The sequence below is a fragment of the Theropithecus gelada genome, chromosome 8, assembly GCF_003255815.1.
Source record: "Theropithecus gelada isolate Dixy chromosome 8, Tgel_1.0, whole genome shotgun sequence".
In the NCBI taxonomy this organism is placed as follows: domain Eukaryota; kingdom Metazoa; phylum Chordata; class Mammalia; order Primates; family Cercopithecidae; genus Theropithecus; species Theropithecus gelada.
In genome coordinates, this window is record NC_037676.1 from 1,687,905 (window position 1) to 1,831,195 (window position 143,291).

The 143,291-nt window shown below is 44.8% G+C and overlaps 3 protein-coding genes and 1 long non-coding RNA gene across 6 annotated transcripts in view; 2 read left to right on the top strand and 2 right to left on the bottom strand.

Moving 5' to 3' along the window:
* The first annotated feature begins 5,153 nt into the window (after positions 1–5,153).
* PINX1 (PIN2 (TERF1) interacting telomerase inhibitor 1) lies at positions 5,154–80,492 on the top strand. Of its 3 annotated transcripts, none has more exons than XM_025395001.1 (7): positions 5,154–5,309; positions 10,244–10,353; positions 11,810–11,902; positions 13,041–13,119; positions 18,568–18,660; positions 24,805–24,881; positions 79,534–80,492. In XM_025395001.1, the coding sequence occupies exons 1-7, from the start codon at positions 5,291–5,293 to the stop codon at positions 80,056–80,058; spliced, it is 996 nt and encodes a 331-aa protein (XP_025250786.1). In that variant the 5' UTR covers positions 5,154–5,290; the 3' UTR covers positions 80,059–80,492. The 3 variants fall into 3 exon arrangements, with proteins under 3 accessions (XP_025250786.1, XP_025250787.1, XP_025250785.1); XM_025395000.1 differs by having other exon boundaries at positions 5,169–5,339; XM_025395002.1 differs by lacking the exon at positions 24,805–24,881 and having other exon boundaries at positions 79,534–80,300.
* LOC112630588 lies at positions 72,535–114,022 on the bottom strand. The gene is made up of 3 exons (XR_003120896.1): positions 113,669–114,022; positions 76,947–77,007; positions 72,535–74,910 (listed from the first exon to the last, which is right to left on the bottom strand). It is a non-coding gene; the product is annotated as an uncharacterized LOC112630588 (long non-coding RNA).
* SOX7 (SRY-box 7) lies at positions 112,733–119,572 on the top strand. The gene is made up of 2 exons (XM_025394999.1): positions 112,733–113,105; positions 116,661–119,572. Exons 1-2 carry the CDS (start codon positions 112,868–112,870, stop codon positions 117,587–117,589), a joined length of 1,167 nt encoding a protein of 388 aa, XP_025250784.1. The 5' UTR covers positions 112,733–112,867; the 3' UTR covers positions 117,590–119,572.
* A 22,054-nt stretch (positions 119,573–141,626) lies between these two features.
* The window catches only part of C8H8orf74 (chromosome 8 C8orf74 homolog), a 25,211-nt gene continuing 23,546 nt past the window's right edge, over positions 141,627–143,291 (bottom strand). Inside the window, exon 4 of the mRNA XM_025394859.1 lies at positions 141,627–141,989. Within this exon, the coding sequence (XP_025250644.1) occupies positions 141,753–141,989 (237 nt within the window). The 3' untranslated portion in view covers positions 141,627–141,752. The remainder of the gene's footprint in view (positions 141,990–143,291) is intronic.

Consider the following 143,291-nt stretch of genomic DNA (forward strand, 5'->3'; position numbering starts at 1 on the left):
AATCACTGATACTTTATAAAAAGTTTAAGGGGACAATGTCCCAAAGAAATAAGCAGTTTACAAGTGGATAACTTACTTTAAGAAGGAACAAGACGATGTTAAAAATTACACCTGCAATGGTAGACCATCCACATTAATTTGCAAGGAAAAAAGTAAGCTCGTTCATGCACTAATTGAAGAGGGCTAATTATTTACAGGAGAAACAATAGCTAAACCATAGACATCGCAATTGGTTCAGTGTATACAACTCTGACCAAAAAATTAGAGTTGAGCAATCTTTCCATTCAATGGGTGCCAGAACTATTATACCCAGATCAGCTGCAGACAAGAGCAGAGCTTTCAGTGGAAATTATAAATAAGTAGAATCAAGATCCTGAAGCACTTCTTTGAAGAATTGAAACAGGAGATAAACCACAGCTTTACCAGTACAATCCTGAAGACAAAGCACAATCAAAGCAATGGCTACCAAGACATGGAAATGGTCCAGTCAAAGAAAAAGTGAACTGGTCAAGAGCCAAGGTCATGGCGACAGTTTTTTGGGATGCTCACACACAAAAAGATGCCATAGGCTGCATCAGTTCTCTTTAGGCAAATTAGAGAAATAACCCAAAATGTTGGCAGGGGAAGGGTGCAGGAGAGACCTACAGCAAATACCAGTGGCAAAATTAGCTTTGAATACATGAAAAAAATGCTCTCCTCTTCCTTTACCCTGCCACCCCCAACATCTACAATATACACCAATCTACTAAAATTCAAGATGTTCTGTCAAATGTTTAGTTTTTTTTTTTTTCAGCAGCAGTCGTTCAGAGCACATATTTTATTTTTCTGCATTATGTCATTTCAGGTTTATTTGTCATCACTGAAAACAAAAAAACAAAAAAACAAAAAAAAAAACCTTGATTCTGTAACTGCCTGATGGGTTTCTCTTGCAGGCTACCCAGGTAGACCTGGTTTATCAAGACAGGGGAATTGCAATAGAAGGTTTAATACATACAGAGCCAGCTAAATGAGAGACTGGAGTTTTATTATTACTCAAATAAGCTGTCCCAAAAATTCAGATACTGAAATTTTTATAAAATAGTTTGGCAGGCAGGGGGCTGGGGAATGGGGAGTGCTGATAGGTTGGGTTGGGGATGAAATCATAGGTAGTCGAAGCTCTCCTCTTGCATGAGCCACTTCTTGGGTGGGGAGCCACAAGACCAGATGAGCCAGTTTACTGGCCTGGGTGGCTCTGGTGGATCCATCAGAATGCAGAATGTTTTGGTCTATTATAAAATACCAACCTTAGGTTTTATAATAGTAATGTTATCTATAGGAGCAAATAGGGACGTTAGTAGTCTTGTGGCCTCTGGCTGCATTACACTTGAGCCATGGTGGGGCTGTTTCAGGGAGGGGCTGTTAGCATCCATGTTTTAAAATTAAACTATAAACTAAATTCCTCCCAAAGTTAGTTCAGCCTACCCCCAGGAACGAACAAGGGCAGCCTGGAGATTAAAGGCAAGATGGAGTTGGTTAGGTCAGGTCTCTTTCATTGTCATAATCTTCTCACTGTTACAATTTTTGCAAAGGTGGTTTCAATTCAAAGGCAAAATTTGGTTTGTTGACTTAAAACCTTTATAGTTCTAATTTGCCAGTTACAGATAGAATGATTCCACTTTTTGAATACTTGACTTTTGTAAGTACTCACAGCTAGTATACAAATTGTAGATCATTTGAAATAGTCAAAGAGTATTAGGAATTTCTGCTTCCGGCCATGATGGAGTAAAGAAACTGGATTTACCCTTTCATCTTCACTACAAAGCTGGGAAAAATAGACAAAACAATGGTTTTGAGACATTGAGCAAAAGGCAGTGAAGAACTGCAATTCTAACAATTTGGTAATAAAGGAGGTGAGCCCTTTGATAGCCCTCATTTCTGGCCTGAAGAGTTTACAGGCTGCAGCACCGGGAGAAGGAACTCAGACAGAACCTGGAGGTCTCACTGAGCTAGGGGACAAACATCAAGAAATCTAGGATTCTTGGGGCCGAGTGTCAGAGAGAAGAGAACTATACTAAGGGAAACTCCAGATATTTGCAGAAGGGTCTCCTCAAGTCTTCAAATGAAGATTTAGCAGCACTTGCACTGGAGGAAACTAGTGGGAAAGAACCACCAGAGACAAGCAGGCAGAACAATCCCCAGAGCTCGCACAGAGCCAAAAGCAATTTGTGTGTCCCCAGTGGAAATAATTTCTAAACACATGGAGCATCAAGCAGAATCTTCGATAGGGTGCTGCTTTAATAGTGGGACCAGATTATAACTAAACTTAAAGACTATTGTGGGCCCATCTAGCAAAGCTTACACAAAAGGCTTGCAAAGGCCACATTTTCCCCAAGGGGAATGTATCCCAGAACAAAATATTTAAAGGAATACAAAAGCCTTCAGCCCCCAATAAAGTAACACTCACAATGTCAGATGTAAAATAAAAAGGTTACCAGTGTGAAAGATGTAGGAAAATGTGAATCACTTCCAGAAGAAAAATGTACCAAAAAAAAAAAAAGCATTAGGAAGATCAAACAATAACCCATAACCTTACCAACTAGAAATGGTTTTCAGTTAAGAATTAGAGTATTACCTTTTAGACTTTAATATGTATTTTTAAATTACTGATATTAAATGAACTATGAATGATCAAACCATTGGTACAACTTGGTGTCCTAGAGATTTTTTTCCTCTTTATGTATCTTAAGCACTTTCTTATGTGTATTTCGCTTTTCTGCTTGTAAGAACCAACACTCACTTGGCTTACCTTATGTAATGGGAAGTATATTAGAAGTATGAAAAGGAAATATGATTCTCAGCTAAATGAACCAAGGGAGGAAAAAAGACAAATAATTGGACCTCACAGGGAGTGAAGGACCAAGAGTGCAGCCAGGCTCTGAAGGCAAGTTCGCTGGGGCCCCAGGGCCTCTCCTGCGCCTCAGCAGAAGCTGTTAGTGAGTAAGTGTTCCCTCTGATGCCCTGCCTTTGGGAGACCTACCCCTCATTATCTCAGTCTTCTTCTCTTCGTACATCTTCTGGCTTTTTCTGTTGTACAGAATGGCTTCTGGCCCGGATCACTCAAATCTGTCCTACATGCTGATTAGTGTTGCCTATTCTAGAATTTCATATAAATGGAATCATATACCATGTACTTCTTTCACTGAGCATCATGTTTTTGAAATTAATTCAGGGGCCCGCAAAAGTTTTCTTAAAGGATCAGACAGTAAATATATTAGGTTTTGGGGGGTGGCCAAACCTAGTCTCTCTCAAGTACTTAGTTCTGCTGGTGTAGCCAGAAGATTTAAAATACAAACAAGATTCTGTAATTTTTTAAAAATCCCAAACTTAATAATGTTCTTTTTCAGTAGATGATCTCCATTAATATTTCATAGCCATACAGAATGCTGGGGTTGAAACAAAATTTGGAAACCATCCTGCATTCACCAAAAGGCAGAATCCCTCCTACTATATTCCTCTGTGGCCTCTGAGCATTTCCAGGAGACACCTCATTGTAACACAAGATCCAATGATAACTCAACCATTTACCACCTGAACCATGGCAACAGGCCATAAATGTCTGCCACAATCTTCCTGACCATCTTAGAGACAAAATCACCTTTCTGAAATAATATACCAACACAGGAGGTGCTTGAAATACACTGATTTCCCAACCAATTCAGTGTCCTTCATTCTATATGTCTACCTTCCACTCTCTCTGGCATAATCAAATAGATCTGCTAATTATCCTGAGATTTTTGTGATCCTGCCTACCTGAGTCCAACGCTCTACTTTTTACCTTGTTCCCTATGTCACAATGTCACAGCTTCCCTGCCTTGGCTGGGAAGATTCCATTCACTTGCCTCCCCTCACCCCCCGAGTATTCACTGATAGCTATAAGCATCCTTTTGTGTTTCTTCTAACTTTTATGAAACTAGAGTTTACCTTTTTGGTACAGATTCCTAGTTAAAGGGAGAATTTCATTGTAAACAAGAATCTAGTCCTTCAATTGCTTTTCTTGGCGTCTGAGTTGTCTCTTTTTACCTTCCTTTTATGTAGGAAAGGCTTCTGTGTGCACTGTCACCTGAAGTTTACTGGAGAGTCACTCATCCAAAAACATGTGTTTACCATACTTAAAAGTGTTATCGCTAGGATCTTATTAGAACTCCCCTGGAGACAGGGACACTTTAATTAAATGTTGCAAACATCTATGGAGCCTTACCATACTCATATTATTTTACGAGGTGCTGGTACGAATACAGAAATGGATATGATAAAGGCAACGTTCCAGTGTGTGCACTGTGGTGGAGAAAATAAATAAAATCTTTGCCTTGTTGAAGGCATCCCATTATTTAAAGAGATAACATTTTCCCCAGAACTAGTTACCTGTTTAAGTTTGGGTCCCACACAAAAACCGATAAATAGATAGCAGATCTATCTTCTGGTATCTAATATCTATCTATCATATCCATCCATCCCTCCCTCCCTCTGTCCCTCCATCCCTCCATCCATCCATCGTGTCCCACACAAAAACCGATAGATAGCAGACCTATCTTCTGGTATCTAGTATCTATCTATCTATCTAGTATCTAATTATCTATCTATCTATCTATCTATCCATCCATCCACCCATCTATCCATCCATCTATCCATCTATCATCCATCTGTTTATCTCAGAAAGCAGAGGTAGGGTATGAAGAAGAGATGGGACAATACAGTAAAAAGTCCTCCCCTCCAGCCAAGTTTTTCAAACTCCTTGTCCATACAACATTGATGACCCTAACTTCAGCTCTTTACACATTTCTTTTCCCCGTGAGGCTGAGCTGCTTGAGGGCAGGTCACGTCTTTCCACTACCCTCCTTGCCGGCACCTACGGCTTCCTGATGGAGACCCTACAGGTAACCCACGTGAGCGCGTACTCCGCGGCAGACACGCCCAGGCGGGCTTTACTCACATCCAATCACTTAGTACGCACACTCCCTCCAGCCAATGAGCGAATACGTACTCCTCTCTCCACCTCCCGCCGGGCGGCCACCGCCCCCTCAGCCTCTGGTCGTCCCGTCACCGCCCCAGGTTGCCCCGCCCTGCTCCGCCCTCTCACCGCCGCGTGCTCGAGGGGCGAGTCGCGCGCCACTGACGTCACCAGCACGCGCCCCGTCTGCAGCAGTCAGCCTGCGAGGGAGTTACGCTGGTCCTGATTCTCGTGGAGTCTCCTTCCCGCCCAGTGGCCGCAGTCACCCAGGTCCAGAGGCCGCGGTATCACAGGCTCTCCGACATGTCTATGCTGGCTGAGCGTGAGTGTCAGAAGCAGAGGCCCGACCCGGGCGCGTCGGTGAAGATGCTGGGTGACCCGCACGGCAGTCCGGAGTGACTGGGAGCGCGGGTTCCAGGCGCGCCTGGCGCATGGGGTCGGGGGACCGGGGAGCCGAGCCTGGCTCTGCTTGTCCTGCTCGCCGCAGAGCTCCCCGAAAGTTGGCCGCGGGTCTGCTAGTGAGAAAGTCCCTGAGTGTCTCCCGGAGACGCCTTCCTCACAGTCACCCTGGGGCGCGCGCGAAGTGGGTCAGAACACCGGGTCCCGCGACTGGCCCCGCCGCCGCCCTTTGTGGGGACCCGGACTGGTTGCTTCACTGCCCCCGGACCTCAGCTTCCTCAGGTTAAAAAGAGAAGGTTGAGCAGAAGGATCACTTCAAACTGTAATCACATTGTCCAAGATGTCTTGGACCCAGAAAAAGAAAAGCAAAGGAGTTAGAAGTCTCAAATATGGGACCTCAGCCACTTAGCGGGGGAGTGCAGGGCTAATGCGTAATTCTAAATGAGATCGGCGTTTTTGATCTTGTTGGCCACAGCGCCCGGTCCTGCCTGTTTACCTTTGACATTTACCTTCACTTTGTGGAGCAGGTGAAACCCCTGTCTCTGGAGAGGCTGCTGAACTTCTGAATTGTGCCTGCAGCTAAGGTCGCTTGCCACCAGATGGCAGTCGTGCTTTGATCCTGAAAAGCGGGTCCTTCTTGTGAGTTGTATAGTGAGCAATGAACAGAAACAGCTTATTTAACAGATCAACCAGACCAGCACAGCGATTTTGTGAAATAAATGCTGTTAGCACTCTTTTCTAAGAGGATGGAGGACTAGGAGCACAAAACAAAATGTGTCAGTCATCATCCCGGTTTTACAGGGGCAGAAATTGACGTTCAAAGGAAAATAATTTGCCCCTAGTCATTGAGCTAGAAAATGGCAAAATTGATCCAGTTATCTCTGTATCTTTATATTCTTGCCAGTAAGACCAGCGGAGACCCATAGAAATGAGTATGTTTTAGACTGAACCCGTGGGTTCTATTTTTTCACCAGTAAAAATCAGGAGTCAGGGTTAGAGCCTAGATAGCTAAGATCTCTTCTGGTTTTCGTATTTGATGTTTGCTCAATTCAGCATGCACTTGGCGACTTTGGCCCTAATTCTGCTATTCATTTCTGTCTGTTCCTTTGATCGGTGTTTGTGAGGCCACTAAAATCTTCTCTTACTATCTTTATCTCCAGGTGGCCTTAAATCAATGAGATGGTGAACATGAACATGGTTGGAAAAATCTGTAGAGGTGTAAAATGCTATTTGTAGACATCCGTAATTCAGATTGCATGATTTCAAGAGAGTGTTTTCAGTTCTCCTTTCCCAACGTTATTCCAAATTGTCAAATCCTTGTCATTATAAATATGTAACATTTTGTGTTTTTTTTTCCTCCATAATTTGCCAAATGGGTATAGCATCTTCTGTAATTAGATATTTAGGATTGGTGTTGTTAAGAAGAAAAACCTTAGACAAATTAAACAGTTTGATTGAGCAAAGAATGATTCAAGAACTAGGCAACCTTCAGAACTAGAACAGGTTATAAGAACTCCAAGCCTATGCTGTCAGGCAGTATTTATGGACAGTAAACGTAAGTGAGGTACAGAGACAACTTGGTTAGGGTTACCGCTCTGATTTGCCTTATTTGAATCAGCTGGCTGCCTGTGATTGATGCTCAGCTGCTGTAAAGGATTGAGACTCAGTTATATGTTACAAGAGTGTACTCCTATGATAGGCTTTCGCTTCGCTTAAATTCTAACGTAGGTTGTAATTCCTTACCTAAGGACTCAAGTACGGAGGCCTCCTCAGGCCAAATTTAGTATAATAATTCGCTCCTTCTGATCAACCTCTGAATTTTGAGAGATTGTTTAAAACTTTTGCTCCTAGCTCTTGGGACTCAACACGCCCTTTAGAGTAAATGGGATCCTAGCATAAGTCATGTGGCATTGAGCTGTTGTGTGGATGGTTTTTATTGGATTTGCCCAAAAGTATCCTGACAGATCCATTTACAGTTAGATCTCCACATAGGAGTAGCTGCTAGAGGATGGTTAAATACATCCCAAATAGTGATTCTGCAGATTCAGGGCATTCTACCTGAAGTCCAGCGCCATGCTGTAAACACTGCTATTCCAGATCGTGTCAAGGGTCCTCAAGATCATCCCGAGATTCAGCGATGTGCTGGGGGATTCAGGCACAGGACTCAGCATGTAGTCGCACTCACTGCTAAGATTATTATAGCAAAAGGATGCAGAACAAAGCCGGCAGAAGGAAAAGATGCATGGGACAAAGTCCAGAGTAAGGCAGGCATCAAGCTTCCAGAGCCCTCCCCCAGGGAGTCACACATGACACGCTTAATTCCTCCAGTAGTGAGTTCTGACAGCAAATGTGGAATGTTGCCCACCAGGGAAGCTAGTGAGAGACTCAGTGCCAGGGATTTCCTGGGGGCTGGGCACATAGACACCCTCTACCTGGCAGGCACCAAAATTCCAGGCTCCTAGAAGGAAAGCAGGCATTCAGCATAAACCATATCATTTGTGTAAACAGGAACAATGAGCCACTCTTATCAGTTCTGCGAATGGTAGGAACCCTTGGGTTCCCTGTTATAAACAGGCCTTTCAAAGGATAGCAGTCAGGCCTGCTGTGTTAGTGAACAAAGCTGAGATCTGAGCACAGAACAGACTGTGGCATGAGAATTACAAAGGACATGTAAAAGGTGAGCCAATTGGAAGAGCTCGGAGGCAGTCTTTTCCTTACCATGATTTTCCACACCTGGAAACTTGCGTGGTATTAGAGCCGGGAAGTGTTCCAGGGAAGCAGGGTTCTGGTCAAGTAAGTCCGGGAAGCAGGCAGGCCTGCTCTGGCCTCCCCTAAGAGGATCTGCACATTTGCATAGTAAAGTTTCCAGGAGATTCTTCAGTATTTTGTTTAACCCAGTGTTACTCATTTTCAATGGGAAACTGCCCCCCTTCCCTTTTAGCATCCTTGTTTGGAAACACTGGTGTGATCCCATTGATTGAAGCACACTGCCATTTCCCTGGGGGAGAGGAACTGACCTCGAATAGCTAATCTCTCGTGTAGGCATTATCGTTTGTTTTATATAAGTATGTAACATGAAGTGTGTGCCGTTCTTATTGCAGAGTGTGAGCTTATGCTCAAAACTGTCTCCTTCATACAAACCCTAGTCAAAGAACCCTGGCAAGCACTGCATAGACACATGAACTCTGACACCCTGATGCCAGCTTGCATATAGAATACTGGCTAACAGGCTTCTCTCTGGTGTGCTGTTCCTTAGCAGAGGCAGTGTTATGCTGAGTATTTGCCAAGATAAGTGAAGTGGTAACTTAGATGGAACATTTTTGGGTCACCTTTTTTTTTTCTGCAAAACACTACAAATTCGAGCCCAGCTTGTTTTGCTTTGTTAGGTGGCCTTTTTTCTGCCTGTGTATTTGTAAAGGGTTTCCTATTTTTGCTGGAGGGTGCATAGTTATGGGCCTCTATTGATTCTATGTGTGGCACAGTGAGCCCCTTTGCCAGGGGGTCGTGTTATTTTTTAATTATGTGATGAGATGGGCAAGGTAGGAGGGGTTGTGTTGATGGTTAGACAATGTGCTTACATTGATGTGGCAGGTAAATGGTAATGACACCTCCAAATTTCTCATTTGGCCACAGTCTACTTTTGGGTTTCATATTCCTGTTCTTTGAGCCTTTGGAGTTCTTTCTTTTTGCCATAATTTTCCTTAAAACTACAGTGATAAACTTGAGTTCATAATGATCAGTAGTTTATATGCATTAAAAAAAGTTGCTTTGATGAGATTCAAAGCAGTTCGCTTAATTCAGTTATACTCCTTCCTTCCTTTTTTCCTCTCCCTCTTCTTTCCTCCTTTCTTCCCTCTTTCCATTCTTCATTTTTATTCATTTATTCCATTCACATATTTATTGAGTGCCTGCTGTGGGCACAGTCATTTTTTTATTTCTTGCAATGAAGCCTCAGAAAAAACACATGAATATGAGCCCTAAGGACGTGATGGTCTAATGGGAAACCCGAAAGGTGGATGTAAATAGCTCTAATACAGTAGATGTTAAGAAACAGGTAAGTTATTCTAGGAGTTCAAAGGGGAGTCAGAGGACTTCAGGGCACCTCTGTGAGAGGGATGGAGTTGTTATTTTCTGTAGGTCATATGTGTGGAGGGTACAGTTGACTCTCCCCAAGAGTGTAATGACTATTCTATGTTGTGGATTAAGAACATAAGCTTTGAAGTCAGTAGCACCAAGGTTGGTTTAAAGGGTCTGGGTTTTGCTTGGGGATGTTGGGCAAATTTGTTTCTCTAAGCCTCAGATTTTCATATCTGCCAGTGATGATGGTACTATCCACCCTTGTTGGGTTACTGTGAATCTTTATTATGTACAGCGTTTGGAGCAAGTCTCAGGTTGAACAATTGGCATTTATTATTTTAAGTGCATCCTTGGTATTGCATATTATTTTGTATGTAGTAACGCATGACAGTGGAAGCTGTAACTGCTGCCACTACCACTGCTGATGGTGATGAGGACGCTGGTGTCCACAGGGGCTTTCAGTTGTACTGATGGTGGAGTATGGAAGGCGCAGCTCCAGTGTATTGAGTATTTGCTTTGCCACATTATGAGGGAATATTTCCATTTTAATCTTAAGAGATCAACTTATATGTCTAGAATGTACATTTATTAGGGAAACCAGGATAAATGATCCAGTCTGTTAATATTCTATTGAAGGTTGAATTAATTTCTGTATTGTAATGTATGTCATATTTTACAAACATACATAAAATACACAAAGTTATGCATGTGTATGTTTGTGTGGTATTTTCCAGGTCTGAAAGGTAGTGCATTGCTGATGAGATGCTTTTTCGTTTCTAGGTCGGCGGAAGCAGAAGTGGGCTGTGGATCCTCAGAACACTGCCTGGAGTAATGACGATTCCAAGTTTGGCCAGAGGATGCTAGAGAAGATGGGGTGGTCTAAAGGAAAGGTATTTTGGAGAAAAGCAGAAAAAATCTGAGCTAGGAAAAGAGATTAGAAATTAGGGGAAAACTTCTTTCTTGGGAGACTGGAAGAAACTTATGCTTTGGATCAGTAAGTGATTTTGATCCAAAATCAAAAATTGTTGTGACCTTATGATGATAAGTTAGGATTGAACATAAGTGTCAACTGTCTATCATTTAAGCTGCCATGCTTAGCATCTTTTGTAGATTGTGAAACTAGGGCTACACGCTTTTCTCCCTTTCCATTTGTTCGTGACTCCAGTAGAGCTGCTGCTGATATCTCTACACTTAAATGGTTCTCGTTGAGGTTGTTAGTGATCTTTAAGTGCCAATCCAGTGGGGCCTTGTTTTGTTCTCATATTATTTCACTACTCAGTGGTCCTGGATGTAATTGACTACTCTCCTTGAAATACTTCTGTTTTGGCCTCCACAGTACTATTGTCTCTTCTGTTCTCCCTTTTAACCTCACTTGCCACTCCTAAATTCATTGCTGTCTGTTCTTTCTGTAGACTTTTGATTATTAGAGCTCCTTGAGGCTCAACCTCAGGCCCTTTTTTGCACTCTGCTCCGGTGATCTCATTCATTCCCTTGCAACACTTTGGATTAGCTAAAGTCTGGGAACTGTCATTTTTCTGTATCTAGTCCAATTCTGTCCTCTGAGCTCTAGATTTGTAAATTCAGTAGCCTACTTGATATTTCCACTTGAGTAAGCATCTCAAAGGTATCATTTCTATTATAAAACTCTTGATTCCCCCAAATATATTTTTCCCAAGTTTTCCCCATTTTTCATACGTGTTACCATCTGCCACTTACACAAGCCAGAAACCTGAGTCATGCTTGGTTCCTCCACCCTCTCACCTCCTGCACCCCCAGTCATCATTCTTCTCCATGCAGGGCAGTGCTCTGCTTCAGCCACTGTCATCAGTTGCACTCATTGACTCCTTAGACTCTGAACTGCCTCCCTTCCTCCCTCCTTTTTCTCTTCTGGCCCATTTGCTATACAGCAGCCAGAATGATCTTTTAAAATATGGAAATTAGATCATGTTATTCTTAAAAGACCAGTGGTTTTCCATTGTATTTAAAATAAAATCCAAATTCCTTCCATAGGTTATGTGAGATCTAGCCCCTCCGTCATCCTATTTCCTTCATTCCTTCATTTGCGGAAGCCACCCGGGTGCCTGTGAGGTTTCCCAGTACACTGAGTTTTTCCCACCCAGGGTCTTTGCACTTGATCTTCCCTTTCCTGGAAAATCTTACAGATGAGTGCTGATTGATACAGAGGACTTAGAGTCCTGCCCCGTGTTGTTTTGTGAAAGTATTTAATGGAGAGAATCATCCACTCAGAACACCTGCCATGGGCATCTGTGAGTTTTGTAGCAGTGCTCTGCTTCTGAGTATCAGTGAGAGGCATGTTCTAACTCTCTTTGTGTTTAATCTCCACAGGGTTTAGGGGCTCAGGAGCAAGGAGCTACAGATCATATTAAAGTTCAAGTGAAAAATAACCACCTGGGACTCGGAGCTACCATCAATAATGAAGTGAGCAGCAGTGTGCCTCCTGGGTGTCTTTGCATAATTGACTTTAGTCTTGTAAATGTAAAAATTTTAGTCCAGTCAGTTGATTGATTCATCTGTTTCTGACTGTTGGTGCAGCATTTCATTTTATTCACATTTCCTCTTGAACACTGACACTTTGAATGCGTGGCACTGTAATTCGAAGTCCGTGGCCTACCGTGCTTTTCATTTTTAGTATCATTGTTCCCTTTTGCAAAGTATCTAAACTGGAAGTTTTCTTCCTCAGTTTTTGCAGCCAACAGAATCTGGTAGGAAATCTGGAGAATTACTTTAGGTAAATTGAATTACTTTGGTTAGTTCAGCATCTCTGAGTAGTGGATTGGCGGAGCTAAAATTTTTAGCCACTAAAGAAAGAGTTTATATAAGGTTGATTTCAAATGTAGTTGTTGAGGGATAGATGACACAGATATACTTATTTTCTTAGAAGAAGCATTGCCCAGTAAACCTATTCCATACTGCTTTACCTTAAGTATTCTTAAAAATGCATAAGAATGTGAATAAGGCAGATGCCCACATTGAAACCCTGCTTCCCACTGGTTTGGGAGATCTTCATTCTCTCATAAAATAATGAACTTATTAGGTAACCACCTCACAAATGGATGCTCATTGATTCAGGGGACTTGAGGTCCTTCCTCCTCCCCTTCTTCAGAGTTTTGTAAAATAGGAGTTGATGCAAGTAATTAGAATATTTTAATTTCTACTGAGCAAAGAAGAACATTTCTGTGTCTCTCATGGTTCTTGTCCTTTGAATTATGGAATTTCTCCTAGTGAGAAAAAAACAGTAATTTTATTGTGTTTTACTTTAACATTTAGCACATACGTTGCCTGTTGATTCTTTACTATAGATTGACTTGATTGACAGTCATTCACTTTTGAAATCAGGCCTTAAGCTTCCAGGAAGCCCCTTTTTAATATTGACCTGGATAAAGAGCATTTTAACTTTACATTGTTTCTTGAATCCACTTAAATTTATCAAATAATATTTTGGTAAAACATTTAAAATTTCTTAACCACTGGATTTCCTTGATTCCAAAATATATCATCTCAGTCAGTGTAGGTAAACTACAGGCTTACCTCTCATTCATTTCTTTGATATTTTCAGGACAACTGGATTGCCCATCAGGATGATTTTAACCAGCTTCTGGCTGAACTGAACACTTGCCATGGGCAGGAAACCGCAGGTAGGGAAATTGGATGACATAAGCTGTCAGTGAAAATATGTTTATCTACTTTTTGTTTTTTGCTTTTGTTATTTTTAATTGATACATAATTCTACATATTTATTGAGTACAGTGTGATATGTCAATACCTGTGCACAATTTATAATGTACACATGTGTTGTGTTCATCAGCACAATTAGCATACACATAACCTCAGACATTTATTATTTCTTTGTGTTGGGAACATTTGAAATCTATTCTTCTAGCTGTTTGAAAATATACAATAAAATATTACTTACTATAGTCACTCTACAGTGCTATAGAACACTAGAGCTTTTTCCTCTTATCTAGTGGGACTTTTATATCCAGTAGCCAATCTTTAGCTATTCCCACCTAGCTGTTCTCTTTACCTAGCTCTAATAACCACTATTCTGCTATCTACTTTTATGAGCTCAACTCTTTTAGCTTTTCCATATGAATGAGAATGTGCGATATTTATCTGTGCCTGGCTTATTTCACTTGATGTCCTCCAAGCTCATCCGTGTTGCCTCAAATGGAAAACACTCACTCTTTCGTAAGGGTAAATAGTATTCCATGGTGTGTATGCACCACATGTTGTTTCCCCGTTCATGTGTTGGTGGACACTTATTTTTATTCCATATCTTGGCTGTTGTGAATAGTGCTACACTGAACGTGGGTTTGCCGGCACCTCTGCAACATGCTGATTTCCTTTCCTTTGGGTAATGCCGGGAGTGGATTGTTGGATCATATAGTAGTTCTATTTTTAACTTTTTGAGGAGCTGCCATACTGTTTTCTATAGTGACTACATCAATAGTGCATCAGATTTCCAATTTCTCCATATCCTTGCCAATACTTATCTTTCATATTTTCGATCGGAGCTATCCTAATGGGTGTGAGATGATGTCTCGCTGTGATTTGAATTTCCATTTCCCTAATGACTGATATTAAGCATCTTTTCATCTGCTTATTGGCCATTTTTATATCTTCTTTAAAGAAATGTCTATTTAAATACTTTGCCCATTTTTAATTGGATTTTGTTGTAATCTGCAAGCATTTTTATAAACATTCTAGTTTATAAACAGTCTATTCCTTGTGTATCATGTGTGAATAATCAAAAGATATGTGATAGATTGAAAGAGAATTTTGTGGAGTGAAATAATGAATTAGACTTGAGTTCAGCAAATATTTATTGAGCTGTGTGCTGGGTACCAGTTTAGGTGTGAGGATCTGCAGGGGTGTCAGGCACAGTCCTGCTTGGATGTACCTAGCAGAATATGCTGGTAATTACCTGGTAAAATCACAGCACACATCTAACCATAGGAAGGTTTATTGCAGTGCTGTGTGTGGAAGTGAGCCCAAAAGCATGAAGGGAAAGGTGCTTTGTTGGTACTTTTTCTAACCAGATTGGACTTTTTGTTGGAATGTATAACTTGGACAGTTTTCCTTATCCATAGGATCATGATTTTGAAATATCCTAACAGTTCTGTGTGTGGTTCTAATATGAAGGCCAATAATTTATTAGCAGAAGAAAAAGATAAGGAAAATGTTTTCTGAAAATACCGAGTGACTCATATTAGGAAATACAGGATCTATGAAGTAGTAAAGTTCAAGGACACTATTCCTTACTAATTATACACAGAAAACATCTTGATATTTATGATCACACTTGAACTCAGTAGAAATACAGATAAGAATGTAAGCTTGGCTGGGCACGGTGTAATCCCAGCACTTTGGGAGGCTGAGGCAGGCAGATCACCTGAGATCAGGAGTTCGAGACCAGCCTGACCAACATGGAGAAACCCTGTCTCTACTAAAAATACAAAATTAGCCGGGCGTGGTGGTGCATGCCTGTAGTCCCAACTGCTTGGAGGCTGAGGCAGGAGAATTGCTTGAACCTGGGAGGCAGAGGTTGCAGTGAGGCGAGATCGCACCATTGCACTCCAGCCTAGGCAACAAGAGTGAAACTCCATCTACAAAAAAAAAAGAATGTAAGAATGTAAGCATGACCGTATAAGACTTGGAGATTAAATAGGATGTAGTGGTTTAGAGACAGACACCAGAGTCAGACTGCCTGGATTTTAATCCTGGTCTGACTCTTCATTTGCATGACCTTGGGTAAATTGCTGAACATGGCTGTATTTCGATTTCCTCTTTGGTCAAATGGAAGCAGTAGTGTCATCCTTGGAAGGTTGTTGTGAGGACTAAATGCGTTATAACATCTGAGAAAAGCAAGCAGAGATAGTCAGCACTGTAAGCCTCCTGATAGCGTAGCTGGCAAGTCTAGAGCCATAAACTACGATTAAGGCTAGAAAATTTACTTTACTCTGAAGGATTTCGATAAGGAATCTAGGGTTTTATTTTCTCTCTCCCTTCTTTTTTTTTTGTTTTTTTTGTTTTTTTTTTTGAGATGGAGTCTTGCTTTGTGGCCCAGGCTGGAGTGCAGTGGCGCAATCTTGGCTCACTGCAACCTCTGCCTCCCAAGTTCAGGAGATTTTCCTGCCTCAGCCTCCTGAGTAGCTGGGATTACAGGCACATGCCACCACTCCTGGCTAATTTTTGTATTTTTAGTAGAGACAGGGGTTTTACCATATTGGTCAGGCTGGTCTCAAACTCCTGACCTCATGATCCACCCACCTTGGCCTCTCAAGGTGCTGGGATTACAGGTGTGAGCCACTGTACCTGCCCTCATGATTAGTAGATTATAGTTAGTAAAATTAGCGGATCTGTTATAAATTTTAATGAATGCTTATTAAACACATCTCTTTAGCAGTGTACCTCCTGACGAGCTGGGTTGGCGTAGGGGTGTGGGGACTAGGCCAGCTGCTTTGATTGCTGCTTTGACACCAGTATTTTCGCTTGTCCCTCACTGATCCCAGTAAGAGGAAAGTTGTGCCTTTCCTTTGTAAAGTGGGAGGGGGCACCTGGGAAGGGACAGCGAGATTGACGCATAACTCAGACTCCGAGCAGTTTCAGGCACGAGTGCACATGAACAAATGGATAGAAAGTGATTCCTCAAGGCCTGGCGGTACTCATGCATCCTTCTTGATACCTGCATACCGAGAAGGTAGAGACGCTCCCCAGGTCATTCTTCTGTCCTCTCAAGGCTGAGAGCTGCTCTGTGAGGGCACAGTGTGGTGGTTCAGGATGTGGCCTCGCAGTCATGTCTTTCTGGGCATTGGTCCCATCACGGTGGTTTCCTGGGTGTGCATTATCAGTGTCGTCCTCTGTGGTGAGTTCAGGCATCACAGCAGCTCTCTTATGGAGTGGCTGTGGGAAGGAAATCCAAGAATTCATGGAAAGCCTCCAGTCCAGCGCCTAGTCCCTCATACATTTGCAGTTGGTAGGAGCCACTTTAAGCTGATAACTTCCTCTGTGATCTGTGATGGGAACATCAGCATTGAAAATGTTATGTGCCATATGAAGTGCAAAAGAGAAGAATTTACTAGTAGGATGTCTTTGCAAAAAAATCCAAGGTGTCCCTGGGAAGTGGCTGCAGAAGAGAATGTTTCAGCTTGTGGAAATAATGCACCCGTGCTGGGCTTTGCCTCAAGTGTGGAACGTCTGTCTTCATGTTCTTCCGAGCCTGCTGTATAGTTCCCATTTCAGCTTTGAAATAAGTCACTCCTGGGAGGGACTTCAGTGCAGTCACATGCTGTTGAATGGACACGTGCTTGTTTCGCTCCAGTATTAGGGTGAGAGTTTCTTTTTTTCCAGCTTCTCTTGTATCCTCTGAAGACGGCTGGGTTGTTGGATTTTTTTTTTTCTCTTTTCTTTTTTTTTTTTTGAGACGGAGTCTCGCTCTGTCACCCAGGCTGTAGTGCAGTGGCGCGATCTCGGTTCACTGCAACCTCTGCCTCCCAGGTTCACGCCATTCTCCTGCCTCAGCCTCCTGAGTAGCTGGGACTATGGGCACCCGCCACCACATCCAGCTAATTTTTTGTATTTTAAGTAGAGACGGGGTTTCACTGTGTTAGCCAGGATGGTCTCGATCTCCTGACCTCATGATCCGCCCGCCTCAGCCTCCCAAAGTGCTGGGGTTACAGGCGTGAGCCACCACGCCCGGCCGCTTTTTTTTCCAGTTTCTCTAACGTCATAGCTGAATGTTCTTAAAACTATAGGAAAATTTAGTCTCTCTTCTACCTGTGATCTGTTTCTGTGTCACTCTTCTGTCTGAACTTGACAAGCAGATACAGGTGAGAGAATGCAGGTGGCTAGCTAATTTATAATTGACTCTAACCCCAGATCAGCCTGCTCTGATATTTCAGGCAAGGGACTACTTTCTGGCTCACATTTTCCCTTCTGTCAAAGGAGTTCCCACTCGGATGTCTTCCTCAGTGGTGTGTTCCTGCTCCTTTTGCCTTGCCAGTGGTCCTCCCCAAAACCCTGAGGAGGTGGCTCGGAGCCAGTGCTGCTCCGTCACATGTCACCTAATCGTCATCTCTGATCTGTATTTAGATGATCATTTAACCTGTCTTGCCTCTATTCACTTTTTAAAATAACTTTTTATTTTGAAATAATTACAGGCTTGTAGGAATTCGCAAAATGATGCAAAGAGTCCTGAACGTCTTTCCCCTGTTCTCTCAGGGTGGAGAGACATTATATTGCTGTGGCTTTTCGAAACCAGGAAGTTGACACTTGGTGTTACTGTTAACTGCACCACAAACCTTATCCAGTTTTCATCATTTTTTTTGGCCTCCATTCATTTGTACATGGGTATATGCTTCTGTGCAATTTTATCACAAGTGTAGATTCATGCAGCACCCACGACGGTGAAGATACAGGATTGGCCACCACGGCACAGCAACCTCATGCTTCATCTTTGTATTTGTACTCACTGTACCTTTATCCTTGTCCCCGAGAAACCATTCATCTGTCCTCTCTCTATATAGTTTTGTCATGTCGAGAATGTTCTGTAGATGGAGTCGTATGATGTGTTTTTCTAGATGGACCTCTTTGACTAAGCACAGCACCCTGGAGTTCGTCCTGGCCGTTGCAGTGGCAGCGGCCGCCCCTCTTCACTGTGGAGTGGTATTCCACTGCAAGGATGGCCCAGGGCTTGCTCGGCTGTTCATGCATATTCACATGTTGAAGGACTTGGGCGTGATTTCGGTATTTTGCTGATGAATAAGGCTAATATGAACATTTGTGTCTAGGTTTTTGTGTGAACACAAGTTTTCATTTCTTCCTCAAGGATTTTCTAAATTTCTGGAGGGCAGCTTGGCCTGATCCATAGTATGCAAATTAAGGAAATATTTCTAATCATTTGACCGGTAGAAAGAAAACAGAGATCCAGCAGAAGGGTGCTATTGCAGAGCAAATAAATGAAAGAGCTCAATCATAAATGATATGGTTCCTAAAATTTTCTTTAAAGACTATCCACTGTTAGGAGAATAAATGAGATTGGATTACAAAGACTTTAATGTACTTTTTTTCATCTTTTTTTAAAGATTCCTCAGACAAGAAGGAAAAGAAATCTTTTAGCCTTGAGGAAAAGTCCAAAATCTCCAAAAACCGTGTTCACTATATGAAATTCACAAAAGGTAAGATTAAGCATTTCTTTACTTGTTGTTGAAATCTGTGTGTTTGTCCTGAGTTGCTTGAAGCATTTTAGCTCTTGGCCAACAGTGACTTCATGCTTTATGGACAGCCCGACTGAATTGCTCTGAAACGGTGCTGGAGTCTTCGCGTTGACTGTGGTGTGCCTGAGGATCTTGTTAGAATTCAGATCTGGGAGATTTGAGATGGGATCCAGGTTAGGCTTTAGAGTGGGAACAAATCCTGTGGCTGAGCTGAAAAATGGAATCAGCTTATATTTAGAGGAAAAAGGGACTTTATGTAGCTAGGTCAGAAAATAATTTTTTTTTTTTTTTTGAGACGGAGTCTCGCTCTGTCGCCCAGGCTGGAGTGTAGTGACTGGATCTCAGCTCACTGCAAGCTCCGCCTCCCGGGTTTACGCCATTCTCCTGCCTCAGCCTCCCGAGTAGCTGGGACTACAGGCGCCCGCCACCTCGCCGGCTAGTTTTTTGTATTTTTTAGTAGAGACGGGGTTTCACCGGGTTAGCCAGGATGGTCTCGATCTCCTGACCTCGTGATCCGCCCGTCTCGGCCTCCCAAAGTGCTGGGATTACAGGCTTGAGCCACCGCGCCCGGCCCAGAAAATAATTTTTATTTCCTGCCCAACATTTTTAGCTGCACTGTGTTTTTTCACAGCTGAGTGTTTGTTGGTGTTAAATAGCTCTTAATATGCCAAGTTAGAGAATTATGCTCTATGTTGAGACCTCCAGTGTGATAAAGCACACTCCCTGGTTGACCTTTTATTCCACGTAATTTATCTATTTCACAGCGTAGGCATTCCATGGTCATTGCCAAGTTGGGTAGAAAGCCGTTTGAGAACTGGGTGAGAATCCCTATTCCTTCATCACCACCTCCCCAGCCCCTTCCCAGTGTGTGAAATCATTTGTGCATGCGGTTGTCCCCTTCAGCCACTAGGTGGCGGTCTTGCATTGGAAAGAAACAATTTAACTTGATCGCATCAACTCCCCAGTTGTTTGCCTGTAGAACAGTATCATGAATTAGAAACCTACTTATTACATAGTATACATAAGAAGCATGATGATGATGCTGATGCTGTCATATCTAGTCTCTACTGATGGTTCTTTCCTGGGAGGTTGGATGTGTTTTACCTCGATATGCCAGGAAAAGCACATCTCTTTGCTTTGGTCTTCTATGAATGCCATGCATATCAGGGCATTGCTGGGAAGCTCTTAACTTGTAGAACCAGCCTGGATAGCAGTGGGAGCTGGAATTCCCACTACTTTGAAGTATTGATGATGTTTTTCATTTGGGGCCAGGAGCCCAAAAGTAAGGACTGGGTTTGGTTGAGGTGAGAGGCCGTGGCAGAGCTGAGTGAATCAGGGCTTGTGTGCAGGGAGAGGCTGGGCCTCCCTTCTCTCATCAGCAGCCGTGGCTCTTCCGCTTCATCCCTTCTTTCTCTCACGCGGAACTTTCTTGGCTGTCACCTGTATCCCTTCTGACTGGGGTTCTTCTCCACCCCAGCCTGCTACGGATCAGAATATAGGCTTCGTTGGCCCTCAGTCCTTTTGAGGAGAGGGTAAATGCTCACTTCATACTCAATCCCTGAAATAGCACTTCTGTTTTCATTAGACTGTAGAAAAAAGCAAGATCACAGAAGGTGCTGTTGCAGAGCAAATTAATAAAACTCAGTGAGCTGTAACTTTCGGATGGTGTGGCAGCATTTTACGCTTTCACTTTTACAGGTAGAATCTTCTGATTTTCCTTTGGTGCCAGACTGCATGCATGATTTCATCTGAAGCATTTGCTGAGGCTGGGATAAGCCTCTGTAATCTGCTTTAATCTAATGGATGCCGGGAGCATCTGCTTTCTATTTCTAGTTAAGCCACTCCTTTGCTGGGTGACCCTGTCAGACTGCTGGGTGACTTGTGCCTTCGTTTTCTGTCTTCCAGCGACGGTTCTGTATCTGTTAGCCTTGCCTGGGAAGAAGGGGGAGTCAGTATGCAGAAAAGAAAGAGTTCCGGATCTATTGTCAGATTGCAGAGAGTAGCTGGAGTGGAGACGGGAAGGACATGCAGACTGGGCCTATGTAGGAAAGAGAGAAGGAAGCACAAGTCCAGGGAGTGAAGAAAAGAATGGTTTACCATCTGGCTTTTCAGTCCTCGGTGCAAGCTTATTTTAAAGTTTCCTCTAGGGTGCACTATCTTAGATCACAGAAAATCTGACTCTGGCCATTACTCGCTTAGACAAGTCACCTACCCATTTCCCTTCAGACTCAGTTTCCTCTTTTGTAAAATGTGGATACATTTTGTTAAGTTCTAAGGTAGGTTCTGTTTTATGATTTATAAGAAGTGACCCATTTATGGAACTTTTGCTTTTTCAGCATTATAGACCGTAAAGATTTTAACCAGTGGGCATGCTCATAATGACAGTAACTCATTCACGTAGTTGATGAGGATGATTCATATTGTCACTCATGTATGGTCCAGGAAATCAAACAGGAAGATGGAAATTTTACATAGCTTGGTAAGAGCTACTGCCTAAATATTGGCTTTATCATTATTTTTATTTTTATTTTGAGACAGGATCTCACTCTGTTGCCCAGGCTGGAGCACAGAGGCACAATCTCGGCTCACTGCAGACTTGACCTTCTGGGCTCAAGTGATCCTCCTGCCTTAGCCTCCCAAAGTGCTGGGACTACAGGTGGGAGCCACTGCACCTGGCTGGTTATATCTTTTTAGTTCTGATATATAATTATTCCTTTCCCTGGTCCTGAGTTTATCATTCTAACTTGAGCTAATTTATTGTATAATTTTAAAAGTCAGTTTTATCCATGCTTATTTAAAAGCCCAACTCCAGCTTGGTTTGTGAGTTTTTTTTTTTTAATTTAAAAGATGTCTGCAGATAGAGGCTATATCTGCAGAGGGGAAAATGTCAATCGATACAAAGCCATTTTTGAGGTTTTCTGACTGGATGGTGAGATGTTGGCAGGAGAGCAGTGCTTCCTCCCCTCAGTTATGCAGTCGTTGGATGAAAGTTGCATAAACTGTAATTGTGCAGCTTTATCCTGGGAATCTTGCAGACTTCTTATTCCTGTGAGAGTTTGGGCTCTTTTATGTGCTTCTTAAGGAAACGACATGCCTCACGCGTGTTCAGGTGCTCAGCTTCCTGGTCGGGAAATACAGAATTGGTATGCACAGCGCAGTCAGCCCCGCCCCTCAGTCGCACACTGGTGGTGAGGAGCATTCCGTTTCCTCTTCTGATTCTTTTGACATTTAAATAAATATCAAGTAGCACCTTGTAGGCTTTTTGAAAATTCTGACTCTTATTATTGGTTATTAGGGTCTGACCTGTGTCACCCACACTGACTCTTCTCACTTCCCTGGTTTACGGTGGCTTTTAGTGGAGTTACCCTTATCTGCTGCCCTCAGCTGACTACCAGTTCTGTGTGTTTGCAATTAAAAAAAAATAAAAATAAAAGTATTTCATTTTATTTGTCCTTCTTGATTGAATAATGAAAATGAATTTTCTAAACAATCAAAGCTACCTATATAAACCCTAAGTGTTTTTTATTTTAGCAAACATTTTCCTCGCCCTTCGCTGCTTTACTCTCGGCAGCTCAACTCTGCTTTTCCGTGGAGTTGGTTTTTCGAGCCTCAGTTCTAATACAGCTTGTTGGGTTATTGCTAAACTGGTTCCAAATCATCTTGATTCCCAAGTTCTCGTGTCTATAAAAGTTTTAGTTGCCTCCCATGTGGACTTCTTGGTATTGTAAAAGTGTCTGACTATAGCAGTAATTTTCCTCCCTTCCCAGTAGCTACTCTGATAGACTGGGAGACTGATAATCATGATTATTAGACAACAGCTAAAACGATCCTAAATAGAGCGTTCTTCCCTGAAAGCACCTGCTCATCGTTGCAGGAACTTGCAGTCTGACCCTCGGAGGCTTTTCTTACTGGTTCTGCAAATGTCATGCATTGAAGACTAATGGATGAACCAAATCCAGATAGATCTGTTTCCTATCCCGTTTTCTTAATTGTCGTTTTCTCTAAGTTTGTCAACAGTATTTTGTATGATTTGACCATAATTCAGAATTGAAACAAATAAGCTTTTTAAATACGTTTTAAATTTGTGGTATTTATTCACAAGTGGCCATAATTTCCTAGTGTTTATAAGCTTTCCATCAGGACCATTAATTAGTAAGAGTCTCAAGGTCACTTCCATCTTCACCTTTTTATCCACCTTTTATATTCCTTTCCACTGGTCTCTGACTCTTCTTTCTCCTCTGTGTTCTTGTTTTCCAGATCAAATCCAGAGCAAAGCCTGTAACAATCCTGGTTTCTACACTTATTTAAGTGAACTTTGCTAAAGGATAAAAATTTCTGATACAAGAATCCATCATCAAAACTTTAGACACAATTGCACCTTCATTGATATAGCTTACTGTCTCTGCCAGCTTGACAGTTTCCCCTTTGACTTTCAGATCTGTTTTGAATCTCTGTGTGTTTGTCTTTTGACATCGTATTTTAGAATTGTGATCTTGCATATACCCTCTCTTCCTTAATCCCTCCCGCATTCCTTTTAGTCGAATTCCTATAAAAGAGATCTTAATTTGCGTTTTCTAGAGTGTCTGTATTCCAGAGGATAGGTTAGGGATAGATGGCCAGTACACATTTTGAAGTAAGTACAGCTGCCTTTTCTGAAGTACAAATTGTGCTTTGCTTTGGAAAATGGGTTGTGCTGGCAGCAAAGCTGTGAGGACATCTCTACACCTCCGATGAGTGTGTCCACCTCTTTCCGCTACAACCAGTTTTCTTCCCCACTTTCCCGGTTCATTTTTTGCACTATCTGTGATGTGCATTGTCTATTCTTAAGTAGGTTTTCCCTTGGGTCTTTTTGTGTAGGTCCTATTTAATCATAAATGAGAAGCAGGAGGGCTTAGTGTCAAGCTCAGGTAGGAAGGAGAGCAGCAGGCAGAGCCCAGGGAGCCTGCCCTCCTGGGAGGAACAGGTCATACCGCCTGGGCCACTTCATCTGGTACTGCTGCCTTGGAAACTGGTTTTGGCACCTGGTTTTGCATTAAATTGAAGGGTGTTTTGTTTTTTTAATTTCACGGAGTCACTGAGCAATGTCATATTTAAGTGCCCCAGTGATAGTCAGTGAACTAGAACCTTCTGGGTCATGACATTACTTTGCCAAGTCAGTGTGCTACAGGAAACCAAGAAGACGAGTTGGTCTGTGATGGTGGAACTCGGCTTCCAGTGTGAAACTCACATTCCTGTGTCTGACCCAGAACCTCCCTCGCCCAGAGCCTCAAGCCTTTACATGGAGTAGTCACATTTTACAATGCATTTACCACACCGTTGAGAAATGGGGATAGATTTGGCCGACTGCTCACAGAGGATTATTGGGTAGAAGTGGAAATTCCAAAGAAGGGAATTTTAAATTAGTTGGTTCGTGGGTTTGAAATTAAAGAGTTTAGTGTTTTAAATAAGAACCATAGAGCCATTTAATTTCCTGCTCTCCCTATGTAGCCTTTTATTTAGAGACAATACAGCTAGAGCAGTAAAGAACATTTTAAGAAGAAAAATCTGAAACTCTGTCCCCCTTATACAGTATTTTTTATTCATATATATTCTTTTAAAATGTTTGTTTGTTAATTATTAAGCTCCCATATGTCAAATATGATACGTTCTCATTCATGTGCATATGTGGAGTTGAAGCTATGTATCTAGTAGTATTTTTTAATCTGCATTTCATAATCTTTAAGTAGCTCATGTCTCTGAAGCAAATGAGATCTATTTTTAAATGAGGAACCCAGAGACCCAGGAATTGCACCTTGAGGGCATAGCGGGAGTAGAGTGAGCTGTAGAATTTAGCTTTCCTTGCAGTCAGTATGCTCTGGGTTGTTTCTATAATTAAGTGAATGTCAAGAGTTCTGGTTCTTAAACGTTTACTTGTTTTTAAAATTTAATTAATTTTGTTTACTAATAGAAGAGTTGTAATGAAACAGTGGGTAGAAAGTCAGTAGTTACAAAGTTGTTTATTTCTTTCCCAAAAGCCATTTTCCTTTGAGGTGCTGCGTAACTCATGTCTGTGCTCCTTCTCTTAGGAAGAGCGGTCTCACTGAAAGCATCACATTGTTTTTCTAGGGAAGGATCTGTCATCTCGGAGCAAAACAGATCTTGACTGCATTTTTGGGAAAAGACAGAGTAAGAAGACTCCCGAGGTATAAAGCCCAGTACAGTGTCTGTGTTCCGCTTTAATACTGTCTGATTTTCACCTGTGTATGGGACTGTTTCTATCTAGGACTAGTACTTTTCCGACAAAGTTTCCGAAACACTTTGGAGGCTTCATACACAGCCTAGATATGATCCTTTGAATAATATTAGTGGGTAGATAATGTTTTATAAGGAATCTTAAAAAAAAGAATAAGCGTTTTCTGGTTTTTGGCTTTTGTTCTTTTGGTTTTGGTGTGAGAACTAGATTAAACTTGGGGAAGAATACCCATTGCCGTTATAATCGGAGGGGAAAATATCTCTTCCGTGGCCAAGCGGGGAGGGATTTTGTCCGTTCTGCTCCAACTGCGTTACTCCCTTTGGAATGGAGGTGGGAGGAAGCATGTCACCTTCATTCTCTAGAACCAGCCTGTTCCATTCTAACAGCATCTGAGACAGTGCTAGATCAGCACCATCTGTAAGGGGGTTCGATGGGGTGTTTCCGCTATTATTCAGTATTTTTGCTTTACAACTGGAAGAAAAGAATGGGGTGACTAAACTGCACCCTTAATGGAATGAAGTCCATAATTTATCATTCTAATTATTAAATTGGGCTGTATAATATTGCAAATAATTTTTTGTGCTGTTTTTAAGTGTAAGAGACAGCCCTGGATATAGTTTGAGATATATTAGGATTTTGAAATACGGATTTCTGAAGATAACAGGCTAAAAATACTTAGAACTGGTATTGTCTTAAGAAAATCTGGAACATATGGTTGTGACCAGTGTTACTCAGCTAACCTGGTATGTTGTACTCATGTTCTTTTATTGGTTCCTAGCCAGGGCCCTTGGTGACCATAGAGCAAAAAAGAAGACTTGGTTTATTAATTCCTGGCATTTTTCCAGACTGACAGAAATCTTTATTTCTAGGATGGTAGATATTTATTTCTTAATAGTAATAATTTTTAGAGAGTCCAGAATTACCAGTGGTTGGAAGTCTTGTTTGGTGATTCCCTGTGCAGATTGGGACTAAATTCCCTGGTATCTTAGCCCTTGTCTGCCCCTGTACCCTCAGCAGATGGAAACAGCAGGCTGGGAAAGGATACCTGGCTTTGGTGCCTGTGTGGACTGTGCTGAGTCACGGGATAGGCAGTGGTCACTAGGGAGAAGCTCTCTGACATCAGGCCAGGCTGGCTGCTCCTTCACAAGGGGCTGCTGGAAAGAGCCATGGTCAGACAGGCTGGCTTCTGGTTGCAACTCTGCCCTCAGTGCCCACCGTGAGACCTGGACTAGGCCACTCTTCCTTGTTCACTGAGGACATGGCCTCTGGCTTATCCTAGCCTCCCCTCCAACCCCTCCTCCTTGACTCTCTCAGTCGTCTCCGTGTCCTCAGGAAGAAATGGAATTCCAGTCCCGTGCCTCTTGCACTCCATCTCCTTTAGTCTGCCCAATAGCTGCCCCCACCCCACGATCACAGCCTGAGCCTTTGCATCAACTCCACATCCCTCCCACACCTTGAGATAACCCCCATCTCCCCAGCCCCGTGGGGCGCACGGTGCCTTCTGCACTGGTGCTTCCACATCCCCGCACACTGATCCTCTCTCTTCTCCCTGCCGCCCACCCACCACCCCTAGCCTTTGCCCTCCCGGACACCCTCTTTGAAAAGGTACAGTTGAACAGATCGGGGGGGAATATTACTTATCGGCTTTTGTAGAACTTTAAGAGAATTTATGTGGTTGGTGCAGAAAGCTGTTAGTTGTCAGAGATCAGAGGTTGCTGATCCTCTGGCAGATTTGTGTTTGAGAATTTATTTGTGTTGGGTGCCTTGAGATTTTTATCACTATGTGGTGTTACTTGACTCTGGTGGCTAAGTCATGTTAAAGTGAGATACCTACCTGTGTTTGAGGAGCTTCAGAAGCAGTTCCCTAACGCTAGCCCCCGGGAAAATCTCTTTTGGTCCAGTTGGTGTAGAGATGATCAACCTTGATGCAACATGGTGTTTTGTGCAAGATTTCTGTTAGTCACATCTTTCTCTCTCTTCCAGTTCAGTGTTTTCTTCCAGTGATGAATTTAGGTCCTACCTGTTGGTGAGGCAGTCTTCTACCAGGCCCTGCTCTCTGTCTGTAGCCATAGTTCTCAACAAGGTTGCCCTGGCATTGCCTAATAAGCTTTAAACAAACACTAATGCCAGGGTCCTGCCCAAGACCGATTAAATTAAATCTTGGGTCAGGGCCCAGGTATCTGTATTACAAAAAGAGAAAAATTTAAAAAAAATTTTTTTTCAATACCTCCCCAACTGTTCCGGCAGTTATTCTGACGTTCGATAAGGACCGAGGGTTGAGCCTGCCCGGGGAAAGCCTGCCATGCAGCTGTACTGAGAGCTTCTGGCTTTGGGGTCGTGAGTGACCCTGAGGACAGAGCTCCTCAAGTCCTGCCGTGTACACAGGGCTTCCTTGTCAAACTGCAGATCCTGACTCAGGAAGCCTGGGCAGGGGCTGAGAGCCTGCACGTACTCATCCAAGGAGCTCCCAGGTGACACTGTTGCTGGCCCGTGTGCCACACTGAGGAGGTTGGGCCTAGACAGTATTTTCCATTAGACGTGTGCCCGCATGTGTGCAGAACACAGAATCTATTTAAATGTTATCACATTTAAGACAAACAGAATATTCTTTCTATAAAGCAAAATGACCTCTAAATTTATCTTTGACATCCATGTGGATTTTCATATGTTAAGTTTGCTTTTAATGAGTATACTGGTACCTTCCTTGAGTAGACTATTGCTAAGAAACCTTACCTTGTTAGTTACAACAGCCCTTATAGTCAAAGGCAGGAGGCCTTTGATCAGATCTGTTTGAAAATACAACCTCTTTCAGCTCCCATCCTCAGTGGGCGGGAATACTGCATGTTGTTGTTCGCTTGACTGTCATAGCTGCGTCGGCCTGGATTTGTATTTGGCATTGCAGAGGCCAAGGTGTTGCTGGAGGCCACCCACCTCTAGAGTCCTGGAAACCATGGTAGTGCGGGCCGTTAAGGTAGCAGTAGCTCTGTGGGTGCTCTAGTTAGGTGCTGACGCTGATCTGTCTTCAGCATCCCGAGTTCCAGAACCTTGGCGTTAACCACATTCTTGGCTTGGGTAACAGCATCACCCTTGCATTAAGTGAAGCCTACTGATTTTAATTTCTATAGCTCCTGACTGCCATCGTAGAATTCCAATTTTATTAAGCACCTGTGTGCCAAATCCTCTGCTGGATTTTTCTCATTTCATCCTTGCAGCAATCCTGTCACGTAGGCATCAGCATCCCCTCTGTAGCAGTGAGGAAACGGAAACACAGAGAGAATTGTTAGAACACTCCAAAATGGCACATGTGGGCTTTAAATCTGTGTCCCTCCAATTTCAAAATCAGCCTTCTTTCTCCTATACCGCAGTTCTGCCAAAGTTAATGAACTCTTTCACATTTAACGAAAAATCTACATTGAAGGGGGTTAGTTAGGCCTTAGCAGCTTCTGTTGAGCTTCATCAGAGACACCAGTGGTTGATGCTGTATTGTAACTTTGTGGGAAAATGATTGGCTGTTCCTATTTTGTAGAAAATAATGGTTTAAATTTCAAAACTTCTTTGTTACCTGTAGTCAGAGGTGAGCTGTTAGGGTTGAGAAGCATGTAACTAGGTGTCTGGACCAGCCTGGGGAACGACTTGACTTCCTGGTTGGGGCTGGAGGCTGAATTAAGAAAGAACTTGAGCATCTGGAACATTGATGTTGTGTTGCTTGTGTATTTTTTCATCTCTCTATTGAACTGGATGATCTGAATATATTTATATCCAAGAAACATCTGCAGCCCTTGATTAATAGTCATGAGGGTTTTTTCCTTAACTTTTTATAGATTAACAGGATGTTGCAAAGATAGTAGAGGGGTTCCGTGTACCCTTCATCTGGTTTTCCCCAGTGGTTACGTCTTACCTAACTGCAGTACAGGATGATGAAACCAGGAAATGGGCATTGGTACCATCTGCTCATATAGCTCTGTGCCCCTTTATCACATTTGTGGATTGTGTAACCATTATTATCTCAGTGAAGATCCTGAACTATTTCATGCTAACCCCAATCATAGTTGCATACCCTTCCAGCACTGCCCGTGATCCTGGCAACCACTGCTGCCGACAGAATTGTCTGACTAGGAGTGGAATAGCGTGTGTACAGACCACATGGTCTCTCAGTTTGACGCTGAGGCTGCTGAGATCTGCAGGGGTCACTACCCAGTGCTAAAGGCCGGTTGTCGTTTCCGTGATCTACTTCCTGCACTTAGCCAAGCTCAGTGTTATTTTCTATTTTGTGAGCCTTTAGAGAACTCCTTATAGAGATCAAATCAGTTGACATCTTTAAAGTTCACTCCAATTGATTAAATCATTACTTAGTAACTTCAGAAGTACAAAGTGGTATCGTGACAGTTTTGTCATCTGTAGCATGCTGGTATTGGAGAGCTCATGGTGTTGGCAGTATCTCAGGGTAAACTCACTGCAGTGAGTTTGTGACCTCCTTTAAATTGCATGCAAAATATGTGGGGGCACACGGGCAGAGCTTTCATTGGATTTTCGAAGGTGTCCTTGGTCCAAAAAGAAGCGTTAAAATCTAAGACTATGCATTTAAAAGTCTTCATTTAAAAAAAAAAAAAATCACTTAAAATGTAAAATTCCTTTGTGAGCATAGTAGGAATGAACTTTGTGTAGTGGAACAAACTATGCCAAGTGAAGAATGTGTTCTCTTAATTATTTTGACTATAATGTATAGAGATAAAAAGAAAATTACATCAAAACGAAACAGCAACAATCCAAGCTAAATGCAAGACTTCTAGGACATGTTTATGAAACTTAAATCATGCTTTCTGTCCTCTCTCTGACCTTTTTGTGTCTAATGAAGAAACTGCTAGCTGGGCGCAGTGGCTCACCCCTATAATCCCAACATTTTGGGAGGCCGAGACAGGAGGATTGCCTGAGCTCAGGAGTTTGAAATCAGCCTGGGCAATGTAGTGAGACACCGTCTCTACAAAAATTTTTTAAAAATTAGCCAGGCTCAGTTGCATCCACCTGTAGTCTCAGCTACTCATGAGGCTGGAGATGGGAGGTTGCTTGAGTCTAGGAGATTGAGGCTGCAGTGAGCTATGATCATGCCACTGCACTCCAGCCTGGGTGACAGAGCGAGACCCTGTCTCAAAAAAACAAAAAAAAAGAAGAAATTGCTTCACTGTGTTTTACATGTGGACTTTTTCATTTGTGGTGTACACTGGCCAGCGAACACCTTAGAGAGGATTTGTGTTCTTATTTCTAGGCCCCCAGCATGTGACTGGCTCCAGTCGTTGGCACATGGTAGGGATTCAGTCAGTTGAAGTCTCATCATTCATCTCTTTTTAAAAATGGACTTTGTCACCATAAAAATCACGGTTTGTATAGCGTCATCATTGATATTTGAAATGTCTTTTCCTTTTGAAATGTTCTAATCGATAAGTATTTCTTCTCTGAGAGTAGGAAATATTCATAATCTACATTGCACGCCATGCACAATCTACTTGTGGGTTCTGGAGAAAGGATTATTGAATAAATCTTCACTCACACCATTTTATGTTTTTAAAAATCAACCCAGTTTGCCAGAAACTGGCTTTCAGACCTTACATTTCACTCTGGAATAGTTTTTCACAGCTCTGGCTGTTTTTCTTTGCTCAGAAGATAAAGCATTCCTATTGCTTGAAGGACTCTCCTCTAACTTTATTGGTGCTTAGTACTTCCTCCAGACACAGAAGTTGTCAGGAGGTGCTGTTTCCCCGCTGAATCCGGCTATTCAGAAGTACTGGCTTCAACAGTGAAAGATCATCATGAACTGCCAATTGCTCAGAAAACTTCTCATAAACTGTTCTGTGTGGGGACGGCTGGTTGCACATTTCTAATTTCCAAGTTCTTCCTTTTCCCACCATCTTTGTTGTATATTGATTGGAAGATAATAACTCTGGTTTGGAGTGCACCTAAATTGGAGATGTATGCACTTTCTGTGGAGACAAAGAAATGATCGAAGATAATGAATTGAGATTCCCAGGGCCCCTTGGGACCTGCGGCAGTACTTGTGCTGGCCAGTGCCTGCCAGGGCCTGTGTACATAAGTGTGTGTCTTTTCTCACTTGGTTTGCAATTTGAAGTTGGAGACACTGAAAAACAAATTCCATCAGTTCCTATCTGGTTGAACTTCCTGCTACTCTTTTTTTTTTTTTCCCTCTCTCATTTTTTTCCCTCCCCCACCTTCCCAGTTTCCTTCCTCTCTCCAGCTCATTTCCGGATTGAGCCTTATCACTAGAGAAAATACTCCGAAACCGGAGTGAGGATGGAGAATGTGTCACCAGCATTCTCACTTCGTTTCTCTGTTTAGCATGCTTCTGGCATGGGCTCCTGGCAAAATAATTGTCCATTTCTTCACCTCTCTAGCCTGATTGAATTAGAACCCTCATGAGAGTTACACTCTCCCAGGATACCAAATCAATAATCATTTTCCTTGAAATTCTTCTGCTGACTTTTGCTTTTTGAAGCAAAGCATGACTTCTTTGCGGTTTGTATTCCTTTCTCACCTCTCTTTGTCAGTCCCCCTTTTTTCCCCGTTGCTTGCTGATTATCCAGTCTGAAAACGAATTCCAAGCAGACGCTTCTGTTTTGCTTGGTGGAATTCATGAGGTATCTTGGACCATTCATTTTTCTGGTTGGATTCAATGCCTTAAGTTCCTCATGGAGAAGATCATTGAGAAGAGTCTTTATTGCCTTAATTTTTCAAGTGCCTTTTAATTGAAGGGCATTTCTCCTTTTGTTTTGAGTTTTTACGCTGATACCCAATGTTTATGGTTAGGTGAGTTTCATGAGGGCTTTGCAGGATATGGAATCCCCCTTCCTGTACCCATCGCTCTGCCCACCCTCCCCCTGCTCCACATCTGGACACCAAAGTAATCTTTTAATTAAAAACCTTTTAGTTAGGGAGAAATATAAGCCCACAAACAAGACAAATAATACACTTGAGTTCCAAAATTCATTTTTTCCCAACAGTGATGACCTTAGTAATTCTTGTCATCGTTTTGACCATTGATAACAGAATCCTGATTCAAAATGATCTCTCTTAGCTGGGACAGTTGGCCAAAACATTTTCACTGCTTTAAGGTGAAAGTTTATGAAGATACGTACAGTCTCATTTAGTTCTAGAAAGATCTAACTTGGTAGCAGCTAGATGAAAATTAGTTAGAAGGTAGGACATGTATCCTGACCACAAGTTTAACCTAAGCCAAATTATATCCTGTGGCACCTGTCCTGAGTGCAGGCTGGGCTGTGCCAGGGAGGCTGTGCCCACTTGCTGAAAGCAACAGACTTGTAACTTGTGTTCCTCACAAGTGGCTGTGCTTTAACAGCTCTTTGGGGGCCTGGGGGTCATGTTTTCTTTTTTTTTTTTTTTTTTTTGAGACAGAGTCTCGCTCTGTAGCCCAGGCTGGAGTGCAGTGGCCGGATCTCAGCTCACTGCAAGCTCCGCCTCCCGGGTTCCCGCCATTCTCCTGCCTCAGCCTCCGGAGTAGCTGGGACTACAGGCGCCCGCCACCTCGCCCGGCTAGTTTTTGTATTTCTTAGTAGAGACGGGGTTTCACCGTGTTAGCCAGGATAGTCTCGATCTCCTGACCTCGTGATCCGCCCGTCTCGGCCTCCCAAAGTGCTGGGATTACAGGCTTGAGCCACCGCGCCCGGCCTGGGGGTCATGTTTTCAAAGAGTACATTCAGAGAATGGCCTTCAGGGACAATGGCGCCTGGAAAGCATGTTATGTACAGAAACAGATGGAAGAATTGGGTATAGTTACCAGGGTGACAGTTTGGACAAAGGAAGAACTAGCACTGACTGATGAAATTCATAGAAAGGTAACAACTCAGGAAAAGGAAGCAGCCTGCATGGGCTGGCAGAGCCGCTGGACACAGTGCACACCTCCTGGGAGTGCCCTGTGCGGGTTCTGGTACCAGGCAAGAGTCCAAGCTAAATGCATTCAAGCCCTTCCAGTTCTGTCCTTCTCTCATTCTGGAGTAAAGAGAAGATGTGAAATGATCCCATTTGAAACGGTGCTGGCAGGTTTAAGACTTGACTTGAAGTTTTACGTTTTCCTCGACAACAAAGAAGAGAACATTACTTGGATTCTTGATTCTTACATACTTGAGCAATTTTGGCTTTATCTACTTACGCCCTTTATCCAGTAGACGAATGTGAAAGGGTCTTGATGTGTGCAAACAAGAGATCAAATAGACTTCAGGTAAAATAGCAAGTCATCTGTCTTAGCAGATTCAAGACTTGAAAGAGCAACTGGAACTGTGGAGTATCAAGGCGAAGTTACTTTCACCTTGGGTAGGGTGTTCCTATTTTATCTGTAAACTCAGATATCTATAAATGAGTCTTGAGTTATATGTTTGTGTAGCAGATTCTGTTTTCCAAAGATGGCATCATGGATACCTCCCATTCCACATGCTCTTCTAGGTGGGCCCGTACCGCCTCCGCACCAGGAGGTGGAGTCCGGTCCCCTCCCCTCTACCTGGGCAGGCCTGGAACTTGCTTGTAGCCAAGACAGTCTAGCAGTAGGGTGCCAGGTGACTTCTGAGGCCTCGTTGGCTGGAAGACTTGCTCTTGAAGCTTTCATGTAAATAGTCCAGCTGCCCCGAGCCCCAAGCTGTGAGGAGGCCCAGTGCCCAGGCAAGCCCCCATGGAGAGACCATGAGCAGTGAGTTACGCAGGCTCCCCGAGTGTGCCTGGCCAGCTCCTGGCTCTGCCGGCTCTCCCCACCTTTTGACAATATCCGCGTGAGAGACCCTGAGCCAGGGTTGCCCAGCCCAGCCCTTCTTAATTGCTAACCCACAGAAATAGGGTGAACAGGGAAATGGCTGTCTCAGGATTTGTCTTCCTGTGGTTCTGTGATTAGACATTGATACCTGGTATCAAACATATATACCTGGTAGAACCATCTGAGCCAGTAGAAGGAGGAAATCAGGTCATCTAATGAATGTTCTACTCTGGTTTCTTCTAAAGGGCAACTCACTCAGGGCCATATAGTGTTGTGAATAGGCACTTGAGAGTTTCATATGCCTGCCTTTGAGCCCAAGAGTAGTTTGAAGGCTGCGTGATTTGGGGCAAGTTATTTAACCTCTCTGAGCCCCAGCTGCTTCATTTGTAAATGGGGATAATAAAAGATCCAGGGAAGATTAAATGATAAGCCACATAAAACTCTTAGTTAGCTGCTGCTGCTGAGACCACTGTCATCACAGTCAGCATCAACACTCTCACAGTTTAAAATAGCCAGTAATAATTTCTGTGAAACATCCTTTAGAACTGAGAAAATTGTATCTATGTGTGCATAGTCACAATATTTGATATAAACCTACTGAGTAAACGGGGTCATTGCTGAGAAGCACGTCCTTCTCAAAGTCCTCTAGTGAAGTGACTCCTGCCCGCCGTTTTGCCATTACGGCAATGGCACAGGACTTCCTAACACATCAATTTTATTTAATTGATGTTGAAGATAAGTAATGACTAAGGCAATAACCTTCTAATGCCATGTTCTCTGCAGTTTTGGGTGGAAGTACAGACCTTGGTCACTTGTGTTCCTTCACAGTAGTGAGCGCCCGCTGACATGCTCGGTGGTTCCCTAGTTGACTGCCTACCTTCCCTCAGGAGGCTGGGATCTCCGTAAGGGCAGGAATTTTTATATTTCCTCGTATCTAGAACTATGCCTGGCATGGAGTGGGTTCTCAGTAAGGTTCTTGCTGAATTGAATTCATTTGTTGAAATATGCCTTAAACATGTGGGGGCAAAGGCAGGGAGCTGCTAATGCTCACGGAGTCTGTCAGGAGACATAGACACACAGAAGAATTGGAAATTGAGCTAGGCCTGAAGGGTAGCAATTCTCTCGCTGGACAAGGCATCAAAAGGCAGAAGCAGCATGAGCCATGACTCGTCCTGGCCTCAAACACAAATGCCAGTGGTGTCCAGGAGTATAACTAGCCATGTGGAAGTCATCGTTAAATCAGTTGGGAAGGAAGGAAACAGTGGTGTCTTGTCTGAAGGCTTCTGATATGGTTTGGAGGTGTGTCCCCTCCAAACCCCATGCTGGATTGTCATCCCCAGTGTCGGAGGTGTGGCCCGGTGGGAGGTGTTTGGGTTGTAGGGACGGATCCCTCACACATGACTTGATATCCTCATGGTAATGAATGAGTTCTCTTAGTTCACATGAGATCTGGTTGTTTAAGAGCCTGGCACCTCCTCCTGCCATCTCGCCATGTGATGGGCTGGCTCCCCCTTCTCCTTCCACCATGATTGGAAGCTTCCCAAGGCCTCACCAGGAGCAGATGCCAGTGGCACACCTCTTGCAGCCTGCGGAACTGTGAGCCAAAATCAAACCTCTTTACTTTATAAATTACCCAGCCTCAGGTATTTCTTTATAGCAGTACAAAAGCAGACTAACACAGCTTCCAAGATTCATAAAATTAGAATGATGAATGAGGATGGTGATGATAAAGTGTGTGACTGCATAGCAAAGACCAGCTCCTTAGACTCGCCTTGGTGACTATTGTCAGTGGACGTGTTGAAGATGTGCTTCTTGTCCTGGATGTGTGAATATTCCCATCTGTCCTCCTCTTGAACTTCTACTTCTTTGTGTTTTCAGCGCCCTCACAGCATAGGGACGGTAAGAAGCTTAGAGAACCTGCAGTGGGGTGGGATATTGGCTGGGGGAGTGACTTTGGTGTGAATAGTGCTTGAGGTGGGTTACTCACAGCCTCTTCCAATTCAGAGTGCAGGGAAAATCAGCCCCATGAGTATGAAGCATTACAGAGCTAGATTTTCTATTGAGCACAGCTTTTGATAAAAGGAAGAAGAGCTAGATATTGACTTTTGGGGGCCTGTTCTATCAGTGGTCTGTAAATCAACAGATAAATTATTGCTCTTCAGAAGCAGGAAGGCTACTCTTTGGCTCGAAGACATGTGTGCCTTTCTTTTACTTGTTTTTTCTTTTTATTGGTAGAGGATCTTCCCTCCAGCCACTTGCTCCTTAGGGGTTTTGTTAAGGACTGAAGGGGAACTGAAGGGAGCTCTTTTGATTTATCTTCTGTTCTTTCCTTTTGGTCACTCCACAGGGCTGAAATAGCCGAGTTGGCTTTAATGTGTCGCCATTAGAGACCAAGCATTAGCTGAAATAAACCATCATATCTCACAATGAAAAATGTCCCCTGATTGGCTAATTAATCAGTCAAAGGGGAATGACATGGCTCTCGGCTTGAGGGACTCTGCTAGAGAGAAACAGGCTGTTGATAAATGGTTTTCCAAGAAATTCATATATCAAGGAAACTTAGTCATTTTTTAACTACAGTTTGTGTGACTGCAATTTTTTTTTTCCAACTTTTCCTTTTCTGCTGCTCTTGCTGTTTAGGCTGTGTTTTTGTGTTGTTGATAGAAAAATATAGGATTTTTAGATATGAGAAAATAAATGCTTCCTACTTATTCATGTCAGATAGGCTGATTGGTTTTGACTATCTGGGTTTACCAATAGGTGAAAATCAGATCGTTTTTCCCAAGATGAAATTATCTTTTCCTGGCTTCCTTGCGAGTTAAGATCTCCAGATTCTGGTCCACACTGCGTGAGTTAAAATCCTGGGTCCATCAGTTGCTAGCACTGCACTACTGGACACGCCATGTAACCTCTCTGTACTTTAATTTTCATATTTTAAAACAGGGATAATAGTAATATCATCTATTAGGCAGAATTAAATGAGATCACCTATAAAGCATTTGAACAATGACTCATACAAAGAGAGTATGTGTTAAATGCTTGTTATTTTTTAATCAAAGTAATATATGCACGTAGTTGTAAAAAAATTAAGCTCCACCAAACAGCTTTTAAAGAAAGAGCATTCTGTAGTCATCCTTGCCACTTCACCTCACAAACTTCCTCCCTACAGCACTTTCAATTCTTCTTCAGTTATTTGGTATTTACCTTCATATTTTAGAATAATAACTTGCACTGACATTTTTCAATGTCATAATTTTTTAAATGTGGACTTCTGTTTTGGTAGATTAAGATCTGGGCCTGTACACCACTCAAACTACTGATCGTATTGTATAATAATTAGTGAATTTGTTATTTGGGGTTTATATTTTTATTGCTATGTAAATATCGTACCCTGCTAAGCCAAATAGTATGCAATAATAACATTTCCTGTAACAATTTTTGGTTTTCTGATGGGAAACAAAAGCATTCTATATATCTGTGTGATTTTGTTTTTTCCCTCTAGACCCTCTGGTAGCCTCTTAATGTAAAACTTGCAGAGTATCAGCTGCATCAGATCATCTGTTGACTGGATCTGTCTCCCAAGAGACGTCTCCTAAGATTTCCGCCTCCTGGCTCCCTCAGGACTGGTTGCTGGCTCGGCCACTTCCCTGGCCTCCTGGACTTTTCCCCAGCCTTGCTCCTTTTAGCTCCTCTGTCTCCTTACTCATCTTCCACAGCTTTCTGAGAAGGGCACGGGTCTGAAAATCTCTATTAATTCCATGGCAGATGGTCTGGGTATAGAATTCTGAGTTGAAAATCATTTTCCTTCAGCATTTTGAAGGTATTAGCTAGTGTCTTTTGATAGCCATTGTTGCAGTTCTTACTTTAGTCCTTTGCACAGACCTGTTTATCTCATTTTCAGGAGGTTTTAGAATCTTAACATGTTCAGATTCTAAAACCTCATGGGAATATGAGTTGGTTGGGGGTTTTTACTTACCAGGCACTTGGTAGAACTTTCAGTATGAAGATTCATGTCCTTTCTTGAGTTCTGGAAAATTAGCTCTTTCATAATTTTTTCCCCTCTGTTTTGTCAGGAAACCAGTAGTTGCACTGACATCTTGAATTCCTCCTCAGATTTTCCTTTTGTCTCTAGTTTTTCTGTATCTTTGTTCTACTTTGGTGGGGGTGTGTGGGGGGCATTTTCTTGGTTTTTATTTTCCAACCTTTTTATTATAAGGTAAGTTTTGCTGTCATATTTTTAATTTTCAAGAGCTATGTCTTACTATCTCATTGTTTGTTGTTTTTTAATAATGTCCTGTTCTTGTGTTATGGATACAACCATATGTTACCCAGCCTCTGGAGGCATTGTGTTTTTCACAGATTCATAGATTGTTTTTCTGTCTTTGTCCTCTGAGTTCCTCTTTTCTTTTGGTTTTGGTTTGCTGCCTTCATGACGGAGGATTTCCCCGACATAGTCCGATGATCCTTTGCTGTCCACTCTCATTTAACAGTCAGTTAATGAAGAGCCAGTTGGAATCTGTTTGCAGAGGCAGCCTTCTCAGATGGGGAATTGGCCATTTCCTTAGGGAACCCCCGGATGTCAGAGTCGGCGGGTCTTTCTGTCAGTGGGTCTTGACTTCTCTAGAGAAGCCATCTTGCTGGGCCCATGGACCTGGGCTCTGGTGGACAAGAGGGAGGTCCTCCTACATGCCCTGGCCTCCCTCCTGTCAGGAGTGCCTCCCCACTGTCAGGAGCACCTCCCCTGCCCTCCGCTGCATCCCAGGTCCTGCTGGCAGAACCTCTGGGGGTCAGTTTTTCCAGGGATTATACCTTCTGTTGCCTCACATGTTTCTCTTGTAGAGGAAACACTGCTGTTCCCCACTCTGGAAAGTGGTTGGGCCATTAGGCTCAGGGTATTCAGCAAATCATTATTGAAGGAAAAGAGTGGAGAAAGAGTAAGAGAAAACCCTTTCAATTCAAAAGAAATATTTATTTTAAAGTGTAACAACCCTTTTTCTCATCCATCAATTCCAAAATCTTATAAACTATTTTATCTCAATAGATGTGGGAGGGGTGGGAGTGGTTGCTCTTTTCAAATCCTAGCCCTGGCATCATTCCCATTTTAAAACATAAACAGAAAACACAAAAACTTACTCTGTTTGCCCCTCAGATTGACTTCCTTATGAGTTGTATTTAAGTAGGGCTGTGGTCTCATGCGGGCCTCTCCCCAACAAGTGCGTCCACGAGCTCCGGCTGCAGCCTGTGAGATCCAAGCCTGAAGAAAGCTGAGAAAGCCCCCGCTGTGCAGTGAAGGAGATGGTGCTCTGCCTCCACCTCAGCACTAGTGTGGCCTCTTCCTGTGCTCTGTCCTCCTCCCCTCAGCACTAGTGTGGCCTCTTCCTGTGCTCTGTCCTCCCCCTCAGCACTAGTGTGGCCTCTTCCTGTGCTCTGTCCTCCCCCTCAGCACTAGTGTGACCTCTTCCTGTGCTCTGCCTCCTCCCCCTCAGCACTAGTGTGGCCTTTTCCTGCAAGTTAAGCATGAATCTTCCAAGTACTCTGGTTGTCTAAAGTATATCATGGAAATACGCCATTCCTAACTTATCTTACTGAAACATGGGGTGGGTTGCAGAAAGTGCTCTGAGCCTCCATAAATACATGCTGGTCGTTATTACCCTGACGTGGATGTCTTTTGCATGTGCCTCCTGTAGCCAACAGGCTGTCTCTGGTGGATGGTTCCTCCAAGCACACCCTGCAGGAGGTCGTACCAGGTCAGATACGTTGCCCCTGGCTCCATTTTCCTTTCCCACAGAAAGAATGTGAGGTGTTCTGCCAGGAGAGACAGGCCTCACCTATTGCAGGTTTGCCTTTCTTAGTAATAATAACTGCCCTATTGGGAAAGATTAGTGGAAACTATAGTTGTGATGTGGAAGAGAAAAGAGGAATGAGCTGAGTGCCACCAGTCTTCACTTCAGTCCGAGGTCTGTTGGCAGCTCCCTTTGTAGTGTTAAGCCAAGTCTTCTTGGGTCCTTCTTGAGTTTTCGATTAAAGCATAGACAGGGTCACTTCCTGTGAGGATGATGGTGAGTGGATTAAACCCATACCTAGAGTTGTGGGGGAAAAAGTACAAGCACTAAGCACATTTTTTATCATTGGATATCTTACTTACCTAGAGTTGTTGGATCTTAAGTGTGATCTGCGATTTATTTTTTTCTTTTGACATCACCAGGGCCTGCTGATTTTGTGTTTTTAACACCTCCAGCATCCATCCTACTTTTTCATTCCTTCCAATGAAACCATTCCTAATCATCATGACCCAAAATTATAATCCTAAGTGGCCTTTGCAGCCCCATTGTTTCCTACTTGCAGGGCATCCTTTCAGAGCATTTTTGAGAGCTTATTCTCAAAATTGGCTCTTCTCCAGTGCTCCTGTCCCATGTCAGCAGTGTCCAGCATATGACAGATACAGCTCCCTTAATGCACACACCAGACCCTTGCCCAGCTCACGCTAACCTGCTTCCCTGATGCTGATGCTTGCTGGCTCCTGGTACAGACCTCCCGGGACTCTTCTCACCCAGCTCTGTCACCCACTCTGCTGCTGCCTCTTTTAGGACCCTGACCACGTTCTGGCTCATTATTTTATTTGGCAGGTTTTTATTAAATACTTCTGTGCTAGGCGCTGTTCTAGGCTCTGGTGATGCAAGTCACTGCCCCCAGCGGCTAACACCGCAGTGACATCTTCATGGAAGGTTTCCTCGTCTCCATCCTGCCTCTCACTGTGCTCTGCCTTGGTCTGAATTTGCTGATTACTGTCTGTTTGTTGCCTTGCGTGCTGTCCTTTCAACAGTGTGTCTTCCTCTTCTACCCATATGACAGAAGCCATGCCTTTGTCCCTTCATAGGCCCTGGCTCAGGGTCATTAGTAGTTGCTCACTGGGTAACTAGGTAACTATGAGTTCATTGGTATAGTTAAAATGATAGCTGGTTTGAACTTCTTTAATACTCATGGGAATCAAGGGTAGTTTTATATTGCAGGTTGATTTCCTTGCTTCTTAATTGATAGCCCTGTGAAAGAATTATTAAGTTTCTGCTTCCTACTAAAATCCAGACACATTATCCACTATACTAAGAGTTATACTAAAAAAAAAGTATATACTAAGTGTATACTAAAAAAAAGTGTATACTAAAAAAAAGTGTATACTAAGAGTTATACACTTTCATAGTAAATCTGTTTTCAACAGAAAAAGAGTATTTTTCAGCTTAATAAAGAACCTACTATTTATGGTTCAGCCTTGGTACCACAGAGGTAGAACAATCAGACCTTGTGTGCTCCTGACATAATGCAGTATAAATCTGAACTCTTCTTGCCAAAAAGCTGAACCTAAATCTAATCAAATCTCTAAAAGTATTTTTCATTCACGGAAAATACAAGTTGTAGAGATGCAATCTTAGAAGGAAACAAACAAAAATCCAAAATATGGGACAGAATTCAAGACAATTGACCCAATTCCTACAACAAGTCAGTGGAATGAAAAAAAAATATGGGATTGTGAGAAAGAATAGGGTGTGGTAACTAGAAAAACCCTAGAAGATACAAGTATCACACGCTATTATAGACCTTATTTATGAGCTGATTTGAACCATAAAAAGACATCCTGGAGCTGGTGAGGAAATCTGATTGTAGATCGTATTAGATGCCAAGAAATTATTATCTGTTTGGTTAGATGTGCTAATGGCACTGTGATTGTGTAAGGAAATTTCCATACTTTTTAGTGGTTTTTACTGCAGCATTCAGGATGAAATGACTTGATATCTGGGATTCACCTTAAAATACTTTAGCAAAGAACAAAGCAATGATGTAACAGTGTGATAAACTTTGTTAATTGTTGATAGGAATATTAGGGTTCACTAATATTTTTGTACATTTGAAATTTTTCACACAATAAAAAAGTTTTTTTAATCTACTAATAATACGTTAACATTTATTTAGTCCCACCACAGAAATGGTTTAATTTTGTGTGACATTTAAGTTCACAATGTCATGGTCATCCTGCAAGTGTGAAGTTGTTAGTGTTCAATTTATTTTTGCCCTCATACGTCCTAGTTTATTTCTTCCTTAAATCCCTTCAATAAGTCTTCTTGCTGTGTGTACTAATATTAATAGAAGTCAGGGCTGGAAGCAAACAAAGAGAAGAAAGATAGTTGTCCCAAGAGAATCCATATCTTGGTTCTTTCCTGGAATATAATTCCCCAGTCTTCTGAGCAGAGCACCCTATCTCCCACCTCGGAGGACTGGCACATTCCCTTCACAGAGGTCTTCGCCCAGATCCCATGGGACAGAAGTGAGGTGTAGAAGCAGTAGAGTGCCTGGTTCCTCCGGGCCTCTGCCCTCTGTGCACTCCTGGCTACCGGGGAAATCAAGGTTGGGTATAGCAAGCAGTTAGGAAGATTTGGGAATGCCGAGTAACCAGTAGATTTTTGTTGATACTGGATTCTGGCAAAGAGGTAGAAGTTCCAAAATGGGAACAAGCCCAAAAAGCAACTTTTTCATCATAAATGATGGAGTGGAATGCAAAGCTATTCCAGGCCTAGAATATCCAAATTTGATTGATGTCTCCAGAGTGAAGGTTGTCTTCATACATGTCAGCCTTGTTCTTGTCTGTGGGGTGAAGTGCTCCGAGGGAATGTCATTAGTGTATGAGTGACCTGCTGTGTGTAAGTCCCAGAAGTTTGTCTCCTTGGTGACGGTTCCCCAGGTGCGGTCAGCTTCTTGAGCTTCCCCCTAAAGCCATTCTCTGTTACAGGGGAGGGAGTTCCCTGGCATTGAATGCTGCAGGCTTTTCGACTTGTTCCGAAGAAGTTCTTGATTATGCTAAAGTTTTTTTTTCCTCTGCCTTCCATCCCCCAAACTATCTTTTTAACTTGTTCATTTCTTTGAAGCGTTTGGGCCCTTTGCTTTTTCTTTTTTGTACGTCTTCCAGTTTGTCAGTAGGATACAGCTGGCACTTGTACGGCTCGCAGCACGTCTTCTGCTTCTCCAGTGCAGGGACGGGGCAGTACTGTGAGATTGCTGCATTCCAGTGGTGCTTGTGCATTTGATGTTTTCCTTGCCACTTCCTGTGACAAGGTCTTTAATGGGGCCAGGACGATACCCGTGGGCAGCGATAGAGGGGCCTTTATCTTTTAGGCAAATCTGTTCTCCTAGCAGTCTGGATTCCTGAGATACTGCTCACAGGTTTAAAGCATCCAGGAGTCAGGTTAGAATGATACCAGAAATTCTTTTTCATTGGAGGTGGTTTGGTGTAGTTCTGTACGGACCAATTATTTTAAAAGTCAGAAACTTAGGCTCAAGTCCCAGCTCTGTCACTGAACCCTCAGCATGACTTTGGGCAAGTGGTAGAATTTTGTAGCTGGAGAAGACCATCTAGGTCTTCCCTTGACTTCCAGAAAAGGAAACTGAAGTTTGTAGAGGTCAAGCTTGCCCACTGTAGAGCTGGGCAGAGAATTCTGGCTTTTTGCTTCTAGGTGAGCGGAGCATACCACGCCTGCTGTGAGCTTCTGCCTCCTCACTTGGGAAATGTGGATGACAGCCTGTGCCCACCTTACCAATTGATGAAATTGTATGGGTTGAAAGTACTTGGAGACTCTTTTAAGGCATAAAGCAAATGTGCAGTCATCATTGTGTTGGAGGAAGTAAGTCTAAGCAGATAGCTGGGGCACCGTCATCCTCTCCTCCTTTAGCATATGGGAGGGGAGTTGGAAGCACGCTTTCGTAAGCCATCAGTGGAAATCCATCCCTTTCCTCTATTCACTTCCCCCTTCCTTCCCTTTCTGCAGGATGGGCATGATTAATCTGTGGTACTGGGAAGAGTTCACTAGGTTTTTGTGTTCTGGAATTCAGTTTTCTACCAGCAGTGTCTTCCTAAAATATATTTCTCTGTATCTTGCTGAGATCATAATAAAATATAGCGCTTCTACTCCATTATCCATCTATTAAGAAAATAGAGCTGAAGAGACTGATGCCAAGGACTCCCCCAGGGTCCACCATCTCACAATGACTCAGTGTCCGTCTTGCAGAAAGGAGAGTTGGGACAGATTTGTCATCTGCATGCTTCAATATTTGGGTCCTGTAAGCTAAGCGCCTGGATCAGGTGGTATGGTCTGTGGTGGGAAAGCAAAGAGAAGAGAGTGCCGTCGTTTTTCATTTGAGGCTAGTGTAACGTTAAGAATTTTTACTTTGGCCGGGCACGGCGGCTCACGCCTGTAATCCCAGCACTTTGGGAGGCCGAGGCGAGCAGATCACAAGGTCACGAGATCGAGACCAGCCTGACCAACATGGTGAAACCCTGCCTCTACTAAAAATACAAAAATTAGCCAGGTGTGGTGGTGGGCGCCTGTAATCCCAGCTACTCGGGAGGCTGAGGCAGGAGAATTGCTTGAACCCGGGAAGCGGAGGTTGCAGGGAGCGGAGATCATGCCACTGCACTCCAGCCTGGTGACAGAGCGAGACTCTGTCTCAAAAAAAAAAAAGAGTTTTTACTTTATTCTCAGCTGGGTGTAATGGCTCATGCCAGTAATCCCAACACTTTGGGAGGCCGAGGCAAGCAGATCAGTTGAGGTCAGGAGTTCAAGACCAGCCTGGCCAACATGGTGAAACCCTTTCTCTACTAAAAATACAAAAATTAGCTGGGTGTGGTGGTGTGCACCTGTAATCCCAGCTACTCAGGAGGCTGAGGTAGAAGAATTGCTTGAACCCAGAAGGTAGAGGCTGCAGTGAGCCGAGATCATACCACTGCACTCCAGCCTGGGCAGCAGAGTGAGACTTGCTCTCAAATAAAGGAAAAAAAAAAGAATTTTTACTTTATTCTCAGTTAGATCACGTAGATAAACTCTATTCTATTGTTTTAGAGTGACCATGACCAAGAAAAACCCAAGTTACTTATAACAGCACTTTCAGTAAAAGAACCACAAAATAATTATCGTTGACATTGTTTAAAGCCCTGCGGCAACATCCAGTTGCATCAGTGTGGTTTAGCAACAGGGTGACTCTTGAGTCGGACAAGTTCATTTATACATACGCAGTGTTCTTGTTCATGAATCCTTAAGAATAATACCAAATGCTGTACATCAGACTCCTGTTAGGTAATATTCCTGCACCCACGGTCTCACTTTGTGGAAGTCACAGTGGAGATAAAAAATGTTATTTCCATCAAAACGGAGAAGGAAAACAATCCTAAAGACTAGTAGTAACAGACGCGAGAATGGTGTGGTGTAGTAGAAAGAGTCCAGGCTGTGTCATCATGCAGACCTGGATCGCAGTCTCGGCTCTGCCCTTATGAGTCATATGACCTTAGGCAGGAATTTAACCTTTCTGAGCCTTAGTAGTCAGCTAGTGGAATGACAAATAGCCCAGTAAGGACTAACTCAGACCCTGGTTGAGAACATGTTCCCTGTTCAACTTTGTGGGAAGTGGCCCTAACTTGGAAAAAACCTACTTTGCCCAGTAAAATTCCCAGGATCCATGTTCCAGCCCATAGTCCTTGGACATTGTCCTCCCTTGATCCCATGCCAGTGGGCTCCTCTTATCTAATGGCCCTGTGTCATGTCCCTTCGCTCAGACATGCAGGGATTGTGGTTTTGTCCACTGCACCCCAGTTTAGAGAGGGAAAATAAGTGAGATTAGACAGCTGTGGGTTGGTCACCAATGTGGTCCGAGTGGCTCTGCTCTTCCCTGAATGCTTTCTTGCAGTCAGGCAAGATGGACCTCCATAAGCCAAGCAGGTGTGTTGGGGAATGAACTGGAGTCTTTGATGGCAGATCTAGAATGCACAGTAAGAGAAATGGCAGAGCCAGGCAGAAGAAGGATGGAAACAGGAGCAGGCACGTCTGTCCCATCATTTCCCCTGCAACTGTCAGGCCTCTGGGGGCCTCAAGGACAACTGTTTGCTTGTAAAAGCAACAGCAGGCCGGGTGCAGTGGCTCATGCCTGTAATCCCAGCACTTTGGGAGGCTGAGGTGGGCAGATCACGAGGTCAGGAGATTGAGACCATACTGGCTAACACGATGAAACCCCGTCTCTACTAAAAATACAAAAATTAGCTGGGTGTGGTGGCGGCCGCCTGTAGTCTCAGCTACTCGGGAGGCTGAGGCAGGAGAATGGCATGAACCTGGGAGGCGGAGTTTGCAATGAGCTGAGATCGCACCACTGCACTCCGGCCTGAGCGACAGAGCAAGACTCCTTCTCAAAAAAAAAAAAAAAAAAAAAAAAAGCAACAGCAAACACATGATGCATGAACATGAATACACCCTTTAAAGTCTCATCAGTTCTGTTGAGACCATCTTAAATTGATGATTGTATTCAAATATAGTTAACAGCATAAAACATAAGTTCAGGTTTATAATACAATTATTTAACTGAGTTATTACTTTTTGCAGTTATTCTGTCCAGATATAGATTCCAAATGCACTGAAATAAAAAAAAAATGGACAAACTAGAAAACGTTTCTTTAAATATTGTGTAATTTATTGAAATAAAATTTAAATATTATGATACAGTTTATCAGTTTCCCAAGAAAGTAGGAAGGGTCCTTACCTCTGATTTCTTTGCTGTGAAAGTGTATGTGAGTACAAACTCATTTTCTTACAAATCATGTGATGCAAGGGACAACCTTTCTCACAGAGAAAGGACAGAAAACAATGTGCAGACAAAATATGTAATTTAAGAGTCATAAATAGTCTACATAATTAAGAAAAGGGAGGAGGATTTTTCTCTCAGAGGGCAAGCAGATGGCCTTTGCTCTGATCACACTAATGATTTGGATAATGATTCTTCTAATATCAAATCATTGCTTCTTGTGCACAATTTGGGAAAACTGATTATTTTCTGAAAAGCTAACACCAGGAGGAGCTACTGAGCAGTAGTTGATCCATCACTTCCAGTTCTAAGCTGGCAGAATCACCTGGTGGACTTATTAGAAATGCATATTGTAGGCTCTGGCTGGACACTAGAAATCAGCATTTTTAACAGGCTCCCAGGTAATATGGTATGTAATTTCAGAAACACTGACCAGACCATTAGACTGAAAATAATTCACTTTTTCTGAATTTAGAAAAGGTGGCTCTACCTTTTGAGAGAGTTGCAAAAGTAATTGAGGAGGAGATGAAAAGATTTTAGTTTTACCTGGCTTACTGCAAAGAGACTGTTCCTAAATGGCCATCAGTGCAGCTTTTGAATTGCCTGGTTGGCTTTTCTTCACCCAGGAGTCCTGGCTACATGTTTGACTGATAAAAAGAAATGATTTTTCTCCTCTTTAGTAATTTCCACTGTTATATTTTCTTTTATATATATCAAGTGGAAGTGTAACTTCATCCTGAGTTTTTAAATCATATGCTAGTTAAAAACCGGTAAAAATGACATGTTGCCACAGTCTCATTCTGAGTTGTTTCCAGTTATGTTTGAGGGAAATGGATTTGGGAGGGGGTGGAAGTCAACTTGAAGTAATAATTTCTCAAGGCTGGGGCCTGTGCTGCTCTCATTATTTCAACAACACACATGTGAGCATGCATACATGCACACTTCAGTGGACATTTAATAAGCATTGCCCAGGCCACATGGACTCTAAAAGAAATTCAGTTACGTTTTCAAAAATGTTGGCTGACCAGTTTATTCAAAGGCAGCCTACTCATGTCTTGCAAACATCCCAGAAACACGTGTGTTGATGGGGCAGTTCCAGGATGGAATCTGTCTCCCCGTCTATTCCTCACTTCTAGTGTAGCTCTTACTCCTGGAAAGTCGCTTCAGTACTTCATTATTTTCTTTACTTTAAGAACACTTGCTTTATTTCTGATAGAGTGAAGTAGCAGGCACTCTTTAGCTCATCACTGAGAATGTCCCGCGTGCATGCATTAGTAGATGGCTGAGATTCTCCTGACGTGGTTGTCATGGTTGCGTTAGTGCAGATTTCTTCTCTCCATCAGACAGCGGAGAGCTCACTAGTTTCTGCTATACCAGTTCCTAATTCAAATTTTTGAATAAATTATTATGAATTATGAGTTAATACATTTCTGTGACTGAAAATATGCTGTTTTCTGTCTCTTCAAATTATTTGAAAATATGAAAAGGTGGTTTGAGGCACCTTTTGCTGTGATGATGAAGCACTAGAAATAAAGTGAATTTCGAGCAACCCTGGTGGTCCTCAATGTTTAGGTTTCTTCTGAATCTCTGATTCAGGGATCCTCTTTTCATTTTGAATAAAATAGTGGCTTACAAATATTCCTGAAGCTGTAGTAATCTACATGACTTAGGCTCTGTTTATCTTTAGAAAGTTTTTGGTTTTCTGTTTTAAGCAACAATATTGTCTCCTATAACTATGTGTTCAAAACTTTGAGCTCAGGAGAGGCCACTGTCGACTATTTCAGGCTCTGCTAGCAGGCTTGAGCTAAGTGCAGTAGAAGTGTCTTCCAGCACACCCTTTCTGTCACACAGTCAGTGGCTTACTAACAACAGCAGTGCCTTGTATTTGAGGGAGCTTTTGGTTTTTAGAGTGCGGTCAAAATACTGTTTCCTTTTAGGTCCCTGAGACACCAGCTGTGAGAGGTAGGAACTACTCATGAGGAAGCTGACAAGTTAAAGTAACCTGGCTGAAGACTCAGACTAGTGAGCGTGAAGACCCCTAATGAAAAACCAGGCCCCTCTCCCTTCACAGCAGCAACACTCTCTGTCACCCGCTTTACTGTACTGCAGGTTCATGTGTGTTGCAGGGTAGGGGAGACAGAGACTGGATCAGCTCAATTCAAGCTGTCAGGCTGTTTCTTCTGCTTGGTTCTTACTGTCAGCATTGCTGTAGGGCAGTTTCCCAAAATGTGTTCCTTGGAACCATCGGTGTTGCTGGGAGATGTTTGGCATGGGAGGAGGGGAGTGCTGATGGTTGTCATTGTCGCATGCTCAGATACATTTGGGAAACACAGATTAAACATGTAGATATTTAACAACTTTTTCATTGTATCCTTCTTAGAGCCTTTTATATGGTAATGAACATGGTTCATCTCTAAAACTTAATGTTACTTTTTTGACTGGAACTCTTCTTTTTTTTTTTTTTTTTTTTAACAGCCCTTAGAATAAGTTGAGGAAAGCTACACTAGGTTACTAAGGGAAAAAAATCAGATAAAAAAATGTAGGCAGAGTAATGGATTTTTATCACCTGTCTGGAGTGAACAAGTTTGTTTCCTAGTACTTCCCATATTTTAAACATTATATCTTTTAAAGAAAATCTATTATCACAATAGAACTAAACAAATAGAACAGCAACCCGAAAGGCAGCCTGACTAGCTGAGTCATCATCTAATAGAGAGTTCTTCATTCCCTTTCCCAATTTGCTCTCTGGAAGGGGGGCTGATGGCTGAGTGAGTCTTAATGGTAAAGGCCGGATACGAGAGGTAGAAATGGAACTCATCGGATTCTTGCAGCTGTCTCTGTTCTGGTTGAAATGAAACAAATCGTACTTCTTTTACTCTCCATTTCCCCCTGGGAGATCCTGTGCCTTTCGTATGCCTGGAGTCTTTGACTTCCAATGGAAGTTCTTTTCCCCCAAGCTGCCCTGTTTCTTGGGTTTTGCTCACAGTCTCTTGGAAGCCTCTCTTATCTGAGCAAACAAGCTCCTTCCATGCACTCAGCAGTATACAATTCTGTGTGCTCTTCTAAGTCATTATCTGCTCTTTTCAGAATCTTGCATCCCGTTATCATTTGAACTGACTGGTTCTCCAAATCTCTAAGTTCTTTTACCGCTTGGCCTCCAAAGTCATCAACCAGTTCGCTTTTTGAAACACCTGTATCTTTCTTCTGTGGTGATAATAGTTTTTCTTAAACCACCTTTAGGCAACTAAAGCAACTACTCCATTTTATTCGTCCATACAAATCTTTGTTCAGTTGAATGGTACAGAAGCTTAGGCATCATGAAAAAATAAAATAAAATAAAATAAAATGGGATTTGTGAATAAGGGCCTTTTTGTTGTTTTTTTCCCAACTATCATAATATTTGGCATTCCCTAACAGAGATTTTGGTTTAAAAAGTGAGATCACTTTACTTTTAACTTTACCTATTTAGGTAATACAGTATGCTTTGAGAGTCTTGGGAATTTTTCTTACAAGCAGTGACTATAAAAGTAAGTCATAAAGTCACAAGTTAAAGACTTTTATTGGGCCGAGGTGAGCAGATCACGAGGTCAAGAGTTCGAGACCAGCCCGGCCAACATGGTGAAACCCTGTCTTTACTAAGAATACAAAAATTAGCCGGGCATGGTAGTGTGTGCCTGTAGTCCCAGCTACTTGGGAGGCTGAGGCAGGAGAATCTCTTGAACCCGGGAGGCGGAGGTTGCACTGAGCCGAGATTGCGCCACCGCACTCCAGCCTGGGCGACAGAGCGATACGCCATCTTGGTGGTGGGGAGAGAAACTTTTAATTTTTACTTAAGGTGATGTTGATTGTTAAAAATTGTGCCAGCATCTTTAGAAAGGACCCTTTCTGCTTCATTGATTATAGCAGCTAAGAAAGACAGCCTGGGAGCCAGCCAAGCCCTCTGTTTGTAGCCAGGTCAAAGACATTTCTATGAACTTACCCTGGCAGAGGCAGAGGTTTGATAATCCTTCGCCATGTAGATTTGGTGAATTTTCTTACTTTGATATTAGGATTTTCACCCAACCCAAGTGATTTTTTTTTTTTGAGTGAATTAATCTTAGAATTTTGCATCTATAAAGTCAATAAATTTTGGGATTTTATCCTCTGATTCTCTGAATGCATACCCACTTTCTAGATGAGTATAGTATTCGTCCTTTTTAAAAGTATTTGGAAACATGTGAGGTGTTCATTTCTAGCATCACCCCCTTTATCACCGCCTGCGTTCTTCAGCAATGTTAAATTTCTCAGTCTGACACAGACAGGAAGCTTGCCCTGAATAGATACAGTAGATAAATGGTCTTTCTATTCTTGGGAGGAATTCAGAGCACTTGTTATATTGATGTCACTAAAAACAAAATGCAATCTGAAAAACATACATGCACTCAGATTTTAGTTTTAAACCCCTAAAAGTCTAATTTGAACACATCTTCCCACTTATTTAAAAGTAGTAACAGCAGCTGAGCGCAGTGGCTAATGCCTGTAATCACCCCAGCACTTTGGGAGGCCGAGGTGGGCAGATCATGAGGTCAGGAGTTCTAGACCAGCCTGGCCAAGATGGCGAAACCCTGTCTCTACTAAAAATACAAAAATTAGCCAGACGTGGTGGCAGGTACCTGTAATCCCAGCTACTTGGCAGGAGAATCACTTGAAACCGTAAGCCAGAGGTGTTGCAGTGAGCTGAGATTGCGCTACTGCACTCCAGCCTGGGCAAGAAGAGCGAAGCTCCATTTCAAAAAAAAAGTGGTAGTAACAGGCAAAGGGGAAGGGTTTGCTCCTTTTTACTTTGTAATACTGTTCAGATATTTTAAGTCAGTATATGATGAAGCTACTTTTTGCGAATAAACAAAAATTACTTTTCTGTGTAGGTTAAAGGAAATATTTGCGATTTTAAGATCTGTATGTTTTAAAATGTAATTTACAATTTTATTTTAAAAATTGTAATTTAAATTTTTAATTGTGATAGATTACCAGTGATTGAGCAATAATATTTTGGTTCATCTGAGCCCATTTCTAAAAATACCCCTTCGTTGCCACTTCATAATATTCTCACTTTTGAAGAGAAAAATTAATGAAAAGAGTTATTCTGGTGGTGACAACTCCTTAGCAACTAGCAAGTCTATTTTTTAAAAGTTTACATTTATTCAAATTTAAAAACATTCCAGATCTTTGAATGTAGTTTTCTTCTTACACAAAAGCTGTGTTAAGCAGCATAGCTTTTACACACCCCAATGGAATTATTTTGCCTCTTTGAATCTGTTACTACATACTCATTGCAGTATTTGTTTGAAGTTTATCTTAAGTTAAATCTGTATAGGTAATAAAGAATATACTGAAAGGCTCCTGAGTGACTCATGGTGTCATGATTTGTTACAACAGCATTAAGTGTATTCATGTTGCTGCTTTGACAGAGATCCCTGAGGCAAAATGATTTGTAAATTCACTATACTTTTAGTTTTCAAGTAAGGTCTTTTTTTTTTTTTTCTGGCTATTGAAATTAACGACCTTTCATAATTAAAATTAAAACAAATGCCCCCGTTCCAGTGGTCATCTATGTCCTTTCTTCAGCATTAATTCCTTAGAAGCTTTTTGGTAGAAAGGTAATGGTCTAGGTCAAGCTTGTCCAGCCCATGGCCAGTGGGCTGCATGCTGCCCAGGGTGGCTTTGAATGTGGCCCAACACAAATTCGTAAAGTCTTTTAAAATGTTGTGAGATGTTTTAGCAACATTTTTTTTTTAATAGCCCACCAGCTGTCATTAGTGTTAGTGTATTTTATGGATAACCCAAGACAATTCTTCTTCTTCCAACATGGCCCAGGGAAGCCAAAAGATTGGACACCCCTGGTCTAGGTGAAAACATCTGGGCAAACTAAGCTCAGGAGCATAACTTGGCTCAGAAGAACTTGTCAGTAATAATTTGGTTTGTAGACCAGCTAATTGAGCATCATGTAGATAATATTCTTGTTAAAATAGTTTAGAGAATGCAGACGCTAGGAGTTACAGACTTGAGGGCAGGAGCTCCTCAAGCTTACACTTCTTGAAGCACCTCCAGGGGAAGATCATGCTTTCATCATCACGGGTATCTGCCCGTAGCCGAGCGTTCACGCATTGTAGGCACTCAGCAGATGTTAGTGAGGGTCAGAATGGCGTGCCGTGAAACACGTTCACTGGGAGCGGGATCTCGCAAATCCATGGAAGTGGGAACAAGACAGTCTGGAAAAGGGATGAGGCACGGTGTGTGGTCAGCTTCTACCTGGGAATGAAAGCTGCTTGACTGGGAGAGGTAAGGGGGCGTCTCAGATAACGAGATGGTGTATTATATATACTCACACTAACTAACATAGTAAACATTGTGATCTAAGTAATTCACACAGATGACAGCTATCCCATGAGGAATACAATGTAGACTGCTGTTTATCACATCACAGCAATTAAACAATCCTGTCCCTGAAGTAGTTCTTTTTTTCCTATTACACTCATCTATAGATAAAACCATTTAATCTCAAGATGCTAAAAATACCTTTGCCAGAGTCCCTGCGGCGTGTGTGTGGTGTGCCATCTGCAAATCTTTCATGAATTCCATCCCTGAGAGTATTTCTGTTTGCTGTAAATCTGCTTTACTTCATGCATTTCTCCCAGAACCACTCTTGAGTGGTGCCAGGTGCCAGGCACTCATAACTATGGACTGTGAAGAAGATGCACAGTCTGTCCCTTCAGGGAGCACACAGTGTCACGGGAGAGGGACAGTCAATGATTTTGATGCAGTTTGGTAACTGTTGAGCTGGAGCTGGAGGCAAGGCGTGCACGTGGCCCCTGGGCACCTCCCTCTCAGGTGGGTTCCTGCCCTCCTGGAGGAGGTGTTGTCCTTGCTAATCCATAAGGACAAAAGGGTCAGTAAGAGAAGATGCAGGAGGATTTTCAAGCAGAAGTTGCATCGGGTGTGGATGTGAGTTGGAAAGAGGGTGGAGAGGAACCTGCAGCTGCAGGCCCATCCAGCGCGGAGAGTGCGGGAAGGGCGAGGCCAGTGCATCTGCAGGGCTTGCTGTCGTCCGGTGAGAGGATAATTCTCTAGGTCTCTAAATAGCTGGACCTTTATCCAGAGACTCAGACTCCAGTGGTTGATTGTAACACAGGCAAGCTCCACCACTACCCTTGCTGGTCCTGAGTGGGAGAGATGGGCTGTCCTGGCCAGCACGGGGAGTTAAGAGTCTTATCACTCCTGGTTGTAACTGGCATCTCTGTGGAGAGACTGAGATGGGGCATGTTGTCCTGGGGGGTCTCAGGGCCTCCAAAAGCTACACGCTTCCGGTCAGCCTGGAAGAGGGCAGGATGTCCACCCGCTCCCAGGCAGGAACCGTGGCAGCACCACAGGCCAGATTCGAGTCCTTTGCTGCGCATAGTACTGGAGAGAGGTCGCCGCCACCACCCTGGCATCTCTTCCAGGGTTTACGGTTTGTAGTCAGACTCCGTGTAGAAAGCCAGGGGGCCAGCAGATCCCCCAAGCACATCAGCAGCAGCCACAAAGATGGGGGCCGGAGCTCCCCAGACCAAAACAACCCACTGGTCCTTTTAAAAGAATATAGCTATGTTTCCAACTTTGCACTGAAGCCTAAATTCGAATTGTGGCTCAGCAAGCTGGTTTCACCAGTCACCTTTATTCATAGGCAGAGTTTACCAGCTGGCATGCCACGAGTGGATGGTAGGTGATCCGAGGGATCCATCCCCTCAGCCCTCTTCACGGCCAGGATCCTGGAGCAGCTGCCGTCCCTAAGCTGGTCACTTCGTACTGCCCCTGCAGTGACCTGAGGATGCTGTGTACAGAGCATTTGCAATATGTGCTTCCACCAAGAAAGGATGGGAGCCACTAGAGGCTTCAGATGCTTTAGGTGCAGCTGGATGTTGGAAAAAAGAGTCTTGTTATGAATTAATTTTGACTTTTTGGGTGGGTGTTGAAAAATGAGCTGGGATCTAAAAAGGGGATTTTGGCTGGGCGTGGTGGCCCACGCCTGTCATCCCAGCACTTTAGGAGGCCGAGGCAGGCAGATCATGAGGTCAGGAATTCGAGACCAGACTGGCAAACATAGTGAAACCCCATCTCTACTAAAAATACAAAAAGTAGCCAGGTGTGGTGGTGCGCACCTATAATCCCAGTTACTCAGGAGGCTGAGGCAGGAGAATCGCTTGAACCTGGGAGGTGGAGGTTGCAGTGAGCTGAGATCACGCCTTTGTACTCCAGCCCAGGCAACAGTAGGAGATTCCGTCTGAAAAAAAAAAAAAAAAAAAAAGAGTCGGGGGAGGGGGAATTTTTTTCCCTGAGAGCCCCCAAAAGACATCTGCAGGGAGGATAGACTGTATGTTTTGCATGTACTTGAGAGCTGCTGGGGGCTTTGAAGTATGGGACAGGGCTGGTTGCTTTTGCATTTTAGAAAGATCCCTCTAGCAGCAGAGATAAGGCACTAAGAATGAAGAGGGCAGAGAGGGGCCAGACTGAGGCAGGCAGGTGGAGGCTGCTGTTCCAGAGGACGCCAGAGCCCGAGCCTGAGCCTCAGCCTGAGCTGCTCAGTGGTGGCAAGACCTGAAGAGAAAGGGGCAGCTTGGTGGGGGCATGTTGGGAGGTCGAGGCCCTGGGACTGGGGGCCGACAGTATGGACAAGTTGAGGCTCTGACAGCTTGGATGGATGGTGGCACGGCTCCCGGGAGAGGAGCGCACGGCCGAGCAGACGTGCGGAGGGGAGCAGCTCGGGATGTGAAGCCTCTGCTGGCACACCCTTGCTTCCTCCCCCTTGCTTGCCTGTCATCTCGTCGCTCGTGCTGTTAACTTTTCCTCCACATCTGACCTGATGCTGTGAGCTCCTTCACTTCTTTCATGTATTCATCAATGCATATCAGAGCCCTCTGCCATCGGGTTGTGACTTCCTGAAAAGCCTCCTTCGTTCTCATTTGAACACTTTTTCCTGTCATTTGCTGTGCTAGAAGACTTTTATTCAGCCTTGTTAGATCCCTTACAGACACAGCCGGTGGGGTGTAGTGGGGGAGGAGCCTTGAGAGAAGCATGGGGACCTTCTGGAAGTGAAAGGGATGAGGAGGGAACCTGAGTCCTGAGAGTGAGTGCAGACGGCACCTCCACCTGTGTCCTGTCCAGAGATGAGGGCCAGCACCTGCCGCTTGGCTATGACGGCCTCCTGGCCTCCTGAATGCAGTTGTCCTCACAGAGAGAGCACTCTGCCCTAGGCTTGTAGGGTTTTTTTTCTGTGTGAGTTTTAATTTCAACTATTTTTAAATTATAAAAGCAGTACCTGTCCACTCTAGAAAAATCATGACCTATATATAATACATTAGGAAGAAGGGGGAAAAATCTATGATCCAAACAGCCAGAGATAACCGCAGTGAAAAGCTGGGCACATGGAGGTGTGTGCGTGTGGTCTCAGTGGTGTGTACCCTTCCTGTCTATCTCAAAAGCAGAGTCATCGGATACGGACAATATTGAACTTGAAAAACAATTGAACACGTTTTGTCTCTTTAGCAGCTTGCGTTTTTGGCTCTGCCACTGGGCCTGTGACATGTGTTGTTTATGGTCCCTGTGCTATTTGAGGACATTCCTAAAATGCTACTCCTTTGACCACTGCCCTCTACATTGCAGGGGAGCTCCCCTCTGGACAGAGGCTAAGATGAATAAGTTGTGGAAACCTAACGTACAGTATGGTGACCACAATTAATAAGAACACACTGTGTACTCAAGATTTGCTAAGAAAGTGGATCTTGGGTGTCCTCACCACTCGCAAAGGTAACTGTAAGAAGTGATGCATGTGTTAATTAGCTTGACTATTATCATTTCACTATGAATATGTAGATCAAAACATCACATGACACACCTTAAACATAGAGTTTTCCTGTCACTTATACCTTATTACATCTGGAAAAAAGAAAGGACGTTCGTCCAGCATAGCTCCTCATCTCGCTGGCCCATCTCTATATGCAGGGTCCCCTCAGTTACACCGTAGTTACAGTCTCAGTTACCATCAGCCTTGGAGGAGGTGGGATTCTTTTATTCCTGCTCCATGTTCTGTCTGCCTGTGAGATCCCTGCTCATCCCGGGACAGAAGGTGCTGCAGGCGGGAAGGGGAGGCTGGCAGGAAGCCGGTACTGGGCTTGTCCCTTTCATGCTCCCACAAAGGGCTCTGCTCTTCCATCCCCACCCCCACCCTCATCCTGCTTTTCCTGAGCTCCTCAGTTCTGGTATTACATAATATTCCTGTTAGGACCAGTTCCTGTTTTGCCAGGGAGAGGAATTGTGACTCTTTCAGGGAAAAACCCTGTTCTAACATTAGTAGCGGTCACTGGCGGCCAATCCATGATCTCATAAGGGAAACCCACCGCTTTGCTGTCTGAGTCAGCGCACAGATGGGGTCACCTTTCTGCCTTGGTTGGCTTCCCCTCAGCCTTGTTTTTCTACGAGAGTCCAGGATTATTTCTCCTAGGATAATGGAACTGCCAGGCTTCAGGTAGGCCACTTTCTGTGACCACTTTCACTTAGACACAGATTCCTTGGGTTACTTACTACACTCCAGGAAAAACTGTAACGATATTATACCAACAGATATACTTTTTTTTTTTTTTTGAGACAGGGTCTTGCTCTGTCTTCCAAGGTAGAGTGCATGGCACGATCTTGACTCACTGCAACCTCCGCCTCCCAGTTGCAAGCGATTCTCTTGCCTCAGCCTCCCGAGCAGCTGGGATTGCAGGCACACACCACCACGCCCAACTGATTTTTTTGTATTTTTAATAGAGACAGGGTTTCACCATGTCTCCAACTGCTGTTCTCCAACTCCTGGCCTCATGTGATCTGCCCGCCGTGGCCTCCCAAAGTGCTGGGATTACAGATGTGAGCCACTGTATCTAGCCTACATTCACTTTTTAAAACTGTTGCTTATGGAGTACTCTACATGTGTTTAAAAGTAGAGAGAATAATAAAGGAGTCTCTCCATGCCTGGTACCCAGCTTAACAATGATCAATTTGTGGCCAGCCTCATTCCAGCTGTACTCCCACCCGTCTTTCCCATTACTGAAGCAATTCCTGGACATCATATCTTTCTATCTGTATGTATTACATGTCTAAAAGATAAGGTCTCCATAACACACAATCACAGTACTGTTATCACACCTAAAAAAATTAACCACAGTTTCTCAGTATCATCAAATCCAGTCAATGTTCAAGTTTCCTCAGCTGTCTAGTAAGTTTTTACTTTGCATATGTATTTGAATCTAACAAGGTCTGTATATTATAGATTATTCGGTAATGTCTTTTAGACTCTCCTGACCGATAGGCTCTCATTCCTTCTCTCTTTTTTCTTTGCACTTTATCGTTGAAGTCACTTTGGGTTCCTTATCTTACAGAATTTCCCTTATCCTGAATTTTATTGATTTCACCTTCCCAGTGGGCTTTAGTATCTTCACTTTGTAAAGAGACCCTACACTGACTGGCTTTACCACATAGATTACCGTCCCTGCTGAATCCACATTTATCCTTAATTTCCCTGGTGTGGCTCTTGTTACCAAAAGGTAACTGGTTCTTGCTGTCATGTAGCTTACAGTGTAATCTGAAAGGTAATAATGTTGTAAACTTTTTCAAAATAATAATGTCAAATAGAAGACATGTCAGCCAAGCATGGTAGCTCACGCCTGTAATCCCAGCACTTTAGGAGGCTGAGGCAGGATTGCTTGAGCCCAGGAGTTGGAGACTAGCCCAGGCAACCTAACAATATCCCATTTCTACAAAAAGTTTAAAAATTAGCTGGGTGTGGTGGTGCATGCACTTATAGTCCCAGCTCCTCGGTGGGGCTGTGGTGGGAAGATTGCTTGAGCCCAGGAGTTCGAGGCTACAGTGAGCTGTGTTTGTGCCACTGCTCTCCAGCCTGGTGATAGAGCAAGACTCTGTCTCTTAAAAAAACAAACAAAAAAAAATGTGTGTGTGTGTGTGTAAAATATGTATATATGTGTATATATATAAATACATTTATATATAATATCAAATATAGACATTTCTGCTATAACACAATTTATGCATTCATGAAAAATATTATATTTTATAAAAATAATATAAAAATAACAGAGCTCATGGGAAAAATTGGGTAAGAGTCAAACTGTTAAAATGTGTGTCATTTTGCACCCAGAATACATGTTGCCTACCCCTCCACATGCACAGTAATTGTTTCCTCATGAGATAATTCACTCAGACCAGGGGGGCTACTTGGGAGTCTTAAAAATGTTCAAAGACAGTCGAATGGACAGGCTCCCCACTAGCGGTCCACAGTGGGGTGCAATCTGCCACCAGCTGAGGGCTGTCTGGGGAGAGGCGCTGGGTGCAAGTGTGGTTGCAGGTTGGGTCCTGGGAGTTGGCCTGCAGAAAGTTCATAGGAGTGCTTTCAGGACTGCCTGCTGCGGGAGCAAGAGGGAGGAAGCAAGATTACACAGGGAGAGGATTTGGCCTGCAGTGTACACTGAAGTTTTCAGCTGACTCCACAGGGAGCTCTTCCCAACTGCCCCAGATCTTTGGAGGGGGAAGAGTCTTTGTGCCCCTGCATTGACCAGTCACAGGGTCCAACCCTGCGGGGTGAGCCCTGCGGGGGCATAGCTCATGCTTAATTTTCTTAAAGTAGACTGGAGGGGTCCTGCCTATGCTGCAGCCACACTGAGACTTGGAACTTTTTCTTTCTTTCTCAGGGTTATAGTTCTGCTCACACTGTCTTGGCTCCCCTTGCTTAGGAAATGTCATGTGTGAACCATGCAACTCCCCGCTATGCAAGAGAATCACAAGGCCTCTTCACTTTTGTATTGGCTTCAGGAAGGTATTGATGCCATTTATAGACCTAACCCTGATATTCAATTATCAGGTTTATCAGTCCCAAGAAATTCACTTAAAATGTAACATCTCTTTAAATATATTGGCAAGGAAGTGAACAAATGATTAAGAATAATTTTGTAAGATAACAAGGCATTTTGAGTCGATGAAAATGTGAAAAATAAAGAAGGATTATAAACCAAAGACACTAGTGGATCCACATACAACCTGGATGTCCTCAGAGAGGAAAGTTACTGCCTCCTTTTTACTCACCGTGGCCTAGCTCTGCGTTTGTCATATACGCTCCCTTAATCTGGTGGTGATATACCCAGTCCAGGATCTTTTTCAGGTAACGAATCCTTCCATCTTTAATTTGATTTTCATGGTAACAAACCTAAACACTTGTCTAGCTAAAGAGAAAAGAACTATTCTCAGTACATTATTTGTGTTCCATTAGAGTATGTAGTGTTTGTTCCTTACATGGAGGGGGGTGCTGTACACATGTATATGTAGGTATACATACACAAGCAACAGACCTCCACACACTGGGTACTTAAAAATCGGTCTTTCAACACGAATTAGCTCAGTGTTGCGAAAAGCATTTGTATTTACGATCTTTCTTATTTGAGTTTGGGGTATAAGAACTTTTGTTCTAGAGGAAAAAACAGCTTCAACCCCAGCTTATTGTTCAAACTGTCCCAGTGGGATTGCTATAATAAGAACTAATTGTAATTAGTACAGCAAATGTTTGTATAAGTGAGTGTTATCCTATCGCTTGAAGCTACCTGAAAGTGTTTTTTTATAGTAATTTAAATAAACATTTTCCTGTGCCTTAGGAGTTCTTTGTAATTCAAACTGTTTGTAATTAAGTCATTTGGATAATTTATCATCGAAGCATAGTTGGATGGAGTCTAAGAATCTTGTCTTTCGTAGACTGGTTCTAAAGTAAAGTCTTAAAATAAGGTTCTGATGGGTTAACTTGCTAGGCTAATCTTTCCATAGAATAATGCAAGAAGCAGCTTAAACCAATCCTAAATAGCTCTAAGTGTAGTTTAGAATATCTGTTGATGCTTATCTGTCATGAAATTGTAATCTTATATAATTCCATTGGAACTACTTTGTAACAACCAGAAATTTTTGTTTAAAACACAATCTTGAACTAGCTTAAAACTTTATGGGAATTATCTAAAAAGAAGTTTTTTTCCTTGGTAAGATTGAAATGATATGCTCTTTATGTTTATTAGGGATCAGAGTGCTGGTAGGTTTTTCTGTTTCTCAAGGTTCTGTTAATTCTTATCTGAAGCCGCCTGAGCCTCTAGGAAGTTCACTCAGAGTTTGTATTTCTTCGAACAGCGGGCAGTCTCTGCCAAAGAGCACAAGCCTGAAATGCGTTAGTCTTTGATTTGTCATCTGTTGTTCTTTGACAAGTTTATCTTTCCTGCATCAAAAAGGCTTGTTTTAAGCAAAGTAGTAGCAGTAATGACATCCCCCCTCCTGTTACCTCTGTCCCCTAACTTTAGTCCAGGCTCCTGTAATTCTCATTCTGACTCTTAAAATCACATGGAGGTTTTAAGTTTTACCTGACTGGTTTTGAAGTATTTTGTGGGCCTGAACTCCAAATAGCTTTTTAACAAGTGCTTAAACTTATTTTATGCCTTTCAGGAAACTAGGTTTTGTGAGGTTTATTTTTCTGCAAGCAGAAAAGCTGACCTGGGAAAGCTACTTTAAGTAAATCTGAACCTTTCATGTCAGCACCATTTCTAAAAGGAACATGGCTTTTGTAGGAAATTGTTGAGTAGACTCTGGGAATCAGTGCAGTTAGTTTTCTTTTATTTCTAGGTAGCACTGAAACTTGTAAATAGAGTATCAGCTTTAAAATAATTTATCCAATTCTGATTCCCAAATTGTTAAAGTTTCAGATTGGATTTGTGTACCTGCTTACTTTGTGATCCTAAGGAAGGCCACTAAAATCTTCTAAAATGTATGATGTGCTTTATAAAGTTAAACAGTGACATTATTCATTTAGTTAAATCAGTCATTTCATTTTAGATCAGCCTCCTCACTCTCAGCCCCTGTGTCCTCCCTGCTATGGAGATCTGTGTGTTATTATACAGGCAGAAGCATGACTTTCATATTATTTTATTTTTTAATAGACCTCAGGTACTCTGAATTGGATTAATCATGATGCATGACACATTATCATCATTGGTCACAGTTTATTTTAGACTCTTTGTAGGGATTCTTAGAAGGCTTTAACCACTGTTAGACTCATACTGTGGTGGCACCCTCTTAAAATTAGTGAATCAAATCAGCTGTCTTTGAGTTGAGGCTACAAGTGATCCATAAACAGAGCCTACTTTCTAGTCATCTATGTTTTAAAAGTATAGGATCAGACTTGAATTGACTCAGTGTCTTTACACAAGGCTATAGTCTTAGAATGACTCCCTTCAGGGTAATATCTCATTATTTCATAGTTCTTCTATGTAATAGTGCTTTAACCATTTTCCTTTCTGGTTCCCTGTCCCCTCCAATTCCTTTTCCTACTTAACTCAGATGTTTTTCTTGCTACCCAGTAGCATTATTTCATGACAGATGATTAAATGGGTAAGGTATAATCCCTATTCACAACCTCGTCAGGAAGTCTGGGACATTCACAGTCAACTGGAGCAAAGGCCTTGAGTGCTGTGCCAGAGGACTGGGGGCATATGTGATGCAGCACTGGATTCAGCTTGCAGAGACCAAGGAAGATAACCTTTGCATGTGTCTCGAAGGAGCAGCAACTGGCAGGTTCAGAGGCTTTCCAGAGAGAAAAAAAGACCATACCTGCAAAGACACGGGTTCTTGAAAGCACAGATCCTTTTGGGGAACAACAGCCCTACTGATGGCTAGTCTGTAAGTGCTCCAGACACTTCTCCTGTCTGTGTTACTTTGAAACAAATCCATCCCAGAAATCAGTATTTCATCCACAGGTATTTTAGTATGTGAGTATTTATCTCCAAAGGTTAAGAGGTTCTTTTTTAAAATGTATATCTCTGATGCCATTATACTCTATAAAAATTTATAGTAATTGCATACTATGAATAAGTGTTCAAAGTTCAGTGTTCATAAATGTCATAAATTTGAGTTTTCTTTACATTTTCATTGAATTAAGATTCAAATAAGGGGCACACATAACAATTGGTTGATGTATCTTTTAAATTTCTTTCAATCTGTGGAGTCTCCCTCCATATTTCTTTCCGTTCCTCTTTCATTTTTAGAATGAAATTTGGAATGTGTATTTCCCCTTATTAGTAGATTACTCTGAGGAACAGATTATATGGAAAAGACAGGATAAATATTTATGTCCTTTATTTAGCAATTTCCAAACAAGGTGCTCTAGCATTCTCCAAAGAAAACTGGAGAGTTTTCCTTTTTTGTTTTTTTGCTAGTGAATTGAAATGTTTGATGTTTCAGTGCATTGCAGTTATTATCTTTATTGGTGATCAAATTTCCCATTTCTTCCCAATGGGAGCCTGGTTCCTGAGTACTTTTTTTGGACAGATCTTGCTCTGTTGCCCAAGCTGAAGTGCAGTGGCACCATCTCGGCTCACTGCAACCTCCGCCTCCCGGGTTCTAGTGATTCTCCTGCCTCAGCCTCCTGAGTGGCTGGGATTACAGGTGTGAGCCACTGTGCCCGGCTAATTTTTATATTTTTAGTAGAGACAAGGTTTCATCATGTTGGCCAGGTTGGTCTCGAACTCCTGACCTCAGATGATCTGCCTCCCTCGGCCTCCCAAAGTGCTAGGAGTACAGGCATGAGCCACTGTGCCTGGCCTTTTGAGTATTTAAAAAAATTTTTTTTTTTTATTGAGTATATTTAACGTGTACATGTTATGAGTTACATATATATAGTAACATAGTTACCCATTTTCCCTTCATAGCAAGAGCAGCTATAATCTCATTTAGTGAAGCTCCTGACAGAGTATACTCTTATTAACCACAGTCCCCACGCCATACCTTCGATCTGAAGTTCAGAGATCTAAAGTACAGCGTGGGGACTGACACACCTGCTACTCTGCATCCTTTGACGTACATCTCCCCATTTCTGTCCCCCACCCTGCTCCAGTAACCACTGTTTTATCTTACTCTCTATTTCTGTATATTTGCTTTTTTTTAAAGGATTCCATCACATCAGTGAGATCATGCAATATTTTTCTTTCCTGTCTGGTTTATTTCACTTAGCATAGTGTCCTCTAGGTTCATCCATGTCATGGCAAATGGCAGGATCTCCTCCTTTTTAAAGGCTGAATAATATTTCACCGTATACATATATACACACCACAGTTTCTTTATCCATTCACCCGTGGACAGACACTTAGGACGTTTCCATGTCTTGGCTATTATGCAGACTGCTGCAGTGAACATGGGAGTGCAGCTATCTTCACAAGGTGATTTGATTTGCTTTGGGTATATTCCCAGAAGAGCAATTGCTGGGCCATACGGTAGTTCTATTTTTAATTCCTTTGGGAACCTCCACACTGTTTTCTGTAAGGGTATGCCAATCTGCATTCCCACCAGCAGTGTACAGGGTTCCTGTTTCTCCACACTCTTGCCAACACTTAGTATTTCTTATCTTTTTGATAATAACTCTCCTAATGGGTGTGGGGTGATATCTCATCTTGGTTCTGATTTACATTTCCTTGATGGTTAATGATGTTGAGCATCTTTTGGTCATGTGTATGTCATCTTTTGAGAAATGCCCGTCCAGCTCCTTTGCCCATGTTTAAATCAGGTTATGTGTTTTCTTGCTATTGAGTTGCATGAGTTCTTTTTAAGTTTTAGATATTAACTGTATATCAGATACATGGTCTGCAAGTATTTTTTCCTAATTCGTAGGTTGCCTTTTCATTTTGTTGATTGTTTCCTCTGCTGTGCAGAAGCTTTTTAGTTTGATGTAGTCCCATTCACGTATTTTTGCTTTTGTAGCCTGAGCTTTTGGTATAATATTCGCAACATCATTGCCAAAAGCAATGTCAAGGGACTTTTCTCCTGTGTTTTCTTCTGGGAGTTTTATGATTTAGGTCTCATTGTTTAGGTCTTTAATCCATTTTGAGTTGATTTTTGTGTATGTTATAAGGTTCAATTTCATTCTTTTACGTGGGAAACCCAGTTTTTCCAGCACCATTTATTGAAGAGACTATCCTTTCCCCATTGTGTCTTCTCCATGCTCTTGTCAAAAATTAGTTGACTGTGAATGTTTAGATTTATTTCAGTTCTCTATCCTGTTCCACTGGTCTGTTTTTTATGCCAGTGCCATATTGTTTTAATTACTATAGCTTGTAGTATAATTTTAGATCAGAAAGTGTGGTGTCTCCAGCTTTGTTTTTCTTTCTCAGAATTACTTCGGTTATTCAAGGTCTTTTGTGGTTCCATATGGATTTTGGGATTGTTTTTTCTATTTCTATTGAGAATGCCATTGGGATTCTGGCGGATTACATTGAATCTGTATATTGCTTTGGGTAATATAGACATTTTAATAATATTCTATTAATTCATGAACGTAGAATATCTTTCCATTTATCTGTGTCCCTTTTCATTCATCAGTGTTTTATAGTTTTCAGTGTACAGGTCTTTTACCTCCTATGTTAAATTTATCCGTAAGTATTTTGATTTTTTTTTTTTTTTTTTGATGCTACCATAAATGGGATTGTTTTCTTGATTTTTCAGCTAGGTTTTCATTTGTTTGGGATTTATCCTTGGTGTGCAAGGCTGGTTTAACTATGTAAATCAGTCAGTGTAACGCATCATATTAACAGATGGAAAGACAAAACCACGTGATCATCTCAGTCAACACAGAAAAAGCACTCGGCATCCTTTATTGGTAAAAACTCTCAACAGTTTAGGTAGAGAAAGAAAATTTCTCAACAAAATAAAGGCCATTTATGAAAAACCCATAGCTAGTGTCATAACTGATGGGGGGCAAAGGTGAAAGCTTTCCCTCTAAGATCTGGTACAAGACAGGTATGTCCATTCTTGCCATTTCTGTTCAACATAGTACTAGAAGTACTATCAAGAGCAGTCAGGTAAGAAAAAGAAATAAAAGGTCTCTAAATTGGAAAGGAAAAATTAAAATTATCTCTTGTTTGCAGATGACCTGATCCTATATGTAGAAAACCCCAAAGACTACCAGAAAACTGTTAGAACTAAATGAATGCAGTAAAGTTGCAGGATACACGATCAACATACAAAAATCTGTGGTATTTCTATACACAGACAATGACCTGAGTACTGTTGACATGACCCTAAGTGGTATTTGATAGCTTCCTTCCAATCTAGTATAAGAGTTTCCAGGCCCACTGTGTACATTTGCTGCCCCACACTTGGAGTCATCCCTTTCTCCGTGATTCCTTTTTTTGTGGTAAATGATATTTAGTGACACAATCTAGGCTTGGGGGTTGCTCATTTATTCCTAGATTGGTCTTCATTTGAGGCCTTGTTACATGTATATAACTATAATTTCTTTATAATAAAATATATCCTGAGTTTATAGTCATACTGCTAGTTTAGATTCAGGACCACAAGGACTTAACCCTGCTCATCTTTTATCTTTACTTACCCACAGTAAGATTCTGGAATCAACAGGTTCCAGAAATAAAAGCATTAAAATATCACAGTACTCATTTGCTTATTTCCCATTATACACACAGTAGTCACAGAATAAGGCCAGTAACTTGGTCATTTTAGAAAAGAGAGAGAGAGATTCAGAGGGTTTGTTTTGGGTGTGCGGCAGTTCTTTTTGTGTTTATGTATTTCCTATTCAGTCTATACAGTTACATTATTATGTTTCAAGTCATTTGGAATTTCTTTTTGTGTGGCTCTTCACCAGCTAGTTGGAGAATCAAGTTTGTTTCATTTCACTTTTAGAAATTGCTCTTTTGAATTTGATTTTGTTATGTGTCCGTTGACTTCTATGTTCCATATGCTATTCACTTGATTATTTTATACATTTATTCTTGGTTCTGTGGTTTGAACTTTGCACAGACTTTAAGTGGAACCTGATGCCCAAGATCTTTCTTCTTCACAGTGGTCATCTCACTGTCAGACTCTGCAGGGCTTGCTGCTTACTGCATAATCCTTTAAAAAATACGGCTAGATTGTAGGCAGTCTTAAAAGTAAACAAAGAAAATATATCCATACTCGGCATCATTTAGGATATGTTATTTCTCCACTACCCTCCATTCCAAAATGGAAGCATAAATTTTCTAAACCTAGGAACAGACATTCCCATTTCAATCACGTGATAACTACAAAAGAGCTAACCTCTCCTCCCGGAGGCACTCTGCAAGCTAGTGTCCATAGTGGGATGCTCACCAGGCCCTCTTTTCACTTCCCTGCTATGCTTTTGTCATTTTTGCAAAAACGTACATTGGTAAAAGCCCACCCTCTTGGACAGTCTGGGACAAAACAAAGATTTAACTATAAGATTTAACAAGAGAACTACTCATTTCATCCAGATAATGGAACTATCTGTTTGAATAGCCCTTTCAAAGTCAGTTCGGCAGAGCACTGATTTCATGGGATGCCGGTGGGTGTTTACCAAAAATGTTCCAGGATCAAATAAATGTGGGCCACTCTGAAGTTGAACAGCCACCACGTGTCTCAGATGGTGATGTGCGTTATGAATCAAAGGGAGGAATAGCACAGACTTGTTTCCCAAACTTCCTTAGACCATGAATCCAGCCAGTTTTTCATAAAACAACATGCTGGCGTTGGAAAAGTGCTCCGTTGGGAAGTAAGCCTGCCTCTGACTCGAACCGAACAGGAGATACGTGAGACAGAGAAATGTGTTAACCTATACCACAGGGATACATTCAGCAAAAATCCGATTATGAGAGAACTTTACAGGACACGTGGTTTGGTTTCATCAACAACAAATTGCAAAAACAAGAGAGGGATGTTCAACCTGGAATATCAATTTAGTATATTTATATTGCTATTCCAGGTTGAATATCCCTAAATCAAAAATCTGAAACTCTTCTGAACCCAAGCATTTCAAATAAGGGATACTCTACCTGAACTTTCATGAGTTCATTATCAATAACTGAGTCCATAACCAAATTAAAATTTTCCTGCTTAGTCTAGATTTTTTTTCCAAGAGTTTTATTCCTAACCCAACCCCAAAAGACCAGGGTTTCTAAAGAGTATAATCCTTGGATTCACAGATGTTATTTGTTGCAGAACAAAGCAGCTCATCGATGCCATTCGTCCGTATTTGAAGGAGTGTCCGGTAGCCTCCCTTGTTCCTTTGCACTGTGAGGCAGATTGTCCCATGTGAGCAAGTGTGTCCTGGCCCCAGGAGATCACTGGGTGTGCAGATAGAGGCTCGCGTGCCTGTGGAAGGCACTCGCTCTGCAGCCTGGGCCCCACAGGCATTCCATGGAGCATCTGATAGCAGATCCGTCCTGTGCTACGTGCCCAGGACCCAGTCGCACAAGGCAGTGAGGGGCAGGGCGCGAAGCAATGAAAGTGGTGGTTCATTCTAACAAGAACGGAAGTCCTTATAAAAACATCTATCTTGGTTGTTGCAGTTTCAACAGAGATGCAAAATCCATGTGTTTAAAAAAAAAAAAAAGCAATTTTGGGGGGACCAAACCATTTTAAGATACATGAAGAACCTCTTCTCTTTCCTTTTCTCATTCTACACCCTGCCTACCTCACTCCCTACAGTCCCCAAGCCATTCACACACCCATCCCCCTTCAGCTAGCTTCGTTCATTGCCAGCCATGGTGCTGTCTGCTCTGGAAAGTGGCAGGAAAAGCTGATAAGGTGCTGAGGACAGAATCTCTGGTCTTATCTCACCCTAGCACATGGTGCCGAGAGTGCATCCTTTTCCTGTCCTAGGACAAGAGACATAAACTGGCCATCTCCCGGCAGCAAGGACTTCAAACGGGGCTTGGGCCTGCCTCTACTTTCTAGAGGAGCCAGAAAGGAGAAAGTGGGTCATGACTTTTTTGAAAGTTGTTTTAGTACCAGTAAAAATTTATGTCGTCTTGTAGATCAGCAACATAACTTCATAATAAGATACTCGTAAAGAAGAAATGAGAAAGCAGTGGGGGTGAGGGCAGGGCCTGCCAACACACCCAAGGGTTGGAAGTCGCTGGGCTGTTTTGTTTGGTTAGAGCTTCACCAGGACATAGGTTTGGCCTGAAAGGATTAGATTTGGCTTTTCATGTGTTGACAGATGAAGCAAGTGGTTTTAAGAGCTTTTGTGATAGTAAGAAATTGACATACACATGGTCTACTGCAGGAGAAGAGGAGGGAAACACCGGCTCATTTTTCCTTCTGTACTTCTCTCTTGCCAGGAAAGCAGAAATAACATTCCTCCCCAGATTTTCCTTCTGTGACGTCATGAAAACAGGAAGAAGGGGGACCTTTCTTTGGGTTGCAATGTGGGGGAAGGGTTGGCGGAGAAGGCAAAGCTCTGCGTCTCCAGCCGTAGTCTGAAGGGAGCAGGGTGGCAACTGTGGTGACAGGTCTGGGCAGCACCATCCCGTCCCTTGCTTCCCTTTCCTTGTGGTCCCTTCCTGACCTCACGAGGCAGAGCCGGAAGAGTGGGCAGCCTGAGGTCATTGTCAGCCGTTGTGAGCCTCAGGAGGACCCACTTTGCAACTTGAGACTTTACAATATTGGGGAGTTCAGTCTTGATTCTTTGTTACCATTTTTGGAAGAAATTGGTTGACTGTACAGTTCTGCCTGCCAGTTGTTGACATTCCAAAGGTTAATGACAGTGTTAAGAATTATGTATATTACATAATGTTAAAGACCAATTTATTTTATTTTTATTTATTTATTTTTTGAGACCAGTCTCACTCTGTTACCCAGGCTGGAGTGCAGTGGCGCGACCTCTGCTCACTGCAACCTCCGCTTCTCAGGTTCAAGAGATTCTCCTGTCTCAGCCTCTCGAGTAGCTGGGATTACAGGCCGCACCACCATGCCTGGTTAATTTTTGTATTTTTAGTAGATGTGGGGTTTCGCCATGGTGGCTATGCTGCACTCGAACTCCTGACCTTAGATAATCCACCCGCCTTGGCCTCCCAAAGTGCTGGGATTATAGGCGTGAGCCAGCGCGCCCAGCCCAAGACCAATTTTATTCTCAAAAGCTTTCGCCTTCTCCTTTTGCTGAGTGCTATGGACTTATCTAGGCTATCATGAATGCTAGAATTGTAATGGACCTTAAAAATATAGCTGTCGATTTTCAAACTGGATTCCATAGAGTTCTAGGGTCCCCAAGGGCCTTTACAAGGGGATTGGAGGGGAGAGTTGGGACAAGAGCTTTGGGTTGCCTCCGCCCCGCTGCAGCCAAAGCTCCCCGAGATGTACACATTGGTCTTCTGTTTAAGATTGTGTTTGAAGAAAGGCATGTGAAGAAACTATGTTGAAAAAAGTTACTGAGGAGCCCTATTTCTGTCTTGCAAATGATTGCATTTGAGGGCTGGAAAGCCCCGGGACTTGTCCTCGATCACACGTTCTGTCCGTTGTGCGTCCGATCTTCTGACAGCCAGTTCAGTGCCACTTCTACTGTCTTCAATTGAGCACCTGTTTTCTGTCCTTTGCTAGCTGATGTTTGATAGCAGTGCCACTCAAAGTATGGTCCATAGACAAGATAAAGACAGAAATTAAGAGTAAGCATTTAGAAGCTTTTCTAGAAATTTGACAATAATTTAGGACTTGGGTTTTAGATATCTTTTTAAAACTTCATTTTTCTGGTAACTTTTTTAACTGTATAAAAATCTTGCCCTGTAATCCCGTAATGGATTGGAAATTTTTAAAGGCAAAAAGAAACAAAAAAAACCAAACACAAAACAGACAGAACTAATCCTTTACCGCTGATAGTTTGAGAAGCAGATACTGGAGGGCACTGAATTTCTGGTGGTTGGGTGGGTTCAGGACTGCGAGCAATGCTTTGTTGCAAGTGAGGCAGGTCTTGCTGCAAGAACCTTTTTGGATTCTGAGCATGCAGGGAGACAGTGTTTCTTGTACTTTTTCACTTAAGCTTTCAGTATATTTCGTGTTTATAAAATAAAAAATTATAGCTTCTGTAAACCTAAGAGAAGAGGTTATTATAGGATTATATATTTAATAGCAGTAACAATTTTTATTTTTTATCAGCTCCTTGGAATTACCGTCTCAGTGTAACTGGTTAGGGTTTTTCTTGAGTAGAATTGGTTTTGTGGTTGGTTTGTTGTTGTTTAGTTTTTGTCTATGCTAAAAATAAGTTGTGCCGGTATATTGTCTTTTTTTATTGTGATAAGAACACTATCTGGTGTATTATTTTATATCATTTACTTTTTTAACATGACTAAGTTCAGAATTTTATTTATTCTTACTAATTTCGATACCTTTTAAACATAGAATGACTTTGCTTTGCCAAATTTACTCCTGAAAATATTTCTTAAATATTTTTATTTGCTACATTGATTTTGGTGAAAGAAAGAGTATGTGAAAAATTAGCCTTATGTAGTTTACAAAAATTGAAAGAGGAAACTTTTTGTATTAGTCAACTATATTCACCTAATTTACCTTTCTTTTGTAAACAATCATGACTACTTAATTATTCCATATAACTATGCATACCCTATTCCTAGTTTCAAAATAAAGATTTTATTCTCTAAAAAAGACCTTATTCGACTGGGCGCTGTGGCTCACCCCTGTAATCCCAGCACTTTCGGTGACTGAGGCGGGCGGATCACCTGAGGTTGGGAGTTCGAGACCGCCTGACCAACATGGAGAAACCCTGTCTCTACTAAAAATTCAAAATTAGCCGGGCATGGTGGCACATGTCTGTAATCCCAGCTACTTGGGAGGCTGAGGCAGGAGAATCACTTGAACCCAGGAGGCGGAGGTTGCGGTGAGCCGAGATTGTACCATTGCACTCCAGCCTGGGCAACAAGAGTGAAACTTCGTCTAAAAAAAACAAAGACCTTATTCTTTTTAGAAATTAGAAGACTTTAGATTTTCTAGAATCTTCAAGAACTGCTGTGCTTTGCTTTCTATAGTAAGGAGCCTGCATTCGAGTTGTCATGGTTCTTTAGCTATTTTCACCTCTTCATGTGGGATAAAGATGGAAGAGACAGAACCCTCTGGAAGCTTCTGCTCTGTTCTGTGAGAGGCCAGTGCTGGGTCTCAGCTGTTTATCAAAGCTGTTTGTCCTGCCTCTGGAGAGCAGGGGAGAGAACCAGTTGACCTGGAATTTTAAAATGCAGTCAATTTGGATTATTTTTAGACATCATTCACAGAAGTTGGGGCCTGTGTCACATTGATCATCTCCAGCTCTGGAGGAGCCTCGTTTATCTTCATGGCCAGTGTGTTGGGAATGGTTGTCACTGCAACTTTCCGAGCCTGAGGACCTTTCAGGGAGGCAGGAAGCCTGTTCCTGTTTCTTTCCCTCTTTTTCCACAGAAGCTGGATGACTCTTGTCAGTGATCCTGATGTTGGTTACTTGAGAAGCTGTTGCCATAGAGAACCATCCTTTTCAAACATGTTTGTGTCGGCTTTTCCTAATAAGTGGCAATCGGAATAGCTCTTTAGGCATATGGGAAAAGAGAAAAAGAAAAAGACGTAAAATTAACAGCTCTGTTAGCATTGGCCTTCATATGAGGAATTTGGCATTCTGTGTATTTCTCTACTAAAGTCCAGGGAAGACTTTAGAAGAAGACTAAAGAAGACTTTCTGTCCCTTCTAGTTCGTATTATCTTCTCCGATGTCCGGTGTGTCTGAGTTTGTAAATTCCAAGCAGAGTTCTGATGCCTGATTATTAGAAAGGTATCTCTGCATACTTACTGGGTTGCTGAGAGTTCTCTTTGACGTCAGATCACTTTTTAAACAAATTTTTTCTTTGTCTGCTGTCTTTTGCTACTCAAAAGCAGGCAGCAGTTAGCAGCCTCTCTGCTGCTTGCTGACACAGTTCAGAAAGGTAGGCATTCTGTCACTGGCAGGAGACAGAGCTTGAGGACTTTGTCAAAGCCCAGTGTCCTCCAGTTCCATGCGTGTGTATAGGTACATGCGTGTATATAAAGGTATATTGTGTGTGTGCACTTGAAAAGCACCTGCCACTTCCAAAAGTCAGCAGTACTATATTCACAATCTCAGAGCCGATTTTATAATACATTTATTCAGTAAATATTTACTTAGCACCTACTGCATATACTTGTATAATGAGAAAGAAAACAAATTTTCACAAGATTTTTACTGAGGAAATTCAAAACTTTAAGGACACTGGTATTTGAAATTCATGTAATTTTTACATGTCATAAGTTTTTTGTTTCCTCCTAACCATTTAGAAATGGTTTTTAAAAAAATCATTAAAAACTAGGCCCACGGCCATAGTTCACCAGTCTCTGTCTAGAGAGAACCCTCTGGAACCCCTGCATAGTGGGCTTCTAATACATGCCACAGGTTCTTACACCTGTTTCACGTGTGCACACACACACAATTTCTGTGTTTTCCAATTGAGTTGCTCCATAATTCTCATTCTGTTATTTTATCTTTGCTTTTTAACACCACTTCAAATCACAGCTCCAGTCAATGGAGTTTTATATTTGTTTTTGACTCTTGTGATACTTGCTAATGCTAAAACTGATTGCATCTCCCAGGCAAATTCCCTGAGGCTGCTCATTGCCGAGACTGTGTGTGTTTAGCCTAATTCCAGATGTGAGCAATGAGTGTCTTGAAAAATGTACGAGATTTCACACTTGAAAAGCTTTTTGTGAGTGTAAAAATAGCTGTTCGTCAGTAAAACACTGGATGTTTTCAGTTATGTTGAAACCACAAAGGAAAAGCATGAAACCACAGAGGTTTCATAGAGAGAAGAGCAGGGCCGCCCGCCATGGTGGTTCAGGGCAGGCTTTCCGACAAATGGCTGTGAATCACTGCCTAGCTCAGCCTTCAGTGGCAAACCCATTTCAATGATTCCCTAGAATCAGCTTGCCCAGGTTGTGTTTTCAGCTAAGATATAATGTAGGCTGTGCCTTCACAGCTTGCTACCAGAGGCTGCTGGTGGAACTTCCATCCCACTGCTATTCTCCAAATGAGCTGCTTACCTTTGTATCTAATATGCCTGAGAACTCTCTTCTCTTTACCAAGAACCGTTGTCTTCTTTAGCAAGAACAGTTCAGTCCCTACTGGCATTGCTTGTGTTCAACTAATCCCACAGAAAAAACGTGGCAGTTCCCGTACCACACAGTACTTTGCTTTTTTCCAATGGACTTATCCCCTCCAAGGCAACTATGGTAACATGTGGAATGATGGAGCAGGAGAAATGGATGGATCACTGGACTGAGTTTCTGTTTATTGCTAAGGGCCAGGAAGGAACTGGCTGACAGCAGAGGACACTCAGATATACCTTGCAGTAGTTAGAGAAGCAGTTTGCATCCTGAGGCAAGGGAAGGTGCTCTCTGATGAGAAGGGGGTGGTTTCATGTGGATGGGAAGAATCTGCACTCAAAATGCTGATTCTCTTCTTACCTTCCTGTGCGCCTTCTGTACATTAGACCTGCCTGATATGCAGACAAGTTCGTGCTGACAAACACAAAACATTTGGGGCCAGTGGGTGGTGGTGGGAGCTCTTCACAGCCTTGGTCCAGCTGGGTTTGGTGTCTTTGTGCCTTTGTTGAGCACTTACTGTACCTTGTTCCTCATTAGGGAGGTTGTGGATTGTATGAATACAAATGAAATAGAAATGACCCCTGTCCTCAAGAAACTTGTTTCCTTGGGAAGATGCTTGCAAAGCAAATTAAACAAATACAGAAAATAGAAGCAACAAATTGCTATTATGGGCAATAAACAAGAAAGGATGTTCACATGGGATCAGACTTGTGGAAGGAAGCAGTTTTACACTTGATCTTCAAGAAAGTGATGCATGGGACTGTGTACAGGGGATGTGGAAGAACATTGTAGGCCAGCATAGGGAGTGACTGGGTCAGTTCATCCTGCCCCTTCTGTTGGAGGAGTTTAAAGGACACACACAGCTGACAGGGGGTCTCCACAATCCCTTTGTCTTGAGGAGTCACACAGAGTCACTTCATATCTGAAGGGATACATAATTTGTGTTTGTCAGAACTGCCCTACTGAAAACTTTGGAAAAGATACAGAATGTTCTGTCAAACCACTCACTTGCCAAGCTTTCTTAACTTTTCACAGACTAACCCAGCACAGGCTGATGACAGACAGGCTGTGGTGGCAGTGAGCGTTTGTTCATCACAGGCAATAGCCATCAGGACTCACAACCCCAGTTGCTAAATCCATTACCCTTGAGCTCGGGGTGTCTACTTTGTTAACAAAGTTCATTGAAGAGTTACTGTTGCAGCATGACCTCCATGTCTTAACATGGAAATCAGAAAGCTTCCATCATCCTCTCAGTTAAGATCAGTGGTGATGTGTGAGCAAGGCTGGCAAGCTGAAAGACTTGCCTTTGAAGTCCATTACCTGGACTGGCGTGTTGATCATAAGTAGGGGGATTCTATAGTAAGGTGCATCTGCTCTAGACACTTCACTAAGGCCTCTGTGCAGACTGCTTCATTTCCTTGCCCCAAAAGATTCTTTTGAGAATAATGGAGAATCCTCTCTATTTGGGCATTTTATTAATAATCCACCTCAGGTATACAGTTTGAATGACACAAGAGCAAAGTCCTCCGTGAGCCCAGAGGAGCTTGTGCAGATACTCATGGAGCTGCACAGTCTCCAGATAGAGGATCCTAAAAGAAGCAGACAGACTCTAATTCTGCAGACCTCTGAGAAGAGTTGATATGTGTAGCTTCAGGCATCTTTCAGGGACCAGAGAGGACTGCGGTGTATTGTAATTGATACCTGCAGGGACTCTCTGCAGGGTCAGCCTGCCTTTGTACCCACTCTTTATTTTTTCCTCAGTGGTAATTTGGACTTGCCAGAGATGGTGTTAAGATTCTCCAGCTCTAATCATGACACACGGTGTATGCCCATGAACCACCTGAATCGACCTGTTGCTGATGAGAAAACTGAGTCAGAGAACCAGAGCAGCCACCTTTCCATATTGGCAGTGTCCAGGTGGAAGCTGTCCAGCATCTGCTCGAGAGGGCTTCTTGCCTGGGTGGAGGTTTGGACTTGGTTGTTACTCTCTGCTTTGAAACAGTCACCCTTTTTCAAGTAACTGTACATGCTAGTTTGATAAATTATAAAACCCTTAAGCCTGGCTTCAGGCTGTTTTTTATTTATATGAATTGCAAACTAAGATGATGTAGTTTTTCTTCTCTTTTGAAAGTACTATTTCTGTGGATATTTTTTCTGCATCCGTCAACTTAGGTGAGTGTGGACCTCAGTCTCTGGATTATGTGGTCACTTGATACATACTTTAGTTTTGGTGGTGGCTTCTGAAGAGAAAGGAAGGGTGACAAGGCAGTCCATGAGATGGGAGCTAGGAGTCAGGGTCCTGTGATAGAGGGAGCAAGTGCTTTGCTTCCGGCAGCCTTAGGGCTGTTTCTCTCCTGCCGTGTTCCAGCTGTGAGACCTTCTGCGGATTAAGTGCTAGGAGTCTCACTCTGCCTGTGTCATGAGAGGGCGCCTCTCCTCAGGTTGCTGCAAGAGTCGGCTGAGATGCCACTTGATGTCAAGTGCCTGGCACAGTGGTGATAGCTGCCTTCCTCAGGACCCCCGGGCCTGATCACTTTGGGTGAAGCTTCCTCATGTGAGTGTGCAGGGTGCTCCCATGGGCCTGGCTTTCAACTCTCAGGGCTCTGTGAACTGGGGAGCAGGTGCTCCGGAGTCATCTCAGTTCAAACCCACAAGTGCTTATTGATTGGGTAGAAATTAAGGCCCACTTACCATTGGGAAAGTCACAAATGTTTTTGACACATGCGATGCACTCATTAGCGCTGAAGGAAGGGAGAGGACCGTGAGGCTTGCTGTGAACGGACAAGGCTAGTCCTGCTTGTTTTATTAGGTTGGTGCAAAAGTACTCACGGTTTTTGCCATTAGTGACAAAAAACTCCTTTAGTTGAACAGCAGGCATTGGAATTCAAAAAAGAGAGAGAGACGTTTCCTGAATCCCTGAGCTTAAACCACATTTGGCAAGATGATTAACCATATTTCTTGGTAGTATTTTATACAGAACCAGAAGTTTTCAAGTTACTCTTAAATTTGTTTCATTAGTTTTTGGAACACAGTTAGCAAACAGACATTCTCAACGTTTATGAAGCGGTGAACGTCACATTTAAATATTACAGGTTTTATTTTTTGAGGTTGTATTGTGTGTTTAATGGAAATGTGGGAAAATGCAAGTTATTGTCACTTCAAAATACTTTAAAGTAACTTGTTTTTCTCAATACTTGTTTACTTTGATAGAGACCAGATACAAAAGCATTAGTTTTCTTGAAAATATGTATATATTTTTATGTGATGCCATGGTCAAGAATGCAGAAGCAGGATTAGAATCTCTGCAGTGAAACTGAGTTTCTGACTTTGGTGTATAAAAAGATGAGTCCTGGCCATTGCTCCTGCAGGAGTCAGATTTTCAGTGTATTTTTCCTTTGAGTCCATGGTGTTATACAATAGGCACATTTCTGTGGTGTGGGAGGGTGGCTACCTCCGCATTAAGCAGCTCTCTCTAGCCAGTCATTATGTGGCCAGCACTTTGCTGGGAAGAAGTAGGACTCGGGTGCTGGCCCCTCTCTAGCCTGTCTCCATGCCCTGCCAAGCCTGTGCAGTGGCCCGTGCCTATTAAACTTACATCCCAGGAATTGATTATGAGCCTACTTACTTTCTGGGATTAGGAAGACCCACTGAATTCAACAAGTGACTCAAAAATGGTCTTGTATTTCCTGATAATAAAAAATGTGATTAATACCAGCATTTAGCTCCTGTGGTTAAAATCAGGAATTCACAAGGTAATAAATAGATAAGCAAGGTAAGGAGTCATAGGATTCGACTCAGATGTGAGTTCCAACCTCACAAATACATTCCAAAAGAGGGCCTGCAGACTGCAGGCGCCTGTAGTGCTGCAAAACTGTCAGTGAGATTTCTGTTGCATAAACGAGCCCGCCGTCGTCACCGAGCCTGTCCCCATGTGACTCTGAGGGTGGCTGGTCACCGAGCCTGTCCCCGTGTGGCTCTGAGGGTGCCTGGTCACCGAGCCTGTCCCCGTGTGGCTGTGAGGGTGGCTGGTCACCGAGCCTGTCCCCGTGTGGCTCTGAGGGTGCCTGGTCACCGAGCCTGTCCCCGTGTGGCTGTGAGGGTGGCTGGTCACCAACCCTGTCCCCATGTGGCTGTGAGGGTGGCTGGTCACCAAACCTGTCCCTATGTGGCTGTGAGGGTGTCTGATCACCGAGCCTGTCCCCGTGTGGCTGTGAGGGTGGCTGGTCACCAAGCCTGTCCCTGTGTGGCTCTGAGGGTGGCTGGTCACCGAGCCTGTCCCCGTGTGGCTCTGAAGGTGGCTGGTCACCGAGCCTGTCTCTGTCTCCATGTGGCTGTGAAGTGCCCATCTGTGGGTGGCAGGATCTCTCTCATTCATGAGCCTGGGATTGGCTCGTGCCAGGAGAGCCTTGAGAAGATCCTTCATTCGGCTGTGCAGCATTTCAGCTCTTTTTCAACATTTGAAGAACGAAAAGACAAATCTCCTGGGGGCAGATATTTTTTATTTTCTCAAAATCACCCCATGGAGTTCCAGCACAAATTGAATAGTAATGGATAAAATTAAAACTTCTTCCTAAAACTCAGTTGATTTATTCCTCATGTTCTGCCTGTTTTGAAATTCCAAAATTGACCACATGATTTTTTTATGTACCCTTTTGTGAAAGCTCTCTGAGGCAGTTGCCACTCAAGCCCTAGTTGTCCGTTGATATATAATAATATCGATTCTGCTGGAACTGCAAATGGGACATTATCTTGGATTCCACCGAGCTGGTTTTTGAGGACCACTCTGCCAAGACAATACAGGGTCTATTTATAGGTGGTTTGTAATTCAGTTACCTGCACAAGCAGAACCTTGCCAGCCGAGTTTAGGATCATAGTAGAATCCTGATTTGGAGACTGCTTTATTCAGGAGCCCTTTCCCACCCTCCCACCATGAAAGCATGGAATACCCAGCCTCTTCCTGTGAGATAAATGAGTATGAAGGAAGAAGCCAGGCGACTATGAAAACCTAAGTTTAACATGATAGCTTAATGACTTATTTCCAGAGTCTCTGTGGGCAGAGTTGCTGCAGACATTGATTTGACTCCGAGCATATTCCTTGTAGTCCAACCCGAAGGCACTTCCTGCCTCACAGGCACGCCTCCTCACCTTACTGCCAGCCTCAACCCAAATGGCGATTCCAGCATTTCATTCTTTATCCCAGCCTCTCCCCTTAGGAATTTTCTCCCGCTTCTCAAGCTTTACAGCAAAATGTACTTTTAGATACATACTTTTTTCACATTTTTTCTCATAGCGGATATTATCTGACAATGCAATGTACTCATTTAAAATTAAAATCCTCATCTCAGCTGTTATGTGTAACTCCTCAAATGTAAGAACAGCCCGAACACAGCCCTGAGTTGAGTATCTAGTGTTTGTTAGGGAAGAAGGGGGCATTTCCCTCCTCCGCACCCCCAGCTGAGGGAAAGAAGCCGCCAGGCTGGCCCGCTGTTTCGGGGAGGAGGCTGAGATGCGCGGAGTCTCCACTCTGCACTCCACTCAGGAGCAGCTGCCAGAGCGGCCACACTCCGCCTTTGGGTGAGAAAGGGTGCCCCCGGCAAGCCAGGGTCCAGGGTGGAGTACGGCTCCTGTCCTCATGGAAGGTTAACCTATCTAGGTGGTGTCTTAAGTTTCTAGATCAACACAGAGGCCGGTGTAATTCATAATGAAGGTGAAATCGTTGTCTAACAAAATCACGAAGCTCTGGAACGCCAGTGTCCCTGTTTCTGATGGGAGATTCTGGGAGCTTAGTCACCACAACACTTGTTTCTAGGGAGATGTTTACTCAGAATTCCATCGAGGCGGCTTGCCAACTCCCTTCTGACATTAACTTCTGCCTGTCATCTACCACCCCACCTAGTACTCAGCCAGAGTGTGTGGCCGCCTTGCTCCAGGCCTGCAGTTCAGGCCGACCAGAAGGGAGAGAGGCCGAAAGAAGCCTGGCACTCAGCCTTGTCTCCTAAGTGCCAGGTGTGAGTGCCAGGTGTGGGTGCCAGGTGTGGGTGCCAGGTGTGGGTGCCGGCTGTGGGTGCCGGGTGTGGGTGCCAGGTGTGGGTGCCGGGTGTGAGTGCCGGGTGTGAGTGCCGGGTGTGAGTACCGGGTGTGAGTGCCTCCTGGGTGCAGTGAGGGATGAAAGTTGATGCTTACCTGCCTTTTAACTCTTCTGCGCACCATAGGGCGATGCCAGTCCCTCCACTCCAGATGAGAACGAAACCACGACAACCAGTGCCTTCACCATCCAGGAGTACTTTGCCAAGCGGATGGCAGCACTGAAGAACAAGCCCCAGGTCCCTGTTCCAGGGTCTGACACTTCCAAGACGCAGGTGGAACACAAAAGGGGGAAGAAAAGAAACAAAGAGGCCACAGGTGAAGATGTGGAGAGCTACCCCCAGCCTAAAGCCAAGAGGCACATGGAGGGAAAGCCCGAGAGGGCCAAGGCCCAGGAGCGAGTGGCCAAGAAGAGCGGGCCAGCGGAAGAGCAGCTCAGAGGCCCCTGCTGGGACCAGAGTTCTGAGGCCTCTGCTCCGGATGCAGGGGACCATGTGCAGCCATCTGAAGGGGGGGACTTCACCCTGAAGCCCAAAAAGAGGAGAGGAAAGAAAAAGCCGCAAAAGCCAGTAGAGATAGCAGAGGACGCTACGCCAGAAGAAACGCCGGTGAAAAAGAAGAAGAAGAAGAAGAAGAAGAAAGATTCCAAATGAATCCTCCCCAGCCGGAGCCCTCCGACCACTCAGCTGTTAGGGCACTGCTGGGGCAGACACCTCTGGCCTGAAGTCAGAGCAGAGTTCACCCCAGAGCGTCTGGGCGCATCTTGTGACGTGCCTGTGGGCTGCTGGGTCCCGCCCTCTCACCACATCTCCCCCAAGTTACGTTCCCAGGAGGGCCTTTTTGACGTTCTAAATAGTGGCTCTCAGACACAAATAAATTTTCTTGTAAACTTTGAGCCCTTCAGCAAGAGTGTTTAATTATAATCATTACAAATACATGCATTCATGTAAGTGTGCACACGTGTGTGCATGCGCGTGTCTCTGTGTGTGTGTGTGTCACTATCTCTGTTTGCTCTTGGTTCCCTTCAGTAACAATGAATGGTGCTTTCTTCTGAAAGACTCGGCCTAATTAAAGGATTAAGAGGCAATAGCTTGGATTCAGATTGTTCTTTTTGTTCTATAGCCAACCAACATTTTTGCCAACTGGAAATTATATGATTACATTCCCAAATCAGAGAGGTTTTTTATTGTGTTTTGGTTTGATGGGGAAACGTTTTACCGCCCTCCCCTCCACTAAGCAGTGGCAGCCGACTGCTCTGAGGTCCTCCCCCACGTCTCTGCCAAGCTTCAGCAGTGGACAGACTCAGGGCCAGTGTCCTCTCTCAGCTCTCACAGGAGGACTCTTGCTGTTCCTGTGCCAAGTGTGGGTACTCTGATGTATTTCCCTTTGGGGGTCCTTCAGGACAAATCACCTATACTGATTTATCTGTCTCATGGCTGTAAATAGTGACTTATTTGTCATGATCAGGAGGCCCTCAGAAGGCTTAAGAAACTGAGAGGCTAAGGCCGTGAAACTAAGGTCGGTCTTTGGATTGGGACTGCCTTATGAAAGTCCTTAGAGCAAAAGACGCCTTTCAACCCTGCTCTCAGCAGTGGTGTCGCAGCACCATGCTTGTGCTGCCCTTGCCTGCCGCGCCCTGGCCCATCTCCCTGTGTGCCAGCCGAACTCTCCCTGTGGGTTCACTTGGACGCCTGCAGACACTTCACACCATCCCTGGGACACAGGAGGAGAAAACGCTCAGCTGAGTTCTGGAGTGCAGCCCTGCCACCTTCCCGGCCCCGTGTCCACCATTCTGCCCTCTGCACTGCCTTCATCTCCTCCTGCTTTTCCTCTTCATCCGCATATGCGTTTATTCCCTTTCTCACACTCCCCCACCAGTTCCCAGTTTCCCTGCACCCCCTTTTTCCACGTCCCCATATCCCCAGCCTGCCATGGAGGCCTTGAGGCTGCCTGGCCCTGCTTCAGGCAAACCTGGCCAGGGCCCAGGCAGTGTGTTGTCCTCCATTTGATCTAGAGATTGTGACTGGTGATGGGAACTCAAACTTGCCCCCAATTCTGTGACCTTTTCCCCTTGATTTTTAACTCTCAAGGTCACACATTAGATAAGAAGCATGGTCCTGAGATTCTTGAAATGTAGAGAAAATACGTGAAGGACATTTGGCTGTAGTTTCTAAGGATACTGCGCAGTGCTATTTGTTTGAAAAGATACACACACACACACACACACACACACAGAGAGAGAGAGAGAGAGAGAGAGAGGAAAAAAAAGACTCTTATGAAGATAGAGCCTGATGACTCGTCTCTGAGTTTTTCATGTCCCCCCGAGTTTAGAATCTCAGGCTAATAAAGCCTCAGAGGTTTCTGAAGTCACTTTCTCCACAGAGGGCACATGCCCAAGTTCTGTCTGCCTGTCCCATCTTGCCTGTGAAACCAGAGATCCAGAAATAAGTGGAATGCCTGGAACCTAAGGGGAGCTAACTTTCAAAAATAAGTAGATGCTGATTGGGGTTTTTTTTTTTGTTTTTTTGGTTTTTGCCTTTTGTTTTAACTTCCTTTACCAGTAAAAATTAGAGCCGGGAGAATATACCAAATTGTGTGCAGGCGTATTTAGGAGGCAGGTGGAATGCATTTAGGTCAGGCGTGGGTGAAGGGGCTGGATGGGAAGACCAGAGGAGGGAGGTACAGAAGGGAGCTGGTAGTTCCTGGAGTTAGGAATTCCAAGGCAGCCCGACTGTAAGTTTGTTCACGTGCAACTGTTGGGTTTTTTTCCCCCCTAGAGACAGGATCTCTTTCTGTCACCCAGGCTGGAGTGCAGAGGCCTGATCAAAGCTCACTGCAGCTTCGAACTCCTGGGCTCAAGCAGTCCTCCTGCCTCAGCCTCCCCGGTAGCTGGGACTGCAGGCATATGCCACCACACCTGGATAATGATTTTATTTTTTCTAGAGATACAGTCTTGCTATGTTGCCCAGGCTGGTCTTGAACTCCTGGCCTCAAGTGATCCTCCCGCCTTGGCTTCCTAAAGTGCTGGGATTACAGGTGTGAGCCACTACACCTGGCCCACATGCAACTTTTACTGAGAGGATGTAGAATGTGGTGATGATTGTTTTCATAGACTGGAGAAAAGCCTCCTGAATATTTTTTTTTTTTTTTTGAGATGGAGTCTCGCTCTGTCGCCCAGGCTGGAGTGCAGTGGCCGGATCTCAGGTCACTGCAAGCTCCGCCTCCCGGGTTTACACCATTCTCCTGCCTCAGCCTCCCGAGTAGCTGGGACTACAGGCGCCCGCCACCTAGCCCGGCTATTTTTTTGTATTTTTTAGTAGAGACGGGGTTTCGCCGTGTTAGCCAGGATGGTCTCGATCTCCTGACCTTGTGATCCGCCCGTCTCGGCCTCCCAAAGTGCTGGGATTACAGGCTTGAGCCACCGTGCCCGGCCATTTTTTTTTTTTTTTTTACGGGGAGTCTCGTTCTGTCACCCAGGAGGGACTACAGTGGTGCAATCTCAGCTCACTGCAACCTCCGCCTCCCGGATTCAAGTGATTCTCCTGCCTCAGCCTCCTGAGTAGCTGGGATTACAGGCACTGGCCACCACGCCCTGCTAATTTTTGTATTCTTAGTAGAGATGGGGTTTTGCCATGTTGCCCAGGCTGGTCTCAAACTTCTGAGCTCAAAGTGATCCGCCCACCTTGAGCTCCCAAAGTGCTGGGATTACAGGTGTGAGCCACTGCTTCTGACCCCTCCTGAATTATTTTAATAACTGAGTGGGCAGCCTGAGAATGAGTCACATACTCGGCAAAGAGCAGATTTGTTCCAAAGGAGGTGGAGACTCTCTTTTCTCTAGATACCCTCAGCTTTCATTTTTCTGTATCTGTTTTTCAGTTCACTTGGTTTTCTGGATCTAAGTGGAAATTAGAACAACAAAACAAATACTCTGAATTGCATTTTATGCTTGATACTTTAAAAATGGATAGCATATTAACCCTGTTTTTGCCTTGAATTATTTTGCCAGGTAAAAATACATTAATTTTAGTCTTCAGTGCTTTCCTTGGTTCTTTCAGTTTAAAGAGGAAAAGCGACTCCCAAGGAAATATTTGTCGACTGAAGAGGCTCTTCTGTGTTGTCCTGCAGTAACCTTCTCTCCTTTTCTGTTAATTTTAATGGATTATTATTATTATTATTATTATTATTATTATTGTATGAGGTCTTGGATGCCTGGCCTTATTCCAAACACTTCAAATAAGTCAACTCATGTAGTCCTCAAACAACCCAGGAGGTAACCATTATCATCATCCCCTTTTACAGAAGGGCCTCTCAGCCTTTTATTTTATTTATTTATTTATTTATTTATTTAAGATGGAGTCTCGCCCTGTCACCCAGGTTGGAGTGAAGTGGTATGATCTTGGCTCACTGCAGCCTCCACCTCCCAGGTTCAAGTGATTCTCCTGCCTCAGCCTCCCAAGTATCTGGGACTACAGGTGTGCACCATCACGCCCAGCTAATTTTTGTATTTTTAATAGGGTTTCGCCATGTTGGCTAAGCTGGTCTCAAACTCCTGACCTCAGATGACCTGCCCGCCTCGGCCTCCCAAAGTGCTGGGATTACAGGGGTGAGCCACTGCTCCTGGCTCCCAGCCTTTTTATAACTAGACTGATGCTGTTCCCAGAGGCCCCGCAATGCCCCAGCCCACTATCTATCGTGGTCACAAACCCGCGCCCCTTTTCCTCTATCCTTGCTACAGCCAGTTCCACCTGCGAGGCTCCCTATTGCAGATGCTCTTCACGTGTCATTGTTACTTCTCACTGGGAATGGATTTGAAAGCAGCAGGCAAACGGCAAAGAGTTTCACAATTGATTTGAGTTAGTATGATTCGGATGAGCTATAGAAAATACTTTGAGATATGCTGCACGTGAGACATTCTCAGTGGATTTTCTTTTCCAACTTGGTCGAGGAGGGTGGGAAATTGGGTGAGTCGGCTTCTTAAACCCTGTTTGCAATTCTGAAAAAGAGTATTTTCAATTTGTAGAAAATATTGATGCTTCTGAGAGTTGAAATCCCAGTGAGCATCTCTTTCCTAGCAGAGGCCATCCCTCTGCCTCCCTCCTCCTCCACCTGTTCACTGACTGGCAGGCACATGCCGAGACCTGTTTATTGAGAAGAAACAGCATCAGAGAAGGCTTTCGGCACAGTCTGTCCGAGTGATCTCAGCCCTGGGATCAGCAGGCAGCGGCTGTACTTAGATTGGAGTAAGAACCTCCTTGTCACCGCCCTGTTTATCTCGCTGGTTCTGCAGCCACTGCATTTCGGAGCCTGTTGTGCCGGCAGGCAGGGGAGGAGGTCAGGTCGGGTGCTCGGTGTGTGATTTTATAGTGCTTGATTATTAATGAGCAAATTAGTACTGTGTCCTAGTAAAGTCGATGACTAAACTCCTTGCATAAAAGTGTCCGATCTATTTAGGAAATACTGAAAATACTGCAGTGGCATACACAAAGCCTTCATGGAACCAGTAAGAGGCAGGAATAAGCCAGAGAAAGATGGCAGGTAAAGAAGGGTGGGTGGGGCCGGGCCTCGCCTCCTAAGGACGGGTGGGTAGGGGGCTGGTGCAGGCTGTGCGAGTCCTCCCACCTCAGCTGACCTGTTGCGCAGGCATTAGCAGTGAACTTTTAAGGAAAGCAGCAGTGAAGTCTTTAGCTGGGGGGGAGAATTTTGTAATCAGTTATAGCTGAAATTTTCTGTTTGTATATTCTATGTTGAGTTTCCTTAGTAAAAGGTGCGTGGGTGCTGAAAGCAGTTATTTGTTCTGAAAACATTTATTGAACACCGACTCCTGGCTCCAGGCCAATTGACAACAGAGTGACTGACTCATTACAGAGCCTACCCACATTCAAGTTCTATGAATGTGTGTCATTGAGAAAGGACTGCCGTGTCCTGGATTAATCTCAACACATTGATGCCCAGGACGCAGCCTCCTCCACCATGGCTAGCGAATGTCCTCTCCCCTTTGGCATTCATGCATGAGCTGTGAGAAGCTCTTTGCCAGCTCATTTTACTTGAACCTGAGGAGGAACCGTCTACATTTAACAACATTTCTAACTCTGAGATAAATTCACAAAATTATATTATGTGCCTTCTGCACATAGAATGCATTAGAAATGTGTTTCACTTACGTGGGATGGCTCTTAACAGGTCAGTCTGAAGATAAAGCCCAACTTCCTCCTGCCCCTCCTGTCTCCAGAGGATCTACTGAGTGTGCAGATGGGGTGCACAGGGATGGGAGAGGAGAGGTGGCCTCCAAGTAGCCTCCCTCCACCCACTAACTGGGAATGCCCCTCGAACCTGGATGGGACAAAGACAGGTATCAACACACATTTGTTACATGGAAAACTGCTGAAGGCAAACTCCGACTCCGGTCTTCAAACCTTAGAGAATCAAGGTCTTGAGCAATCCAGAGTGACCCCAGCACCTTGACGGAAGGAAGCACCCTCATCTTCACCTTTGTGAGGTATGTGGCTGCCCCGGTGAGTAACTGCATCTCAGACCATTTAGTCTCCTTCTCCAACTATCTCGACTCCATGCAACTCTTAAGTCTCCGCCTTTTCTGAATACTCTTTGGCTCTTCCTCCTCCTGTGGTCAGCTAAGTGTGGGAAGATGGGACGCCCTTGAGTGGTTCTGAGCTGTGGGTTCTGTCCTCTGACTATCCATTTTCTATGTACATCTGCATGGCTGGGGTTTCTGCTGCTTTCTGTGTGATTCCCAGGTCAGCATTTCTGTCCCCACTAGTCTCAAGCTTTCATCCTGCATCTCCAACCGACCGTCCAGAGGGCCTGTCAGATGCAGTGGGTCTTAAGAGGAACTCATCCTCTCCAGGCTGCCTTCTGTCCGCCCCCCCACCATTATTATTTCAGGCACCCCATGCTGTCATTCAGTCTCACCCCAACATCAAGAGGCGTTATCAGCAGTCCAACCTAATCAAGTGTCTGCCACCACTGTACACTAGGTAGGTCCTCGCCCTCAGGGAGCTCCCAGCTCGACACCCCTCTGTCTGACCCCTGCCAGGACAGTGCTGCCCTGTGCCTCCCATCATTCCCTCCGTAATGCCACTCCCCCGGACCTGCACCTCCGGCTCTGCCTCCTGCCCACAGTCCCTCCCCTGGTGCATATCTGTGGCTCTGACCAGGCTTCCCTTCTCCACCCACTGGCTTCAAGGCCTGCCACAGGTGCCATCCACTTCTCCAGCCGGTCCTGATCTGGTCCCCAGAAGCAGTCTCCATTTTCTGAATGTTCATAGTGCTCTCTGCGCTCATCAAAGTCTACTTGTGTTTTGGGGTATGTCACTTTCCCCATTCAACCCTAGGACCTCTGAAGGCAACCTTCATCTTTGCATTCCTGTAGCACCAGGATGGTGCCAGGCACAAGGAAGGTATAGCTCGCTCGCTCTTATCTCTCTCCCTCTATCCCCCTCTTTCTCTCTTTCCTGTTTTTAAAGTAAAGACAGGGTCTTGCTCTGTCACCCAGGATGGAGTACAGTGACATAATGAAAGCTCACTGCAGCCTTGACCTCTAGGGCTGAAGTGATCCTCTTGCCTCAGATGCCTGAGTAACTGGGACTCCAGGCCCACATAACCATGCTCAGCTAACAGGATTCTTAAATGAATACAAATGAACAGACCATACCCAGGCAAGAACCCATGTTCTGGAGGCCTCAGGTATATCCCAGGATGAAGGTGTCTGACCAGGGATGCTCTCCTGTGGCTACACCCTGGCCCCCGCACTTGAGGTTCCCTTGACTCCCAGAACTGCATTCAGTAGATGAGACCTCTTCACTCACCTTGCTTGAAAGCTTGATTCTGAATTCGTCTGCACGTCTCCCTAGGTCTTCCTTGTAACTGTCCCCTGGCCACTGGGATCTCAGTGAACTCATTCCCAGGGCCTTGTTTTCAAGTCTTCCTTGCTCAAAGGGTGGCTGTAGGATTAAATGAAATGCGGCTCAGCACAATACCTGACAGCAGGCGTGCCATGCATTTTTCTTCTCTCCCTCCACACATACAAGAGTAGAAAATGAAAAGGAAGTGCTGTGGAGGATTTTTAGGGCAAGGAAATTATGATCCTAGAATGCTGGACACCTGTCGTCGTATATCCGTCCAAACCCATAGAATGTGCATGTGAACCCTAACATAACTGTGGCTGTGGGGGATGATAATGTGGCAAGGTAGCTTGATCCATGGTTGCCAATGTACCACTCTGGTGGGGGGTGTTGATAGTGGAGCAGGCTGTGCCTGGGTGTAGGAGAGGTGCTATATGGGAATTCTCTGTACCTTTTAATTTTGCTGTGAACCTAAAATGGCTCTAAGAAAATAAAGTCAATGCTGGACACATTGGCTCAGAGTTGTAATCCCAGCTGTATTCATTTTCATGCTGCTGATAAAGACATATCCGAGACTGGGAAATTTACAAGAGAAATTTAATTGGACTTACAGTTCCACGTGGTTGGGGAAGCCTCACAATCATGGTGGAAGGCAAGGAGGAGTAAGTCCTGTCTTACATGGATGGCAGCAGGCAAAAAGAGAGCTTGTGCAGGGGAACTCCCCTCTTTAAAACCATCAGATCTTGTGAGACCCATTCACCATCACAAGAACAGCACGGGAAAGCCCCGCCCCCATGAGTCAGTCACCTCCCACCGGGCCCCTCCCACAACAGGCGGGAATTGTGAGAATTACAAGATGAGATTTGGGTGGGGACACAGAACCAAACCATATCACCAGCACTTTGGGAGACCAAGGCAGGATGATAGCTTGAGGCCAGGAGTTCAAGAGTGGCCTGGGCAATAAAGTTTGACCTCCAACCTGGGCAACGTGGTGAGACCCCCATCTCTTACAAAAAATAAAAATTAGCTGGGCGTGGTGGCACGTGTCTGTGGTCTCAGCTCCTTGGGAGGCTGAGGTGGGAGGATCACTTGAGCCTGGGAGGTCAAGACTGCAGTGAGCTATGTTTGCACCATTGCACTCCAGCCTGGGTGACAGAGCAAGATCCTGCCTCAGAAAAAAGAAAGTCTTTCTCAAAAATGCCAAGTGTTCCTCACATGATACTAGGGAGCCTAGTCCTGGTCAGGAGGGCAACTGCCATCCTCTCTCCGATGAGGGACTGGCACCAGCAGGCCCTGTCCTCTGCAGAGCCATCCCTAAGGCTCCTGAGCCACTTTACCTGCTCCTGTGACTGTTATCCAGGACCAACAAGCTCCAGGATGTGCCACAGGAAGGTGTGTCCAGGTCATCCTGGAGACAGCAGAGTCCCAGGGAGGTTCAGGGCTTGCCACTGGAGGTGGTAACCTGTGCAGGCCCTGGGGCAGGACTGAGGCGTGGGCACAGTGACTCAGACTCGCTCAGGTGACAGGCTTCAGGTCCTGCCCTTGCCCGGGACTCCTAGGCAGCCCCAATAGAGCAAGTTATTGCAATTTAGCCTGGAGGGATTACAAAATCCTGCTGTGATGGGCAAGGCCCTTGCAATCTGCAATGAACAACTGATGTTAACTGAGCTGGAATAGGGACAATCAGAGTGTTTTCAGGACACATGAGCCAGTAGGTCTTCCAAATCAGGGGACCATTCCCAACATTCATCCCTGAAACAAGCAGTCCTGCTCACCACAGCCCCGTAAGAGCTGCATTCTTATGCTCCTCATTTTGTAGGTAGAGAAACAGACTCAGAGTTGATAAGCACCTTGGCCAGGCTCGCCAGTTCATAAAGGGTGGCAGAAGGGTGTGACGTCCATCACCCCGGGCTCTCTCCCCCAGGACTAACCCCTTTTTCATCTTAAAGATGTGATGGGGACTATGTTTGATTTTTGTTTTTAATAATTGAATTTCTTCTGCGTGTGATTTAGTCCATTTTGGCACATAGTGTACCTTTGTGCCAACATGAGTTAGAGGAGAGATGTAGAAAATGCTGCGGGAAAGCACCATCAGATGTGTTCATTCAGTCATTTGTTCCACAAGCTTCAGTGGTGAAGACTCTGTGCTGGAGGCTGGGAATACAGGTGTGAAAAGACATGGTCCCAGCTCTCAAGAGCTCGCCATTTAGCTAACTGTGTCACTAAAGTTGGAAAAACAAAGCCATGTGCCTCCTTTGGATATTAACAATTTTATGTATGCAAATTCAAAAGGAGGCTGTCAGCCTTAAGAGAGTTTTCAAGCCAAGGAATGTTCATTTGGTGTCTAAGGGCAGCGAAACAGCTGTGCGTGGATGCACGGGCATGAAAGCTCAGAGTTAGAAGGAGCTTGTGCCTGAGTACATTTTTCTTTTCACAGTGAAGTTCGGGAATGATGACTTTGAATCCCCTTTGCTGGGGTTTGACTTTTGTGTTTTGAGTTTTGCTTCATGGACCTTGGATTTTAGAACTGGAAGGAAGCTTAGACATTTCGCCAGAGAGGTGCAAAACAAGGCAATGATTTGGTGCAGAACAACCTTAGACAGAAGAAAAGGGGTGGGTGGCATCTCGTGGCCTCTCCCTGGGCTGTGGTCTTCTTCTGGCTGGTTCCTGATGGGTACCGGCAGCAAAGACTGCTTGGCTGCAACTCTACTGACTGTGACACTATGTGAGTCTTGAGTTTCAGGAACCCCAAATCCTGCATTTTTCATTCCTAGTGTTTGACCAGGATGGTGGGAAGAGGTTATGGTGACCAAAGAGGCTACCTGATATGTATGTCTCGTTATCATGACTAATCCTTCATTGAGCTAGATGTTTTAGAAGTATTTTCTAGGCTGGGTGTGGTGGCTCACGCCTGTAATTCCAGCACTTTGGGAGGCCGAGGTGGGCGGATCACGAGGTCAAGAGATCAAGACCATCCTGGCCAACGTGGTGAAACTCCATCTCTGCTAAAAACACAAAAAGTAGCTGGGCATGGTGGTGCATGCCTGTAATCCAAGCTACTCGGGAGGCTGAGGCAGGAGAATGGTGTGAACCCAGGAGGCGGAGGTTGCAGTGAGCCAAGACTGCGCCACTGCACTCCAGCCTGGTGACAGAGCAACACTCCATCTCAAAAAAAAGAGAAATATTTTCTAATTTATTTTCAGAGCAATGTATAGATAATTATGATTGCTCTGACTCTGGGTGTGAAAAAAATGGGACTCTGGTTGATTGACATTTTCTCAAGGTTCCACAGCTGGCAAACAGCCAGGTCAGGACTGGAGCCCACACCTGCGTGACTCTGAAGTGTCCACTCTTTCTTCTGTGCTACAAGAGCCTCCCAGCTATTCCCTAGGATCATTATGTGAACATGTTGAGGGGAAAAGCACAACATATTCATCATTTAGGACTTAGTTCAGCAGCCACCCGCTGCCCGGACACCCTGGTCTGGGCTGGATGTCCCTCTTCTGCACTCATGGAGTGCTGGGTGCATGCTTATCACAGGAGCAGCTCTCCCCACTCTGTCCCAACACCTGGTACTGTCTGTCCCCTAATTCATGTTTAAGAAATACTTTTAGTAAATAAATAATAAAGTTAATAAATGATGAAATGAATAAGTGAATAAATGAAATTATTTCCTCTTATTTCTCTATTTTTAGGCAAGTGGGGCCTTTCAGGGTGGTAAGTGGGCACCTGCAGGCCAAAGAAATCTGTCTACTACTCAAGATTGCATTTATAAAATCAGACTTATTAAAGTATAATTTACAAACAATAAAATCCACCACTATGAAGTGTGCAATTTGGTCACTTTTGAGAAGCATATGCAGTTATGTAATGACCACAACTACTGCGATATAGAACATTTCTATCCGCCAGTATGTTTCCTCAAGCCCCTTTACAGTTGGTCCTCTCTCCCCCATGCCCTTGCGCCTTGCAACCACTGACCTGTTCTTTACTATTATAATTTTATTGTTTCTAGAATCTCATATACATAGAATCACTCCCACTTAGCATAATACTTTTGAGATTCAACAATGTCCATAGTTTTTATTGCTAGCTAGTTTCCATTGTATGGATAGATAACAGTTTATTGAACTTTGGGATTTTTTTGCAGTTTTGGACTCTTGTGCATAAAACTTCTATGAACATCGAAATACAAGTCCTTCTTTGGGTATACACTTTCATTTCCCCTGGAAAATGCCTAGGAGTGAACAGGTTGGGTCATATGATAAATGTTTGTTTAATTTAGAAACTGTCAAACAGTTTTCTAAAAGGTACCACTTTCCATCCCTGCAAGAAGTTCATGAAAGTTCTGTGTGCTCTGCAACCTCCCCAGCACTTGATATTCTCAATCTTTCAAGTTTTCGTCATCCTAAAGCATAGCGGTATCTCATTTTGCTTTTGGTTTGTATTTTCTTCTGGATAGCTAATAATGCTGAACACCTTTTAATATGCTTATTGGCTATTCTTATATCTTCTTTTGTAAAGTGTCCAAATCTTTTGACCACATTTTCATTGCATTTTTTTATTGAGTTTTAAGGTGATTGTTCTACATAGAAACCTCTAGAAATCTACCTAAACCACCTCCTTGAACTAATAATGGATTTAGCCTGCTTACAAGATACAAGAACAACACACAATTTTTTATGCTTTAATGAACTGTTGAAAATAAAAATTAAAAGCACAATATTTGCCTGGCAAGGTAGCTCACTCCTGAAATCCCAGCACTTTGGGAAGCCAAAGCAGAAGGGTCACTTTGAGGCCATGAGTTTGAGACCAGCCTGAGCAACATAGTAACACGCCATCTCTACAAAAAAGTTTTAAAAATAGCCAGGCAAGGTGGCATGCACCTGTAGTCCTAGCTGCTCAGGAAGCTGAGGCAGGAGCATCGCTTGTGTCCAGAAATTCGGGCTTACAGTAAGCTGATTGCACCACTGCACTCCAACGTGGACAACAGAATGAGACCCTGTCTCAAAAAAAAATAAAAAAAAAAAGGCACAATACCATGTACAATCAATTTTTAAAAGATTAAAATACTGAGGACATCAACAAAATGGCAGACCAGGAAGCTCCAGGCCCTTATTCTCCCATAAAACATCAAATAAACAACTACAGACTGACTGAAATCACTTTAAAGAGCCCTAGAAACCAACCAAAGATCTGTAGCAACCAAGCGAATACCAATCAGAAAAAAGCCACACTCAGAATGGTAGGAAATTTAGTGCCGTTTTTACTTGCCCATGCCTCACCCATGCAGTGAAGGCCAGAGGAACAGGACCAATTTTTGACTCTCTCCCTTGGGCCAGAAAGAGCAGAGTCGAAATTTTTGTATAATTCTCGCCTATTTGTGGGATGTCCAACAAACCAGTATCTGTCTCGCCTGGCTCAGATGGAAGGGTAGCATAGTTTGGAGCTTAGGCTGGAAGCCTCAGAAGGAAGCGGGGTGCACCATGATGTGTGAAAACTGTAGGAGGACTGTAGATCTGAGGACAACTGTGAGCAAGAGATCATGGGCAGAGGAATACAATAGGCCATCTAAGGCTCTGAGAAAAAGTTGAGGTGGGACGCTTTGGAAAATTAAGACATTTGAAAGCAGCCAGAAGAAATATACACACATAGGCCCAGATAGGATGCATGCCCAGAAGACCTGAGCAGCCCTTAAGCCTTTACCCTGGGCCGATCTTTAGGTTCAGGGGCTTGATAATAAATAACTCTAGTCTTCAAACATTGGAAGAGGTGTTCTTCAAACGTCCATTTTTTCAGTGAAAGATTACAAGGCATACAGAGAAACAGGGAAACATGATCTATTCAGAGGAACAAAATAAACCTCCGGAAATAGTCACTGAGGAAACACACAGAGTACTTACTAGAAAAAGACTTTAAATGACCATCTTAAATGTGCTGCAAGAGTTAAAGCATGGGCAAAAAACTAAAGGAAATCAAGAAATATATATGTGTGTGTGTGTGTGTGTGTGTATACATATATATATATAGAGAGAGAGAGAGGTGAAAATAAAAATTGAAAGCACAATACTTGCCAGGCCAGGTAGTATACACACACACACACACCCACACCCACATAGAGAGAATATATATATTTATAATATATATAATTTATATAATATATAAATATCCAATATATATTTATATTTATATATAATTTATATGTTTATCTTTTTATATATAATTATATAAAATATAATTATAAATTATATAATTTATATAATTTTATATTTTTATATAATGTCATAATTTTATATAATTATTACATAAATATATATTTTCATAATTTTTATAACTATACATTTATATAATTTTTTATAATTTATATAATTTTATATAATTATATAATTTAATTATGTAATTATATAAATATAAATATAATTTATATAATTATATATAATAAATATTATATAAATATATACTATATTATATATAAACAAAATTAGAATATAAACAGAGAGGTAGAAATTATATATTTAAAAAAGAACTAAAATTCAGGAGCTGAAAAATACTTAAGGGAATTTAAAAATTCACCAGAGGCTTAACTGTAGCCTAGAATAGAGGGGGAAAAAAAAGCAAACATTGAATTTGAACACCAGTCATTTGAAATTACCAAGTCTGAGAACAAAAAGGAAAAAAAAAGATGATAAAAAATCAAAAAATGAGCCTCAGGGACTTACGGGACCTGAACAAGTAGACTAATATACACATTACAGGAATTGAAAATGGAGAACAGAGAAGGGGATAGGTTATTTGAAGAAATAATGGCTGAAAACTTCCCAATTTTAAAGTAATACATGGAGATACAAATCCAAGAAACTCAAAGATTTTCAAGTAGGATAAACCCAAAGAGACCCACACCAAGATACATTATAATCAAACTGTTAAAAGTCAACAATTTTTGAAAGCAGCAAGACAGTAATAACTTACAATGTACAAGGGATCCTCAATAAGACTCCCCATGGATTTCTTAGCAAAAAAAACCTTACAAGCCAAAAGGCAGTGGGATTATATATTTTAAGTCATGAAGTGGTGGGGGGAACTTATCAACTAAGAATTTAATCTCTGGTAAAACTGTCCTTCAAAAATGAGGGTGAAATTAAGACATTTCTTGATAAATAAAAACTGAGGGAGTTTATTACCACTAGACCTACCCTACAATAAACACTAAAGGGAGTCCTACAAGTTGAAATATAAGGATGCTAGACAGCAACTTGAAGGCATATGAAACAAAGTATAAAGGTAATACGTGGAAAAATATTAAGTTTATTTTAATCTTGGTTTGTAATTCTTTTTATTTTCTGCAGGATTTGTAAGGCAAATTTATTAAAATAAATACAAATCTATAGTAATGGATATAGACCGGCTGCAGTGGCTCACACCTGTAATCCTAGCACTTTGGGAGGCCAAGGCAGGTGGATCACCTGAGGTTAGGAGTTTGAGACCAGCCTGACCAATATGGTGAAACCCAGTCTCTACTAAAAATACAGAAATTAGTCGAGCATGGTGTTGTGCACCTGTAGTCCCAGCTACTCAGGAAGCTGAGAGAGGAGAATTGCTTGAACCCAGGAGGTGCAAGTTGCAGTAGGCCAAGATCATGCCACTGCACTCCAGCCTGGGTGACAGAGTGAGACTCTGTCTCAAAAAAAAAAAAAAAAGATATAAAGTACATATGGATGTAACTTGTGACACCAGCAACACAAAGCGGGGAGTGGAGGGAGGATCTATAAAGGAGTAGAGTTTTTTAATGTCACTGAAATCAAGTTGGTATCAATTTAAGGTGCCATAACTCTAAGTATTATATTTAATGTCCACAATAACCACAAAGAAAATAAGCTAGGTGCAGTAGTTCATTCCATAATTCCAACACTTAGGGAGGCTGAGGCAGTAGGATTGCTTGACCCCAGAGTTCAAGATCAGTCTGTAGAAAAAAAATTAGCCATGCATAGTGGTGCATGCCTGTAGTCCCAACAACTTGGAGGCTGAAGTGGGAGGACTGCTTGAGCCCAGGAGGTCAAGGCTGCAGTAAGACATGACTGCACCACTGCACTGTAGTCTGGGCAGAGTGAGACTCTGTATATATAAAAAAGAAAATGAGAATAAAAATGTGCCACTATAAAAAGTCAACTAAACACAAAGTAAAGCAGTAATGAAAACAGTGAGGGGCAAGAAAGCTGTAAGACATACAGAAAACAACAAAATGGCAAAAGTAGTGCTTTCCTATCAGAAATTGCTTTAAATATAAATGGAATAAATTATCTAATCAAAAGATATAGAATGGGAGAATGGATTTTAAAAAAATAGAGTCCAACTGTGTGCTGTCCTCAAGAGGCACACTTTAGATCTCATGACAGAGACTGAAAGTAGAAGGATGGAAAATGATATTCCATGCAAATAGCCAAAAAAGGGGAAAAGTTGGCTATAATTTTAAATACAATAGACCTTAAGACACTGTTACATGAGACAAATAAGGACATTAAATAATAAAAGGGTCAGTTCACTAAGAAGATAACAAGAACATAAAAGTTAAATTATGTTTTAAAATTATGTCCTTAGATTATGGTCAGTTAGAACACAGGAAGTTCTAACGTTTGTGTACAAATATATATGAAGCAAACATTGACCAAATTGAATGGAGAAATAGCCCTATAATAATAGTAGGAGAATTCAGTACCCACTTTCAATAATATATGGAATAACCAGACAGAAGATCAATAAGGAAACAGATGACTTGAACAACAGTATAAACCAATTAGACATGAAAGACATATACAGATCACTCCATCCAACAACAGCAGCAGATTTTCCTCAAGTATATATGGAACATTCTCCAGGAAAGACTGTATTTTAAGCCACTAACAAGCCTTACTGAATTTTCAAAGATTGAAATTATACAAAGTATTTTTTCTGAACACAATGGAGTGAAACTAGGCAACAACTGCAGAAGGAAAACTGAAAAATTCACAAATTTGGGGAAATTAACACATTCTTAAATGACTAATGGGTCAAAGAAGGAATCACAAGGGAAACTATGAAAGACCTTAAGACAAATAAAGATGAAAATACAACAACAAAAACTTACACATTAAAAACAGTATTAAGAGGGAAATTTATGGTGTAAATGCTTACACTAAAAAAGAAGAAAGGTCTCAGGTCAGCAAACTAATTCTACACCTTACAGATCTAGAAAAAGGAGAGCAAACAAAACCCAAAATGAGAAGAAAGAAGAAAATAAAAAAGATTGGAACAGATACAAATAAAATAGAGAATAGAAAAACAATAGGTAAAATCAACAAAACCAGGTGTTGATTCTTAGAAAAGATCGATAAAATTGACAAACCTTTAGGCAGATTGACTAAGGAAAAAGAGAGAAAACGCAAATCAGAAATGAAAGCAGGGACATTCCACCAATTTTACCGAAATGAAAAATGTTTATAAGAGAATATTATGAACAAATGTATGGCAAAAAAATGAATAACCAAAATGAAAAGGTCCAATTCCTAGAAATACACAGCCTACCTATACTGAATATGAAGAAATAGGAAATTTGAATAGAGCTACAACTAGTAAGGAGATTGATTTCAAAACCAAACACCTCCCAACAAAGCCTGGGATCAGATGGCTTCACAGATGAATTCTGCAAGGTATTTAAAGAAGAATTAACACCAATTCTTCTCAAACTCCTCTGAAGATTGAAAAAGGGGAAATGCTTCCAAATTCATACTATGAGTTTGGTGTTCCCTGATACCCACGCCAGATTAGAACACAAAAACTACACAATAGCATCCCTTTTGAATATAGATTTTAAAATGCTCAACTAGCAAACAAAATTCACCAGAATTTAAAATACTAGCTGGGTATGATGGCACATGTATGTAGTCCCGAACTACTTGAGAGGCTGAGATGGGAGGATCCCTCGAGTCTAGGAATTTGAGACTATAGTGTGCTATGATCGCACCTGTGAATAGCCACTGTACACCAGCTTGGGCAACATAGTGAGACCTCATCTCTAAAAAAATAAAATAAAATACTAGCAGACTGAATTCAACAGGCTATTAAAAGGATTCTACACCATGATCAAGTATGATTTATTCCTGAAATACAAAGAATGTTCAACATGTAAAAATCAAGGTAATTCACACATTAAAAGAATTAAGGAGAAAAATATAATCATCTCAGTTGATGCAGAAAAAGCACCTGATAAAAATCAACATTCTTGATTTAAAAACAATTAACTAGGAATAAAAGGAAACTACCTCAAACTAGGAATAAAAGGAATAAAACCTTAATATACTAAAAGCCAAATATTTGTATAAGCCCCAGAGCCAACATCATACTCAGTGGTAGGAGACTAAAAACTTTTTCTCTAAAGTCAGGAGCAAAACAAGAATGGCCACTCTCACTTCTTCTATTCCACATAGTACTATGAGTTGTACCCAAAGCAATCAGGCAAGAATTGGGGGAATAAAAGGCATTCAAATAGGAAAGTAAGACATAAAGCTATCTCTATTCACAGGTGACATGATCTTACAGTGTAGAAACCTCTAAAGATTAAACACACAGACACAATAAGAAATCTTCTGCAACTAAGAATTCAGCAAAGTTTTAGGACACAAAATTGACGTGCAAAAATCAGTTGCATTTCTATTCACTAACAAGCAACAACCTGGAGAGGAAATTTTAAAAATTTCCCTTTACAGTAGTATCAAAGAGGTAAAATACTTAGGAATAAACTTAACCATGTAGATGAAAGACTTACACAATGGAAACTACAAAATGTTACTAGAAAAAATTAAACACACAAATACATGGAAAGACGTCCATCCCTTCATGGCCTGGAAGATAATATTGTTAAGTTGTCACTACTACCCAAAGCAATCTACAGATTCAATGCAGTCCCTATCAAAATCCCAATGTCAGTTTTTTTATGGAGATAGAAAAATCCATCCTGAAAATTTTATGGGATGTAAACAGTCCTGGAATAGCTAAAACAATCTTGAAAAAGAAGAACAAAATTAAAGGTCTTACACATTCTTTTCAGAATTTACTACAAGTTATGGTGATCAAAACAATGTGGAAATGACTTGAAGAGAGACATAGAGCCCAATGGAATAGGAAGAGTCATAAAGAAATCCTTACATTTATGGTCAAATGATTTTCAGCAAGGGTGCCAAGATGGTTCTGTGGAGAAAGGACAGTCTTTTCAACAAATGTTGGGAAAACTGGTGCTATGGTTTAAATGTGTCCCCCAGAAGTTTATCTGAAGGGTGTAAGTGTCTGTGTCTGGATTCATTTTTTCTTTGTTGTTTGTTTTGCATGAGGAGGTTCACCTGTTTTAGAATTACTGAAAAATCTCTTCTTTCTCCATTAAATTGTCTTTGCTTCTTTGTCAAAGATCAGTTGACTTTATTTCCATGGGTCTATTTCTGGGTTCCCTATTCTATTCCATTGATACATGTGTCTATTCTTTCACCAATACCACACTGTCCTGGTTACTATATAGCTATAAGGTTAGTAAGTCTTGAAGTTGGGTAGCATCAGGTCTTTACTTTGTTCTTCTTCAGTATTTTGTTGGCTATTCTAGATCTCTTGCCTCTTCAAATAAACTTTAGAATTAGTTTGTGAATATCCACAAAATAACTTACTAAGATTTTGACTGAGATTGCAGTGAATCTAAAAAACAAGTTGGAAGAAACTGACATCTTAATAATATTATCTTCCTATCCATGAAATGAGAATAGCTCTCCAATTGTTTAGTTCTTCTTCAATTTCTTTCATTACAATGTTGTACGTTTCCTCATATGAATCTTATATAATTCATTTTGTTAGATTTATAATTAAGTATTACGGCGGGTTTTTTGTGCTGATGTAAATAGTGTTGTGTTTTTAATATCAAATGCAAACTGTTTATTGCTGCATACGGGAATACAATAGAATTTTGTATATTAACCTTGTATCTTGCAATCTTGCTATAATTGCTTGTGAGTTCCAGGAGGCTTTTTTGTCACTTCTTTCGGATTTTCTACATAGGCAGTCATGTCATGGATGAACAAAGACAATTTTATCTTTTACTTCTCAATCTGTATACCTTTTATTTTATTTTCTCATTTTGTTGCATTAGCCATCTTCTAACACAATGTTGAAAATAGTAGTGAAAAGGATTATCCTTGCCTTATTTCTGATATTAACAGGAAGGCATCTAGGTTTTTGCCATTAAGTGTAATGTTAGCTGTGTCGTTTTTGTAGATGTTCTTTGTCAAATTGTGAGTGTTCTTCTCTGTTTCTTGTTTCCTGAGATTTGTTATCATGAATGGGTACTGGATTTTGTCAAACGCTTTCTCTGTATCTATTGGTTCAGTTTATCTGGGTTATCCAATTTGGGGGCATAGAGTTGTTTATAATTTTTTTATTATGTTTTAATGTCTGTGGAGTCAATAGCTATTCCTTCTTTTATTTCTGATATTAGCAGTTTGTTTCTTCTCTTCCTCTTTCTTAGTTAGCCTGGATAGAAATTTAGCAATTTTATTGATCTTTTCAAAGAACCAGCTTTTGGTTTTGATGATTTTTTTCTATTGATATTTTGCATTTAATTTTATTGATTTATGCTCTAGTTTTTATTTTATTTTATTTTGCTTACTTTAAGTTTAATTCACTCCTCCTTTTCTCATTTCCTACGGTGTAGGCTTACACTATTGACTTTAGTTATATCTTCTTTTCTACAGTATGCATTTAATGTTATAAATTTCCCTCTATGTACTGTTTTCTCTACTTTCCATGAACCTTGATAAGTTACATTTTCATTTTTGTTTAGCACAAAGTATTTTTAAATTTTTCTTGAGATTTATTTATTTGACGCATGTGTTATTTAGAAGCATGGTGTTTAATATACAAGTGTTTGGGGATTTTCCAGCTATCTTTCTGTTATTGGTTTCTAGTTTAACTCCATTGTAGTCTGAGAGCATACATTGCATGGCTTCTCTTCTTCTAAATTTGTTTAAGTGTATTTTATGGCCCAGAATGTAGTCTATCTTGGTGAATGTTCCATGTGAACTTGCGAAAAATGTGTATTCTTCTGTTTTTAGGTGAAGTAATATATAGATGCCAACTATAGCTAGTTGATTGAAGGTGCTATTGAGTTCAGCTATGTCCTTACTGATTTTCTGCCTGCTGAGTCTGTCAACTACTGAAAGAGAATCATGAAGTCTTCAACAATAATCCTGGATTCATCTATTTCTCCTGGACATCTGTTAGTTTACTGCATGTATTTTGATACTTTGTTGTTAGGTACATATACATTAAGGATTGTTATGTCTATTTGGAGAAATGACCCGTTTATTATTATGTAATGCTTGTCTTTATTGCTGGTAATTTTCCTTGCTCTGAAGTCCATCTGAAATTAATATAACTACTCTAGATTTCTTTTGCTTAGTGTTAGCATAGTATATCTTTCTCTTTTTACTCTTATCTGTGTCTATAAATTTAAAGTGGGTTTTTTTTGTAGACAAGTTATAGTTAGGTCTTGTTTTGTTTCGTGGTAAGTCTCTTACAGTCTCTGTCTTCTAGTTGGTGTATTATATGGTTTGGATATTTATACCCACCCAAATCTCACTTTGACATGTAATCCCTAATGTTGGAGGTGGTGCCTGCTGGAAGGTGATTGGATCATGAAGGTAGATTTCTCATGAATGATTTAGCACCATCCACTTGGTGCTGTCCTCATAATAGTGAGTGAAGTCTCCTGAGACCTGGTTGTTTAAAAGTACGTGGCACCTCCCCTCCTTCTCTTTCTCTGTTGCTCCTGCTTTTGCCATGCAATGTACCTACACCCGCTTTGCCTTCCACCGTGATTGGAAGCTTTTTGAGGCGTCCCCAGAAGCTGATACTGCTATGCTTTCTGTACAACTTGCAGAACCATAAACCAATTGAACTTCTTTTCTTATTAATTACCCAGTCTCAGGTATTTCTTTACAGCAATGTGAAAATGGCCTAATACAGTGTATTCGGAACATTGACACTTAACATGATTATTGATATAGGTGAATTAATATGTACTATATTTGTTACTGTTTTCCATTTATTGCCCCTATTCTTTGTTTCTATTTTTGTCTTTCACTTTTTTTTATGCCTTTTGGGGTTTTAATTGAGGGTTTTTTAGATTTCATTTTTCCTCCCTCCTTTAATTATCTTTTTTCTTTCTTTCTTTTTTTTTTTTTTACTTTCTTAGTGGTTGCCCTAGAGTTTGCAATATACATTTTACAATTAATTCAAGTCTACCTTCAAGTAACACTATACTGCTTCACAGTTTAAGTACTTTATAATAAAATATTTCTGCCTTCTCTCTCCTGTCTCTTATATCATTGCTGTCATTGATTTCACTTGTCCATAAGCTATAATAATCACTGCATACATTGTTATTTTAATTACTTTGAACGAACTGATGACCTGTTGGCCAGTTGTGGTGGCTCTTGCCTATTATCCCAGCACACTGGGAGGCTGAGATGGGAGGATCACTTGAGCCTAACAATTTAAGACCAGCCTGGGCAACATAATGAGATCCTGTCTTTGCAAAAAATAAAAAAATTAACCAGGTGTGATACTGCATATCTGTGGCCCCAGCTACTTGGGCAGCTCAGGTAGGAAGATCACTTGAGCCCAAGAGATTGCACCACTGCACTCCAGACTAGGTGACAGAGTGAGACCCTGTCTCAAAGAAAAAAAAAAAAAGAAGAAGAAAAAATATGTTTTAATTTTGCCTTCACTTATTCTTTCTTTAATTGCCTTTATTCATGCAGATCTGAGTTTCTAGCCTATATAATTTTCCTTCACTTTGAAGAACTTCTTTTAACATTTCTTGCATGGCATATCTACTAATGAAAAATTCCGTTAATTTTTTATTGATCTGAGAAAAATTTTATCCTCTACTTTTAAAGGATAATTTTGCTAGATACAGAATTCTAGGTTGATGGGGTTTTCTTTGGACACTTAAATGATTTTGCTCCACTCTCTTCTTGCTTGTATGGCTTTTGAAGAGATCCAATGTAATTATTATCCTTGTCATTCTATTAGGAAGATGATTTTTTCCTCTGGCTCCTTTCCAGATTTTTTTCTTTGTCTTTATTTTCCATGACTTGGATACAATATGCCTATGTGTCATTTTTGGCATTTATGCTACTTGGTGTTTTCTGACTTTCCTGAATATGTGGTTTGGGAAGTTCTCCGTCATTGTTGCTTCAAATATTTCTTCTGTCCTTTTGCTCTTTGGTCTCCTTCTGGTATTCCCATTGTGTGTATGTTCTATGTAATTGACTCACGGTTGGTGGATATTGTGTTCCATTTTTTTCCCTCAGTCTTCTTTGTTTTTCAGGTTGGAAAGTTTCTACTGGCGTATTTTCAAGATCCTTGATTCTTTTTCAGCCATGTCTAGACTACTAATAAGCCCATCAATGGCATTCTTCATTTCTGTTACAGTGCTTTTTATTTCTAGCATATCTTTTGGATCCTTTCTTAGAATTCCCATCTCTCTACTTGCATTACCAATATGTTATTGCATGTTGTCTACCTTTCCATTAGAACTCTTAGCATGTTAATCATAGTTATTTTAAATTTCCAGTCTAATAATTCCAACATCCCTGCCATATCTGAGTTTGATTCTCATTCTCTGTTTCTCTAAATTGTGCTGTGAGCCATTTAATATGCCTTGTCATTTTTTGTCAAAACCCAAACATGATGTACTGCATAAGAGGAACCTGGTACTGACTCCGGTGGAGGTTTCTGCTCATGGGTTTCTGCTCTGGTAAGTTGTGATCTGTGTATCCACCTTTTTGTCTCTTCAAACATAGAACAGTGGCTTGCTTTATGACCTGAATTATTTGATGGAGCCAAGAAGAGTTGTCAATTTTCAGTTTGTTCAGCTTTTTCTCTTGTTGTTAGGATGGGATTAATGATTTCCAATCTCCTTACATGCTGGACTGGGTATAAAATAATCTCATCCTTTGACCTTTAGCTAATCTGTGTCTTGTGTTTAAAGTGGATTTCTTTAGACCATCCTATAACCATATAGTTCTATGTTGCTTTTTCTTAAAATCTAATCTGACAATCCCCGCTTTTAAATGTAATATTTAATAAATTAAATAAATATTTAGTGTGATCATAATTATGGTTGTGTTTTAATCCAACATCTTACTATTTGTTTTTTATTTGTCTCATCTATTCTTTGCTTCCTTTTCATCTTTTTCTGTCTTGGATAGATTTGATTAATTGAGAAGTTTATTATTCCATTGTATATACCTTGATGGCATATTAGCTCTTTTTAAAAAGTGGTTGCTCTAATGTTTACAGTAAATGGTCTTACATCTTAACGTTACATCTTAAATGGTCAGTCTATCATCAAATAATGTTATACCACTTCACATATATTTACAAGAACCTAACAAAACTATATTTTCATTTCCCTCCTCCTGATCTTTTTGCTATTATTGTCATAAAATTTTACTTCTACATATGCTATAAATTGAATAATATATTATTTTTACTTTAACAATTATATTTTTAATAGATTTTAAAAATAGAAGAAAAGAATTTTATGTTCACCAGTTCCCTTGTGTGCATCCAAATTTCCATCTATGTCACTATCCTTTGCCTCAAGGACTTCCTTCAACATTTTTCACGATGTTGGTCTCCTGATGAATTCACTCAGCTTTTGTGTGTTTGGAAAGTCCTATTTGGCTTTTATTTTAGAAAATAATTTTGCTAGATATAGAATTCTAGGTTGAGTGGTTTTAAAATTTTTTTGTTTCAGTACTTTAAAAAATGTTATTCCATCGTCTTCTGGATTGCATAGTTTCAAGCACAAAGTCTGCTTTAGTTTTTGTTTTTTCCTTCTGTGTGTAATGTGTCCTTTTCCCTCTAGTTGCTTTCAAGATTTTCAGCAATTTCATTATGATGTGCCTTAGTATGGTTTCCTTTAGTTTTTTTTTTTTTTTTTTGAGGTGGGGGATTGTTGGGCTTTTTGAATCTGTGAATTTATAGTTTCCATTAAATTTAAAAAACATTATTTTCCCAGATATGTTTTTCTAATCTCTCCCTTTTCTTCTGAGCCTAATTACTTTTATGTTAGGCCACTTAATATGGTCTCACAAGTTGTTACTTCTGTGTTAATTTTCAGTCTTTTTTCTGTTTTTCATTTGGAATCATTTATATTGGCATGTTTCTTGTTTACTAATATTTTCTTTTGCAATGTCTAATCTACTGATAATCCTCTGTAGGGTATTTTGTAACTCAAATATTCTACCTTTCAAATTTTGATTTGGCTCTTTTTTTGTTTTTTAGATCTTTTACATCTTGTTTTCAAGAACTGTGATCTTGTTTTCCTCTACCTTCTTGAACACACGGAGTATATTTAAAATAACTTTTTTAACATCCATATCTGCCAATTCCATCATCTTTGTCATTTCTGGTGCCATTTCTATTGACTGATTTTCATTCTGGTTGTGGATTCTGTTTTCCCGTTTCTTTTTCCATCAGACAGTAGTCTTCTGAGGATCCTACCTGATGTCCCGTGTAGTGGAAGGTCTTTCTACCCTACTTGTGGGAACAGAAACTTTCTGTCCTGGTATGAGCTCAGGAGATTATTCCACCTAATTTTTTCCCAGTGGTTCTTTCCATGGCCTTAGGATTTTTTTTCACACACACGTGCAGATCATTGTCAGGCAGAAATTCCAGCAGACCTCTCTTCAGATCTCTGAAGCCCTGTCTGTGCAAACTCTTCTCTGCTTCATCCTCTCTCAGCTCAGAACTCTGACTCTTCTACTCAGCATCTCCCTGGTTTCTGTTTTCCCCTTCCCTGCATCATGGCCTAGAGACCTTCTCCAGACAATGATCAGGGGCACGTATTGGGTTCACCTCATTTGTTTCTCTTTTCCAGAATTACTATGTGCACTGTCTGTTGTGCAATAGCTGAAAACTCAGATATTGTTTAGTTTTGTATTTGTTTAAGGTGGGGGGTTAATCTGATCCCTGTTACTCCAGCATAAGCAGAAGTGGAAGTTTTTATAATTTAAAACTTACTTTCTTATATGTGATATTGTTTGTTTGGATCCAACTTCATTTCAGTCAAGCCCTAAATCCCATGGAGAATTAAGCAATGAATGATATTTTGGAGAGAGCCTTGAATGGGGAGTCATTTTGCCAGGTCTGTCACTTGCCACCTGTCATTTTATTTCTATGAGCCTCAGTTTCTCCTCTACAAAATTAGAGCGATAATCGAACACCTTCCCAGCTTACCTTATAAGGTGTTTGAAAATGAAGTGAGATGGTATGTGTAAGAGCACCTTAAAAATTCTATTTACACAGGTAATCATGACTGTGATTAGTACTGCTCCACATAATACATGAACTAGATGCAGTGTCAGAAACGTAGGGGATGGCGGCTATTAAGAAGCTAGTTGAGGAAGGGCTTAGAACTCATTTTCTCTACCTGCACTGAAATTCTTTTCAAAATATCCTTGACAACTCCCTCTGATCAAACCCTAAAAATTCGAGTTCCAAATATAGAACCATAACTCATTAAGCTTTTTTTCAAATACAACTTCAATGCCCAGCTCCAGCCCTATCCTTTAAATTGCTTTATATTTCTGAGCACATCTTGTGCTTCAGCATTCTCTGTCTCAAAAATAAAATTACTATAGTCCGATTTCTGTTAGTTTCTTTTGAGGAACTTTGAAAAACCTTTTGAAGGAATGGCATTGTGTAAGGCTTCGTTTAAGTGTGTGGAAAAAGAAGGTGCACTTCTTTGCCCTGACATTGGCCTTGGGGTGGGAAAGAGTGTTATGAGTTACAAAGTTAGCTACTTTGTCTGTGATAAACCTCTGGTATTCTCATTTCCACCATCTCTACACATACACGTACCTCATGGTTTTAAAACACAGTCACAATTCTGTGACACTCCCCACTTTGAGAGGTGGAGGTCTGTATTTCCTCTGGTTAAATCTAGACATACTTGTGACTGCTTTGACCAACAAATATCGGTTAGAGGTGATGTAATGTGACTTCTGAGCCTAAGTCTTAGAAGGCCATATAGCCTTTGGCTTGATTTATGGGAACATTCATTCTTGGAGTGCCAAGTTGACATGTAAGATTTACTCTGAGGCCACCGTGCTAAAAAGGAAGCCAAAAACATATGGAGAAGCCATGTGTAGACATGCCAGTCAGCAGTCACAACTTAGCCCAATCTTTGAGTCACCCCTCCTCTGGTGCAAGACTTGTGGGTGAAGAAGCCTCCAGATAATTCTAGCTTCTGGCCATTCAGGTGACTTCTAGTTGTTCACGTCTTTCCAGACTCAGACACAGTGAAGCAGACACAAGCCATACTCAAATTTTCTATTAATGTACTATATTTTAAACCAGAATGGTACTCAGTCCCTGCTTTAAGGGAGCTCACAACTTAGTGGTAGGGAGCCTTAAAAATATCAGGGCTCGCAACACCTGTTACTTGATCTGAGTGCTGTTTATGCGGTGTGTTCACTTGGTGAAAACTCCATGCACTTCTCTGTAGAGATGCTACACTTCAATATACATTTTATCTTACAAACAGAACATAGTAGTTTGAAATCTACACAATAAAGCAATCTCATAATCTAAACAAACACGAAGTATCCTCAACTTCTCACACTGGAATTGTTGGCTGATGACAGAATTCTGTGATGAGATCTCTATCTAGGCTGTCTCATCATTAGCCTGATATCCTATTTACCCAGAAGTCAGATGTGTGTACAGATGTCCTAAGAAAAAGCTTATTTTCCATGTTGTATTATTATGGGTTGTTTCTAATCAATTTCACTTCTTCATCTTAGACATTTGGAAAGAAGAGACAATAGGATAAAAATAAATAAATATCCCCTCAGACCAACTGCTAATTTATCCTGTAGTTTGTTAATTTTTCTATTGAAATTTGTCTGAAAGTCTAGCTTATGACCAATTAAATAAAGATCATTTCTGTGCAGTAATCTGACACACTTGACCCCTTAAAGGAAACCTGATAATTGTTCAGAGTAGAGTGGAAGAAAGTTAGTGTAGAAAAAGGGTGTTATTGGCTTGGGACTGATGTCCCTCGGTGCTAGGGGGAAGCAAACACAAATCACAGACTGAACATCAGCTTATCTCAGTGCTATCCAAGTGGACAAAACGTGGCAAGTCCTTCATCTCTCGGGGCCTCACTGAGGCTCCAGAGCCTGTGAGTTAACCAGTGAAGTGACTTGCTAAAATGTGCACAGACAGTAGTGGCAGGTTGGACTGGCCTTGTGGCTTCTGGCTCCAAGTCAGTGTTCTTCCCACCATGGAGGTTTTAGGTATTATCCACTGGAGACATGATTCATCAGAGACAAGTGGTGGGTTAGGGGTGCTCACAAGTATGTGTGTACAGGGGGGCCTCTGCAGTAACCAGGAATGCCTGACCCAGGGAAACTGTATCTTAGTATTTTAAGCAACTACAAAAAGCTTTTGATGTTATAAGGGGTCTGTACTACCCACATTCAGGAGCAATCTAGTCTGAAAACAACATTCCTTTTTCCCTAGGTTCATGTGGAAAAGCTACTGGACCTCAGATTCTGTGAAACTGACCTAATGTCCTTTTGTTCTGCCTGCTTCAGTCAGTGTAGTGAAGCTGCAGGTGTACATCTGAAATCCCTGCTCGGTGTGTGTGTGTGTGTGTGTGTGTGTGTGTGTGTGTGTGAGAGAGAGAGAGAGAGAGAGAGAGAGAGTTTTGCTCTTGTTGCCCAGGCTGGAGTGCATTGACGCGATCTCAGCTCACTGAAACCTCCGCCTCCCGGGTTCAAGCAGTTCTACCCCAGCCTCCCAAGTAGCTGGGATTACATGCGTATGCCTCCATGCCTGGCTAATTTTTGTATTTTTACTAGAGATGGGGTTTCATGGTGTTGGCCAGGCTGGTCCCGGACTCCTGACCTCGGGTGATCCGCCCTCCTCTGCCTTCCAAAGTGCTGGGATTACAGGCGTGAGCCACTGTGCCCGGCCAATCCCTGCTGTTTTAATCACAGACAGTTATTCTAAATTAGGAACTTGATGGGCTTCTCTTAGATGACTATGGAGAGATTTCCGTGGGTTGAAAAAGGAACTCCACTACAGCGTCTTGTAGAAAACCCGAGTTGCAGACTCCTGGACCCCGCACGGGCGGGAGGCGGGGCTGGCAGGCCTGGCCGGTTCCCCCCTCTCTCCAGCCCGCACCTCGGCCATGGCCAGCAGGGTTTGTCCCCTTGCTTTTCACGTTACCTTGTTCAGGACACGCCTTAAACTGAAGGCACCCTTTGGATGAGGGAAGGTGCAGTGGAACTTCCAGAGACCAGGCTAGAGGGAGCGCAAAGCCAGGAGGCGTCGCAGCGGCTGGTTAGAAGCCGTTCCCTCGAGCTGGGGCACTACTTGGGCGCACAGGAACTTAGTAGTCCAGGCGTGAGGTCAGGAGCCGCGCGCTGGGGTCTGTGCTCTGGCATTTGTAGCCGCAGCCTCACTCGCCTTGTCTGGGAAGTGGCTCAATCCTAAAACTCTGAGCCTTCTGCTTCGAGGGTTGTGTGGAGGCGGGGATGAGCCAGTGAATGGGAACCTGCTTTGCGAAGACTGCCAATCAAGTACAGACAAATCAGCGTGAGCGAAGATGGTGATGATAATAACTTCAACCTCTAGCCTGGTGTGAGGAACTAAAAGCAAACACAGAACACTTGCACCCAACGCCTGCGGGCGCTGCCGCGAGCCTCCGGAGTATCCGCGGTGGCCCCGCCCAAGGCAGGCCCTTGGCCCAGGACGCGCCTGGTCCGGCTCAGAGCTCCGGGTTCGCAGCGGGTTCGGAGCAGGTACCAGGGGTACTGCAGCTGGATTCCCCTCTCCCTCCTCCTCTCCCTCCTCTTCCCCCTCCTCCTCCCCCTCTTTCTGCCCCTTTCTCTCTCCTTGCACCCCAGAGCAGCTGAAATTCCTCTGTTCGGAATAGAATGAGAAAAGCTCCTGCAGAGGAAAGTTGTGGAGGCCCGACTTTTTTTTTTTTTTTTTTTTTAGGTTTTCACCCACTCACGATTTCATATTTCACAACTCAGAAAACTCTACGAGGAGCTTTTACAAACACTGTGTCAGCCACCTTGTATTATCCCCATTTTACCGGTGAAGAAACTGAGGCCGAGATTAGTTAAGTGAGTTATCACAACGCAATTGAATTGCAGAAAATCGGAATTGGGGATTTCTGGCTTCAGGTCCTGTGTCCTTGGAAACCAATGTTCACAGAACTACCGAGCTAAACGGACAGAGAAGGGGGTCGGGGAGAAAGGAGGGAGGGAGGGAGAAGGGAGGGAAGGAAAAGAAAAGAAAGAAGGAAGAAAGAAAACATCTTTTAAGAGAGTGCAGTTCAGGTAACTCGCGCGGGAGGCGTGAGCTCCGGTGGTGCGGCCAGGCCGGCTGCGTGGAGTACGCGCGTTGTCCAGTGTGCCCCGCGTCATCACACCCGGCCCTGCCTCTCCGCCTCTGCTTGGCTGCCCCTGACCGGTCTCCCCGAAGGTCAGAGCCCCGCAAGATCCAACCCGGTAGCCCTGGGCCTTGACCTTTCTCCGCCAGGTCTTTCAGGGTCCGCGCGGTGACGATTCGCCGCGCCTAGCCTCGACCTAAGAGCCGCTGGACCCACAGCTGGCCGCAGCCCCGAACCCAGCGCTGGCAACACAAGTGTCGGCATGCCAGGGCTGGCTCCCTCCGCCTCTAGCTCAGCCCTCCGAGCTCCAGGCTTTGGGGTCGCGTAGGGTCAGCGCGGAGCTCTGGAAGGACAAGCTCGCAGTGACCAGAGAAGCGGCGAGGTTATGGCGACCCCGCGTCCCTTGGCGTCGCCTGCACCAGGGCGCGCTCGCATACAGTTGCCAAGGTGCATAAATGCGTGGACGCAAGGGAATGAAGGAATGGAGCGAGCGAGCCCGGCTACTGCGGTGCTAGCAATTCCCGAGCTCCGGGCGGCGCCCGCATCTGCACTGGAAAGGTTGATGATCACCTCCTGGACAGCCCAGGCTTGCAAGCTCTCTGCAGAGGAAAAGCAAGAAACTAAACAAGTGCAGACAACAATCACAACACGTATTCTCTGGCCCCGTCCCCGTTGTTTTCTCTGTTGTTGCCGTCGGTGTCTGGGATCTAACTTGACCGTTCCATGTTCCCTGGGGAGGGCGCATCTTCCTAACCTGGTGCCCGGACGCGGCCCCACGGCTTGCGCGCTCTGCTCTGGGGCCATGCAGGGAGGGCGCTACGGGCTGGGGCGGGGAGTGGGGACGCCAGTCGTCGGGAAGGGGGCGCTGTCCCCTCGTGGCCTCCGACCCTGCTGAGCACCGCCCCCGCCCTGGAGCTCAGTAGGGTCAGAAAGGGTCGGGGACGAGCTCTTCCCTGGATCTTCCGCCGCAGCTCAAGCCCCAAAGTGCTCAAGCCCTCTTTCTCCCCTTTCTCAAAGAGCTCCCTTCTCCTGGCCAGGCGCGGCGCTGGATTCCACGAGGCGCACTCTGGCCTAGGGGTTTTGCTGGAGGCACATGCGGGAAAGGGGTCGGCCACTGGAGATGGCCTGGGCTTTACAGGGTTGGGAAGTCCGCCTAGATGGAGGACAAACTCTCTGCAAACGGCCCCCACTGGGTCCCCCACCGCTCCGCCTCTGGTTCCTGGATGCTGCCCCAGCTGTGGGCACCCTGTTCTCTGCCCGTGCTGCGCAGCGCGCACCTCGCCCCATACCCTTAGATTCCCGGCCCGCCAGTGCAGCGGTTGGGGCGCACCGGCCCAGGGTGCTGCTACTGAATCCTGGCAAGCCCAGCCATCTCTTTTGTTCGAAAAGCTAATTCTCGGATGAAAATTGTCCCGGGCTCTAGAGGTGAAAATTAGGACGTGAAAACAGAGACGCTGCAGTTCACCTTACACTTGCCGAGTCTTAGCCGTGGGGCCCGCTGCATGTTGCATGCAAGGCATCGGTTGCTGCGCGCGGGAACATTGAAATTCGGACTCAGGCTCACGGGCTTCATGCCTAGAGTTGCATTAACGTCAAGCATCACAGGAAGGGTTGGAGCTTTCTCTACATTTGTCTCACCGAATCTTCACAACAGCCCTGAAAGGTCAGTCTTACCATCGTCCCGTGTTAGGATTAGGAAAGGCGATCCAGAGAGATGTGACTTGTCCAGAGTCGCACGTTCAGTCACCTAAACACTAAGACAGGTTCTGACACCGGATCCCACGGCACCCCCACCCCCACCCCCACAACGCTGCCTCCTTCCAGGATCACCTCTGTGGAGCCCGGCACATGGAGGGCGCTCAGTAAATATTGAATTCCAGGATCTAGTCAAACCTGCCGACTTTCATTCAGTAGGTGTCTGAGCCATATTTGCTCACTCATTCTGCAGGCCTTGAGCGCCTACTGTGTGCCGGCGCTTATATGAGAGTGCAGGAACAGCGCTCCACACAGGGGGCCGGGTGACATGGGAGCTGCGGTGAGCGCGGGCAAGCGACGGCCGTGAGCTCCCAGCCCGCAGTCCCCAGGTTGCACACGGGCCCGGCACGCACGGTCGGTGTACACCAGGGTGTGCAGATGAGGGAAACTGGGGGAGTTAGCAGGTCGCAGCTCAGCCAGGGGGGACGCGAGAGGGCGGGAGCGACTCCTTTCGGAGAAGCCGGACTGCCAATCCGAGGAGGAAAGAGAAAATATAAGGAGAAAATTCAGGGTGAGAAGAGCCAGAAGTGAGGGAGCTGGAGGCCTGGCCCCGGAGACTGGGTGCGGGTGGAGTGAGAGGAGAAATCAACCAGGTGGCTGAGAACCAGAACGCCGGCCTCGCCCTCCTGAGAGCCAGGGGCGGCGGGGGCGTCGCGGGGCCTTCGGCGAACACTGCACAGAACCCGAGGCGGGGTGCAGTCCCCAGCTCCGGCTCCGGCCGGCCTCTGTGGCGACCCCAGTTGGCTGGGGCTGCGGTGGCCGAAACCCGGTCATTTTAGAAAGGAATGGCAGTCGGAGTATTAAGAACGGCTGATCTGAGGGGTTCATGGTCAGTGTCTCTCACGCCCAGGCGAGCTCGGCGAAACCTGGTTGGATTGGGTTTTCCGAGGCTCCACGCGCAGGAGGGGCAGTGGAGTCTGACCCGGGCAGGCCCGGGCTGGAGCGGGCCTCCAGCGCCTGCCTTGCGGCTCTGCGGCACCTGCGGGTCCAGGGCAGGGGGCGGGAGGCGGCCCGGGCCAGCCCGGCGCAGATCCCCGGGCAGGCCCCTGGCGGTGGAGGGGCGGGCCGGGGGCGGGTGCGGGGAGGAGGCCCTGCCTCCCTCCCTTCTTCCCTCCTCCTCCCGGCAGGTTGGAGCGGGGACCCGGCGGCGGCCCGGGACGCAGGGAGGGGACCCGTGCCGACACCGAGGGAGGGGCCGCGCCGCCTTGGAGAGTCATTGGAGGACGCGGCCGCCCGAAGCTGATAAATCAGGGGCCGGGTCGCGGCTGCGGGCCAAGTTGGACGCCCCGACCGGTGCGAGGGCCAGGTCCGCGCCGGCCCCGCCAAGCTAAGCGAGGCGACCCGCGTGCGGCCATGGCCTCGCTGCTGGGAGCCTACCCTTGGCCCGAGGGGCTCGAGTGCCCGGCCCTGGACGCCGAGCTGTCGGATGGACAGTCGCCGCCCGCCGCCCCTCGGCCCCCGGGGGACAAGGGCTCCGAGAGCCGTATCCGGCGGCCCATGAACGCCTTCATGGTTTGGGCCAAGGACGAGAGGAAACGGCTGGCGGTGCAGAACCCTGACCTGCACAACGCCGAGCTCAGCAAGATGCTGGGTGAGTGAGCGCGCGGTCGGGCGGGCTGGGGGCTGGGGGCGGGGGGCGGACGGCGAGCGGCTGGCTGCCTGGCAGGGCAGGTGCGAGCGCGGAGCCTGGGGACAACCCGGCACGCGGGGCGAGGGCCCTCTTCGTGCCCGCGTGGCTGGCCGTCTGCGCGAGCGTGGGTGCTCGCGGTGCCCAGGATTCAGAGCGGGGGCACTTGGCGCGGTCCAAGGTGAAACAGCGCAGCAGGCAGGGGAGGCTCCTTTGCTGGGACAGGAGCGGAGGTCGGCGCCCCAGGGGGCGGGGAGACGGGGCAGCGGCCAGGCTGGGAAGCCTGGCCGCAGGGACCGGCGCGCATGGACAGGGCAGGGACGGAAACGTCGAGGCTGGGTGGAACCGGCGTTTGCTAGAAATACCGAAGCGGGAAGACCCAGCATTCCCTGGACCTTACAATTGGGCCATCTCAGAGGAAGGCTGTCACAGATGAAATTATAGTTAACGAATATTCCTGAAGAGAGACCCTGCGGAACGAATCCTTGCTTTAACTAAATAAGAGAAAAACAAAACAAAAAACTTACCCCAATAGACTCGATTCGTTCATCTATTCTCAGCCTCGGGGGTGTAGATAACTTGATTTGGATGCTTGGGCTGTCCTGGAACCCGGCCTTTTCCTGGGCTGTCCCCGCAGGGGCTGGGGACACGGACCCACCAGGTCCAAGAGGTCCGGAGTGAGGCTGTTAGGACACACCCGAACAACCGGAGTTCCTGTGGGGGTTTCTTTTTCCTCCGGTGTCGAGCTGAGTACTTTTCGACCCTACCTAACCCCTAACTTCTTTGCTTTCGACGCGGTTTTTATTCGTTTTAATCGGCGAAAACCTTTCAAAGCACAAGCACTTGGTGCACGCAGCGGGAGACAGGTCCTATAAGAAGGGACACGTGGGCACCCGAGGCCGTCTTTACCCTTCCCAAACCCCACCCTGCCCAGAACAGAGCCCTTCTTTTTTTCGTCGGAGTTCAGAGCTCAGGGCTCTTTCCCGGGGCGGAACTTTGGAGATAGGACTGACGCCCCTCTTTCTGCTGGTCAAAGCCACAGGCCCGCAGAGCGGGTCCCAGGCCGAGCCCTCCTGCAGTTTAGCTGCTGTGTAAAGCAGTTGATGGAGTGCTGGTTGCAAAGGGCCCAGCGTCGTGGCTGGCTTCACCAACTCGCATTAGTGGTCTGCAGCCTTCTGGGGCCTTTTCCCTCATCAAAAAACAGTAACATTTTTATTTTACACAGTCTTGGCATAAAGACAAATATATTAATATGTACAATAATAAAACATTTTCTTTAACCGATTAGTTTATATTTTTCTTTAGATTTTAAAAGAAATGAAAATATGTTTGTTGTGGATCCCCAAACATTTTTTTCCACGGACCCTGGGCACTGTGCCTGTTGACCATGCCCGCTGAGGGGGAAGCAAGCCACTGCTGTGAGGGTGATAGAGAAGGAATTCTGTGCAGGCCTGGGCCAGGGACTGGGGAGGAGGGAAGGGTGAGAAGCACGGCCCTTCGGAATTGGGGAAGCCTGCTCCCAGGAAAGGGGCAGACACAGGGACACAGGAGACAGATGCTTCCTGTGAATTGGTCCCAGTCGGGGCCTACACTTCAGCTTCAGGAGGTTACAGTTCATTCTGCAGAAAAAACACGGATTCCTTCCTGCTGAGCCATGTAGCTCCTGGCACTGGGTGAGGGAAACCGCAACACTGGTGCTTTTCACAATATGGACTTTGTGCACCTGTTAGCAGGGGGCAGCGGGATGATCCCCTCCACCTGTGTGACATTTCCTTCTTGGCTCTTTCCTTTCTGACCTGAGGAAAAGCCTGGATATGAGAGTCTCAACTTTTTCCACTATAAACCTTCCAAACCTTAACATTAAAAATGTGACCTAGTCACACTGGTATTTTTAATATATTATGATTGAGAAAGTGCATAAAGAGAAGGAGACATTTGGTAGCATTTTAAAATGAACACGTATTTTGTTGATCATATAACATCCGGATACATTTAGAAGCTAGGGCCACATTTTATACTGAGACCACGGACAGGGTATGGGGTGCACCTGAATCTTGGGTCGCTTGCAACAGCTTTGTAGCCTCAGCCACAGGCTGGGAACTGATGATCAGCCCTGAATCTGCAGCTCCTAACACTTTCAAGTCACCCTTTTAAGTGACAGCTAATGATGTTAGTTGAAAGCTCCACAGAATTTCTATAAACTTTCATCTAAGTGGTACAATGCCCTTAATCATTGCCCTACCCTGGCTGTGAGCCCTGGCCCAAGGAACCAGTCGACAGAGGTACTGAGGGCTGCTGTGTGCACGGCTCTGCACCTGGCCCTGTGCAGAATGTGCTGAATGGAACACATAGCCCTTTCCTTAGGCCTTAACATCTAGGTTAATGCATCTCAAACTTCAGGACATATTAGCATCGTGGGAGAACATGTTAAAGTTGTAGAATCCTGAGCCCACCTTAGGAGGTAGCAAAGCAACCCAAGAAGCCCTCCACCCCTAGAAAACACTGCAGGAGGGGTGTGCAGTGCACACTGAGAGATGAGGGAAGATGCTCCGGGGACTTGAAAAACAACAGACAAGCAAGCAATGGCGAATAGAAGATCAAGCACAGCCAGCATATTAGCACCAGTGGGTTGCAAGCATGGAATAATTTTTAAAGAGAGAGAGTTTGGAGCTGGAGAGTGTCACAATATCTTTATTTTATACTGAAGAAAATAGAGACTCAGAGAAGTGCAGGGAATGGCTTCTGCATGGAGATCTGTGGCTAAGCAGGTGCCCTGGCACCGTCAAGGGTCCCCAAAAGATGGCTGGCTGGAAGTGATGGTTTGCATGTATATGTGTGTGCACGCATGTGTCTGGGCATGCATACATGTGTTGCAGGCAGATGTTAGCATTCTGGCCTCGGTCATCCAGCAGGGTCCTATTTGACCTTCAGAGGTAAGGAATAGGCATTTGTTAACCTAAGTGAAAATCTCTGATTTACTGACATCTGTGAAACTATTGACCGAGCCTGAGTTCCCTCCCAGAAAGGGCTGTGAGATTTATGCCATAGGTAACTATGACAGTATCTCTTTAGCCTGCACTAATCAATGAAGGCAGAGATTTTCATGAGAATGCACAAATGTTTAGAATGGACCCTCGAAGGGTAAAAAGAGCCCCAATCAATATTGTGATCATTAGGTATTTTCTTCCTGTAGCTGAATATGGTCAGGTGGGCTTTTTTCACTGGGGACCCTGCATTGTAGCCTGGGCATGCTCTGGTGGCTCTTACATGAGAGGCGATGCTCTCTGTGTGCACAGTGCACGATCTGGCTTTATGGATGCAAGCAGAGGGGTTGATTTCGCCTCACTGTGTCTGCAGGATCTGTGTTGGGAAGAGGGTGCAAGAGGTGCCCGTGTCCTCTGTGACTGAGAGGGTGAAGGGAGGTGTGTGTACATGTGCCCATGTGTATGTACGCGTGTGCATGTGCAATGCCTGAGGGGCACAACACTGAGCATGGCCTCCTCTGCCTTGTGTGAGCAGGAAAGTCGTGGAAGGCACTGACGCTGTCTCAGAAGAGGCCGTACGTGGACGAGGCGGAGCGGCTGCGCCTGCAGCACATGCAGGACTACCCCAACTACAAGTACCGGCCGCGCAGAAAGAAGCAGGCCAAGCGGCTGTGCAAGCGCGTGGACCCCGGCTTCCTCCTGAGCTCCCTCTCCCGGGACCAGAACGCCCTGCCGGAGAAGAGAAGCGGCAGCCGGGGGGCGCTGGGGGAGAAGGAGGACAGGGGTGAGTACTCCCCTGGCACTGCCCTGCCCAGCCTCCGGGGCTGCTACCACGAGGGGCCGGCTGGTGGTGGCGGCGGCGGCACCCCGAGCAGTGTGGACACGTACCCGTACGGGCTGCCCACACCTCCTGAAATGTCTCCCCTGGACGTGCTGGAGCCGGAGCAGACCTTCTTCTCCTCCCCCTGCCAGGAGGAGCATGGCCACCCCCGCCGCATCCCCCATCTGCCAGGGCCCCCGTACTCACCGGAGTACGCCCCCAGCCCTCTCCACTGTAGCCACTCCCTGGGCTCCTTGGCTCTTGGCCAGTCCCCCGGCGTCTCCATGATGTCCCCTGTACCCGGCTGTCCCCCATCTCCTGCCTATTACTCCCCGGCCACCTACCACCCTCTCCACTCCAACCTCCAAGCCCACCTGGGCCAGCTCTCCCCGCCTCCTGAGCACCCTGGCTTGGATGCCCTGGATCAACTGAGTCAGGTGGAACTCCTGGGGGACATGGATCGCAATGAATTCGACCAGTATTTGAACACTCCTGGCCACCCAGACTCTGCCACAGGGACCGTGGCCCTCAGTGGGCATGTCCCCGTCTCCCAGGTGACACCAACGGGTCCCACAGAGACCAGCCTCATCTCTGTCCTGGCTGATGCCACGGCCACGTACTACAACAGCTACAGTGTGTCATAGAGCTGGAGGCGCCGCGTCCAGCCAGCCCTCACGCCCTCTCCTTCCTGTGCCCTGAGTGGCGGGGGAGCCTGGCAGCCACACTAGCTTTCCTCCCACCACTCAGGGCAGGGAGGTCTGAACTGTGGCCCCAGAGCCTTTGGCCTAAGCTGGACTCTGCTTATCCGAGTGCCGCCTCCATCCCCTTCCCCACATTCCAGCCCCTGCAGCCTGCATTTTAAGTATATTCCTTCAAGTGAGTTTTCCTCCAGCCCCTGAGAGTTGCTGTCTCCCAGTAGAATATTCACCGACCTCTTTCCTTTGTAGCCATCGTCGAAACTAATGGTGGGACAGACTTGATAGCCGAGGTCCCTTCTGGTCCACAGTTTTCTGATTTAGGGTTCTCTCAAGGTTAATAAAGGAAGATGGGGAAATCTGACTCATTAATGAGCTCACTAGCCTACGAGCTGGTGATAATTTTGTGTGCACAGCCCAAGGACCACGAGGCTTTCTGCGCTTTCTGCACTCCTTTCCAAAATGACCACGCAGTTCCAAAGGGACTCACAATTTGACAAAAAACAGTCAACCTGATTTGAGACATTAACCAGTATGGCTACCTATATTACAGAAAATGGGATTGAGTTAAAATTATTTTATTTTAAATATACATTTTAAAGCAGTTCTCTCTCTCTCTCTCTCTCTCTCTCTCTCTCTCTCTTTATTATACACACACTTCAAGAGAATATGCACAGTCTAGGCCGGGCACGGTGGCTCACGCCTGTAATCCCAGCACTTTGGGAGGCCGAGGCGTGTGGATCACCTGAGGTCAGGAGTTCAAGACCAGCCTGGACAACATGATGAAACCCTGTCTCTATGAAAAATACAAAATTAGCTAGGAGTGGTGGTGCACGCCTGTAATCCCAGCTACTTGGGAGGCTGAGGCAGGAGAATGTCTTGAACCTGGGAGGTAGAGGTTGCAGTGAGCCAAGATTGCATCATTGTACTCCAGCCTGGGCAACAAGAGTGAAACTCCATTTCAAGAAAAAAAAAAAAAAAAAGAATCTGCACAGTCTGAATATATAAAAGGAGTGTGAGAGACACATGTCCACTTCATGCAACTCTTAAAGTCTAAATCAGATATTTTTATTAACAATGACAGCTTCTTGCCAACTCCCTGTTTCTGATGACCCAAAGAGCCCGGGTTCCTAAAAGGACTTTACAACCAAGCAAAGTCACTGTCCTCAAATCTGGATACACACTTTCCCCTCTGTAGATTTGAAAGGTGCTTCCTTCCCAGCCGTCTCCAGTTTCTTTACTCTCTTTTCTGGGATTTCTTCCTCTCTTCTTTCTACTCTTCCTCCACTGCTGAACTAGTCGCTAACTCAAACAGCCCCTGACTTAGCCCAAGCATGCATCCTCCAGCTGCAGTGAGAGTGTGTCTTCCTCACCAGCCAGGTCCTCAGGCAAAGTCCTCAGCCAGTGCTTTAGAGCAACTTCCCACAAATCAGAAACTCACTGTGATTCCAAAAATGTTTCTGAGCCCTGGACACCTGACCCCAAAACATTTTCGTCTTTCTCCCAGACCTCCTTTGAAGGAGCATGTGTAACAGTGTGCTGAAAGACAGTTGTTTTTTTTTTTTATTTTAGCATATTATTTCCTGTATGAAATATGTTTTATATAATCTCCTATTATTTTTATCTTATGTTTTGTATTGTTGATAAATCCTTTTTGCCCTCCCAAGATGTCCTATTGTAAAATCACTTATAAGATATGATTACTCTTTATGCTATTACTTTATATGCCATTTGGTAATAAATAGTAAATTGTTGATGATATGATTGACTGGTGTGCAGTCCAGAGCATGTATGAATAATCTCATAAAACAGTATCACAGCCATTAAGCTAAACTGTTTCATTTTTTTGAAAGAACGACACATACTTTGAAACAGTTGTCAATATTAATTTGTTGAAAATATTTAATTTAAATAAACGTTTTTGTACCATGACTATTCTGTCTTTTGAAATATAGTTTTGCAAAAAGAAACGGTTTCCAAGTAAGACATAAATATTGCATCGAGTGCTACTTGCGGTATTGATTAAACTGTTTTCTACATCAACTTTTTTATTTTAAAAAGTTATTATGTGGTAGGGATGGTTTATTTCATTTGAGTTATGCTAAAGAGATAAATCCAAATTTTACACATTGGAACCTGCTGTTTTTATTGATGATGAAAGAAAATGTCAACTCATGACCTACATGTAGAACAATTTTCTCCTCGTGATGACTTTACACTCGTAAAGTGGAATGAGGTGACTATCAGGCTGTCTGAAGAATGAAAGTAAGTTTTGTCTACTTGTGTGCTTACTTAAGACTGTCACAGCTAATTTGTTTGTTTGTTTGTTTTTTGTATGTTTAGTGGAGATGGGGTTTTGCCATGTTGGCCAGCCTGGTCTCGAAATCCTGACCTCAAGTAATCCACCTGCCTCGGCCTCCCAAAGTGCTGGAATTATAGGCGTGAGTGTGGTGGCGGGTGCCTGTAATCTCAGCTACTTGGGAGGCTGAGGCAGGAGAATTGCTTGAACCCAGGAGGCGGAGGTTGCAGTGAGCTACGATCGCACCACTGCACTCCAGTCTGGGCGATGGAGTGAGACTCTGTAAAAAAAAAAAAAAAAAAGACTGTCACTTTTTTTCTTCTTTTTGAAATAATCTGGAAACACACCTGTGTTTATGGATGTGCTGTGGAAATATATCACAGGCTCTCAGAACTCACTGGGACATTGTGGAGAAGGCAGGAGAGCACACAGAGTAATAATAAAAGGATGCAAATCTAGTGAGGATTAGGAGCAACATCCCAGCCAAAAAGCACTGGAAGAAACTGAGGATGACTCAGTCCCTGTGCAGGTCACCTCTGTCTGGCTTTTGTCTATGGGGAAGCAGTTGTAACTTGCTGAAGTTAAGGGCAGCCGTGTGTTTTCCCAGGCCCTCTGGGCCAAGGAGTGGGTCTTGGGAGAGCCCAAATGGGCATGCGTGTTCCCTTCAGTTTTGATCCTAATCTATATAGTCGTTACTTTAATAGCACTTTATAGGTGTACAGAGCTTTATGGAAAGTTTTATGGGCTATTTCTCATCCACAGCCCCAGGTGGGGCCCGTCATCCACCCACCACATTGTGCAGCAGGGGACATGGAAGCCCAGGGTGGGCGTGGGCGAAGGGTGGCTGGCTCGTGTGGTCCTGTTACCTGGGTTTTAGCATCGTCAGATGTGTGTTGGCAGCATTAGTCGGTCTCACTGCTGGGGTTGGTGCTGCCTGATTTTTCCCACTTTACTATGGCATGGAGTCATATGAGGTCTAGTTCATACCCATCACGGCCCAGGGAAAGAAAGAAAGAGGAGAGGAAATCATAGGCCAGAGTGAGATGATGTTGAAGACCTTGCTATCCAGGCCGGTGGCTGCGGCCGTGGCCCGTGCCAGTCTGCAGAGTCACCAGCTGCCTGGAGCTCCTGTCTAGCAGTGCCTGCCTGGATAGCAAGATATGCTATAATTCACGCCTATAATTCCAGCACTTTGGGAGGCCGAGGCAGGTGGATTACTTGAGGTCAGGATTTCAAGACCAGGCTGGCCAACATGGCAAAACCCCATCTCCACTAAACATACAAAAACAAACAAACAAACAAACAAATTAGCTGTGACAGTCTTAAGTAAGCAAACAAGTAGACAAAACTTACTTTCATTCTTCAGACAGCCTGATAGTCACCTCACCCCGTCACTGCCTCGTGGGCATGTTTCATTCCAGGACACACTGTGGGGGCATGGTTTCTGTCTCTGGGAAGGCAGGAAGCAGGCTGACAACCGGGCTGCTCTTCCGCTGTGCTCAGCTGTGGGTGAGACAGTTGTGCCCAGGAGCCAGGGGCATCTTTGAGTTTTAGTTGCCCATTCTGGGCACATCGCTGTCTCTGGTGCAAAGAATATGTCTTGCTTTAGCCAATGGGAATCGATGGCAATGCACAGTTAGAAGTTCCTTTTCTGAATCCTGTTTGCTGCCGTTCCACCCTTTTCCCTAAGGTCCCTCAGTGCCGGCTCGTTGCCCAGGGCACACAGGTAGCACCAGGGTGGGTTCACTGTGGCTCCCACTCTGGGCCCCTCGTTGTGCAGGGTCCTGGGAGGGGCCTAGTCATGTGTTCACATGGCCACTGGTTTGTAAAACCTTTGCAAAAAGGAAAATGCTTTTGTATTCTTTAAGAGTTCCCCACCCCCTGCCCCAATTGTGCAAGCCATAAGCCTCAGAACACCAGGCTCAGTCCCCATGTGAGCACCCCTGTGATTGCCCCTGTTCTTTCCAGCAGCCTCTCACGCAGCCCTTGCCTGCTGCAGTGTACCCTACCACAGGGAAGCCTGTGGGGCCCGGGAGATTCTTGCCTTCTCTCTGCTCCTGTGTTTTCACCAATGCTAATCCTTGATTCCCTGACCTGGGCGACCCTCACTTCCGTCACCATCTGGTGACATCACACTCACTGTCCTAGTCCAGCTCAGACACGCCCAACCTCGCTCAGCAGAGGGGCCAGTCACTGTCCTCCCCAGGCGGCCACAGGACTCAGGCGGACCTTGGTTACTGCGCTTACCGCCAGGCCTGGAACCATCCGCCCTGTGCACTCTCTCCCACAGGTGACCCACAGAGGCTGCTGGAGAAACAAATGAATGAACATATAAATTAAAAGATCACCTGGGATGCCTTGTAGGTATGCCAGTTAATCTTGGTGGTAAAGACCTGAATGAACCCTTCTGCGTCCCTAACTTTACCTTCCATTTCCCTGGAAACCAAGACCCTGGGGCCTTTGTGTGTGTCCTTCTTGGGGCTCTGAAGCTGGGTCTGATGTGGCCACGAGTATTCTTCTGCACCTGCTGGAGCGTAGCCTGGCAGAACTGGGGTGGGAGATGGGCACGGAGACACAGGGAGAGCACTCGTCTCCCACCCCGGCGTGGAGCAGCAGAAGAGGGCTGAGGGCAGAAGATTGCTGTCATCGCTCTCGCCTCCCTTTCCTTTTGAGGAGGCTATGCTCCTGGTTTCATCCCAGTGAAAGGAATTTGGAAGGGACGGGTGGGAGGGAGGAAGGAGGAAGGAAGGAAGGAAAAGAAGAGAGAGACATCTATATGAATCTACTTAGCTATCTGTCTATATATCTATCATCTATCCATCTGTCCATTCACCCCATCTCTCTCTGTCTTTCCTTCTTTATTTATCCTTCCATCCACTCCTTAATCCATACACACCCATCCATCAATCCAGCCAGTCATTCAGCCTATGTTTTTCTTTTTCTTTCTTTAGTTCTTCCTTTCTCTCCTTTCTTTTTTCTTTTCCTTTCTCTTTTTTCTTTTTCTTTCTTTTTCTCTTCCTTTTTTTATTTTCCTTTCTTTTTCTTTTTTCCTTTCTCTTTTTCTCCTTTCTTCCTCCCTCTTTCCCTCCCTCCCTTCTTTCTTTCTTTTTTCTTTCTTTCTCTGTTTCCTTTCTTTCTTTTTCTTTCTTTCTTTCTTTCTTTCTTCCTTTCTTCCTTTCTTCCTTTCTCTCTTTCTCTCTTTCTTTTTTCTCTATTCATCCATCAGCTTACCCACACATATACCTGTACATCCAGCCGGCCAGTCATACATCCTCCTACCCACCCACACCTCCATTCATCCATCCCATACCTTACCCGCCTTCTCACCTGCCCATCTATTATCTATCCATCCATCCATCCGTTTATTCACTGATATTTCAATTCTCAAAAGGGACATATAGTGTTTGTCGGAAATATAGAAAAAAATAACATCATAAAGAAAAAAATATAAGTCATCGATTGTCCACAACTTAGAGACATTAATGGTAATACTTTGGGTATACATCTATGAAGCCCTTTTTTCTTTTTTTGATGTAGATATAATGCATATATACATATCTTCTGTAATAGACATTTTATCCATAATATTAAATAAACTTTTTTCCATGCCATTAAATTTCATTTTTCTGCAAAAGATGTTCTCTTCCTAGTTGAAAGATTAATATAAAAAAACAGGGGGGGGAAGAAAAACCACCCACTCTGTGACCTTTTTTCAATACACTCATGTTTGTACACTGAATTCCCTAGTCCCACATCCATGCACACATGCTGTGAACATTGTGTAGCTATAGATGCCATTTGCATTCAGCTTTCTCCATTCAATATTCTGTTGTAGAAATTTTACCACATTCATATCCATCTTAATTTTTATCATTTTTGATGACTGCAGAATACCGCAGTGAATACACGGAGCTTTCGACCATCCCTTTGCTATCAGATCACTAAATTGTTGCTCTTTTGCTGTTATCAACAGCACCGCAGCGAGTCTATTGGTTTGCATTTACAGCTGGATTCCCAGCAGGAGGTCACTGGGTCTAAGCGCATGAGCATGTTTGCAGGCTTTGCTTCAAGTGGTTCATTGGTTTCCCAGAGTCTCAATTGATTGTCGAAGGAAAAATGACTCCATTCCATTCCCAGAATGAACTCACTTTTTCTTAACGGGAAGAATTAAAGTCTGAAGACTATTTATAAGACTGCCTGAAATCTGACTGGGCTCCGTTGCGTCACTTGTCCTGGCACCTCTGCCTTCTCCTGCGCTTCCTGACGGCTTCCAATAGCAAAAAGCGTCCCTTTTCCCAGACACCACCGTGAATGACACACTCTTCCTTGGCTTCTGACCCATTTCTACTGCTCTCAGCCCAAGATGTGTGAAAGTGGTTTTTATCCTGAGTTTAAGCATCAACCTCTTATATGGGGCAAAGGATTGCTCTGTGAGTTACCGAGGCAACTGGATTGGTCCTCCCAGGTTTCCCAGGTACACGCGCCCATGCTGCTGGCTGCATCTTCAGGTCGCTCGGAGCTCCTGATACAGGGGGAGGATGCCCGAAAGCAGCCGGGACCTGGGGGCACGGTCTGGCCCTACCCATCCCTGGATTTTAATTGGGACTTGGGTAAATCCCTGAACCGGTTCTGTCATCTAAGGAGGTAGTGAGTGGATTCGTATGCATTTTAGAAATGGCAGAGCTTTATGTGAATGCGTAGGAGAGCTATTGCCTATTTTGGAGTTCTTGAGATCATTTAGATGTGTTTAGGCCTGGAGGTGGGTACTAGCTTGAAAAATTCAGAGCCCATGTGTTCAGCAATTGTCACATTGGTATGGACTGTGAGGGAGAAATGAGGGGAGAGGACCCCCTGAGTAAACCTAATGTGGATTATAGAGGAACTCTGTCCGTTTCCTTCTTTGGCCACGGAACTGGGATTGAAAGAGACCATTTGGGTCCTTTTTTAGCCCATTCTCCTTCCTCTAGTGAGGATGGCCTCTTTGCCATTCTTGGCAGATGGGCTTCTATTTGGTTGGAGAATCTGAAAAGAAAGAGGGATTGCTTTCTATAAGCTAGTCTAACAAGCTCCATCATCCCAAAGTCCTTCCTTCCGTCTCACCTAAGTCCCTTCTGCTGCAGTCCAGGTCCACGTCTGCTGACGTCATCTGCGGAGGTCAGAGCAATCCTGGTCCCTGACGGCTGGCAGTCACCCTTCTTTCCCCTGGGGACTGTGTTTGAGGTTTGGGTAGAGCCTGTGGTTTCCTCCAGACCCCCTCTCTGGTCTGCGTTCCCCTTAGAGGCCGAGTGTCACATGGATGTGGGGGTGGGAGGGAGAAGATAAGGCTCATTACAAAAGACTGGGAGAGGAAAGTGGGGTTTCAGCAGGGGGTGAGAGGGGGTGCTCTGCAGGTGCTTCTGGAATGTTCTGCATGTAGGTGTGGGGTGTAGTCATTTCTCAGAGGCTCATGCTCACTCCTGGCTCAAATGGTGATTGGTTCCCCATCCCTGGCCACTGTCCTTTCTTATGGTCACTCATCTCCATCTATCTGAGGGGCCGTGGGGTGGCGCGGGTCTGGGACAAAGATGGACGGAGGACAATAAAAAATGGACAATATTCCACCCAGAAAAGTCACGGTTTCTGATAAATGAAAGGTTTGCAGCCTCCAGGGGCCTCAGGGAGACTCGTCATTGGGTTTTAGATGTTCCATTGTTGATACCTGCAAGGTAAGGCTATGACTTCCAGGCCTGAGAGGTCGTGCAAAGTGGGTGGGTGGCCAGAGGCATCCCTGGGTTCCTGCTGTCTCAGCACAGTAGCTGGTGTTCCCATCCTATCAGAGAACCCAAGAGGGCATCGTAGCTCCTCCATCCCCATCCCTGGGAGCCACGGAACTTTCTTTTTCTTTATTCCTTTCCCTGAAAAACAGCAGCACCAGCTCCCACAGGTCAGGGCACCACGAAAGTCACAGAAAGCATGAAACATCATAAGATCTGCAGGAGACAGGAGACTCTAAGGGATCCATCCTGCCCTCCCGTCAGGCCATTCGGAGGCATCCAGAGGTAAACAGCAGAGTTGCATTGGTGCCAGAAAGAACCAAGGCTTGAAATTAGGAGATTGTAATCCCTAATCAAGCTCTGTAACCTTGAAAAATAAAATCACTGACTGTTTAGGCTGGCGGGAGTCACTGTCAAATCCAGATCGGATGAAAGAGGAAATGGAGGCCCAGAGAGGGAATGGTGTCCTCCCCAGGGCACAAAGCAAAGAGGAGAAGTCGGTGAAGGATTGTGGGGGGAGCGTGGGTGGTAGGGAGAGATCTGGGGAGGTGGGATCCCCCAGGGCCAGGGTGAGAGGCACAGGGCTGCGGAGAGAAGCCGCCAAAGCGGAGCTTTTGGAAGGGCTCAGCTGCATCAGGGTCTCAGCAGGGGCAGGGGCTGGCAGCACAGCTCCAGAGGTGTGGGGTGAAGCGAGGAAGGGGCCGGAGAGTGCAGGCGGGAGGGGATATTGAAGCTTAGGGCTTCCATGTATTTAGGAGACTTCCCAAGGCCTTGGCTGTCATGCTGCTTGAAGCCCAGCTTGTCTCCGTGGGTGCTGGCCCAGGACAGCAGGGCTGAGAACAGGCTCCAGAGGAGGGGGCGTCCCAGTGTGCACCTGTGGGCCACCGTGGGAGGGAACAGGTGGTGGCTTCTGACAGCCCGGGCTGGCATAGATGGGTCCAAGGAGCCCACCCCGACATCCCCAGCACCGTAGGCCCCTCAGTCGGGTTTCTGCCGTACTGTGACCAGGATTCAGGGCGCTAGTAGGCGGCGGGTGGTCCAGGGCACCTGGCGGAGCAGGCAGAGCTGAGGGCGGCAGAACCAGCACACAGTACTCCTGTCTCCAAGGAGGAGGAAGGCTCACAGGAGGGGCCGGGGAAGGCCGAGAAGCAGTGGCTGCTGAGTGTTTTCCTGCCCATGGGAGCTGCTGTGACCAGGAGCAGGAGGATGTGGCCGGAGCCCAGTGTTTCCTGCCTGATAAGCCGGGCCCTCCCTGCAGAGCCCTGGCCGCCCTACCTTCGAGCCTGCTGAGGGCCCTGCCCAGGGAAGGGCTGGCCCAGGAGGAAAATCACTTCTCCAGATTAGCTCGCTCCGGCTGGCCTTCCTTCCCCACCCTGTCCCAGCAGCCGCAGGAAGCCGACGGGGGCCCAGCAGTCCAGAGGTCCCTGCCTCGGAGCACTCGGCCTCTCTGAGGGCCCCACCACCCCGGTCCCCCAGAATGGATGCCTTCTTGCTCCAAAATCAACCATTTTCAAGGATAGTAGTGACTGCACATCATTTGTCTTTATCAGACCCCCTGCCTAGCATTTGGGCTTAGAAAATTGGTCTCTTTATTCACGAACAGTCCATGGACCAGCCTCCTCCCACCCGGTCAGTTGTTGTCTCTGTGTCCATCTTGGAAGGACATCCTCTGAGCTGAGGGCTGTGGGCTTTGGAGGCAAACTGGCACAGAGAAAAGGCAGGGGCTGGCATCCTGGGACCCCAACGCCACCCCGGCTCCGCCCTGAGCTGTGTGGCCTGGATGAGTTCCCACCCCTCCCTGAGCCTCGCTGCCTGTCTGTTACTGGAAGGGCTGAGCCACATGCGAGCTCAGGGTCTCCCTCCCTTCCAGAAGCATCAGGAATGATGAGGGGTGCTGGCCACTCCCAAGGGCAGACCAGAGTCCCAGTCCCTGCTGAGGAAGAGGGTGGCAGCTAGAGGGAGAGCTCCCCCTTCTCAGTGTCATCTTGGACCGACCCTCTGGTTTTTCCACTCTCTGTTCTGCCCTCTAGGGCCAGTCTCGTCTCCTGCCCTGGGGGATTGGGATGTGTGGCTCCAGCTTGGGGGTAGGGAGGTGCACAAGATGGAGGGACAAGAGAGGGCTGGTCAGGGGGCCTGTGGCCGGGAGGGATGCCTGCAGCATCTGCCAAGTGCCCTAGCTGTGAAATAAGGACTGAGGTCCTGGGAGACTAGGAGCCCGCTCAGAGGCACAGTCGCAGATGTGAGCTTCCCCAGAGCTGCGCCAGCTCTCACACAAGCCTCCTGCTGCAGCACAGCCTCCAGTGGGCCCTGGGCCCAAGGGACTCCCCCCAACCTGTAGGTGGGCCCCACCTTCCCTACAGACCTGCCTTCCGAGCCCCACTGACACAGGCACTCCCGCCTTCCTCAGGGAGTTGGCTGTTGGTAACAAAAGGTACATGAAGGGAGTGTTTACCGGCCAGAAAAGATGAACCTGTGCTTGCCTTGGGGACAACACTGGCACGTGTGTCCCTGAGAGCTGACTGCACGGGCACATTGGAGAGCAGGCGGCAGCTCTGCCCTTCGAATCTGCGAGGTGCGGCCTCACCTCAGGATTTCATGCGACCGTCACGGCAATCCTCACGCAGGCATGCTTCTGTCCTTTCACAGGTGGCAAAGCTGGAGCTGAGGCCAGGTGAAGGGCTGAGGGAGGCCACACAGCTGGGTGGGCCGGGTCTCCATCCATGGAGCAGCACACACATGGCTAGAGGGTGGGAGCCTGGCCCCCGGCTCCCTTAGTCTCTCCCTGTCTCCTGCCCCGGTTCCTGCCCAGGAGGGGCAGCCATCTCTCGGGCTGCTCCTGTGTGAGCCTCCCGCAACCACAGCTGAGTCTGGGGTCCTGAAACAGCCAATGGGTGGCCCAGAGGCAGGCAGGGAGTTCCCCGTGCAGTGAGACCATCTGCACCCAGGCGTCGGGCACTGGACTGCCCCCACTGCCTGTGTCTCCCGAGCACGGAGGGGCGGGTGAAGGAAGGTGGGGGTCTACTTAGGCCTTTTCATCTAATGCTCTGTGGGGCTGCCCAGTGTGTGACCTTGGGCAAGTTGCTTCCCCTCTCTGGGTCTCAGTAAATTCAGTGGCAGGACTCGACAGTTTCCAAGAGCTGGAATATTCCTGGTTCTCTGAGTCTGTGAAAAGGGAGCAAGGAAAAGGGGAGGGTCCCCTCCTCTCTGACCCTGGCCTTGGCATCTGGCGGTCTCTAGGGAGGTGGCAGCTGGGGGGTGACCTGGGTGGGGATCCCACTGTGCACAGCCGTGGCAGGGTGAGCCTCAGGTGCTGTGCATGGCTGGGCTGGAGCCACAGTTACTGCATCCAGGCAGGGAACACCTCCCACGACACCATCTCCATCCTGCCTCAGCTGCCCTTGGCTGCTGCCCCACCTTCTGTCACCAGGCCATGGCAAGAGGCCCCCAGACACCTGGCCTGGCCCTGTTCCCATGCATAACCGGCCCTGGCCCCACCTCCTGGGAACTCTGCCCTGCCTTGCCCACATCACCCAATCCCTCCACCCCTCCACCTTGGGTGTTGGGCTGGACGGGATGGGGCAAGAGGCCGCTGTCATCTGAGCCCAACCTTGTGGATCGTCATGTAACCCTGGCACTCAGGAGCACCCTCCCTGCCAGGCAGGGCCCGGTGTGAGGCTGCTGCTGGTCTCCTGGGAGAGGCAGGGGCTCCGTGCCCCACGGACTCCCAGATTCCATGCTTTGAATCCTAACATGACTGTCCGCCCCAGACAGTCACCCCATCACTCACTGACTATGACCCTGAGTCTCCCCTGTCCCATCCAGCTAGAGAGATAATGCTTCCGGAAGATCTAACAACATTTCCTTTTTACTTAAAAAGTTTTATCTGCCCAGTCCTGCCAATAAGGTAAAGCTTAAACTTCACAGGGGGACATTCAAGGCCTTTTACAATCCAGTCCCAACTTACCTGGCCCTCATCACCTTACACAGTTCCCACAGCACACTGTGGGTTCTGGGCATTGCCAATTTCCAAATAGGGTATGTTTCCTCATACCCCAGTGCCTTTGCATAAGCTGTTCCCTCTGGAATACCTTTTCCTACACCTTTTCTTGGCAGGTTCCTGCGCCTGTCTCAGGACCTAGCACAGTGTTCCTCCTCTCAAAGAGCCTTTGCAACAGCCCTCCACCGGCTCAGGCCTACCCACGCCCAGTCTCCAGCCATGCAGTTTGCAGGCCCATTTTCTGTACATTCTCACAAGCCTCTCACATAGCTCTCACAGCGTCATGATGCAAGCTCTGTTTTTAAGTCTGTCTCCTCCCACTAGTCTGGAAATGTATTTATCTGGGAAAGGCATTTTATGTATCTTTCATGCCATGGGGCCTGCTTCATGCCAGGCACATAGTAGGCGTCCAATCAATGCTTGTTGGAGGGTTGAATAGCTACCCAGGGTGCAAACACTGACTGGTCCGCCCTCTGCTCAGCATGTGATCTTAGATCATTTGTTTCATTTCTCTGTGGCTCAATTTTTCTATCTGTAAATTGGTCCTACTTTCAGCCAGGAGGTTTTGGATTATGGTGATAGAAGCAACAGGAATGGCTTAGGAGAGGGCCGAGGGTGAGATGTTAACTCCTAATACAATTTCCCCTCAATGATCCCTGGAAAAGTTTAATTCTTCACTGGATCCCTGCCACTTCCTGGGCTGTGTCCGTACCCCACCCTTTCCATCAGTCAGGAATGCTATTTGTAACACTGTCCTCACCAAAGTGTGTGATTAGGAAGAAAATAGGTGACACATATGGACACACACACACTTACAAAATCTGGCTCTCCTGTTGACCCCATTGGGACAGATCCTGGCGGGGCTGACACTGATGATTCATGTTAGGATTTATCTCAGTAAGGAGTGAGCTGCTCACTCTGTAGTAATAAGGGTGCTAAGCTCTCTCTGGAAGTAAAGTGGCACTTTGGTCAGTTCTTCTTCCAAGCCCAATTACAAACCTTTTATTGTTAAACATGTTGTGTAGGTACACGTAGAAGACCTGGAAGTACAGAGACACAACGAAGAGAAAGTGTGCAGTGGGAGATTCCCCTATCTCTCACCATGCAAAGACATCTTTTGTTAATATCCTGTTGTATTGCCTCTAGACTTTTTTTTTCCAGATGTGTGTGCTTATGTGAATATTTTAGCTTTCTTTTAGAATGTTGGGTTTGCATTGTTTTGGAAACTTGCTTTTTTTTTTTTTTTTTTTTTTTTTGAGGTAAAATGGTTAATACTGAGTGTCAACTTGATTGGATTGAAGGACATAAAGTATTGTTCCTGGGTGTGTCTGTCTGTGAGGGTGTTGCCAAAGGAGATGAACATTTGAGTCAGGGGGCTGGGGAAGGCAGATCCACCCTTAATCTGGTGGGCACAATCTAATCAGCTGCCAGCAAATATAAAGCAGGCAGAAAAACATGAAAAGGAGAGACGGGCCTGGCCTCCCAGCCTACATCTTCCTCCTGTGCTGGATGCTTCCTGCCATCAAACATCAGACTCCATGTTCTTCAGTTTTGGGACTCGGACTGGCTCTCCTTACTCCTTAGCCTGCAGACAGCCTGTTGTGGGACCTTGTGGTTGTGTGAGTTAATACTTAATAAACTCATATATATATGTGAGTTTATTAAGTATATATATATAATATATGTATCTCATATATACATATGAGCGAGATATCTCTCTCTCTGTCTCTAATATAAATATAATATTATTATTATATATATTATAATATACATTAGAGAGAGAGAGAGAGAGCCTGACCAATACAGAGCGTCTCGCTCTGTCACCCAGGCTGGAGTGCAGGGGCGCCGTCTCGGCTCCCTGCAGCCTCGACCTCCTAGGCTCAAGCGATCCTCCTACCTCAGCCTCTTGAGTAGCTGGGACTACAGGTGTGTGTCACCATGCCTGGCTAATTTTTTAATTTTTTTGTAGAGACGGAATCTTGCTATGTTGCTCAGGCCCAGGCTAGTCTTGAACTCCTGGGCTCAAGCGGCCTCCCAAAGTACTGGGATTACAGGTTTGAGCCACTGTGTTCTCACTTTCTAAATGTTAAGTTCTGTTATTCCATTGAATATCCGTTTCCAAAGAACATGTTTCGCACTCTGCTGACAATCATCCAATCCCCTCTCCACTCAGCCAGTCAGCCCTGGTTGGAAAGGCCTCTCTGGCAGCCTGGGACATAGGGATGCCCACTTTCAATTCCATGCTGGGTACCCAGGAGGGAAGTGACTTGTCTGAGGGCTACAGGGTGAGTCAGCAGCTTGGCCCCAGCTACCCCGAGTGCTGGGAACTGGCCCCTGGTCGGCCTCAGCCTCTGACGTGTGCTGTCTTGCTCAGGGCGGAAACCTCTCTTCCTGAGGAGGAGGGGCAAAGGCCCCGGGGTGCCCCTGGCCTGGAGATGCCTCCCTTTGCTAGAAACTGCACAGGGGGCTTTGGTGGGCATTTTCCTAAGTGTGTCTCTCTTGTCCAGCTGGATTGTGGCCCTGCAGGATGTGGTCTTCCTGGCTCCTATGCCCCACGGTGGAGCCCGGTCTAGCTCACTGCTGAGGGGAAGGGAAGTGCAGTTCAAAGGGCAGCGACCTAGGCCCAGTGCGCAGCTCCTCCACCTGCTAGCTGAGACCCGCGTGAGTCACTGCATTCCCCTGAGCCCCGGCTTCCTCATTTGGAGGAATTGGGATCCTGAGACCCCCTCACCCAGCGGAGAGGTGCATTGACTTTCACATTGTGGTCAAATGACTCAAAGCAAGTGCTTGCTCCATAAATGGGCACTTTTCCTCCTGCTTTGTCCTGTCATTGCCCATCTTGAAATCCCAGGGGCTTCCAAACAACAGGACCAGAGCTCAGAGTCTCAGTCTTATATTCAGGGCCCTTGGCCACATTCCCCCACTAATGATTGTTGGCACCCAGACAGGCTTGGTAGAGGGCACGTGGCACCTTGGTATGCATGCGGTGAAAAGACAGTAGGGTACACTGTGCGAAGGCAGCTTTGAGACAGGTCTCTGAGTTCCGATTTTGAACTTGGTGCACAGGAGCTCCCCAGTTGCCCCCTTACACAGAAATTCTGGAACCCATGGCTCCCCCTGGCTCCCCCAGGCAACCTGTCTCTGACCACTGCCTTTAACTACCTTCCAGTCTCCTCCCACAGTCAGCCTCTGCCTAGTTCAGGGTCGGCCCTGCCCAGCCTCCCTCCCAGGCCTCCTGTGCCTGAGTGCTGACTCTTCTGTGATGGATTCTGCCTCTGTGTTGGGGGGTATGATCTCCTTATGGATTGAGTGTGGGATATTTTGGCCTCCAGACTTGATCAAACTTCCTAGAAGAGGAGAACATTGACCAGTGTGCAGGGTCATTTAGGGAAAGGAGTGGACAGTTAGGTCCGCTGGGCCTGGGGTAAACCCCAGCCAGTTGCTTAGTAGCTAGGGAACAACAGAAATTACCCAGTTCTTATCCATAAAATGAAGATAATGAAATGAAATGCCTGACCTGTGGTAGCTACTCAATATCAAGAGAGAGACTACATTCATTATATTATTTTTGTATCCTCCTCTGTGCCTTGCACATTCCAGGGCTTCCACAAATGCTCATGAAATGTGGAAGCTGCCCACTATCAATGTGGCAGTTAATGTGACCAACTGGGTCACTGTGAATGGCTGGACCATTGAAAATGACTGGATCAGTGTGAATGACCAAGTCAGTGTGATCAACTAGATCAGTGTGATCAACCGAGTCAGTGTGATCAAATGGATCTGTGTGATTGACCAGGTCTGCATGATCGACTGGATTAGTGTGAATGACAAAGTCAGTGTGGTTGACTGGATCAGTGTGATCGAGTGGGTCGGCACGATTGACTGGATCCATGTGATCAACTGGATCTATGTGATTGACCAGGTCTGTGTAATCAACTGGATCAGTGTGAATGATGGGGCCAATGTGATCAACTGAGTCAGTGTAATTGACTGGATCAGTGTGATGGGCTGGGTTCAGTGTGATTGACTGGATCAATGTGATTGACTGGGTCAGTGTGAATGACTGGATCAGTGCAATTGACCAGATCAATGTGATCAACTGTATCAGTGTGATCGGCTGGGTCAGTGTGTTTGACTGAATCATTGTGATTGACTGGGTCAGTGTGATCATCTGGATCAGTATGAATGACCAGGTCAGTGTGATTTACTGGATCAATGTGATCGACTAGATTAGTGTGATTGACCAGGTCAGTGTGATTGACCAGGTCAGTGTGATCAACTGGATCAGTGTGACTGACTGGATCAGTGTGTTTGACTGAATCATTGTGATTGACTGGGTCAGTGTGATCGCCTGGATCAGTGTGAATGACTGGGTCAGTGTGATTGACTGGATCAGTGTGATTGACCAGGTCAGTGTGGTTGACTGGCCCATGACTGGCACCAAAGCAGGCCAGCCTTTGGCGTGCATGAAGTGGGCAGTGCCACCCAGCAGCATTTTTGGACCTGAGTCTGAGCTTCTTTTCCACACTGACAGCCTCAACCTGTTCATAGGGTCCCTCCTGTGCCCAGTTTCTGAAAAGTTTTCAAAAACTGCTTACAACAGTTTGGAGTGTGGCATTTTTGGGGATGAAGATTCACGAGGAACCCAGGAAGTGGAGTTTCCTGTGAGAAAGGCCGCAGTCCTCACAACCCTTAAGCTGGCATTGAGGTGTGACATGGGGGACCTGGGTGGGAATCCAGGCCCTGTGTTGCGACCTGCACTGCCAATAACCAAGACAGTGACTCTGGACAAATTCTCTCCTTCCCGTTTTCCTTTTCCTCAGCCTGAGGTGGCTGAGGTGGGTTACCCCTAGGATTCCAAAGCTCTAATATTTTAGGACCCCGAGGTCACAAAACCTTCTAGTCTCAAATAAGTTATCAAATTAATATTTTATTCTAAAATTTCAGATGAGTAGTAGTGACTATGTGGGTTGAGGGAAGGTTACCATTGAGTAATGACTGGTTGCATTAATTAATTGATTTCTTTACCTAGTTGTTTATTCAAGTCTTCATTAATGTAGTGTTCTGCGCCATTGTGGCAGGTTAAGAATAGTTGAAAATGGCTTGTCACTCCCTGACCTAAGAGGTGTGTCTTATTTTCCTACCTTCTTTCCTCTGTGCCAGGCCTTACACTGCTTTGATGAATAGCGTGCATTGGAAGTGATGCTCTGCCTGTTCTGACCCTTTTCAGAACTGTCAGCTTCTGTTTCCTCCTTCTTAGAACCCAACTGCCATGTTGTGAGGAAGCCCCAAGCAGCCACATGGAGAGGCCCATGTGGAAGGGAATCAAGGCTCCCTGTCAACAGTCTCTGTCAACAACCAGCATCAACTTGCCACCATAGAGGCCAACTATCTTGTAAGTGGATCTTTCAGCCCGCTTTGGGCTGCCCTAGCTGATGGCATGTAGAGCAGAAATGAGCTGTTCACATGAACCCTGCCGAAATTGCAAAATTGTGATTATTGTTTTATTTATTATTAATATTTTTTGAGATGGAGTTTCACTCTTGGTGCCAAGGTTGGAGTGCAGTAGCACCATTTTGCTCACTGCAACCTCTGCCTCCTGGGTTCAAGTGATTCTCCTGCCTCAGGCTCCTGAGTAGCTGGGATTACAGGCACCCGCCACCACGTCCAGCAAATTTTTGTATTTTTAGTAGAGACAGGGATTCATCATGTTGACCAGGCTGGTCTCGAACTCCTGACCTCAGATGGTTCACCTGCCTTGGCCTCCCAAAGTGCTGGGATTGCAGGAATGAGCCACCGTGCCCGGCCGTGATTGTTGTTTTAAACCACTGAGTTCTAGGATAGTTTGGTATGCAGCAATAAGTAACTAGCACAGACAGAGCTCATGCTGGCATATGGGAACATGAAGATGAAGTCCCATGTCTTAGCCCAGGTTCCTCCTCAAAAACAGAACCCAAGACACAGGTTTACTCATAGTGTAGAGTTTATTTGGGAAGTGATCCAGGAGTAGCAGGAATGAGGACCAAAGACAGAAAGATGGAGAAGAAGGAAAAGCTAATGTAAAGTGTATCCCTGAGTTGTCCACCACTGTGATTGACTGGGACTTGGTCCCTCTGGGACCTTTTGAGGAACATAGAGCTATAGCTCAGAATTGTCCCCCTAGCGGGGTGTGGTGGCTCACACTTGTAATCCCAGCACTCTGGAAGGCTGAGACAGGAGGATCACTTGAGCCTAGGAACTTGAGACCAGACTGGGCAATAAAGTGAGACCTTGTATTTACAAAAAAATGCAAAAACTTAGCTGGGAGGTGGGAACTCACTGCCCAGAAGGAGCCCCTGCCTTCAGACACAGTTCCTGTCCTCAGAGAACTGTCAGCTTTTATTTCCTCCTTCTTAGAACCCAACTGCCATGTTGTAAGGAAGCCCAAGCAGCCACATGGAGAGGCCCATATGGAGGAAAATCAAGGCTGTAGTCCCAGCTACTAGGGAGGCTGAGCTCAAGGATAGCTTGAGTCCTGGGAGGTCAAGGCTGCAGTGAGCTGTGATCGTGCCAGTGCACTCCAGCCTGGGCAATAGAGCAACACCTTGTATCAAAAAAAAAAAAAAAAAGTCTCCTTGAGGGAAGAAAGGGAGGAGCAGCTGGTCACAGGCTCCCATCTCCCATTGGCTGGGTCTTTCTATGGAATGCCAAGCTCCCTGCACTCCCAGGATGTGCAGGAGAAGATGCCATGTTAGCTCCTGAAGGTGTCCCATGCTATGACATCAAAGAAGTCACAGGAGAGGAAGCAGCAGACATTTGGCATAGACTTGAGATGAGTGCTAGCCACATGCAGTGGGAGGAACCTACCTGGAACAGTTTTCTGTGACCTTGGCTGGAATCAGAGGTAAGGCCATGGAGGTAGGAGGTGGCCCACAAAGGGGTTGGGGGTGACAGGGACCTTTGAAGAGCTTGCAGTCTCAGGTTTCTGCTCTGCACATGAAGCCACCTGTCTATAACTGGCTGAGTCTGAAGGCAGAGGTTCCTTTTGGGCAGTGAGTTCCCACCACCATGTTCAGAGTCTGAACGTGAGTGTCCCCAGGACACCCAGGATGCCTGGCTGGCCAGTTGAAACTGGCCTGTTAGTGCTTCCTGCAGAGTCCTGGGCAGGGCCAGCCAACTTTTACCTAAAGCTCTGTTCTTTTGCCAGAAAAGTTCCAAAGCCTTCGTCTACCTGTCTGGTCTAAACCCATTCACATAAACATCGGAGGCATTTGGAGTCCTCAGGAAAAATACACTCAGGCCAATTGACATGAGAAGCCCTGTGTTGTGCCACTTCCTCCACTTTGTGGGTCAAGGGAGGTGAATTTCCAGATTCTGTTGGAAACCTGAAACCGAGGTTCGGATTAGGTTTAGAAAACCTATGTTTCAGGTCCCAGGTGCTGGAAGCCATGTTCCTAGAATATTGAGCAGGAAGGACACAAGGTTACCTTGGTTCTCATTTCAAAAATCTGGGCCCTGGGAAAAACCTGTGTTCTCAGCCTTTTGAGTAGGTAGAAAACTACTTAACAGGAAGCACCAGAAAGCCCTCTGAGTTCTCTGGGGGACACTTCTTAAGCAACACCATGAGGTGTGCGGATGATGAAAGGTTCATGGGTGAGATTCGGACTCAGTGCATTTTAGCAAGGCCAATGCCCTCCTGAGCCAAGTCAGAGGACATTGTTATTGGGGCAGGCATTCTGAAGAGGGTATTAGGAGGATGGTTAACTTCTGTTTTGTTTTGCTCAAATTCCTCATTTGGCTTTTCATGTGCAAGTTCTCAGAGGAGAAGTTCTGCTTCTGGGTCCGGAATAGTTTTCCATCCAAGAGTGGACACTGTGGTCTTCCTCGGAGTCCAGAACAAAGGGGTACCTTATACCCAGGGGCCATTACATAGGTGGACAGGGTGACGGACTTGCCCAGGGGCTATGTCCTTGGAGGCAGTGGATGGGGCAAGAGCCCTCATCTGGGGGGTAAAAGATGTGCTTCTGCCTGGGGTTCTCCCACTATTAGTCAAGTGACCTTGAGCAATCCTTCTACCTGTCTGAGCCTCAGTTTCCTTGTCTGTCATGGTTGAAGCATTCTCTGCCCTGCCTGTCTCACTGACCTCAGTCAAATACTGGGTGTGTGCGCATCAGCTCCCACAACCAAACGCTGGATGACAGGTGGAGCTGCCTCCAGGGCGACTGGATTAAGGAAGCAATCTCTCAATCAATCTCTCCTCTGTTTTGTTTCCCTTTGCCTGTTGGCTTCTTTCTCTCAATGCTGGAATCACAGCTACAGGCTGCTCTGGCCTCCTGCAATCCTTAAAGCCTCACAACCAAAAGGAAGAGAACCGTGGCAGCAGCAGAAAGAAAACCCCCAGAATCACTCATCCTGGCTGGGGGTGTGGTGGGTGGGTTGAAGATGGGGTACTTTGATTGGTCCAGTTTGGGCCATGTGTCCATGTCTGCTCCAATCACTGTGGCCCAGGGCAATGGAGCACGATGATTGGTCCACTTGAGAGAAGGCTCACCCTTTGGCCAGGGGGAGGTGCTGTGGCTGGGAACCCCCATCAGAAACACCAGACTGCCCCCACTCCTTTAGGGTACTGATGCGTCTTTTCTGTATCCTTACATATGAGATCCATCCCAGTATCTGGCATGCAGTAGGCACTTTCTACATGTCTGTGGAATAGTGTTGCCAGGGAGGCTTCTGACACTCCAGAGTTACTTGAGTTAGATACCTGTTTCTGGACTTCACAGCACCCATCCCTGTTCCCAAGTACTGCTTCTGTTCAATTACTTGTTAGCGTCCCGCATTAAAACGTGAGCTCCTCAAAAGCGAGGACCTTGTCTGGCTTGTTTACTGCCAAGTCCTCTGTGCCTGACAGCCTCTGGTACAGATAATTGGTCAATTAATGTTTGTGAAATGAACGTCAACTGTCTGTGAGGCTCAGTGTCTTGACAGAAGGAGCCTGATTCTGTCCTTTCAGGTTGCCTAGCGCCTTCTCCATCCCTCTCCATCCTCGGTTCCAGTTTTGTTTCTCTGGGTGCAGTTATGACTTAATGTATGCCCAACAGCCAATTCTAAATACATTTCTGTGCCTTAGGTTCTGTTTTTTATAAACACTAGTGAGACCATTGCTTTGACAAAGGTGCTAAGATCTACAAACATTCATATTTGTTTAATCATCTTACAATTGAGTGCTTTTATCTTGAATGTTGAACTTTTTAAGTGAAGTTCCAATAGTACTTGCAGTAGTGAGAGGTGTTTCACCCGCACCAGAATGAATTCTCAAAAACTTTACTTTGCCAGAATTGGATGAATAAAGTGAACCATTATTGAAATTGATTGATGTTTCAATTGATGCATCTGGTGACGCTAAAACTGGCATTGTTTCACCATATGTGAAATTCTGCTGAGATGCTATCCAATGAATGACCACTGCTTTATTTTCAGCTTACATATAAGAAAACTTAGAACACAGAGCAAGCTCGATTTTAAACTGCCACTTGCTCGGTTGCCCCTGTGCATGTTAAATTGTGGATTCTGGGTTCTGGACAGCCTTATTCTTCTTTTTTGTTTTTTTGAGATGATATCTTGCTCTGTCACCCAAGCACTGGAGTGCAGTGGTGCAATCTTGGCTCACTGCAACCTTCACCTCCTGGGTTCAAGCGATTCTCCTGCCTCAGCCTCCTGAGAAGCTGGGACTAAGGGCATGCTCCACCATGGCTGGCTAATTTTTGCATTTTTAGTAGAGACAGGGTTTTGCTACGTTGGTCAGGTTGGTCTTGAATTCCTGACCTCAGGTGATCCACCCGCCTCAGCCTCCCAAAGTGCTAGGATTACAGATGTGAGCCACCACGCCTGTCCTGGAAAGGCTTCTTAAAGTTCCTGTGAACCTTTGAGGTGGCTGCTGACACTTTTTGAGCAGACTTCTTGGTAGTCAGTGGTATTGCTGTGGTTCTTGGCAGATGGTAGATGCAGAGAACAACTTTGTGCCTGTTACAGTTTCATAATTAACTTTCTTAGGAAAGAGAAAGTCAATATATTTACATTTTCATTACTCAGGCACTTTCCTTTTTTGTTGAGTTCATTGCTACCAAAAGGGTTTATTGAAAAATGAAAATGCAGTGGCAAACAATAACTAAACCACTGTAGCTTTGTAGCAAGTGGTAAGTAGCGAAGTCAACGCAGCAAGGCCGTGGGGACTCCCCTCTGTGAACACTTCTTCCTCCCAGCTCCTGGACATACTGCCTACGTGCCTGGCTTGTCTCTCTCAGTTTTCCCACCGACCCCAGAGCCTAGTGGCTTCATGCATCTTGCGGTTGTGCAAGTGGCTGAGGCGCTGAGCAGTTGGTGGGAGCAGAGGTGCTGTGTCCTTCTCTCAGCACCACCACCATGGGAAGAGCTGGCTCTCCTCAGTTACCTGTGTCTGCCTGCATTTCAGTATCTCAGGAATGGCCCGGGTGCTGTTTTTGAAAGGTTCCACTGAGTCAAGAGAGTGTTAGGAGGGAGAGGCAGGTCAGCGCTCTGCCTCTTCCAGTTGCAGCCTCAAACGTAGGTGAGAACTTGCTCACGGCACACCCCATGTGCCTACACACCAGGAGAGTCCCACACCATGAGATGCAGTCATGGCAGGAGCTGAAGCACAGGTGGGGAGCTACCTACCTACCCCAGCTTCTTTTAGAGCAAGTCTTCAGCGAACTCCACTGAACAATGCAAATCTGCGTGCATGCCAAAGCAGGCCCAACACTGGTATAATGCCACCAAATGGTCATGGAAGTCATGTGAAGTCAGCCAGGTGTGGGTCTCTGACACATGGCCTGGGTAGAAGCTGTACCCACTTGCCCCTCCACCATCTCCCACACACACATGTGAGTACACCCATCCACGCTGGCCATGAGGGTGTCTGGGACCCTGGTGAGGCCCTAGACAGAATCCGATGGCAGCTCTCACACTTCCCTCAAGACCATAATTGTTTCATCCATACAGTAGATATAGTTGTTCAAAAATGTTTATGGAATGAAAGAGGAAGGAAGGAATAAAAAATTTAAGAAACTCCCAGAACCTCCTTCCTCCATCCCGAGAGGTATCAGACAGTTCATCAAGCTTCTTGGGGATCAACACACCTGGCCATGGCATCAGGGTGAGATGGGAGGAGAGTCTCAGGTGCAGCTCCCAGCAGGGCTGCCTCCCATGCTGGGGGCTCCTGTGTCCTGGACTTCTCTGCCAGGGCTGCAGAGGGCTGCTCTTCTCCTTCAGCAGGGCACCCCTCGCTAAGTCCCCCCGACCCCCTAAGGCAGCTGACTCTGCCTGGAAACACAGACACCAGGCGCACCTCAGGTGGCATAAACTAGAAAGTAGGTGGCAAAGGAGAGATGGGCAGGATGAGCTAATGACACGGGCCTGCCTTATTGGACACAAGGGGTGCAGCAGGCAAATGGCAGAGCAGGACAGAGGCAGTCTTGGGCTTGGGAAGAGGCAGTATGTGGTGACCCCCTCACCGTTCTGATTTCAAGGGCCATGGTCACCTGTCAAACCAACAGCTCCAGGACGTGTGCCACTGTTTGCATAAGAGGAACGATGCCCCTGGGAAACAGCACGGAAGCAGGAGGGCTTCTGCTCTCTGCTGTGTGACACCCAGCATGCAATGAAGCCTGTGGTTTAAATGTCAGGAGGAAGAATCCTAGGATAGATTCTTGTTACATGGCATGGGATTCCCTGGAGGGCTTTGCTGGTGTGTGGAGCACCCTCATTCTTACCAGCTTGCACCCATGGGTGGCTCCATCTTCAGCAGAGCTCAGACTTGTCAGCATGTGATAAGTACCCCCAGAGCAAAGCTCCATGCTTAGCAGAGGCGCACAGCCATCGGGGGAAATCATTTGGATTGGATTTTAGGTGGTAGCAGGTGGTTTCCAAGACAGAGACCAGTTGATGGCACGGGTTTGTTTCTTTTAATCGTGAGAAGTCTCTCTGTGGGTGGGTGCTGAACTCACCATGCTGCATGGCTCATGGCTGTGGGTGACCAGTCCCCAGTCAGTCTCATGTGGCAGTCGGGACCTTCTACTTCCTTGCCTTCACTTTCTTTTCTTTGTTCACTCTGTGGGGCTTCAGGGCTTCCTCCTGGCCTGCATGACTGGTGATGGGGGGCGGGTTAGGGGTGGGGGCGTTGAGGTTCAGAGTTTTCTTCTGAAGCTTCAGGTCCAAGATGGCGAACGTGTTCTGGATCTTGCACTGCAGCAGCTCCTGCAGGAGCTCCATCTGGATGTGGATGACCTGGCGGACAAGGCTCTCCAACTCCTGGAAGGAACGGGGAGGGCCGGTGAGCGGGGTTGGGAGGTCTCACCAGATCTGGTTCTCAACTCGGCCCCTACTGCGGGTATGAGGATGTGTCCACTGTCCACCCATCTCACCCTGCCCATGGGCCGTGGCTGCCTTAACCTCTGGCTTCTGGTTGACTTCAGTCAACTAGGGGTGGGAGGTCTGAGGGTGGGGAGGTCTTCATCTTCTCCTGACCAGCTGTGGGCTGGCCATGGCCACGGACCATGGGTGGTCACACTTCCTGTCCCTCAACCCTTGCCTATAACTAAAGCTCTCTTTTTAGATTCCAATAGTCACTCCCTCCCTTTTCTCTTTTGGCCTAGAGTGATGGCCAGGCTGTTTGAGTGTGTCATTTGTTCTGGGCCCATTGGCCAGTGCCGTATTTCCTATAGACCCTACTTCCTGGTCAATGCAGGCTCCATCTGGATACCCCGCCCCCAACCATCCTCATTCTCACCTCTCAAAGTTCTAGTGGCAGCTTCATGGGAGGGGACAGGGGAAATGGCTTCAGAGATTGGGCGTGTCATCCAACCAGCCAGCCATAGGAAGAATGGAAACTCAGCCACCGTCCATCCACCGAGTTAAACAGGAAACCCCATTCGTCAGCTCCATCAGAGTCATGGCCAAGAGAGCCTGGAGACACAGACGACGTAAGTGTGTTTCTCCAGGTTCCCTGCCCGAGCAACCACACAACAGAGGAGCTATTGTCAGGAGACACACTGGAAGCAACTGGTTGTCCGTAGTGCATTTCTTTGAGATCTTGTATTCACTTAAAAGGTATGCAAAATTGCACATTTGCCCCAGCATATCCTCTTGGTTGTTTTTGTAGAAAAAATTATTGGGGAAGGTTGTTGTGCTATAGGAGAATGCGCAGTGTTTGTTCTATGCCCTTGAGTGCCCCATCTCAGGTGAATAGCTGGGGTACACGGTGTAGGGAGCTCTGGCTCACCAGCTCCGCCAGGCTGGGGCCAGCAGTGCCATGCTGGAGGCTGGGCGGGGAGCTGGGAGGAGCAGGCAGGAACAGCTGTGGGACGTGCGGGGCCGTTTGGGCCACTGTGGCCATGCCCCGCCCCACCCCGTGTGCTAGAGCAAGGTCCGTAGACTGTTGCAGGGGTTTTGTTGGGTCTTTATTGAATGTCTTCATGAGCTAAGATTTCATGGCCCCCTGATGTGCTATTTGTCTGCAGACTTAACCTTAGATGAGCACCATCCAGGCTGCTGTGCTCATTGCTCTGTAGAGATTTTCCTCTGTGTGTGTGTGTGTGTGTGTGTGTGTGTGTG

Excerpts from the sequence above, each read along its gene's own strand:
- PINX1 (XM_025395000.1), top strand. The coding sequence starts at position 5,291 with ATGTCTATGCTGGCTGAGCGTGAGTGTCAGAAGCAGAGGCCCGACCCG. Across the intron at positions 5,340-10,243 it reads GAAGCAGAGGCCCGACCCGG|GTCGGCGGAAGCAGAAGTGG; the intron begins GCGCGTCGGTGA and ends TTTCGTTTCTAG. Across the intron at positions 24,882-79,533 it reads AGAGTAAGAAGACTCCCGAG|GGCGATGCCAGTCCCTCCAC; the intron begins GTATAAAGCCCA and ends TGCGCACCATAG.
- SOX7 (XM_025394999.1), top strand. The coding sequence starts at position 112,868 with ATGGCCTCGCTGCTGGGAGCCTACCCTTGGCCCGAGGGGCTCGAGTGC. Across the intron at positions 113,106-116,660 it reads CGAGCTCAGCAAGATGCTGG|GAAAGTCGTGGAAGGCACTG; the intron begins GTGAGTGAGCGC and ends TTGTGTGAGCAG.